General features: G+C 42.1%; 2 protein-coding genes across 3 annotated transcripts; one reads left to right on the top strand and one right to left on the bottom strand.

The window, feature by feature from the left end:
- Window positions 1-43,334: 43,334 nt before the first annotated feature.
- txndc16 (thioredoxin domain containing 16) lies at window positions 43,335-105,171 on the bottom strand. 2 transcript variants are annotated; one of them, XM_020474946.2, is made up of 19 exons: window positions 104,645-105,171; window positions 103,916-103,998; window positions 103,345-103,418; window positions 103,096-103,170; window positions 101,355-101,476; window positions 100,919-101,009; window positions 93,982-94,144; window positions 93,501-93,667; window positions 92,879-92,939; window positions 85,482-85,593; window positions 84,976-85,122; window positions 82,367-82,426; window positions 81,751-81,925; window positions 80,851-80,987; window positions 80,681-80,765; window positions 68,405-68,543; window positions 61,729-61,904; window positions 61,131-61,321; window positions 43,335-45,978 (listed from the first exon to the last, which is right to left on the bottom strand). In XM_020474946.2, the coding sequence occupies exons 1-19, from the start codon at window positions 104,799-104,801 to the stop codon at window positions 45,722-45,724; spliced, it is 2,472 nt and encodes an 823-aa protein (XP_020330535.1). In that variant the 5' UTR covers window positions 104,802-105,171; the 3' UTR covers window positions 43,335-45,721. The 2 variants fall into 2 exon arrangements, with proteins under 2 accessions (XP_020330535.1, XP_031684381.1); XM_031828521.1 differs by lacking the exons at window positions 43,335-45,978; window positions 61,131-61,321; window positions 61,729-61,904 and adding an exon at window positions 63,330-66,563 and having other exon boundaries at window positions 104,645-105,167.
- A 363-nt stretch (window positions 105,172-105,534) lies between these two features.
- Window positions 105,535-139,715, top strand: LOC109882865 (integral membrane protein GPR137B). Its single transcript, XM_020474959.2, has 7 exons — window positions 105,535-106,227; window positions 120,413-120,462; window positions 121,681-121,933; window positions 122,300-122,449; window positions 127,083-127,208; window positions 130,557-130,681; window positions 132,374-139,715. The coding sequence occupies exons 1-7, from the start codon at window positions 105,841-105,843 to the stop codon at window positions 132,579-132,581; spliced, it is 1,299 nt and encodes a 432-aa protein (XP_020330548.1). The 5' UTR covers window positions 105,535-105,840; the 3' UTR covers window positions 132,582-139,715.
- The last annotated feature ends 4,464 nt before the right edge of the window (window positions 139,716-144,179 follow it).

Below are 144,179 nucleotides of genomic sequence, written 5' to 3'. Positions count from 1 at the left end.
CCAGCCGACGCTTGGCTGTAGGATGAAGCTGCTTGGCCACGGGAACCCATTACGTGAAGCTCCCGATGAACAGTTCTTGTGCTGACTTTGCTTCCAGAGACATATTGGAACTCAGTAGTGAGTGTTGCAACTGAGGACAAACATTTTTAGTAAGGCTCTACTGTATTGTTTTCTATGGAGATTGCATGGGGGTGTGCTTGATTGTATACACCTATCAAATAAAAAGTGGATTTCTACTGGTATGAGCGCTTAAGCATATGAGTAATACACACTCCAAACTAACTCATTTAATTTAGCGTTATACAGTCAAGGAATACTTTGTTTCATTCAGTCTCCCATGATCCATCCCTTTTAAGATATGCCATATAAAGACATCTCTCACTTGCTTTGTTACTTGTGAAGGAATGCAATCAATGTAGGCACAAAAATTGTGGTAAATTCAATTGATTGGACATGATTTGGAAATGCACACATCTGTCTATGTAAGGTCCCACTATTGACAGTGCATGTCAGAGCAAATACCAAGCCATGAGGATGAAGGAATTGTCCGTAGAGCTCCGAGACAGGATTGTGTCAAGGCACAGATCTGGGGAAGGGTACCAAAAAATTTCTGCAGCACTGAAGGTCCCCAAGAACACATTGGCCTCCATAATTCTTAAATGGAAGAAGTTTGTAACCACAAAGATTCTGGCCGCCTGGCCAAACTGAGCAATCGGGGGAGAAGGGCCTTGGTCAGGGACGTGACCAAAAACCTGATTGTCACTGACAGAGCTCTAGAGTTACTCTGTGGAGATGGGAGAACCTTTCAGAAGGACAACCATCACTGCAGCACTCCACCAATCATGCCTTTATGGTAGAGTGGACAAACGGAAGCCACTCCTCAGTAAAAGGCACATGAAAGCCTGGTTGTTTGAACTCTCTGGCCTGAATGCCAGAAAATGTCTGGATGAAACCTGGAGGAAACCTGACACAATCCCTACCGTGAAGCATGGTGGTGGCAGCATCATGCTGTGGGGATATTTTTCAGCGGCAAAGACTGGGAGATTAGTCAGGAACGAGAGAAAGATGAATGGAGCAAAGTACAGAGAGATCCTTGATGAAAACCTGCTCCAGAGCGCTCAGGACCTCAGACTGGGTCAAAGAATCACCTTCCAACAGGACAACGACCCTAAGCACACAGCCGAGACAACGCACGTATGGCTTCGCTACAAGTTTCTGAATGTCCTTGAGTGGCCCAGCCAGATCCCGGATCCCGGACTTGAACCCGATCTATCATCTCTGGAAAGACCTGAAAATAGCTATCCAGGATCAGTTTTGACTTTTAGGTCTTAATGAATAACATTACATGGGCAGGGGAGATCTGCATTCCTACTCTGAGACACTATGAATACGGGCCCAGCTCATGTGAACAGAGGGGTGAATTAAATACCAGATGTGTGTGGCATCTGTTTTCAATTGGAGTACTACTAATCGAAGCTAAAACAACATTCCACCACCAAAAGGTGCTGAAGGCAAATTACAGAAAGTGAAAACATTGGAATCATATGAGGCAGAGAAAGGAGTGTTTGGCACTCATCTAAAACAGTAACATGGTAATGTATTAGACCGTGTCTATAGCAGGTTAGTTAAAGTTACTGTACATAATGTAAGTGACAAATGAGGGAGTTGGCAACACCATGGTTGTGAGTTCAACACCATGCTACAACCACCAAAACCTTCAAAAGATACTTAAACGAACCCACTCCTTTCACCATTTATTATTCACCAAACCAATTCCTTTGACCAAACCACCCCTGTTTACCAAACTGCTCAGAACCAACCCACTCCTTATTTCGTTCACAGAGAAAGGAAGTTCCCCTCAGGTAAAAAAATAAAAAAATAACATACAGTTGTCCATTTCACAAATACCCAACATTACAGCACTGTGACCTCATGAGGCTGAGACTAGCTTTGTGTTCATCTCCATGGGAACCATACGAGCAGGGAGATTCCGTCCCAATTCTGTAGCAAATGTGTTCATTTATTCAGACAGACAATATGGCTTCTTCTTTTACTGAACTAGGAGCTGGAGACACACAAATAAAATTCACGTGGGGCAGACTAGACCCTAAACTATGAAAAAGAAAGAAAGTCACTCTCTGTATTACTCCTAGTTATGTATTATTACGTAACTGAACCTACATTTCGTTGAGTCAATGCCCAGTGTCATAACTTTATAAAAATGTTCCAAGCTCCCTCTACTGAACCACAAAATGGGTCTGAGAACAACCCCTCTCCAAAGACCACTGGGACCATTACAAATCAATACAGCCCATTGAGTCAGCTGATAGTCTGCAGTGTTATACACAGCAGGCTGGGCATTCCCAATAGCAAACAATGGGAACAGAAATGGAAGGTATGTTACAGAAATATGAGATTTGGTATCGTTTCTATATCATATTTTTCTGTTTCTTTGTCTCACGAAGAATGGCTAAGACTGATTAGGTTAATGAAACATGTCTAGAAATGTTGGGCAGCAAATAAATTAAAAAGACATGACATATGACTGCCATATGTAATGTTGAATTCATAGATGTTGACAGTACCAGTCTACAGTCTTATGATCTTTTTTTGCATTTTCGGGAAATTATTTATAAGAAATACTTAAAAAATGTTAAATCCTTTTACAGAATAGCTTAGATATTGAGTAATGGAACGCGAGGTCAGCTCAATGGCAGAGCAGTTAAAAAATGTATTATTTGAACAGATGTGACTCCTTACTCACCAAGCCCTTTTACTAGTGTATCACTAGAGCCTTGTCTCAACACGTTCTGAGCTTCACACTATTCATAGTTGGTATCTCAGCTTCTTAGATCCTTGCCGAGGCATACCTCTCCCTCCCTTCTCCTACATAAATGGTTCTGACAGTGGAGTAAAGGTACTTTAGGTGGGTGTTAATCAACCGCAACCCTCAATCTTTAGTGGAAGAGTGTGTCATGGAAGGGAACGTGTCAGAACTTGTCATGAGCATTTTTGGTTGTCTCATCAAACAGGAAGTGCAAATCCACAGTTATGGACAGTGAATCAGGCGTTTGTCTTTTGACGCCAAAAGGTATCAGGGGACCGATATTGATGTGACACCCACGGGTGCAGTTCAGAGAGAAGCTGGCGGGGTATCAAACTTTTAAAACATTTTGTTGTGTTACAGCAGGAATTTAATATGTATTCATTTGAGATGTTGTGTCACTGGCCTACACGCAATACCCCATAACGTCAAAGTGGAATTATGCTTTTAGAGGTTTTTACAAATTAATTAAAAATGAAATGAGTCTTTAAATATTCAACCCCTTTGTTATGGCAAGCCTAAAGTTCAGGAGTAAAGATTTGCTAAACAAGTCACATAATAAGTTGAATGGACTCTGTGTGCAAAAATAGTGTTTACCATGATTTTGGAATAACTACCTCATCTGTGTACCCCACACATCCAATTATCTGTAAAGTCCCTCAGTCGAGCAGTGAATTTCAAACACAGATTCAACCAGAAAGACCAGGGAGAAGTGCAAAGAAGTGCACCTATTGTTATAGGTGCCCTGTAGATGGTTAACATTTTTAAAAGCAGACAGTGGATATCCCTTTGAGCATTGTGAAGTTATTAATTACACTTTAGATGGTGATCAATCAATACACCCAGTCCCTATAAAGATACAGGCGTCCTGTATCTTCCTCTGAGAGGAAGGAAACCCCTCAGGGAGTTCACCATGAGGCCAATAGTGACTTTAAAACATTTACAGAGTTTAATGGCTGTGATAGGAGGAACCTGAGGATGAAGCAAATACCTTGTAGTTACTCCACAATACTAACCTAAATGACAAAGTGAAAAGAAGGAATCCTGTACATAATACAAATATTCCAAAACATGCATCCTGTTTGCAATAAGTAAAACTGCTAAAAATGTGGCAAAGAAATTAACTTTATGTTTGGGGCAAATTCAACACATCACTGAGTACCAGTATTCATATTTTCAATCATGGTGGTGGCTCATGCGATTGGTATGCTTGTCATCGGCAAGGTCTAGGGAGGTTTTTAGGATAAAAATAAACAAAATCCTGGAGGAAAAGCTTTCCAACAGACAATGAAAGACAAATTCACCATTCAGCAGGACAATAACCTAAAACACAGGGCTAAATATACACTGGAGTTGCTTATCAATATGACATTGAATGTTCCTGAGTGGCCTAGTTACAGATTTTACTTTAATCGCTTGAAAATATATGGCAAGACTTGTATGATGGCACCGGAGAGGATGGCTGCCTTGTTTGTAACTTATTCTGTACATAATATTGCTGCTAAAGTCTCTTATGACCGAAAATAGATTCTGGACAGCGATTACTCACCTCGAATTGGACTAAGAATATTTCTTTAATGAGTCAGATGGGAAGGATATACTCCAAACAGGCCCTCATCCCTGTCGATCGCAGGAGAAAAAACAGACATTTCGCGGAAGGAGATTGTGGTGCTTTGTGAGGATCAGGCGACGAGTGGCTAATCTGCCTTTGCCATTCGTACTGTTAGCCAACATTCAAAAGCAAGTATATCCTACAAACGGGACATTAAAAACAATAATATCTTATGTTTCACCGAGTCGTGGCTGAACGACGACATTGACATACAGCTGACGGGTTATACACTCTATCGGCAGGAAATGGTAAGACACGGGGTGGCAGACTATGTAAATTTGTAAACAACAGCTGGTGAACGATATCTAAGGAAGTCTCGAGGTTCGGGGCCCTTATTATATCCGCCTCACTCCGAGAACTACATTTGAATAGAAAACGATAAAAAATTATACATTTGTGACATCAATATGACAAAGGATTCAGTTATATGAGATTTACATTTTACATTTTAGAAATTTAGCAGATGCTCTTATCCAGAGCGACTTACAGTAAGTGCATAATCTTAATTAAGATAGCTAGGTAAGACAACCACATATCACAGTAAAATATAAAAGATACAAGCATTCCATTCCAGTTTAAAAATGGATACAGTACCTTCAGAAAGTATTCATACGCCATGACTTATTCCACATTTTGTTGTGTTACAGCCTAAATTCAAAATGGATTATTTTGTATGTTTTCTCACCCATCTACACACAATACCCCATGACATAGTGAAAACATGTTTGTAGACATTTTTTTATTACATAAGTTTTCACATAACTGAGTCAATACATGTTTGAATCACAGATGTGAGTCTTTCTGGGTAAGTCTCTAAGAGATTTGCAAATTATTATTTTTTAAATTCTTCAAGCTCTGTCAAGTTCAAATCAAATCATATTTGTCACATGTGCCGAATACAACAGGTGTAGACCTTACATTGAAATGCTTACTTACAAGCCTTTAACCAACAATACAGTTTTAAGAAAATACCTAAAGAAAGTAAGAGATAAAAGTAACAAATAATTAGAAGCAGCAGTAAAATAACAATAGCGAGGCTATATGCAGGGGATTACGGGACAGAGTCAATGTGCGGGGGCACCGGTGTCGAGGTAATTGAGGTAATATGTACATGTAGGAAGAGTTATTAAAGTGACTATGCATATACAATAATAGAGAGTAGCAGCAGTGTAGAAGAGGGGGCAATGCAAATAGTCTGGGTAGCCATTTGATTTGATGTTCAGGAGTCTTATGGCTTGGGTGTAGAAGCTGTTTAGAAGCCTCTTGGACCTAGACTTGGCGTTCCGGTACCGCTTGCTGTGTCTATGACTTAGGTGGCTGGAGTCTTTGACCATTTTTAGGGCCTTCCTCTGACACTGCCTGATATAAAGGACCTGGATGGCAGGACGTTTGGCCCCGGTGATGTACTGGGCAGTACACACTACCCTGGTGTTGGAGTCGTGCCTGGCAGTGCAGTCACGAGTGAACAGGGAGTACAGGAGGGGACTGAGCACGCACCCCTGAGGGGCCACCTTGTTCAGGATCAGCGTGGTGGATGTGTTGCACATTTAACATGCTGCTGGTAGAGATTAGGTAGAACAGATTTGAGTTTCCCTGCTTAATCAAAGCGCTACCCAGACCCATATTTTTCGCTGCTGCTACTCTCTGTTTATTATCCATGCATAGTCACTTTACCTCTACCTACAGTTGAAGTAGGAAGTTTACATACACTTAGGTTGGAGTCATTAAAACTCATTTTTCAACCACTACACACATTTCTTGTTAACAAACTATAATTTTGGCAAGTCAGTTAGAACATCTACTTTGTGCATGACACAAGTAATTTTTCCAACAATTGTTTACAGACAGATTATTTGACTGTATCACAATTCCAGTGGGTCAGAAGTATACATACACTAAGTTGACTGTGCCTTTAAACAACTTGGAAAATCCCAGAAAACAATGGCACGGCTTTAGAAGCTTCTGATAGGGTAATTGACATCATTTGAGTCAATTGGAGGTGTACCTGTGGATGTATTTCAAGGCCTACCTTCAAACTCAGTACCTCCTTGCTTGACAACATGGGAAAATCAAAAGAAATCAGTCAAGACCACAGAAAAAAATATTGTACACCTCCACAAGTCTGTTTCATCCTTGGGAGCAATTTCCAAACGCCTGAAGGTACCACGTTCATCTGTAGAAACAATAGTACGCAAGTATAAACACCATGGGACCACGCACGCAGCCATCATACCGCTCAGAAAGGAGACGTGTTCTGTCTCCTAGAGATGGACATACTTTGGTGCGAAAAGTGCAAATCAATCCCAGAACAACAGCCATGGACCTTATGAAGATGCTGGGGGAAACAGGTACAAAAGTATCTATATCCACAGTAAAACAAGTCCTATAATCGACATAACCTGAAAGGTCACTCAACAAGGAAGAAGCCACTGCTCCAAAACCACCATAAAAAAAATCCAGACTACGGTTTGCAAATGCACATGCACAAAGATCGTACTTTTTGGAGAAATGCCCTTCTGGTCTGATGAAACAAAAATAGAACTGTTTGGCCATAACATCGTTTGTTTGGAGGAAAAGGGGGAAGGCTTGCAAGCCGAAGAGCAGCATCATGTTGTGCGTGTGCTTTACTGCAGGAGGGACTGATGCATTTCACAAAATACATGGCATCATGAGGAATTAAAATTATGTGGATATATTGAAGCAAAATCTCAAGACAATAGTCACAAAGTTAAAGCTTGGTCGCAAATGATTCTTCCAAATGAACAATGACCCCAAGCATACTTCCAAAGTCGTGGCAAAAGGGCTTAAGGACAACAAAGCCAAGGTATTGGAGTGGCCATCACAAAGCCCTGACCTCAATCCCATAGAAAATTTGTGGGCAGAACTGAAAAAGCGTGTGTGAGCAAGGAGGCCTTACAAACCTGACTCAGTTACACCAGCTCTGTCAGGAGGAATGGGCAAGGGTGACTATAAATTTGTCTGCAAATGTTTGTTAGCATTTTTACTCAGCTAGAGTGTGTCTGTAGTTACACATCACACTATTACTGTTTTGGAATATAATGTTCAAAATATTTTCTTGAATAGCCTCTATATCGTGTGCATATTTAACCATTAATATGTTTAACCATTGATATGTTCTAGGGGCCATTTTGAAACATTAAGGAGCATCAGGTACTTCTAGAATGTCTACCAATGTTCACTCAAGACATTTCTGAAGTATAAATAGCCCTCACATTAGATTAGGGACTGCAAAAATACTATATTAATGATTAGTAAATGGGTTATAAGGACCTAAACATCTTATGAATGAAATTATGAATAATTCATACATAATTCAAAAGTTGTTTATAAATTTGTGAATAATAATTCAATGGTGAGCAAACTGTTTGTAAATACATTATAAATGGTTTATTACTGAACGTTATTATAAATTTTTACCGGTGCCTGAATTGACGTGTTGTACCCCATGCTTGAAGTGGACTGAAATAGGTGCCGTACACATTTTGTGTTCCGCTGTTGTGCCGAAAATCTTCCTCCTGCCAGAACCCCCCCCCCCTTCTAATTTCCTTAGTCTTGTGGCTTGTGTCAAATACTTTCTGTGACACACATCAGAGTCAAATACTTTCTATAGAACAAATTTCACATCAGGATAGGCAACTGAAATTAATAATTTATGTATTTGTGTTATATTAAACATAGAGGGAGTAAAATGTTGACAAGCAATAAACATTTCAGAAAACTATGGCTGAATTATTATTCTTACACATTCAAAAATACAATTTTTTTGAAAGACATGGGAGAGATGACGAATATTGGCAAAGAGATTCATTTATAGACTAATACAAAGTCAGTAGCGGATTTAGTTACTGGCGACATGGGCGGGCGACATGGGCAGCATCTTGCCGGGGGAGGCTCCGGGTACCCCAGGGTGCGGGCGGGAGCGGGCGATGAAGGGGGGGGTTCGCCCAGGGCGCCATACAAGCTAGAACTGCCACATACACTTGAAAGAAATAGCCAAACTGAAAACTGCAGACAAAAATGCTTTCTGCTACTAAGAGCAGTGAAATATAGGCTTAACTGGCAATGGAGCAGAACTCTCAACTAGCAAGCAAGTCCCGGCAATGAAGAACGCGAAGGGGGGGGGGATTATGGCAGGGGAGAGATTTTTGGCACAACATCGGTACTCTTCATCTTTAGGTGTCTGTACTCATCATATTTTTAAACCAATATTCTATAAGATTCAGAATCACCTTTATTCGCCAAGTGCATTTAAACATACTCAGAATTGCATATGGGGATATGACGCTGCTAGTGATAGATAACATTTAGACACATACAGACAGAGGGATTTACACCAAGTTTATATATAGTACATTGTATACAAAATAGATAAAGTGAACATAGATGGGATATACAAATTTACAGTATAAATACATCTATATGCAGAGGTAGGGATGATAGGTGCCTATGTACAGTGTATGTAGTGTTTTGTACAGATGAATCGAGTGCGATTCCAGTATAGGGCAGTAATTATGTGCAGTTCAACAGTAGCGTGATGCAGTGAGCAGCATGTACCTATAATTTGAATTTTGTTGACAGATTCAATAGAATACAGTGGGGCAAAAAAGTATTTAGTCAGTCACCAATTGTGCAAGTTCTCCCACTTAAAAAGAGAGAGGCCTGTCATTTTCATCATAGGTACACTTCAACTATGACAGACAAAATGAGATTTTTTTTCTCCAGAAAATCACATTGTAGGATTTTTTAATGAATTTATTTGCAAATTATGGTGGAAAATAAGTATTTGGTCAATAACAAAAGTTTATGTTATATACCCTTTGTTGGCAATGACAGAGGTCAAACGTTTTCTGTAAGTCTTCACATGGTTTTCACACACTGTTGCTGGTATTTTGGCCCATTCCTCCATGCAGATCTCCTCTAGAGCAGTGATGTTTTGGGGCTGTTGCTGGGCAACACGGACTTTCAACTCCCTCCAAAGACTTTCTATGGGGTTGAGATCTGGAGACTGGCTAGGCCACTCCAGGACCTTGAAATGCTGACTAAATACTTTTTTGCCACACTGTACATCGAGAGAACTGGGTCAGAATATAGGATCAATGAAAGAAAGCCATCAATGCACATTCGTCTCAGTTTTAGCACCAACTTGTACATTATTTAGACACATTTTAGGGTTAGGAAAGTATATAAATATAAGAAAAATGGTTAGGAGAGCCTTTATGCACAAAATATATTGACCAATAAGAAATACAGTGGTTTGATTCATCCTGAAAGTTGCCATGTTGAAGTTCAACACATAAAAGATTGGAAGGTGGGAAAAAAGTGTACAATAGAGAATGAACAATAATCCTATAAATATACCCTAATTGTAACTAATCATGGAACTGTATGACAACGGTCCAGTCGTCGTGAAACAAGCGCCAGGCTCCAGGTTTAAACTGCTTCGTGTTGTCTGAGTTCCATAATGATTCAAATAGGCTACATGTCCCAAATTATTGCACAATGATAGCGACCCTCGGGAACAAATTACAAGGACATGACAAAGGTGAATGTAATGATTGAAAAATAAAGGTTGGTATTACTGGCGGTGGCTCCCGATAGCGGCTAATATTTAACATGAAAAGCCCAGGCATATAATTTAAAAAAATCTAAAGCGCACACATCAACTTGGCAGGTTCAATTTACAGAAGCCTATAGCTTTTGGGTCTCCAAATTTCATCCACACATTGCAAATTCGAAATAACTGCACAGCTATTTATATCGTACCAATTTCACTGTGGAAAAGAGGAGGCAATATCTGTCATGTTGATATGATTTTCAGCCTGTTTCCATATGGCTGCTTTTTACACTTGTCTCCAGGGATCATAAGGAAAAATCATCTAAAACAATTGCTGTGTATTTACAATCCACTTCTCCAAACTGATGACTCATTCACCTAGCTCGTATCAATTTATGAATTACAGTGCATGGAGAATGCAGTTTTTTCTATGGGAAAAAAAATTAAGTTTATGCTTTTTCCACTGGCAGGTTCGCTAGACCTTAATCATAGTTTCATCATGCGTAACGGTGGCATAGAAGTAAGGGTGCTGCACCCCCTGAAAAATCTGAATAAAAAAATGATACAAATGTATAAATAAAAATATTTATTTATTTATTTTTCTCACAAAAGTAGTGCACTGGACCTTTACTAGTCCTGTATTACAGGACCTATTTAGAGCAGCCCAAAATAAATTCAGCACAAGCACACACATACCCACATTTCCTCACATGGAAAACAGCATTCCTGCCACAGATGTAATGGGGACCATTAACTCCAACCTGCTAATGAGGGTATTATCAGCGACACGCTAAGTCAGTAGGTGAAAACATATGATTCACTGTTTTTGAAGGACTTTGGCAGAACCTTTGGTGAGATTTCAACTAAATGAAGGCTAGACAACAAGCAAGCGTGAAACAGCCACGTCTGCTTTTAATATCAGTCCCCTGGTGTTATTTCTAACAGACTTTGACATTTCTACAGTGGGATGAAACTGGACCATGGGTTAGGAAACTGCTATGAAAGAGCTGGCACATGGTTATGGTTAGGTTTCAAAGTCTGGAATTCAAACATGTCTATGTCCCAAATATTGGGTCTGTGTCCCAAAGATTGGGTCTGTGTCCCAAAGATTGGGTCTGTGTCCCAAAGATTGGGTCTGTGTCCCAAAGATTGGGTCTGTGTCCCAAAGATTGGGTCTGTGTCCCAAAGATTGGGTCTATGTCCCAAAGATTGGGTCTATGTCCCAAAGATTGGGTCTGTGTCCCAAAGATTGGGTCTGTGTCCCAAAGATTGGGTCTGTGTCCCAAAGATTGGGTCTGTGTCCCAAAGATTGGGTCTGTGTCCCAAAGATTGGGTCTGTGTCCCAAAGATTGGGTCTGTGTCCAAAAGATCGGCTGTGTCCCAAATGGTACCCTATTCCCTATGTAGTGCACTACTTTTAACCAGGGCCCATAAGGGGTAAATTGGTCAGTTTAATGGATATATACTTGCTAAAGAAGTATTGAGAGTTGACCTTGTGATTGTTGTTTGCGAGCGTTGTTCTACCCGAGGGGACACTAATGATGTCATCACGTTTTATTGACTAAAACTGTGCGTTTACACTAGAGACTTCCTGTTTTTTGCATTGGCTGAGGCACAGTCCCCTGATTCCACTGGTATAGCCCTTCGCCTATGCAGTAGACAGGCTTGTCAGACATTCAGTGTTGCTCTACGATGCCCACAAGCTTTACACAAATCATCTCAAGTTAACCTGGAACTTGGATTCAAATGTTTATGTAACTGAATTGTTCAGGTATATGGGTCCTTCCACTGAAAAAAAAATGTTTTTCTTATATTGCATATAGAACAGACACTTCAAAACATACCTTCTTTTTATAATTTTTTTGACTCATTTTGCTATGCATGAATGTGTTTCTATGGGCTAATAGCAGCAAGGTCAAAGTCAATGTTTCATCAAATACATCAAACTACATTTTAGGGGTCCTAAAATTCTAAACTAAATAGCTAAATGATCCATGGTATGATCATCTTAAAACAATTCCATATGTTTGCTGTATTAGTTCTACTAAGCTATCAGCCAACAAGTTAATACATTTAGAGGGACATTTAACAAGTCCATGAGATTCACAGCCACTGACTCTCTAGACAGTGTGGTAGTTAGTAGTCAATGACCACCATATTTAAATCTAAAATCCATTTTTGAAAACCAGTAAGACAAGAGAGAAATGAATTGCTTGTCCACTCATGGAGTTCACAAGAGTAATTCCAACAACTAAGCAAGTACATGCTTAGAGGGCATGTCACATGTCCAGTCATGATGACGGAATTTAACATGTGCAATGGAATTTACATTGGTGACGTATCACCCGTCTTTCTCATGTTGAATATAGATGCATCTAACATGGAGGTGAATTGCATTGGTTTACACCCCAGTACCTCCTCAATGGAATGCTTTTGACTCATAATTAAACAGGGAACAAGCTTTAGGGAGGACTCTTGAGTCTGAGATAAGATCAGGCTCATGTCAGGACAGAACTCCCCTAGCTCCCATACTTCTCTCTCCTTTTGATAGCGTCAGGTTTATGCAATAATGTATACTAGATGACTGATAGGGGGCGCTGTGCTGAAACTAAACACGCCTCCATCTTGGTACTCCTTAGAGTAAAAAATATTTTGGAATCTATAGAAATGCATTTATTAATGTCTACATTAGTGTTTGCCATTTGTATTCTATTACAGACACCTTAATGCCTACTTTTAAATTATATTATGTTAGCTAAACATACACATTTAAAATATATATAACCGATTACTAATGTTAATGTCCCCAGTACAACAAAAACATACTTAATAAATACATGTTATTTTGTCCTTGAAACATTCAATTGAAATACTGTAGAATTCCATTCATTCCTATGGAGGACTGCTCCTACTGGGGAGTGCCAATATGGCCGACCGGTGGCTTCAAAGCATCTCAATAGAGAACAGAGGAAGTGGCAAGGGAACTAATGTGGGTTAGAGGGGAGGAGATGCTGTGTATTAATGTGGGAATAGCCTGAATTGTAACCTCTCCTCCCCTCTTGTCCCCTTTCCCTCTCCTCCTTTCCTCCTGAGAGGATGTCACTCTTCACCCAGTGGTCCAGTTGCCTTATTAGTTGCTAAAGTAAACATATATTTTTAACATGTTGTTCATGCATTATGATACATAAGGATATAGTCATGATGAAGGTAAATGCATGATGATTAATGAATTAATTCCTACTCACGTTAATATAATTGATTCCTTATTACAGAGAGTAATAAGAGTGACAGTACCAGGAGGTTATAATTCTTTACCCAATGCTCCAGTGTTTTCTTGGGACGTGAGACAGTTTGTTTGTCTGTCCGGATAGACCTCTCAACTGTATCCTGTAGGACAGTTCAACCTCCCCTCAAGAGACGGTACTAATTTAGAATCTTATACGTCCCAAGACAAAACATGTCCTGAATTTGACATCTGATTTATGATCAGAGAAATCTTAAGTAGTTCACGCTCTCTTTAAGGAATACACAACAAACCCATAGGACAACATTCCACCAGGTAACATGACAGCACTCGTTAGTCGTTAGATTTGATGTATGGTTTGCCAAAACCACTGTAACAAAAATATATATTACTGACCGAATAAGATAACGGATTGGCTTTTATGTGCATTCCTCCAATCCTAGAATTGGGCGGGCTATAGGGTGGAGGTAAATACAGGGATAATGCTAGGAATAAACTACAGTATTTTTTTAAATGGGAGGATGCTATTGAAATAGAGGGCACACATAAAACAGCACTGTAGTCAGGGAGGATGATAGCGGGGTCGAGGGAACACGTACCCTCTATACCCTTGTCGGAAGATTAACAGGCATGTGAAAATACACAGATTGCGCATTCTGCGTGTGATGGATTAAATCATGTTTGCCTCATCCAAGACTGCACAGGTAAAGACAAAACAGGTAAAGACATGTGGCAATTTTTTTTTTTAGAGGGGAGTGGATGAAATTCAAAGGACTGTAGTGGCTCATTGAATTAAGGATGGGTGAGAGATGAGTCGAACAGCTTTGACATCAAAACTTGATCCCATGCCTTCTGCTATCTATCATCGTGACTCCGACACTATACAGGCATTGTGGTGCCATTTGGGATGGAACACAAATCTTTATAAATAGGCTTTGTTGTCTTTCCAACTAATCTAGAATGATGAACGGTGGAGTTTTTATTCATATATTAATTTATTTTTTGTCATCAATGAGTATGCAAACTAATAATTAAATATTCATTTGGGGGGCATTGTTATTTTTTTGCCTATTTGTCTTATCTCGTGTTTCTTTTCATTTTGTGCTGTTTTGGTTACGGCCTTCGGAACAACTACCAGTGTCAGAAGACCTGAGTGAGGCCCCCCGAGTGGCACAGCGGTCTAAGGTACTCCAGAGCTTGAGGCATCACTACAGATCCAGGTTCGATCCCGGGCTGTGTCGCAGCAGGCCGCGATCAGGAGAACCATGAGGCGACACACAATTGGCCCAGCGCTGTCCGGGATGTCTTTGTCCCATCGCGGTCTAGCAACTCCTGTGGCGGGCCAGTTGCATGCATGCTGACACCTTCACCAGTTGCACACAGTTTAATCAAATCCAATTGTATTAATCACATGCGTCGAACACAACAGGATACAACCTTACAGTGAAATGCTTACGAGCCCCTAACCGACAGTGCAGCTACTTTAACAAGTAGTTAAAGAGGAGCAGTAAAAAATAACAATATATACAGTAGGGTGCCAGTACAGAGTCAATGTGCAGGTACACCTCCAATTGACTCAAATTATGTCAATTACCCTATCAGAAGCTTCTAAAGCCATGCCATTGTCAATTAGCCTCATTTCCTGGAATTTTCCAAGCTATTTAAAATGAAGGTCAACTTTGTGTTTGTAAACTTCTGACCCACTGGAATTGTGATTAAGTGAAATAATCTGTCTGTAAACAATTGTTGGGAAAATTACTTGCACAAAGTAGATGTCCTAACCGACTTGACAAAACTATAGCTTGTTAACAAGAAATTTGTGGAGTGGTTGAAAAACTAGTTTTAATGACTCCAACCTAAGTGTATGTAAACTTTCGACTTCAACTGTAGGTAGAGGTAAAGTGACTATGCATGGATAAGCCAGGCCTAATCTGTAACGGATCTCGTCCTCCTCTTCTGAGGAGGAGTAGCGAGAAGGATCGGAGGACCAATTTGCAGCGTGGTAAGTGTTCATGATGTAATATTTAATGAATCAAACTGAACAGAACACTGGAACAAAACCATAAACATGAATAAACTAAAACCGAAACAGTCCTGTCTAGCGACATACACAAAGACAGAAAATAACCACCCAACTCACGCTTACCCATACTAAAACAAAAAGACAAAACAAAGGAACTAAGGTCAGAACGTGACGTAATCGCCCAACATCAGTGCCCAAACTCACTAATGCTCTTGTGGCTTCCACAGCCATTTAAGTCACATAATAGCCAGTGCTTTTTTAAATGATTAAATAAAGAATAGCTAGGCTAACTCTAACTTCCATCATGTGCACATTCAAATAGCCTTGTCCAACTAGGTCTACTATCCCCTCGTACACCTTAGCTGGCAAAAGTGATATTGTGGCAGATTGTAACCAATGCCAGCCATTGTTAACTATATAGGCTATGAAGCCTTGGCTACAGGTTAAACAATATACAGCTCTATTTTTCTCCCCCATCATAACCATCAAGGAGAGTAAATAAAAGTGGTTTCCTTGAAAAGTAATTGTCAGTAATTTGTCAGTAATCCTTGTCAATAATTTCTAATAGTTAGCGTTTTTTACACAGGGCATCTTGTCTCGTTATTGTAGTTGACGAGTATTTTTCGCCATAGCCATTGTTGATGAACTAAACAAACTGTACACATCATTCACTTTTGGGAAAACTCATCCAGTTACTTGGTAGATAGCGATCATCAGTTAAAATAAAGCAAAATGATGTACAAATATGCTGTGGAAAACTCAGCCAAAAGCTAGCAAGTTTCAAGTGAATGCACAACGTCACCACAAACGTCTTTTCAATCGTTTGAGATACTGGATAGTGATGTTATGTCACAATGTATTATATAGATAGATGATCTGCTCTATAAGGTTTTAAATAGGTTATGCTAGCTAATGTTAGCTATGTAGACTAAGTTAGCTAGCTACTGTTATAGCTAAGTTAAAAAACATTCACATGTAAACATGCAGTGGACGGGCTATTTTCAAAATTTGATTGTATTAAACGAATGCACAAATAATTTTGAGAATATTTTTGTAGATTACAATCTTAATGGTTTGGCATTATAATAAGTAGTGTGAAAATATTGTTTGAAATGTTCATTGATAACATTAACAGTGTCATGATCGTCGTAATGAGGAGACCAAGGCGCAGCGTGATATGAATACATGTTCTATATTTAATGAAGAAAGAACACTGAAACAAACTTACAAAACAAACGAACGTGAAGCTATATAATCTAAATGTGCAGACACAGGCAACTAGGCATAGACAATAACCCACAAAATACCCAAAGAATATGGTTCCCAATTAGAGACAACGATAAACAGCAACCTCTAATTAAGAACCAATCCCCCCCCCCCCCCCCCCCAAAGATGTGGACTCTGGGAGGGTGTGGGTGGGCATGACTCCGAGGTGGCGGTTCTGGCTCAGTACGTGGACCCCGCTCCACTTCACCCTTACTTAATGTCTCTGGAGCGGGAACCCTCACCACTGACTAGAGGACGCCACTGGACTGATGGTCGAGTCTGGAGTGAGTGGCGCCTCTGGATTGGAGGGAGATTCTGGCGGATCCGGCCGGACTGGAGGGAGACTGGTGGATTGGTAGGACTGGTAGGTTCCGGACTGTTACTGGAAGGTTCCGGACTGCGACCCAATGTGACCATCAATGAGGATCCATTGTGTGACGAGGTTACTGGCCTGCAAGAGTTCCTAAAGGGGGGATCGCTTGAAGAATGGAAAACATCTGAGACACCACTCAGTCAAAGATGGAGCATGGTGGTTACCGATTTCAAAGAGAATGACATCCCACACACTAAACTGGCTAGATTAGCGTCTGTTGTCATGTGCTTACCTGGAAGTAATGCACCAGTCGAGAGAGTGTTCTCCCAAATGAATGCTCTATGGACAGCAGAAAGAAATAGGTTCACTGCTCCTACCATCAAGGCCATGCTTATTGTGAAGACAGACTTAAACCTCCCCTGCCAGGAGTTCATGAAGAAGCTGGCCAAAGACAGAGCAATCCTGAAGAAAATACATTCTTCTGAGAAATATACAGATTAGGTTGGTATAAGTATGTTATGTAGTTACCAATCTCATCAGCATCTGATTTCTTTATTATGTTAAGTATTTCACATATACTATTGTCAGTTTTTTTCAATTTTGCTCATGTTCTCTTCTGCTGTTATTCTACCCAGACTACCAGGACCACTGAATGGCTGTTCAGATCTGACAGTTCTGTCTTATAGTTGTTTTCTCTGTCACAGTGTGCCTGTTAGACAAAATACATGAAACTGGAAATGCCCCCGGTTTTCATTTCAGAAATCTGGTCACCAGGTTGGGCCGTTTCCATATAAATTACATTGGTAGAAACGATACAAAACAACCAACTAGTTTGCTGACTATATACAGCTAAACACTGCAACTATTTCCATGAGACAGAGAGCAATCATTCGAGCTCCACCAATGACACAGGACTTGCTAATCTGAGAGCTATTCCCCAAGTTTCACAGCATCAAACATCGACAAAACCAAACACATATCTGCTGTTTACTTATTTCACTCACCTCGACATCACTTTTCAAAGTTCAAGGATATGTCCAAATGAAGTGAAAAAAACATTGAAAAGTCAAGTGACAGCATACCCTGTTTCTGGTTGATGACAACAGCCACACAAATACAACAATGTTTGTTAACAAGTTCATTTTGCGATATTGACACAGATATTATTGTTAGAATAACAAGGCCATTCGCAACCCTATAGTAAATTCAAAGAAAGGCCGTCAACGTCCGCTATGTGTTCTAAAGAGTTAACAACGTTCTCTCTGCGTGGTGTTTTGGGAAACACATGCCACATATTTGGCTGTTGTAGGAAAGACGCATTGTTAAAGCACTCATAAGCCTAAATTCCATTCCTATCAGGAAAGCGGGCCCAAAGCCTAATTACACTTACAGTTAATAAAGTGTTACCAAACAAAGTTCACAGGAGGATTCCAGCGAAGATGACCTTATAACCCTCTCTCCAGTCTCAGTCATTCTATAACACAGGGAGGTTAGTCTCAGGTTACTTGTATTACATTTACTAATAAAGGCTTGTTGATTACAGGGTGTTGAGCAAGGAATTCATTAACTGCCAGAGCTTGAGGTTTCATTTTATTAAATGACCCGGTCTAAACAACCCTCCTCTCAGTTTCTGTTATTTCGAGGGTGGAAAAATGTTAACACAAAACTCCCACTGAAACCCATCCGCTTCTGCTTGTTAGAGACGGTCGTAAACATGCAACAGACGTGCGGGCTTGGCTTCTGCTTTTGTCCGTACCATACCTCACATGCTCACCAGACAGTCCGTGTGCACCATCCCGCGCATGTTGATTTTGTCCACCCACACCAGACGCGATCAGGACACACAGGTTGAAATATCAAAATGAACTCAGAACCAACTATATTAATTTAGGGACATGTCGAAAAGCATTAAACATTTATGGCAATCTAGCTTGCTGTTGTTAAGATAATTTGTCCTGGGATGTAAATGTTGGGTTGTTACGTTCTGACCTTAGTTCCCTTATATGTCTTTGTGTTAGTTTGGTCAGGGCGTGAGTTGGGGTGGGTAGTCCATGTTCTTTTTTCTATGTTGTGTTTATGTGTTTGGCCTATTATGATTCTCAATCAGAGGCAGGTGCCGTTCGTTGTCTCTGAATGAGAATCATACTTAGGTAGCCTGTTTTCCCCATTTTAGTGGTGGGTGATTGTTTTCTGTGTCTGTGTTTCCTCCATACAGAACTGTTTTGTTTTTCGTTTCTGTCTTTCACTTTGTTATTTTGTATTTTCGTGTTCAGTGATTTTTCATAAAAAATTATGAACATTTACCACGCTGCACATTGGTCCGATCTCTCATACTCCTTGTCGGAGGAGGAAGAATCGCGTTACATGGGTTGTTTTTTTACCTGAAATGCACAATGTCCTCTACTCCGACAATTAATCCACACAGAAAAGGTTGAATCGATTTTGTTTCTAGTAATCTCTCCTCCTTCAGGCTACTTCTTCTTCTTTGAACTTTATATGGCAGTTGGCAACAAAATTTTATGTGCAATACCACCACCAACTGGACTGGAGTGTGGACCTCAGTTCATCTTTCAATCACCCACGTGGGTATATGGTCCTAAAAACCAATGAGGAGATGGGAGAGGCGGGATTTGCAGCATGTCAAGCGTCACAAATAGAACCAAGTTCTATTTTAGCGCCTGGCTACGCAGATGCTCGTTGACACCCACGAGCAGTGTAGGTGTAATGATTGAATAACATGTATAGTATGTGTACATTTAACAGGCTGACCACACCGCTCGCATCGCATGTTACATGCTGACCACACTGCTCGCATCGTGTGTGCGGGCATTGAAAAATAAATGTACACATACATGTTATTCAATCATTGCACCCACACTGCTCGTATTTTCTCAACATGCCCAGATGTCTCTCGTGTAAAATGATGACACTGGTTAAGATGCTATTGACTCACCCATGTCATCATACATCATGACTAATGGTATATTCACATGATTACCAGAAACGCAAACACTTTATAATTAAAGAACGTACTCCCACACAGGACTCTCTTGATTTTCCCTCTGGGTAAATCAACTGACATATTGACATTTGACCCTTCAGTCCCTATCACCAGAGAGAAGAAGGGGAAAGAGAGAGAGTTTACTCCATATCTGGCCATGAAAATAAGATCACGAAGTGAGGAATCTTTGAATGGAGGTCAATGAGAGTGTTGAATTTGGTCAACAAAAAATGTAATTGCTAATTTGCTAGGTGAGGCTTATTTGATCTAATATAAGTTTTTTAATAGTTAAGTTGTTATGAATGCACTAAGTACAGGCTCGTGGCCTTTCGGCAAAAATGTGACTTTATATCAGAATTGTGCCTGTTGGTCACACGCATATCTGCCCTCTCATTGGCTAGAATGATCCCACCTAATCTCGTCTCCTCCTGCATGCCTTCCATCTTTGAGGACATGCATTTCCATTGTTTGAGTGGTCACTTGACTATCTTGTCAATATAATACATAATCTTTGCTATCGCCTCGTGGCTATGACCTCACGTCAGACAGTAGTGCGGTAACAGGACAATAACATTCGCCAACTTCCTCTCTGTCTAAAGCGGTGCCAGATTCTCCCTGGAGGTAAGTATTAACACAATTCTTCTTTGTTTGTGTAGAAAAGTACAATGTTGAGAGCCTAGGGAGATGTCAGGGAAATGCAGGACAACAATGTTCTTAGTTTACCATTTTTCGTACCAGGTGAAATAATCAGTTTAAAAAAAATGTACAGTGAAAAATCTCACAATGGAAAAATGAAAAACAATAAAGAATAACTTGACCAAGTCAGCCTGAAAACATTTATAGTTTACACAGCACATTGGAATCTAGCTCATGAGTTAGCTTTGAGTTGGGACAGAGCTTCAACAACATTGTGCTGCTCAACGTCCTGGAGGTCTGAAATTGACTGGTTAAATAACAGAGTGAGGCTGCCTTTCCCTCCTTGGGACTATGCAGTCTCACAAACAGCAGAGGACTCAACTTCCCCTACAGTAGTAAACAGGTAAGTTCAACACAATTACATATAATCAATACAATAATAATTGACATTCAGGTAAGCATATCCATGTCTAGATGGGATACAGCTTTTGTCAAATTGACACCAAAAGTTTATTTATTTAGCATTTTAGTTAACCCTAACCCTTTTCATAACCATAACCTAATTCTCCTAACCTGCTAAGTTAATTTTCCTAACCTGCTGTGTAAGTTCTCCTAAACCTGTTACGTAAAGTACATTTTGACAAAAGCTTCTAGACAAAACCCTGCATCAGGCCGGCGGCCATGCATTTAATATTCACAGTGGAGGCCACCAGGAAGTACAGTACCATTTGGTGTCACTTAGAAATGTCCTTGTTTTTAACATCGAATTGATCAAAAATACAGTGTAGACATTGTTAATGTTGTAAATGACTATTGTAGCTCAAAATGGCTGATTTTGAATGGAATATCTACATAGGCGTAGACAGAGGGCCATTATCAGCAACCAATACTCCTGTGTTCCAATGGCACATTGTGTTAGCTAATCCAAGTTTATCAATTTAAAAGGCCAATTGATCATTAGAAAACCCTTTTGCAATTGTGTTAGCACAACTGAAAACTGTTGTTCTGATTAAAGAAGCAATAAAACTGGCCTTCTTTAGACTAGTTGAGTACCTGCAGCATCAGAATTTGTGGGCTCGATTACAGGCTCAAAATGTCCAGAAACAAAGCACTTTCTTCTGAAACTCGTCAGTCTATTCTTGTTCTGAGAAATGAAGGCTATTCCATGCGAGAAATTGCCAATAAACTGAAGATCTCGTACAACTACTCCCTCCATAGAACAGCGCAAAACTGGCTCGAACCAGAATAGAAAGAGGATTGGGAGGCCCCGGTGCACAACTGAGCAAGAGGACAGTCTAGTTTGAGAAACAGATGCCTCAAGTTCTCAACTGGCAGTTTCATTAAAGAGTACCCGCAAAACACCAGTCTCAACGTCAACAGTGAAGAGGCGACTCCGGGATGCTGGCCTTCTAGGCAGAATTACAAAGAAAAAGCCATATCTCAGGCTGGCCAATAAAATAAAAAAAAGATTAAGATGGGCAAAAGAACACAAACACTGGACAGAGCAAGATTGGAAAAAAGTGTTATGGAGAGACAAATCTAATTTTAAGGTGTTCGGATCACAAAGAAGAACATTCGTGAGATGCAGAAAAAATGAAAAGATGCTGGAGGAGTGCCAAGGTGGTGGTAACACCAAGGTGGTGGTAAAGTGGGAACTTTGTACAGGGTGAAAGGGATCTTGAAGAAGGAAGGCTATCACTCCATTTTGCAACGCCATGCCATACCCTGTGGACGGCGCTTAATTGGAGCCAATTTCCTCCTACAACAGAACAATGACCCAAAGCACAGCTCCAAACTATGCAAGAACTATTTAGGGTAGAAGCAGTCAGCTGGTATTCTGTCTATAATGGAGTGGCCAGCACGGTCACCGGATCTCAACCCTATTGAGCTGTTATGGGAGCAGCTTGACAGTATGGTACGTAAGAAGTGCCCATCAAGCCAATCCAATTTGTGGGAGGTGCTTCAGGAAGCATGGGGTGAAATCTCTTCAGATTACCTCAACAAATTGACAACTAGAATGCCAAAGGTCTGCAAGGCTGTAATTGCTGCAAATGGAGGATTCTTTGACGAAAGCAAAGTTTGAAGGAAACAATGATTATTTAAATTAAAAATAATTATTTATAACCTTGACTATAAGTCTTGACTATATTCCCTATTCATTTTGCAACTCATTTCATGTATGTTTTCATGGAAAACAAGGACATTTCTAAGTGACCCCAAACTTTTCAACGGTAGTGTATATGTTTACTATAGTGAAATACATTGGCTGTAAACTTTAACAAAATAATACGTTTGGACTGAACCTGTAATTGTGTGTGTGATTTTCTGACTGTGACCAGTAATATGAGTAGGATGTACCAATGTTGACAAACTATGACGAATGGAGCTAGTGTGGTTCGTAAAGCTAAAGTAAAATGTAGCAATGTTACTACGAGCACACAAAATGGAGCTGACGGCCATCCCTCAGGTAAGTATACAGGCATTTGAGTCTAGGTTAAGGAATGGTGTGAATTAATGAATGATAGTGGTCGCATTCCCTTGCTCAGACGTTGCATGAATCAACCAATGGTTGAGTGCCACGTCATCGACTGTGCCGTCAGGCACCAGATTGCTATAACATAATATGTTACGTGGTTAGCTGGTACGTAAAATACCTATCCAGGTGTAGTAAGATCTGGCATGCATCAGCAACGCCTGGGCAGAGGAACGTGCCCAGTGTTTGTGTATGTGTGCATGCCTGTAGGCGTGGGTTTTAAAGGAAATAGTCACAGTGCGATGTCGCAGAAAAGCCTCTTCATCACAGTTTGCCTCTCTAAAAAGCCTGTAAAACATCTAATTGGGCCTGAAATTACAGGGTTTGGGACAATTATAGGAGAGTAGAGGTGGGAAAAAAGTCACAGTGTAAATTATGAATAGTCATTGACTACTCCTTGGGGATTTATAGTAGCATTTGAACAGTCTCCAGACTGCTTTAGCCGTTAATATCTCTGACATTACATTTTGGAAGACGAAGGGAGGACAGCAGCTGGAAAACGTGGTTTTCCCAGGCTAAAGTGAGGTTAGCCACAGGAAGAATAACAGTACTAATGTCTCATTCTGGAAGTGACAGGGATTCTCCAGTTCAGATATTCATCATCACTGTGAGTCAACATGGCTGTCTAGAGCAGGGGTGCACAATTAGAATTTAAAGAGGTCCAGTGACTAACATTTTCTTCCCCAAAAGGCCCAAACCATTAAAGTGTCTAATGTGCGCTATGATTTGGGGGCATATGTGTTCTTGTATATGTGTAGCTAATAAACAAAGGACTACATTTTAATTACATTTCAACAATAGTCATTGCACATTTTTAATGCAGACACATTAAAGATGAGGTAAAATAAATATGCAGCCTAATCGTAAGTGAAACAAGATAGCATCTTCCCCCCCAAAATAAACAAAAGTGCCTGTTTCTGAAAAAAGTGCTTAGATTTTTTTACAAATAAGAAACCACAGGTCTAATATTTATCTTTCCGACTCTCTCCCACTTCACTTCTCCATCTCTCTTCTTTAGTGAGAGAAACGGGCTGTTGCTTGCCCTGCCAGTAATTTGAACCTTGGCTGGAATGGAGTCAGTCAGTGCCATTCTCATGCACATATGTGGTGAGTCTAGAACATTACTTATTTTTAATGATGTCCATAGTGGAGAAAGAAGACTCACAACTGTATGTGGAGCCAAACATGGTCAAGGTGTGTAGTTGTACTTTGGTTAGACCAGGGAAAACAGTCTCAGACACAGCCTGCAGCCAGAAAGGGTCATGATCAGTTAGTTGAAAGTGCTCTCTTAGTGCAACATTTGCTTGCAGATAAATCAGTTCCATCTGTAGAGATCCAGCATGTGCCCACTTGAAGGTCTGTGTCACCTCCTTTGAAAATCCCCTGACATCTGTGACGAGGAATGGATTCTCAATTAGAAGAAGGAGCTGCTGTCCAAGGCTGAAGCTGTCAAAGCGATTACTGAAGTTTCCAATCAGCTTATCAATGAAGACAACATGAGGAGAAACATCTCTCTCACCCTGAATCTGTTCCTGGAATTTTGGGATGTGTGCACAGTCTCCTTGAAGATCTTCATCAAACACTTCCAGTTTCCTCTGGAAGGAGAGGACAGATGTCATCAAATCACAAACTGAATTGTTCTTGCTTCATCACGCTGTGTTAATACATCCTCTGTTAGTATTTCACTCTCTTGTTGTATGTGACATTGGGATTTGCTTGATCTTTTCACACAGCTCGTCTTGTTGTTTACCGTCAAGTAAAGTTTCAGCAACAGTATTCATGCACTCCATCACCACTCCCCCGTCAGTAAATGGCTTTTGGTGTTGACCCAAAATCCACGCTATTTTTAGTGAACATTTGTTTGCATATTGTTGGGCAGTGAATGCATGGGAGAGGACTCTGGTGGACCAATTATACTGGGCTTTGAGTTTGTTTATTTTGCGTACCCTCACCTCAGACTGCTGTGGGTATGTTTGCGCAAAAGATCTGTGCTTTGTCTCATAGTGGCGCTTCACATTGGCACTTTTTATCAGAGCCATAGTCTCTCAACATATCAGGCAGAGTGGTTTGACACTCACTGCAGGAAGGATAAAAGCATATGTCTGTCCACTCCTCTTTGAAAGCTTGATTTTCTGTATCGACTTTCCTAACTTTTGACCACACCATTCTATAATTTATCCTCTCACTTACGCCTTTACTTCTCTCGCTGTCTCTCTCTCTGACATTTTATTTATTTATTACCTTTATTTAACAAGGCAAGAACAAATTCTTATTTTCAATGACTGCCTAGGAACAGTGTGTTAACTGCCTTGTTCAGGGGCAGAACAACAGATTTTTACCTTGTCAGCTCCGGGATTTGATCTTGCAACCTTTCGGTTACTTATCCAACGCTCTAACAACTAGGCTACCTGCTGCCCCAGACATCAGTCTCCGAACAGGCATTGTAAACATTCGCTTGATTGGCTGAGTTTAATGAAGTGATTTAAATAATGCACGTGATTGGACAGTATGGGGCGCTGTCTGGGACCTTCCCAGCTGCGCTGAGCCAGCACATATGTGTATATTGAAAAAAGGGTTGTTTCATCAGTATTTAATTTATCAATTATTTATGAGAAATGTGTCGAGGTCCAGATAGAACCTTCACTCGGTTCGAATCCGGACCGAGGTCTGCCAATTGTGCACCTCTGGTCTAGAGGGAGACATTGGTTGCATCCCAATAATATCTCCTTTCTCCCAAAATGTGCACTTGTTCAGTTGCCTTGATTGATTTGAAAGGAAATAACTGGTGTATGGAAACTGCATCTAGCCTGTCCAGGATTTGCTTGCTGTCAAATCCTGTCTTCCTACGTCCTTGTTTCCTCTTGATTTCAAAGCGCATTGGAGGAGAGGATCCAAGGTCCCTCCCTCTGACATGAGCTTGGGAGGAATTGAGTAAAAAAGAATGGAGAAAGCAAGGATTTGACTGTTAGTAATGTTTTCAGACACAGCTCAAATCCTCTGTGATTAAGCCACACTGACCACACGGACAGGAAGTGACATCATATTTATGTCTATTTGCACTTTTCCCCTATGAGCTCACTGAAATAATGTCCAGATTTCCATTTACTGTACCCAGACAGCCACTAAGTCTCGAAGCAAGGCTTCTCACCAGGTACCCACCTGCATCCCTAGAAGTGGGGGTCGGTGACGTTTTAGATGAGGGAGGGCAAAAAAAATTAAGAGCATGGACTTATTTCTATTACAGCATATTGGATGACTGTCATTCATATTCCATTCACCCAGCTTAATGTAACATCGATAGGTTTAGGCTACCATACCCATCATAAGGTTTGTACATACTAGCCTATGAATGAAAGTTTACAATGTAGGTGCACATGTTGAGAAAAACATTGGAGTACTCAAGGTGGCAGACAGTGACACTTCCAATACCGCCTTGCACACTCTTGTCTGCATCTAGGCCATCTAGGGTGTAATCATCAGTCCAACAGTTGCAAAAGAGAGTTATATTGGACAAATTTAGGTATGTTTATCTCTGTTTCATTCCGTTTGCTTCTGTTTAAGAAACATTTTTCAACAGAATCAGTGGAAGTCTATGGAAGGCCACGAGAACCATGAGCCTCCTAGTTTTTGTACTGAAGTCAATGTACTCAGAGGAGAACAGAAGCTAGCTGTCCTCCGGCTACACTATGGTGCTACTCTACAGAGTGCTGTTGAGGCTACTGTAGAACATTGCAAAACAGTGTGTTTTACGCAATTATTTGTAAATATATTTAGTATAATTTTATCTAAAAAGGATAACTTTAATGCTTCTTTATTATGTCTATTTTTATGAAATTCACTTGAGGAGGATAGTCCTCCCCTTCTTCCTCTGAGGAACCTCCACTGATCCCTAGGTATTGTGTTCTCTTTCCCACAATTGTGTGCTGCTTACCCAATAAAAGATTTGCTCTTAGACACACAAGTGCACACACAACTGGGCCTAAGAATGTCCTCTCAATCCTCATTCCTGAGTTTGAACCACAGACCATAAAAAGCCCTATGATCTCCGAGGTGACATACTGTTGGATGGCCTGAGACAAAACAAAGAAACTGGGGTTTCATAGCCTGACTAAGAGCTCTATTCAATCCGTATCGCTGAAGCATTACAGATTGTGCGATAGTAATTTAAAGGTGATTTCCAATTGAGCCGACATATGCAGTGTTTACCTTGACTGCAGTCTCCTTAAGCGTGGTAATATTGCCTTTAAATTCCAATCTCGCTGTAACACTGACCTTCCGCGATATGGATTAAATAGAGCCCTAATACTACTTACATGCCCAGTATGTTTCTCTAAATACCACAATGGACCATCAAATTTACCATAAAATGCCCATTGAACCGATTCATCGCAGGCTCTTTTTACAAGTTCCTAACCAATTGTGCTATTTTGTGTGTTTTTTCGCATTGTTAAAATTATTTTGTACATAATGTTGATGCTACTGTCTCTTGTGACCGAAAAAAGCTTATGGATATCAGAGCAATGATTACTCAGCTCGAACTGGTCAAAGAAGCAGAAACTTACTTACAAGCAGAAACTAAAGCAGAAAGCACCAGTGACTCGCTCAATATGGAAGTGGTCAGATGACGCAGATGCTACGCTACAGGACGGTTTTGCTAGCACAGACTGGAATATGTTCCGGGATTCATCCAATGGCATTTCGGAGTATACCACCTCAGTCACCGGCTTCATCAATAAGTGCATCGACAGCGTCGTCCCCACAGTGACCGTGCATACATATACCAAACAGAAGCCATGGATTACAGGCAACACCCGCACCAAGCTAAAGGCTAGAGCTGATGTTTTCAAGGAGCGGGACACTAATCCGGACATTTATAAGAAATCCGCTATGCCCTCAGACGAACCATCAAATAGGCAAAGCATCAATAAAGGACTAAGATTTAATCCTACTACAACTGGCTCTGACGCTCGTCGGATGTAGCAGAGCTTGCAAACTATTACAGACTACAAAGGGAAACCCAGCCGGGAGCTGCCCAGTGACGTGAGCCTATCAGACAGGCTAAATGCCTTTTATGACCGCATTGAGGCAAGCAACACTGAAGCACGCATGAGAGCACCAGCTGTTCTGGACAACTGTGTGATCACGCTCTCCGTAGCCAATGTGAGCAAGTCAACAGGTCAACATTTACAAGGCCCCAGGGCCAGATGGATTACCAGGACGTGTACTCAGAACATGCACAAACCAACTGGCAAGTGTTTTCACAGACATTTTCAACCTCTCAGAGTCTGTAATGCCTACATGTTTCAAGCGGACCACCAAACTCTACACCCACTCTAATTCGCATATCGCCACCGGAAGATCCATAGATTATGTAAAATCAATCGCACTCCACACTGCCCTTTCACACCTGGACAAAAGGAACCCCTATGTGAGAATTCTGTTAATTGACTACAGCTCAGTGTTCAACACCCATAGTGCACACAAAGCTCATCACTAAGCTATGGACCCTGGGACTAAACACCTCCTGCAACTGGATCCTGTACTGGCCCTCAGGGGTGCGTGCTCAGCCCCCTCCTGTACTCCCTGTTCACCCACAACTGCGTGGCCAAGCATGACTCCAACACCATCATTAAGTTTGGTGATGACACAATGGTGGTAGGCCTGATCACCGACAACAATGAGACAGACTATAGGGAGGAGGTCAGAGACCTGTGGTGCCAGGACAACAACCTCTCCCTCAACGTGAGCAAGTCAAAGGAGATGAACGTGGACTACAGGAAAAGGAGGGCCGAACACGCCCCCATTCACATCGACGGGCTGTAATGGAGCGGGTCAAGAGTTTCAAGTTCCTTTGGTGTCCACATCACTGTCATGACGTTGCCCTCTTTGGGTACAGCAAGCCCCATCCCCCTCTCCCTGCCTCTCCCTGCCTCCCCCTGCCTCCTTCAACTAGGCTGCTGTGGTCAGAGAGAGGTCGTAAATTCCTGAGGAGAAGACCCTGCCTCATGGCCACACAGTATAAGAGACAGAGTGAATTTTCATAGAGAACAAAGGAATTTCTTCCACCTCACAGAACTTGAGGTCCAAACAAATTATACAATTATAAAAGATTGGTGAAGAATCCAATTACGAACTGGTCCGTTTGTTACAACTTGGGGAAGCTCATGGGAGACGGTGTGGCCACATTACGCGGTTTATATAATAGCCTCAGATATGAGGTTTACATCTAATTGTTGTATAAGATGAATAAGTGAGTATGATACTGTTTACACAATTTTACAATATGATTTTGGACTGTTTAATGAAGGAAACTCCAATTCCCTTTTGAGTTTAACTAAATCAGAGGACCGCCCAGTTAGGCTCAGGCATCCTGGGACAGCCCCTTTTCTGCAATTCCGAATAAAACCCAACTTTGAGAAATTATCACCAGACCGTGTTTCTCTCAATCATGGTAGTACAAAGGTTGCAGACCATTGCTGAATATTTTAACCATACCACGTGGTTAAACTATTAGACTATCGATACTGACAGAATAAGAACAAGTCTTTGATATTAATTACTAGTCTGCAGCTAGGAATTCGGCATCATTGAACGCAAAGAACGACAACCGCTGAAACATCCATTCTATAACGAATGAATGAATGTCACTCTGAACAAACCACTCTAACCACAACAGACGACAGAGAGAGAGAGACGGACAATTCTACAAAAGAAACAAACTTCAACAGCGATGAAGACGACACACTGAGCGTAAATATATATATTGATTGCAATTGTTCCCGAATGAGTGAGCGTTCATGTGTAAAGGATTAGCATTTCAATTGTTATAATTATCAACTCTGTAGTGACATCTCAGCTGACCTCCATTCCCCGTTTTGTCCACCAAGCCGCGATGCCGGTTTAGCCCACTAGGGCACATTCCCTTATCATTACTTGTAACCATATTGACTTTGTTTGTTTGTTTATGCATTTCTGTGAATGACTTAGTTAGTAATACATAAATGGTTTAAGACAATTGATGTATGGATGATTCGTAGTGAAGACTGGGTTCGTGTAGATAACCAACCATTTGGAATGAGACTAATGTGAGGTAAAGTAAATAATTAATTAATCAGAAGACTTATTTGATCAGATATAAAATATCTGAAAAGCTATTTTAGGAAATGATAACTTTGTAATCTGAATATTTTCCTTGGTGCCCCGACTTCCTAGTTAATTACAGTTACATGATTAATCAGTTTGATCGCGTAATACTAATTACAGAGAATCTTTGATAAAAACGAAGTCTTCAATTTAATGATAGTAAAGACACGACATCACCAACAAACTATCATCGTCCAAACATGTCGTTTAGAGGGCACGACAATACCTTTTCCCCCCCTCAGGAGACTAAAAACATTTAGCATGGGTCCCCAGATCCTCAAAAAGTTCTACAGCTGCACAATCGAGAGCATCCTGACCGGTTGAATAACCACCTGGTATGGCAATTGCTCGGCATCTGACTGTAAAGGCACTAGCGAGGGTAGTGCTTACGGCCCAGTACATCACTGGGTCCAAGCTTCCTGCAATCCAGAACTTATATACTAGGCAGTGTCAGAGGAAGGCCCCAACAATTGTCAAAGACTCCAGTCACCCAAGTCATAGACTGTTCTCTCTGCTACCGCATGGCAAGCGGTACTGGAGCGCCAAGTCTAGGTCCAAAAGGCTCCTTATTTAAGTTTTCCTGCATAAAATGTCCCGGCCACTAGGAGTGGCCAACGTATTGTCCCGTTGGTAGGATATTCGTGATAGTAGCTCGTCTATTTTGTTATCAAATGATTGTACATTGGCTAATAGGACTGATGGTAGAGGCAGATTACCCAGTCGGAGTCGGATCCTTACAAGGCACCCCAAACTACTTCCTCGATCTCTCTGTCTCTTTCTCATGCAAATTACAGGGATTTGGGTCTTGTCGGGTGTCTGAAGTACAGTGGGGGAAAAAAGTATTTAGTCAGCCACCAATTGTGCAAGTTCTCCCACTTAAAAAGATGAGAGAGGCCTGTAATAGGTACACTTCAACTATGACAGACAACATGAGAAGAAAAAAAATCCAGAAAATCACAACAACAAAAAAATGAATTTATTTGCAAATTATGGTGGAAAATAAGTATTTGGTCACCTACAAACAAGCAAGATTTCTGGCTCTCACAGACCTGTAACTTCTTCTTTAAGGGGCTCCTCTGTCCTCCACTCATTACCTGTATTAATGGCACCTGTTTGATCTTGTTATCAGTATAAAAGACACCTGTCCACAACCTCATACAGTCACACTCCAAACTCCACTATGGCCAAGACCAAAGAGCTGTCAAAGGACACAAGAAACAAAATTGTAGACCTGCACCAGGCTGGGAAGACTGAATCTGCAATAGGTAAGCAGCTTGGTTTGAAGGAATCAACTGTGGGATCAATTATTAGGAAATGGAAGACATACAAGACCACTTATAATCACCCTCGATCTGGGGCTCCACGCAAGATCTCACCCCGTGGGGTCAAAATGATCACAAGAACGGTGAGCAAAAATCCCAGAACCACACGGGGGGACCTAGTGAATGACCTGCAGAGAGCTGGGACCAAAGTAACAAAGCCTACCATCAGTAACACACTACCCCGCCAGGGACTCAAATCCTGCAGTGCCAGACGTGTCCCCCTGTTTAAGCCAGTACATGTCCAGGCCCGTCTGAAGTTTGCTAGAGAGCATTTGGATGATCCAGAAGAAGATTGGAAGAATGTCATATGGTCAGATGAAACCAAAATATAACTTTTTGGTAAAAACTCAGCTCGTCGTGTTTGGAGGACAAAGAATGCTGAGTTGCATCCAAAGAACACCATACCTACTGTGAAGCATGGAGGTGGAAACATCATGCTTTGGGGCTGTTTTTCTGCAAAGGGACCAGGACGACTGATCCGTGTAAAGGAAAGAATGAATGGGGCCATGTATATCGTGAGATTTTAAGTGAAAACCTCCTTCAACTTCAATTATGTGATACCTTGGTTAGTGAACTCCCCCCAAAGTTGCCTTCGCATTATGATTTAATATACCCATACTCTTCCCAGTCCCTATGGTTAGCTTCCATTTGACCAGATGACGCAGACACTACTCAGCATTGATGCAATCTTTCTGTAAGTACAGCAACCGCCTCAATTTGACTGATGAATTAATCCCATTGGAAATGGATTGCTCCCCTCAAACTCCACCACAAATGGATTATCCCCACTATTGGTTATGATTGAAGAAGAGGAAGCTGGTCTTAGATCTAAGGGAAACTTTCCCCTAGAGCGCACTCAACAGGGTGGGTAATGTGTCATGTTGTATCCACTCAACACCTCCTCTGGTTTTACAGGCTCCTAGGTTAACACCCATAACTTTATGGGCTGCTTTCCCAGACTAAGCATGCTCGTGGACTAAAAACCTTGACTTAATCTGTGTCTGGGAAACCATCTCCATAACTGTGAAATTATTCAGAGTAGGGCAGAGAAAGCCTATCTAAATGCTTGCTTGCTGTCAGGTCATGTACTGTATACACGTGTGCCCCACAAAGGTGCGTGCTCAGTCCCCTCATGTACTCCCTGGTCACCCATGAATGCATGGCCACGCACGTCTCCAACTCAAATCGGTGGTAGTCAAAGTAGTTTTTAACTGTAATGCAGTTGATTGATGATAACATGAACATGTACTGGGCTTGACATCCATACAAGCTACATTCAGATTTTATCTCAATATAAACAGTCGCCTAAATGTAGGCTAATTTTGCCGGGGAGAAATGGGGAGATTCGGGATGGAGATGCAGGTGTGAAAACGGTGCAGCCTATTTATTTCATGCTATCTTGGCTGAGCTCCTATGTCAAACACCGGGAAACGGACTCCAACATCTCAGAAGAGGTAAGGTCTTGTCTTTTTTGTTTAGCCAGTTGCTTGTAAATAGCTGGATGGCTATAGAGATTAGCCCTGAATCACTACGAGTGGTGAGGTGCAGACCAATTTATTGGATGCGTATGAAAGCTCCCCGAAGCATGAATACTCTGACTTCTGTGAAGGCCGCATGTCAGTAAAGGCTGACCATGCTGAACCAGTCAGCCATGTCACAATATAGATTCAATGTTTGGAGGAAAAAGAGGATCTTACTAATCTAACATCTCACAAAGAGGATTAATAGCACAAGTGTGTGAGTGTAAGTGTGAGAGAGGAACCGAGAGTGGAATACTCAATAATGACCACTCCGCACTTCTACTTCTCTATACTTGGTGTAGCTCTGAGGTAAGACTGTCAAAAATCTGTTACCTTGAACCATGATTGTGTTCGCATGTCCAAATCCCACAATCACATGCAGGCGGTTTTAGTCTTCATTAATCTCAGAAACTGACTGCGTAATTTCACAGAACAACCAGTGAGTCTACTGGATGAGGCCAGGTTTCTTTAAAGCTACAATCAGGAGTTTGTGTTTTCAGCACAGCGGCAGCCCTGGCCGCAACTTCGTTTGAGGGATGGGGCCTTGAAAAATGGGTGGAAAACCCTCACATTTTTAGACTGAACTATGGATGCAAGAAAGGACAGACAGTCCATGAGATCTATATAAAAGTTCTTAACATATGTTGAAGGTACATCTGGATTGCATACAAAGACCCAACACCAAAAACATTATGGAGTTATACAACCCTAAATTTGGGGTTATGATAGGTGAAGATTGTTGAACCATACATTTCAGTTCTTCAAGAGTCAATAAGATTATCAGGAATTACAATGACCCTTCATTGCCCCAATGGAAATACATTTTAAAACTTCGTTAACCTCAATGATTTTGAATACATTTTATCCACATGTTGTGGAATTGTGTTTTCAAAACCCTTGAAATGAATGGGAATCTTACGGACTGTGGTTTAAATGGCAACTGTGTTGCACACACACACACTTTAATGTGACGGTGATTGTTAAAGTTAATGTGAGTAACCAAATACATAGGTAATTTTCCTGCTGGTAATTGGCCCGACCCTTACATATCCTTTCCATAGCACAGACACTCTAGAATGAAAAGGAGAATGGTGGGGAAAACAGCCAGGAGCCAATCAGAGAAACCACAGGCCCCCATCAGGAACCAATAAGAGGATCCAGAATGGATTGATACTTTTGATCATTAAATAGAGTACAAAACAAATGTGAGGAATGTGTACTCACCAGTACTTACCATTTGTTTTATATTCTATTTGATGATCTATCATTATTTTCCACTTACTGATTTGTCTACATACGTACTTAAAAGAAATGCATGACGTTTTGGAAAGACACTAAACACAGTAGAAATTAAAGAGGAAGTTCAGGATTTTGCAACTTGATGTTTTCTCACTCTGAAAGTAGTCTCCTGGGCCTGAAGAAACAGTCATCCATGGTTTGGTTCTTTAAACAGCTGCTACAAACTTCAGCTAACTTTAGTTACCATTAGGTAACAATCAATTTGAAGTGAATGAGGTGTGTGCATGTTATTTTTAATGGCCAAATAACCTTTAAGTAGCATCCAACCAAATTTCAAATCAAAAAGTATATTGGTCACGTACATAGATTTGCAGATGTCATCGCAGGTGCAGCAAAATGTTTATGTTTCTAGCTCCAACAGCACAGTAATATCTAGAGGCAGGGGACAGGGGGGACATGACCCCCACACATTCTGAATATGCATTTTTGTCTCCCCCAGTTTTATCATTGTGATATAAAAAGTGGCAACAGTGTACTTTAGGACCATGCAGACGCCTCAGAGCGGTTGGGTAGGCTGTTTGACGGTTGCAACCGGCTGGATTTAGGTTTACACAGACACCTAAGAGCGTGTGAACAGAGGCAACTGTTGTCTGTGTGTTTTATGCTTTTTCTCCGAGTTGTAAAAGGAAGCAGAGCAGAAACGATCTACTCTTTATTTGTCTGATGTAGCTGGCAAAGTAACTTGTGGTGGCAAGGTAGCCTAGTGGTTAGAGCATTGGACTAGTAACCAGAAGGTTGCAAGTTCAAACCCCTGAGCTGACAAGGTACAAATCTGTCGTTCTGCCCCTAAACAGGCAGTTAGCCCACTGTTCCTAGACCGTCATTGAAAATAATAATTTGTTCTTAACTGACTTGCCTAGTTAAAAAAAGGTTAAAAAAACAACTGCTGTTTGACTTAAAGTATTTATTTCCAGTGCTAAGCCAGTAGTGTAACTGACATGTAATGGTACTTATCTCCCTCACTAGCTTTAAGCACCAACTGTCAGAGCAGCTCACAGATTACTGCACCTGTACATAGCCCACCTATAATTTAGCCCAAACAACTACCTCTTTCCCAACTGTATTTAATTAATTTATTTATTTTGCTCCTTTGCACCCCATTATTTTTATTTCTACTTTGCACATTCTTCCATTGGAAAACTACCATTCCAGTGTTTTACTTGCTATATTGTATTTACTTTGCCACCATGGCCTTTTTTGCCTTTACCTCCCTTCTCACCTCATTTGCTCACATTGTATATAGACTTGTTTATACTGTATTATTGACTGCATGTTTGTTTTACTCCATGTGTAACTCTGTGTCGTTGTATCTGTCGAACTGCTTTGCTTTATCTTGGCCAGGTCGCAATTGTAAATGAGAACTTGTTCTCAACTTGCCTACCTGGTTAAATAAAGGTAAGCCTCTCCCGACTGAAGTGAATAAACTATTTAGCTAGCAAGTAGCTACCACAGCCAGTTCATCTCTAGCCATCTGTCAGCTGTTGTGTGGAAATGTTTTGCAGCCTTTGTTTTGTCCCATTTCAACAGAAGTAAATTAACTTGGCTATTTTTCACACTAGACCTGAATCAAATAATGAAAGCAATGGCCAAACATTGAAGACCGATATTCTGACGTTTTTTGACAACGCAATGTAAGTTTTTATTAGAGTCAGTATAGCGTTGTAACGTTAATGATCTGCCAGTTTCCCTTGGTAATTTCCTACTTTTCACACTGACATGGTTTATAAACAGCTCTACAGGCTTCACTGTCATGGTGCACAGTCAGTACACAACACTATGCCCATATGTCAATATGTCTTGTCCATTGCTGTTCTGGTTAGTGTTTATTGGCTTATTTCACTGTAGAGCCTCTAGTCCTGCTCACTATACCGTATCAAACCTATTAGTTCCACCACCCACACATGCAATGACATCTCCTGGTTTCAATGATGTTTCTAGAGACAATATCTCTCTCTTCATCACTCAATACCTAGGTTTACCTCCACTGTATCACAGTGCAATCCGTTTTATCAGCAAAGCCCCATATACTACCCACCATTGCGACCTGTACGCTCTCGTTGGCTGGCCCTCGCTTCATACTCGTCGCCAAACCCACTGGCTCCATGTCATCTACAAGACCCTGCTAGGTAAAGTCCCCCCTTATCTCAGCTCGCTGGTCACCATAGCATCTCCCACCTGTAGCACACGCTCCAGCAGGTATATCTCTCTAGTCACCCCCAAAACCAATTCTTTCTTTGGCCGCCTCTCCTTCCAGTTCTCTGCTGCCAATGACTGGAACGAACTACAAAAATCTCTGAAACTGGAAACACTTATCTCCCTCACTAGCTTTAAGCATCAACTGTCAGAGCAGCTCACAGATTACTGCACCTGTACATAGCCCACCTATAATTTAGCCCAAACAACTACCTCTTTCCCAACTGTATTTAATTTTAATTTATTTATTTATTTTGCTCCTTTGCACCCCATTATTTTTATTTCTACTTTGCACATTCTTCCATTGCAAAACTACCATTCCAGTGTTTTACTTGCTATATTGTATTTACTTTGCCACCATGGCCTTTTTTGCCTTTACCTCCCTTCTCACCTCATTTTCTCACATTGTATATAGACTTGTTTATACTGTATTATTTGACTGCATGTTTGTTTTACTCCATGTGTAACTCTGTGTCGTTGTATCTGTCGAACTGCTTTGCTTTATCTTGGCCAGGTCGCAATTGTAAATGAGAACTTGTTCTCAACTTGCCTACCTGGTTAAATAAAGGTAAAATAAAATAAATAAAATAAGAGGATCTTAAGAGGATCAGATGGTGACAGGTGTCCCAGCAGCGTCAGACAGCCAGGGAAGACCAGTATACAGAGCTCAGGTGAATTTTGCAGTATATGAATGGATACAAAGTTCCACCTTGAGTTGATGGTAGGCTACAGTCTGGGATGTGGGAATAATGGTAATTACAATTATTGAACCATTGATTATATTATTGGATAAAAAAAAATGTATAAATAAACACCAAGGTAATTCTTTGTCATGCCTCATCTGAGCAGGATCAGATGGTGACAGGGGTGTCAGCAGGGTCAGGAAACCAGGGAAGGCCAGTCTGTGAGAGCGCTGAGGCAAACTTTTGCAGATGCAACAGTTTATTCTCTCTGTGCAGCAAACACAGGACAAGCCAGAAGCTTCAAAGATAGAAACTATTTTAAGGCAGTCTGACAAACCTCTAAAAATTGATTTCCAAACTGTATCAAGGTTTGATAGAGGCTTTTCCTGATGACACGAAACATGTCAAAACAAAAAAGTGAGTTCGACCTGGGAGACACTATTGACAAGGATTAATGGATACAGATGTGTTTGAATGCCAAGTCATGCTCTTAAATCTCAGACATAATTTACTGCAGTTTAATACCATCCACAGAACATACTATACTGAACAAAAATATAAATGCAACATGTAAAGTGTTGGTCCCATGTTTCATGACCTGAAATAAAATACCCCAGAAAAGTTCCATATGCACAAAATGCTTATTTCTCTCAAGTTTTGTGTCCAATTTTTTTTTAAACAGCTTGATCATTACACAGGTTCACCTTGGACTGGGGCCGATAAAAGGCCAATCTAAAATGTGCCGTTTGTCACAACACAATGCCACAGATGTCTCAAATTTTGAGTGAGCATGCAATTGGCATGGTGACTGCAGGAATGGCCACCAGAGCCTATGGCAGAGAATTTAAATGTTTTTATTCTATACCATAAGTCACCTCAAACTTCGTTTTAGAGAATTTGGCAGTATGTCCAACCGGCCTCATAATCGCAGACCACGTGTAACCACGCCAGCCCAGGACATCCACATCTAGCTTATTCACCTGCGGGTTCGTTTAAGACCAGCCACCCGGACAGCTGATGAAACTGAAGAGTATTTCTGTTTGTACAGTATTTATGTATAAATGCATGCATGCATGTATGTATGTATGTATGTATGTATTCGGAAAGTATTCAGACCCCTTGACTTTTCAACAGTTTGTTAAGTTACAGCCTTACTCTAAAATTGATTATATCGTTTTCCACCCCTCATCAATCTACACACAATACCCCATAATGACAAAACAAAAACTGTTTATAGAGTTGAAATCGGAAGTTTACATACACTTAGGTTGGAGTCATTAAAACACATTTTTCAGCCACCCACACATTTCTTGTTAACAAACTATAATTTTGACAAGTCGGTTAGCACATCGACTTTCTGCATGCCTTTAAACAGCTTGGAAAATTCCAGAAAATTATGTCATGGCTTTAGAAGCTTCTGAAGCTGCTGCTCCAGTTTCAACTTCCACCTGACTGTGCTGCTGCTCTAGTTTCAACTGTTCTGCCTTATTATTATTCGACCATGCTGGTCATTTATGAACATTGAACATCTTGACCATGTTCTGTTATAATCTCCACCCGGCACAGCCAGAAGAGGACTGGCCACCCCACATAGCCTGGTTCCTCTCTAGGTTTCTTCCTAGGTATTGGCCTTTCTAGGGAGTTTTTCCTAGCCACCGTGCTTCTACACCTGCATTGCTTGCTGTTTGGGGTTTTAGGCTGGGTTTCTGTACAGCACTTTGAGATATCAGCTGATGTACGAAGGGCTATATAAATAAATTTGATTTGATTTGATAGGCTAATTGACATAATTTGAGTCAATTGGAGGTGTACCTGTGGATATATTTCAAGGCCTACCTTCAAACTCAGTGCCTCTTTGCTTGACATCATGGGAAAATCAAAAGAAATCAGCCAAGACCCCAGAAACAAAATTGTCGACCTCCACAAGTCTGGTTCATCCTTGGGAGCAATTTCCAAACTCCTGAAGGTACCACGTTTATCTGTGCAAACAAGAGTACGCAAGTATAAACACCATGGGACCACACAGCCGTCATACCCCTCAGGAAGGAGATGCGTTCTGTCTCCTAGAGATGAAAGTACTTTGGTGCGAAAGTGCAAATCAATCCCAGAACAACAGCAAATGACCCTGTGAAGATGCTGGAGGAAACAGGTACAAAAGTATCTATATCCACAGTAAAAGGAGTCCCATATCGACATAACCTGAAAGGCAGCTCAGCAAGGAAGAAGCCACTGCTCCAAAAGCAGACTGTTAACTTTAGCTAGCTATGACAATCGGTTTGTATTTGCTAGTACTCTATGGATTGGGATTATAGTTTATTGTTTAGCAAGCTAACTTTACATGTCTAAACAAAAGACCCCCAGTTAAAACTTGCTGTTAACTAGCTAACGTTAGTTGAGGTTAGATGGCTGGCTTGCTAGCTAACATTAACTTACGTGTATGACCTGAGTTTAACGTTAGTGATGTTTTCTCAGAATGGAATATTGTATTGCTAGTTACACCCTGTTAGCTAGCTAACTATCTAACATTGAACCAATTTGGTTAACTTTAGCTAGCTATGACAAGCTTGCTGTTAGCTAGCTAGCTGACATTAGATGGCTGGCTGGCTTGCTAGCTAACATTACGTGTATGAACTGTGTGTAGGGATGTTCTCAGAATGCCATTTCGCATCAATTGTATAATAATGCTAAAATATTTGTACATGGAATTTGTCTTTCAGCATCAGTAGAACACGCCTGACTCTCCTCCACCAGTCATATTACCAGGACGCCACCCAGGACACAAACACTTTGGTGGAAAGCTGCTGCCATCCCATGTGACAATAGCAGCAGTGTGGCGTCTCCACAAGGAATTGATGGCAACACTTGGTATGTAAAGCATAAACATGTTTTGATTATTTAATAGATCTCCAACATGATTGGCACTACTTTTATTGATCTCACATTATTTCTGTGTTTTCCAGAGCTACTTGTAGTCGGGCTGTCTTCCTTCAAGAATCTGTGGAGAAAATTGCTGCCCTGCATGTCAAGTACTAAGCCCAGGACAGACCTGTGCTGGCAGTGCCAGAGGAACAACTATCAGGTCTTCAGATCTGCCGGAAGCTGTTAAATCAGCCAAGCTGAAGAAGCAAGAGCAGCATCTCCTGCTTGTTAAGAGTGCGAGGTCTGTCTACCAGAATATGGTTGTTGACTGCAAGACCACCTATCAAGACCTGCAGTTGTCTCTGAGGGGCCCTTCTGAACCAGCAAGCAAAGACATCAGGATGCATTACAGCTTTGATTTTGCTCAACAAGTAAGCAACATTTCCTCCTTTATACTGATTAAGGACATAGATGGATAGATATACACTCCAAAAATTTTTTTGAATATACACTGCTCAAACTTAAACAACACAATGTAACTCCAAGTCAATCACACTTCTGTGAAATCAAACTGTCCACTTAGGAAGCAACACTGATTGACAATACATTTCACATGCTGTTGTGCAAATGGAATAGACAACAGGTGGAAATTATAGGCAATTAGCAAGACACCCCCAATAAAGGAGTGGTTCTGCAGGTGGTGACCAGCCCACTTCTCAGTTCCTATGCTTCCTGGCTGATGTTTTGGTCACTTTTGAATGCTGGCGGTGCTTTCACTCTAGTGGTAGCATGAGACGGAGTCTACAACCCACACAAGTGGCTCAGGTAGTGCAGCTCATCCAGGATGGCACATCAATGCGAGCTGTGGCAAGAAGGTTTGCTGTGTCTGTAAGCGTAGTGTCCAGAGCATGGAGGCGCTACCAGGAGACAGGCCAGTACATCAGGAGACGTGGAGGAGGCTGTAGGAGGGCAACAACCCAGCAGCAGGACCGCTTCCTCCGCCTTTGTGCAAGGAGGAGCAGGAGGAGCACTGCCAGAGCCCTGCAAAATGACCTCCAGCAGGCCACAAATGTGCATGTGTCTGCTCAAACGGTCAGAAACAGAATCCATGAGGGTGGTATAAGGGCCTGACGTCCACAGGTGGGGGTTGTGCTTACAGCCCAACACCGTGCAGGAAGAACACCAAGATTGGCAAATTCGCCACTGGTGCCCTGTGCTCTTCACAGATGAAAGCAGGTTCACACTGAGCACATGTGACAGACGTGACAGTCTGGAGACGCTGTGGAGAACGTTCTGCTGCCTGCAACATCCTCCAGCATGACCGGTTTGGGTCAGTAATGGTGTGGGGTGGAATTTCTTTGGGGGGCCGCACAGCCCTCCATCTGCTCGCCAGAGGTAGCCTGACTGCCATTAGGTACCGATATGCGATCCTCAGACCCCTTGTGAGACCATATGCTGGTGCGGTTGGCCCTGGGTTCCTCCTAATGCAAGACAATGCTAGACCTCATGTGGCTGGAGTATGTCAGCAGTTTCTGCAAGAGGAAGGCATTGATGCTATGGACTGGCACGCCCGTTCCCCAGACCTGAATCCAATTGAGCACATCTGGGACATCATGTCTCGCTCCATCCACCACAGACTGTCCAGGAGTTGGCGGATGCTTTATTCCAGGTCTGGGAGGAGATCCCTCAGGAGACCATCCGCCACCTCATCAGGAGCATGCCCAGGCGTTGTAGGGAGGTCATACAGGCACGTGGAGGCCACACACACTAACTGAGCCTCATTTTGACTTGTTTTAAGGACATTACATCAAAGTTGGATCAGCCTGTAGTGTGGTTGTCCACTTGAATTTTGAGTGTGACTCTAAATCCAGACCTCCACAGGTTGATAAATTTGATTTCCATTGATAATTTTTGTGTGATTTTGTTGTCAGCACATTCAACTATGTAAAGAAAAAAGTATTTAATAAGGATATTTCATTCATTCAGATCTAGGATGTGTTATTTTAGTGTTCCCTTAATTTTTTTGAGCAGTGTATTTTTGGCAACTTACATTCCGAAATAAAATAATGTACTTTTTACTCCATACATTTTCCCTGACACCCAAAAGTACTCGTTACATTGTTTTAAAAAAGGTATTTTCCCATTATTTTACCAGGTAAGTTGACTGAGAACACGTTCTCATTTACAGCAACGACCTGGGGAATAGTTACAGGGGAGAGGAGGGGGATGAATAAGCAAATTGTAAACCGGGGATTATTAGGTGACCGCTGATGGTTTGAGGGCCAGATTGGGAATTTAGCCAAGACACCGGGGTTAACACCCCTACTCTTATGACACGTACCATGGATTCTTTAATGACCTCAGAGTCAGGACACCCATTTAACTAACGTCCCATCCGAAAGACGGCACCCTACACAGGGCAGTGTCCCCAATCACTGCCCTGGGGCATTGGGATATTTTTAGACCAGAGGAAAGAGTGCCTTCTACTTGCCCTCCAACACCACGTCCAGCAGCACCTGGTCTCCCATCCAGGGACTGACCAGGACCAACCCTGCTAGGCTTCAGAATCAAGCCAGCAGTGGCATGCAGGGTGGTATGCTGCTGAAATTGTGACAGAAATTGTCCAATTCACACATTAATCAAGAGAACATCCCTGGTCATCCCTACTGCATCTTATCTGGCAGACTCGCTAAACTCAATTGCTTAGTTTGTAAATTAATGTATTGAGTGTTGGAGTGTGCCTCTGGCTAGCCCGTCCCAAAAAAATATGGTGCCGTCTGGTTTGCTTAATATTAGGATTTTAAAATTATTTATACTTTTACATTTTAGCAATTCCATTTACTTTTGATACTTTATTTTTAGAACCAAATACTTTGACTTTACCTTAAGTAGTATTTTACTGGGTGACTTTTACGGGAGTAATTTTCTATTAAGGTATCTTTACATTTACTCAAGTATGACAATGTAGTACTTTTTCCACCACTGGATGCGGCTAGGGGTTATAGTATTTCTTTCACATGACCCATCAATTTAGACAAGTGTGTCTGAGTTTCATCTAATATTTATAAAATATTTTCATCTGGACACTTTATTATGTGGAACTTATCCTTAATTGTAGGCTACTACTTTTACCACTTTTAGTCTTTACTACACTACTCATTGTTTAGCACATGACCTCACATGTGAATCCTTAAAGACATGGATGGGGCGTGAACAATGCTGAATAGGTGTAGACAAAGGAGAGCTCTCCAGTAGGTACCAAAAATTCAAAGGCCCATTTCTCAAAAGTGAGTTTACAAGTTTATCAATTTTCCAAGCAGAATTACTTTCCCATTGCATTTTAGAGGAACAGTGTGTGATATACCATTTTGTAGCTCTGAGTCTACTTTTATCCAATGTAAAAAACACCATTTCTAATTTTGCAACATAAGACTGATTTGAGCCGGTTGGTCACATTTGTGCATCCATAGCTTTCTCAGTCATCATTATTCACGCTTCATTCGGGATTATCCTTAAATCATGGTAGCATCCACATTCATGTGGAAGTGTTTAGAAACATTCTATTCTTAATTACAATAAAAGTGCCCCCAAAAAGGACATATGTAGATTGTGTATAAATGCAGGAAATGAGCTTTAGTTGCCCTCCAAAAATCTGAGGGAGGACCCCCAGACAGGTTATGCCCCCCATTTCTAAAACCAAAGTTGTGCCAGTCTAGAAACAATATTGAAAAAAAGAGTATAAAAAAAAAAAAAATCTACTTCTGTTGATTGTTCACTAGTGTAGTGAACGTGAGTGTTTAGAGAAAACCAAACCATACATTACTTTCAGGGTGAGTAACCGTCTAACATCAAGTTGTAACATAATTAACTATTCCATTAAGTATAAATACAATCTGTGAATATATATACATTCGGTGAGTATACAAACTCAGCAAAAAAAGAAATGGCCCTTTTTCAGGACTCTCTCTTTCAAAGATAATTTGTAAAAATCCAAATAACTTCACAGATCTTCATTGTAAATGATGTGATGGTCAGATTCGTATTTATCGTCGAATGAATGAGCGTTACACCGAGGCATGTACTAATGGAGCGGGATCGATTTGGAGGTGGATGGTCTTTCATGGTCTGGGGCGGTGTGTCACAGCATCATCGGACTGAGCTCGTTGTCATTGCAGGCAATCTCAACGCTGTGCGTTACAGGGAAGACATCCTCCTCTCTCATGTGGTACCCTTCCTGCAGGCTCATCCTGACATGACCCTCCAGCATGACAATGCCACACTGTGCGTGATTTCCTGCAAGACAGGAATGTCAGTGTTCTGCCATGGCCAGCGAAGAGCCTGGATCTCAATCCCATTGAGGACGTCTAGGACCTATTTGGTCGGAGGGTGAGGGCCATTCCCCCCAGAAATATCTGGAAACTTGCAGGTGCTTTGGTGGAAGAGTAGGATAACATCTCACAGCAAGAACTGGCAAATCTGGTGCAGTCCATGAGGATGAGATGTACTGCTGTACTTAATGCAGCTGGTGGCCACAACAGATACTGCCTGTTACTTTTGATTTTGACCCCCCCCCCTTTTTGTTCAGGGACACATATTTCCATTTCTGTTGGTCACATGTCATGGAACTTGTTCAGTTTATGTTGCTTTTTTTGCTGAGTTTATGTACATACATAATACCAGTCAAAAGTATGGACACCTCATTCCAGGGTTTTAATTTATTTTTACTATTTTCTACACTATGAAATAACACATATGGAATAATGTAGTAACACCAAAGTGTTAAACAAATCAAAATATATTTTATATTTGAGAATCTTCAAAGTAGCCACCCTTTGCCTTGATGACAGCTTTGCACACTTGGCATTCTCTCAAACAGCTTCACGAGGTAGTCACCTGGAATGCATTTCAATTATCCATATCTGCAGCACTCTACCAATCAGGCCTTTATAATAGTGGCCAGATGAAAGCTACTCCTCAGTAAAAGTCACATGAAAACCTGCTCCAGAGCGCTCAGGACCTGACTGGGGTAAAGTTTCACCTTCTAACAGAACAATGACCCTAAGTACACAGCCAAGAAATTGCAGGAGTGGCTTCAGGACAAGTCTTTGAATGTCCTTGAGTGGCACAGCCACAGCCCAGACTTGGAACATCTCTGGAGAGACCTGAAAATAGCTGTGCAGCGACACTCCCCTTCCAACCTGAAAGAGCTTGACAGGATCTGCAGAGAAGAATGGGAGAAACTCCCCAAAATGCAGGTGTGCCAAGCTTGTAGTGTCATACTGTACCCAAGAAGACTTGGAGGCTGTAATCGCTGCAAAAGGTGCTTCAACAAAGTACTGAGTAAAGGGTCTAAATATTTATGCTAATGTATTTTTTGTGTGGCTATAATGTCTAAAAACCTGTTTTTGCTTTGTCATTATGGGGTATTGTGTGTAGATTGATGAGGAATAAGGCTGTAATATAACAAAATGTGGAAAAAGATAAGGGGTGTGAATACTTTCCCAATGCACTGTAAAACAGCTAAACCACATACTAGGAGGCTCAGTGGATCTCACAGCCCATAAAGCGATCACTATCTAATAGCTTGTGTAGCTTATCTGTTAGAGGTGATTCTGATCAAAGCGGTCATTGGTTTCCTCCAGCTTTCAGAGGTCAGGGCTGCTGCTCTATCCCCCTCATAGCTCAGAGTGGTGGTGAGATGTCTGTGGAGGCTTGGTGGTGGGTGACCCTTGGGGGTTGTGTGCTCCAGTTCGGGCTTGTCTTTCACCACCACCACTGCTGCTCTTCTCTTTCTCTCCCTCTGCTCTCTCAATCCGGTTTGTTTTTGTCTTAGCGCTCCTCTGGGAGGCATAGCCCGGTACTTCCTGGTCCATGACGGACAGGAAGTCGTAGAAGGGCATGGAGGGCATCCATTTCTCATCCACAATAACACCTGGGTGGGGGAGAGAGAGAAGAACAGAAGCAGAACCTGAACAGAAAGCACCATACTCAAATAGTAGAATAACAGAAAAACCTGAAGGAACAGAAACAAGAAAAAGCTCAAGAAATCTGTAAAACGGTAAACTAACCCATGAAAAGATGTGCTAGGGGTTGTTTTTTGACAGAGCATACAGTAACCTTATAATATAACAAACTTACTCAGTCTGCCTATAACCAGCCTATCACATTCCACCTATACAGTAGCCCATATATCCTATTTAAAAAAGGACTGAATACAAACAGATCATTTGGTTGCATTTCTACCTACCTACATACAGTTGAAGTCGGAAGTTTACATACACTTAGTTTGGAGTTATTAAAACTCATTTTCAACCACTCCACAAATTTCTTGTTAACAAACAATAGTTTACAGATTATTTCACTATCACAATTCCAGTGGGTCAGAAGTTTACATACACTAAGTTGACTGTGCCTTTAAACAGCTTGGAAAATTCCAGAAAATGATGTCATGGCTATAGAAGCTTATGATAGGCTAATTGACATCATTTGAGTCAATGTGGATGTATTTCAAGGCCTACCTTCAAACTCAGTGCCTCTTTGCTTGACATCATGGGAAAATCAAAATAAATCAGCCAAGACCTCATATAAAAATGGGTAGACCTCCACAAATATGGTTCATCATTGGGAGCAATTTCCAAAGGCCTGAAGGTACCACATTCATCTGTACAAACAACAGTACGCAAGTATAAACACCATGGGACCACGCAGTTGTCATACCGCTCAGGAAGGAGACATGTTCGGTCTCCAAGAGATGAATGTACTTTGGTGCGAAAAGTGCAAATCAACTGCAAAGGACTTTGTGAACATGGTGGAAGAAAAAAAGGTACTATATCTATATCCACAGTAAAATGAGTCTTAAATCGACATAACCTGAAAGGTCGCTCAGCAAAGAAGAAGCCACTGCTCCAAAACTGCCATAAAAAAAGCAGGAATACGGTTTGGAACTGCACATAGGGACAAAGATCGTACTTTTTGGAGAAATGTCCTCTGGTGTCGCTATTCGATATCTTCCCAATTAAGTAGCCTAGTTTTGTTTGGCTACTTGAAAATAACTATGGCCCATCATTCACAGCCCACCTCTTCCAATGTAGTGGAAAAGTGTGCATCGAATTCTACTATTCGATGAAGAGCTGAAATTAGTATAATATCCTGGCATTTAAACCATACTCCATTTTTGAAAATGCACATACTATAACGCATTCTATTTTCACATACTGAGAATGCGTCATGCACGATTGTATTGTTTCCTACATATATTTTCGAAATGTCGCATACTACTTTTCCACAGTCAAACGGCCTACTATTTAGGACACAAGTATGGGTGAAATGTATGATGAACCCCATTATCTGTGTATAAGAATATACAGATGAAGGCCCCTATTTGGGGTGAGTGAATGTTTGTTCACACATACAGTACCAATCAAAAGTTGACATACCTACTCATTCCAGGGTTTCTCTTTATTTTTACTACTTTCTACATTGTAGAATAACAGTGAAGACATCAACTATCATATAACACATGGAATCATGTAGTAACCCAAAAAGTGTTTTATACATTTATTTTAGACTTCAAAGTATCCACCCTTTTCCTTGATGACAGCATTGCACATTCTTGGCATTCTCTCAACCAGCTTATTGAGGTAGTCACCTGGAATGCATTTAAATTAACATATGTGTCTTCTTAAAAGTTCATTTGTGGAATTTCTTTAATTCATAATGTGTTTGAGCCAATCGGTTGTGTTGTGACAAGGTAGGGTGGTATACAGAAGATAGCCCAATTTGGTATAAGACCAAGTCCATATTATGGCAAGAACAGCTCAAATAAGCAAAGAGAAATGACAGTCCATCATTACTTTAAGACATGAAGGTCAACCAATCCAGAAATGTTCAAACTTTCAACATTTCTTCAAGTCGCAAAAACCATCAAGCACTATGATGAAACTGTCTATCACGAGGACCACCACAGGAAATGAAGACCCAGATCCTCTGCTGCAGAGGATACTACGTTCATTAGAGTTACCAGCCTCAAAAATTGCAGCCCAAATAAATGTGTCAGAGAGGTCAAGTAACAGACACATCAACGTCAGCTGTTCAGAGGAGACTGCGTGAATCAGGCCTTCCTGGTTTGCTGCAAAGAAAGGACACCAACAATAAGAAGAGACTTGCTTGGCCAAGAGACACGAGCAATGGATAGACTGGTGGAAATCTGAGATTTTGGGGATTTTTGGTTCCAACCTCTGTCTTTGAGACACAGAGTAGGTGAATGAATGATCTCTGCATGTATGGTTCCCAATATGAAGCATGGAGGAGGTGGTGTGATGACGTGGGGATGCTTTGCTGGTGACACGGTCAGTGATTTCTTTAGAATTCAAGGCACACTTAAGGGAGGGTGCTGCATCAAATTATCTGGCCTCAACCCAATTGAGATGGTTTGGGATAAGTTGGTCCACAGAGTGAAGGAAAATCAGCCAACAAGTGCTCAGCATATGTGGGAACTCCTTTAAGACTGTTGGAAAAACATTCCTCATGAAGCTGGTTGAGAGAATGCCAAGAGTGTGCAAAGCTGTCAAAGGCAAGGGGTGGCTACTTTGAAGAATCTAAAATATACTTGGATTTTTTTTCAAGTGAAATAATACCATGCTATTGTTTGAGAGTGTGCAGTTTTGAACATGAAAAGTTAAACAAATTAGGCACATTTGGGCAGTCTTGATACAATGTTTTGAACATAAATGCAATGTTTCATCAGTCTAAAACTTTGCACATGCACTGCTGCCATCTAGTGGGCAGAATGTAATTTGCTGCTGGGCTGGAATAATACATTATGGCCTTTCTCTTGCATTTCAAAGATGGTACAAAAACAAATCTTTTTTTCTCTCTTTGTATTATCTTACACCATATCTATTCATATCTATATTCTCCTACATTCCATTCACATTTCCACAAACTTCAAAGTGTTTCCTTTCAAATGGTACCAAGAATATGCATATCCTTGGCCTGTTAGATTTGGGTATGTCATTTTAAACGAAAATTGAAAAGAAAAGGTGCGGATCCACTTTTTTGGTTACTACATGATTCCATGTGTTATCTCATAGTTTTGATATCTTCACTATTACTTTACAATGTAGAAAACAGTGAAAATAAAAAAACTTGAATGAGTAGGCGTGTCCAAACTTGACTGGTACTGTATGTAGAATACTTAAGTACCTTTTTCCACTAAATAGATGGAGAAGGAACACCTGTGAGAAGGGGAATGGTTCTAGCCTGGGTACCAGTCGGTTTCTGCCCTCTTGTGAACTACTTATGTAATTGTCATGTCAAATAGTCTGGCCTTTTGGCAATCTCATCATTCAATAGTGTATAAGAGCTCAGATAAAGCAGTGACTTATGTGGATGATGTTAAAAATATTTATTGGTCTGATGTGATTAACAAGGAGCATGCCGACGCTGCACTCGATGAATTTATGAAATTGCTTCTTCAAATATTGATAAAAATGCACATGTTAAGAAACCGCCTGTTAGAACTATTAAGGCTCCATGGATTGATGAGGAATTGAAAAACTGTATGGTTCAAAGAGATGGGGCAAAAGGAGTGGCTAATAACTGACTGGCTTACTTACTGCAAATTGAGAGATTATGTGACTAAACTCAACAAAAACAAGAATACACTGTATTATGAAGCCAATATCAATGATATAAAGAACAACTTGAGTAGTTTAAATTGAATTATGGGCAGAAAGACAAATTCAACTCCTTTCATCAAATCAGATTGCTTATTCATCACACCAAGGGGATGTCTCCAAGGTGGCATAGCAGTTCAGACGTCTTTTGTCCTCGTCTTGTCGTGTCCTGTATATATATATATTTACAACTTTTTCACATACATTTTATTTTTATTTTCCATCAACTCATCTTCAAAACACTCTCCTGCAACCCGCCTCACCAATGTATATTTATAAAAAAGTATTATTTACCTCAGATCTGTAATCCTCCAAGAAGCTAGCCAGAAACTCCAGGAGGCTGGCCTGAAACTAGCCAGTAGCTAATCCAGAAGCTAGTTCAGAAGCTAGTTGGCTCCTTTACTGGCAAGTCGTTGGTGTTCAGCTAACCACGGTTTGTGGTCATCGGCTATCCTTTGGCTCGAAAGTCTATCGCCAGTTCTGTACGGCGCAGCGCGGAGCGGAGCATACCGGACCAATTTTTCTCTCCATGTCCCTGGATTTCGACTGCTCTCTGGACATTCATGCCCGGATCTCACAGCTAGCTAGCTGCTATCCGTGTGACTATCGGCCTTCGTCGATTCCGGAGCAAACATCAATTGTTCCGGAGCTAGCAAGCTCCGTCAATCACTCCTGAGTTCCATCAATCGCACCTGGGCTGCAGTCGCCTATCCGGACCCGTTTTGCTGCCTTCGCGGAGCCCTACCGGGCCTTCACAACTGGACTGCCGACGTTATCTACCCGAAGGAGTTATTCGGCTGGCTCCTCCGTCGCGACGTTACCTGAACGCCCATCTGCAGCCTGCTAACCGTTAGCTGTCTTACCGGCTGCTATCTGAATAGACAATCGGACAATTTTTTTATATTTTTTTATTATTATTATTATTATTATTATGTTTTCTTCTTGGGCCTCTATAACTATATCTATTGTTTTTATTTTTGTTGTTGTGTGATTTGGATTGATCCCCTCTACCACACGGAACCCCACTAATCTACTGACGGAGCGCAGGAGGTGGCTAACAACAGACCTCCATCCTATGCTAGCTTGCTACCGATGCCCTGGCTAGCTGTCTAAATCACCAACCAACCTCTCCACTCACCGGACCCTTTTGATCACTCGACTAAGCATGCCTCTCCTTAATGTCAATATGTCTTGTCCATTTCTGTTCTGGTTAGTGTTTATTGGCTTATTTCACTGTAGAGCCTCTAGTCCTGCTCACTATACCTTATCCAACCTATTAGTTCCACCACCCACACATGCAATGACATCTCCTGGTTTCAACGATGTTTCTAGAGACAATATCTCTCTCTTCATCACTCAATACCTAGGTTTACCTCCACTGTATTCACATCCTACCATACATTTGTCTGTACATTATACCTTGATGCTATTTTATCGCCCCCAGAAACCTCCTTTTACTCTATGTTCCAGACGACCAATTCTCATAGCTTTTAGCCGTACCCTTATTCTACTCCTCCTATGTTCCTCTGGCGATGTAGAGGTGAATCCAGGCCCTGCAGTGCCTAGCTCCACTCCTATTCCCCAGGCGCTCTCTTTTGACGACTTCTGTAACCGTAATAGCCTTGGTTTCATGCATGTTAACATTAGAAGCCTCCTCCCTAAGTTTGTTCTATTCACTGCTTTAGCACACTCTGCCAACCCGGATGTTCTAGCTGTGTCTGAATCCTGGCTTAGGAAGACCACCAAAAACTCAGACATTTTAATTCCAAACTACAACATTTTCAGACAAGATAGAACTGCCAAAGGGGGCGGTGTTGCAATCTACTGCAAAGATAGCCTGCAGAGTTCTGTCCTACTATCCAGGTCTGTACCCAAACAATTTGAACTTCTACTTTAAAAAATCCACCTCTCTAAAAACAAGTCTCTCACCGTTGCCGCCTGCTATAGACCACCCTCTGCCCCCAGCTGTGCTCTGGACACCATATGTGAACTGATTGCCCCCCATCTATCTTCAGAGTTCGTGCTGCTAGGCGACCTAAACTGGAACATGCTTAACACCCCAGCCATCCTACAATCTAAACTTGATGCCCTCAATCTCACACAAATAATCAATGAACCTACCAGGTACCTCCCCAAAACCTTAAACACGGGCACCCTCATAGATATCATCCTAACCAACTTCCCCTCTAAATACACCTCTGCTGTCTTCAACCAAGATCTCAGCGATCACTGCCTCATTGCCTGCATCCGTAATGGGTCAGCGGTCAAACGACCTCCACTCATCACTGTAAAACGCTCCCTGAAACACTTCTGCGAGCAGGCCTTTCTAATCGACCTGGCCGGGGTATCCTGGAAGGATATTGATCTCATCCCGTCAGTAGAGGATGCCCGGATATTTTTTTTAAATGCCTTCCTAACCATCTTAAATAAACATGCCCCATTTAAGAAATTTAGAACCAGGAACAGATATAGCCCTTGGTTCTCCCCAGACCTGACTGCCCTTAACCAACACAAAAACATCCTATGGCGTTCTGCATTAGCATCGAACAGCCCCCATGATATGCAGCTGTTCAGGGAAGCTAGAAATCATTATACACAGGCAGTTAGAAAAGCCAAGGCTAGCTTTTTCAAGCAGAAATTTGCTTCCTGCAACACTAACTCAAAAAAGTTCTGGGACACTGTAAAGTCCATGGAGAATAAGAACACCTCCTCCCAGCTGCCCACTGCACTGAAGATAGGAAACACTGTCACCACTGATAAATCCACCATAATTGAGAAATTCAATAAGCATTTTTCTACGGCTGGCCATGCTTTCCACCTGGCTACTCCTACCCCGGACAACAGCACTGCACCCCCAACAGCAACTCGCCCAAGCCTTCCCCATTTCTCCTTCTCCCAAATCCATTCAGCTGATGTTCTGAAAGAGCTGCAAAATCTGGACCCCTACAAATCAGCCGGGCTAGACAATCTGGACCCTTTCTTTCTAAAATTATCTGCCGAAATTGTTGCCACCCCTATTACTAGCCTGTTCAACCTCTCTTTCGTGTCGTCTGAGATTCCCAAAGATTGGAAAGCAGCTGCGGTCATCCCCCTCTTCAAAGGGGGGGACACTCTTGACCCAAACTGCTACAGACCTATATCTATCCTACCGTGCCTTTCTAAGGTCTTCGAAAGCCAAGTCAACAAACAGATTACCGACCATTTCGAATCTCACCATACCTTCTCTGCTATGCAATCCGGTTTCAGAGCTGGTCATGGGTGCACCTCAGCCACGCTCAAGGTCCTAAACGATATCTTAACCGCCATCGATAAGAAACATTACTGTGCAGCCTTATTCATTGATCTGGCCAAGGCTTTCGACTCTGTCAATCACCATATCCTCATCGGCAGACTCGACAGCCTTGGTTTCTCAAATGATTGCCTCGCCTGGTTCACCAACTACTTCTCTGATAGAGTTCAGTGTGTCAAGTCTGCTGTCCGGACCTCTGGCAGTCTCTATGGGGGTGCCACAGGGTTCAATTCTTGGACCGACTCTCTTCTCTGTATACATCAATGAGGTCGCTCTTGCTGCTGGTGAGTCCCTGATCCACCTCTACGCAGACGACACCATTCTGTATACTTCCGGCCCTTCTTTGGACACTGTGTTAACAACCCTCCAGGCAAGCTTCAATGCCATACAACTCTCCTTCCGTGGCCTCCAATTGCTCTTAAATACAAGTAAAACTAAATGCATGCTCTTCAACCGATCGCTACCTGCACCTACCCGCCTGTCCAACATCACTACTCTGGACAGCTCTGACTTAGAATACGTGGACAACTACAAATACTTAGGTGTCTGGTTAGACTGTAAACTCTCCTTCCAGACCCATATCAAACATCTCCAATCCAAAGTTAAATCTAGAATTGGCTTCCTATTTCGCAACAAAGCATCCTTCACTCATGCTGCCAAACATACCCTTGTAAAACTGACCATCCTACCAATCCTCGACTTTGGCGATGTCATTTACAAAATAGCCTCCAATACCCTACTCAACAAATTGGATGCAGTCTATCACAGTGCAATCCGTTTTATCACCAAAGCCCCATATACTACCCAACATTGCGACCTGTACGCTCTCGTTGGCTGGCCCTCGCTTCATACTCGTCGCCAAACCCACTGGCTCCATGTCATCTACAAGACCCTGCTAGGTAAAGTCCCCCCTTATCTCAGCTCGCTGGTCACCATAGCATCTCCCACCTGTAGCACACGCTCCAGCAGGTATATCTCTCTAGTCACCCCCAAAACCAATTCTTTCTTTGGCCGCCTCTCCTTCCAGTTCTCTGCTGCCAATGACTGGAACGAACTACAAAAATCTCTGAAACTGGAAACACTTATCTCCCTCACTAGCTTTAAGCACCAACTGTCAGAGCAGCTCACAGATTACTGCACCTGTACATAGCCCACCTATAATTTAGCCCAAACAACTACCTCTTCCCCAACTGTATTTAATTTTAATAAATTTATTTATTTTGCTCCTTTGCACCCCATTATTTTTATTTCTACTTTGCAGATTCTTCCATTGCAAAACTACCATTCCAGTATTTTACTTGCTATATTGTATTTACTTTGCCATCATGGCCTTTTTTGCCTTTACCTCCCTTCTCACCTCATTTGCTCACATTGTATATAGACTTGTTTATACTGCATTATTGACTGTGTTTGTTTTTACTTCATGTGTAACTCTGTGTCGTTTTATCTGTCGAACTGCTTTGCTTTATCTTGGCCGGGTCGCAATTGTAAATGAGAACTTGTTCTCAACTTGCCTACCTGGTTAAATAAAGGTAAATAAATAATAAATAAACACAATCATTTGATGTTGCCAATTATTTTGGCAAAGTGGGCAAACTTAGGCAGGAAATTCCAACAATGAGCAGTGAGCCATCATGCATAAAAAAAAACTAATAATGAAAGAAAAGCATTACAAGTTTGAATTTTGTAAAGTTAGTGGGAGAGGTGGAAAAATGATTTATCGATCAACAATGACAAACCTGCTGGCATTGACAACTTAGATGGAAAGCAACTGAGGATGGTAGCTGACTATTGCCAGTCCTTTATGTCATATCTTTAATCTGAGCCTAGAAGAAAGTCTTTGTCCTCAGGCCTGGAGGGAAGCCAAAGTAATTCTGCTACCCAAGGGTGGTAAAGCGGCCTTTACTGGCTCTATCAGCAGACCTATAAGCCTGCTGCCAGCTCTTAGCAAACTGTTGGAAATAAATTGTGTTTGACAAATTTTAGCAGACTTTCAGCATGCTTATAGAGAAGGGCACCCAACATGTACTGTACAGATGGCTGATGATTGGTTGAAAGAAATTGATAAGAAGATTTGTGGGAGCTGTACTGTTAGATTTCAGTGCAGCCTTTGAAGTAATTTACCATAACCTGTTGTTGAAAATAACTTGTGTTATGGCTTTTCAACCTCTGAATCCATGATATGGCAGCGCTATTTAATAGAACTCAAAGGGTTTTCGTTAATGGAAGCTTCTCTAATGTCAAACCTGTAAAGGGCAGCTCTCTAGGCCCTCTACTCTTTTCTATTTTTTACCAATGACCTGCCACTTGCATTAAACAAAACAGAGATGGGGAGAGGTCTGTCTGTGATAAAGATATGTTTTTTTGACACCACACTACAAAAACCAAGTTCTGCAGGCTCTAGTTTTGTCTCATCTTGATTATTGTCCAGTCATGTAGTCGAGTGCTCCAAGGAAAGACCTATTTAAGCTGCAGCTGGCCCAGAACAGAGCCGCACGTCTTGCTCTTCATGGTAATCAGAGGGCTGATATAAATACAATGCCAGTCTCTCTTGGCTAAGAGTGGAGGAGAGAGTGACTGCATCACAAATTTTTATAAAGAAACATTGTGTTGAAAATCCAAAATTGTTTGCATAGTCAACTTACACACAGCTGACACACACACACACACACACACCAGACATGCCACCAGGGGTCTTTTCACAGTCCCCAAATCCAGAACAAATTCAAGAAAGCATAAAGTATTACATAGAGCCATTATTGCATGGAACTCCGTTCCATCTCATATTGCTCAAATAAACAGCAAACCTGGTTTTTAAAAAACTAAGCAAAACCTCACGGCACAACACCTCTCCACTATTTGGTCTAGATAGTTTGTGTGTATGTATTGATATGTAGGCTACGCGTGTGCCTTTGACAAAACATTTTTTAATGTAGTTCTGTCCTTCTGAGTTCTGAGCTGTTCTGTATTATGTCATGTCTCAGGTTTTGTGTGAACCCCAGGAAGAGTAGCTGTTGCTTTTGTGGCAGCTGATGGGCATCCTAATAAAATACCAAATATGGAGCTGGATTTTAGTGCAAGGTCACAGATAGGTTGCTGAACATAAGGAATAATTCCATGACAACATGTGGAACTTCAATTTAGAATTAGATTTTCCACTGGCGCTCTGAAATAGATACAGCAGAAGAAAAAGTCTAAAATGACCAGCAGGATCAAACACCAGATCTGTAGTGCACAGTTAAAGGGATAGTTCACTTAACATGCAAATTGCATCACAGTTTTTGCTCTGTACTGAAAGTTCTCCATCTTTAAAACTTGACTACCGACATGCACACTTTTTTAGGGTTGTATTAACAACAAATACTAAAATCGTCTTTGAGTGACCTATACCTTTAAGAGAGAAGGGTACAATTCATGTTAATAATAACACCACCACATTGTGTTCTAGAAAAGTGCTATATACACCCAAAGACGCTTATGTGATAGTGCTACAAAAGTGTACAGGCTAAGTAAGGGCTTGACCCTTCACAGATAATACTCATGATCTATATATACAGTCAGATCCAAAATTATTGGCACCCTTGATAAAGAGGAGCAAAAAATACTGTTCAAAATAAATAATACAAATACTGAGCTATATTGATTGTATGGTCAAAAACATATTATATTATATTTTATACTAATTCAATTGCTCAGAGAGATTTTGTTCAACAAAATGTATTTTTTTAATCTAGAAAATATATCAGCACCCGTTTTCAATAATATATAACCCTCCCCTTGCGGATAAGGGTCAGTTGTACAACTGAATGCCATCAACTGAAATGTGTCGTCCGCATGAATCAGAGAGGTGCTGCCTTAAATCGACAACGTCTTTGGGGCCCGGGGAACAGTGTCAGCTCAGATAACAGACCTGGGGTCAAATACTATCAGGCACCTCAATTACCTTCCATTAAAATGTCAAAAAGTATTCAGATAACCTTCATATGAAAAAACAAACAAGTAGTTGAATATTGAAATGCATTTGAAAATACTTTGGAAGGTATTGCCATGTATTTACAATTACTTCAAATACATACAGTATCGTTGGAAGTATTTGAAAGATCATTTTTTAAATAATACTTGGTATGTATTTGAAAATAATTCTGAATGTACATTATTTCAAATGAAACCAACAACTCTTATACATGAATGTTACTTTTCTGCATATGCGTCCGTTTTCCAACACCAAACCCACCACTGGTGTGCGTGGCCTAAGAGCTCGATTTTCATGTCATCTGACCATATCAGCATATCAAAAAAATACCTCATATCTACTGTAAAATTTGGTGATGGATCTTTGATGTTATAGGACTATTTTGCCTGGTCTTGAGGCCCTTGTTAAGATCAACGGCATCATGAACATTACCAAGAACCAGGACATTTTAGCACTGAAATGCAGTGCCTTAAGGCTCCCGAGTGGCGCAACGGTCTAACAATAACCCCAAGCACATCAAATGCTTAACTGACCACAAAAATCAACATTTTGCAATGGTCATCTCAGTCTCCGGACTTGAACCACATTGACAACCTGTGGTTTGAATTGAAGAGAGCAGTTCAGAAGTGCAGACAAAGGATATCAATGACCAGGAAAGATTCTGTATGGAGGAATGGTCTAAGATCCCTCAAATATTCTCAAATTTCTAACATTTTAGAAAAAAAGCTCAGTGTCGTTATCCTTGCAAAGGGAGGGAGTATTGAAAACAGGTGAGCCAATAATTGTGGTGCCTATCTTTGAGATTTGTTTTATTATTTGTTAAACCAAAATCTGAGCAATTTGTATTAGTATAAAATATTCACATTTTTTGTTGTTGCATACAATATAGTTCAGTGTTAATTACTTTTGTATTTTTGCTCATCTTTATCAAGGGTGCCAATCATTTTGAACCAGACAGTAGCATTGTCTCTCCAGACAGGAATATTGCATTATATACAACTTGTGCTTTTACAGCAGTTACTTAATATGGGGCCAATTCCATCTTCCATTTCCATGCTTACAGAGAGTGACTAAGAGACTTTGTGGCTGTCTCAAGGAAATGGACAATAAAGTAATCATCTTCATTGTGTGGTGAGTGGAATGCATAAGCCGTCAATGTGTAGAGAGGGGTAAACATGAGCCAAAAATCCACTCTACTGTCATTTCAGACTTTAGTGGGATTGGGCTGGTCTTTGACAGTAACCGTCTGAGTACATGACATTTACAACAATACAATGCTTGAATTACACAATAAAGTCAGGTTGTGTACATTATCACCTGGTCGACCATGAAAGGAGTAATTTTTTCACCTTGCCAATGGGTGCAGATCCTAGACGTGAGAGGCGTGCCATCAACCAGAGGGTTGCCCTTTCAAATCACAGGTCTGTCTGAAAAATGTGTTGGTTGCTGGTATCAAATCCTAGATGCCATCTCCTGCATTTGTGCCCTGCTCCAGGCTTTACTATGGCTGACCCTGGGCTCAAAACTCTTCTCGCTGTGTGTGTGTGTTTTTCAAAGAGTTGGGATGAAGCAGAGTCAAATGTTCAGCTCTGTGATAAAATGGACAATGATCATCGTGTGGAGAGTTGAATGCATTAGCAGTTAATGCGTAGCGAGAGAGGGGAGAAACATGAGCCAACACACTACTGTCAAATCAGGCTTTGGTGGGATTGAGCTCATCTTTGAAAGTAACTGTAAAATGTAATGTACTTAGACAATGAGTCAATGCTTGAATTACACAGAGTAATGATGCAGGTTTTGTGCATTATTGCCTGTTCGACTGAAAGGTCAAATTTACAGTCGGAATTGATACAAGCCACTTTGTCAACCTGCCAATGGGTGTAGATCCTAGAGGTTAAATAGGGGTGCCAGCAACAAGAGGTACTGAAAAAAATCTACTGGTAGGGGTAGCTGGTATCAAATCCTGAAGGCCATCTCCTACTGTTGTTCCCTTGAGCAAGGCATTTAACATAAACTGCTCCATGGTCTCCTTACCATGACTGACCCTGTGCTCCAACCTCTCAAATGTGAGTGTGTCTAGAAGGGGTTGAAATAAAACAAGACATTTCCATATGATATGGCATTAGCCATCAATGCATAGAGAGGAGAGAAATGTGAGCCAATGACCCACTCTACTGTCAATTCAGGCTTTAGTGGGATTGGGCTTGCCTTTGAAAGCAACTGTAAATGTCATATACTCAGACTGAGACAATGGGTCTGTTTGAATTACACATAAATGAGGAGAAGCCAAGATATATGCACAGGTTGTGTGTATTATCACCTGGTCGAGCTTGAAAGGAGTCATTTACCATACTCTCAATGGGTTTGGATCCCTCTCGTAAATGCAAGCAGTTTGGTGGGAAAGACCTCGGATTTGTTCGGGAGGGTGAAATGTTACCAAACGTCCAGACAGAAATGTATTGTATAGAGCAGACTGGTTCACAGTCTGGAATTGGGAGTAGTGTCAGCTCTAGACATCGCAGCGCTATCTGCAACGGTGTACAGAACTTCGGTGTATAGATTTTTTCTAAACGATATTTCCACATTTCGTAACTGAACAAAATGTTAATACGGATCAAACCCCAAATCAAAATGTAAGATACAGTAAGCTTGGTATAGAAACACGAGTATCATAAGATGTCCTAACAGTAAATGTACCTTTCCGTCAAAGTTTAACAACCGTATTACTGAACCACTGTAATTGATGTCTATAGGGTTTCTGATTATGATAGATGAATAAAAACTCTTGAGTCAGCTCCAGAAAATAAAAAACATCAACACGGTCTAAACGTCGAACACTTCAAGTTGACGAATGATGTACTTCTCCAGACAGAGAAAGCGCAGGGTGGTGTTCATTAGTGCACGCAATGCAAAACATTTTGGAACAGTAAACAAAAAACAAGCGTTTATTGGACAACTCTAGGTAGGCCATCCCTGTTTCAGTCCGTTTTCTTCCATTGGATGCCTAATGAACACAAACCAGAAAGAGGGGGCATTAGCCTGAAAAGAACCTCAATCTATGGTGAGTGCTGTATGATGACAGGACTATAACTGGCAACCATCAGACACAATTAAGAGATACAGTTCCCTCCAGAGACAGAGGAAGTGGATTAGAAGCGTCTCAGGAAAACACCCTCCTTCCTCTACTGTACTTCCTTCATTTCAGCTCCCTCTGTCACTAGAAGTGGAATAACTGAAAGAAAAACCTGACGCCTAGTCTTTGGAGGTTTGTCGATGAGTGTGCATTTTGGGTAGAAACCAGCAAGGCATCAGTCTGTCACACACATATGACACATAATCCGCCCACAAAACAAAAGCGATTGGATTAGCTCAAAAAGGCACTGGAGAAAGAGGTTTGAATGAATGAATAAATAGAGGTGATCTCATGAATGGTGGTGACAGATGGAGCTGTGTGGTACAATACTCAGACAGGACACCGCCACCTGAGATTAGACTCTTGGCAAAGACTCAATTGACAAAAAAGCACATACAGTACGTACACAGAATGGCTTGAATGACACAATCAGGAAAAAGACCAGAAGATCGGCCTACTCCATTATTCACTGACCCATATAGTAGAGAATGAGAAATGTATATGATTATGTTGATTAATAGGTTGTGTTGACATGATTACATAGATTATGTGTGTGATCTGGAGAATGTGATGCAATGCACACTTCTGTGCATGAAGACAAAGTACCATCTCTTCTCAACACAACCAGATATGCCTAGATTTGCATATGTAGCACAACACTTCTATACACAAGTAATACATATGGGCAGTGGTGTATGAAATAACTGATGTTGGGAATGTGCAAATAGGAGCTGGTAGTCAGAGCCTTCAACTTGCAGCCATGGCAGCAGGGCTGTGCCCCCCTTAAAGGCCAGGAACTGCAGGTGCAAATGCAGCATTCGTCAATCATCATAGAGTGCACTTCCATATGTGGAAGCAAAGTACAAGTTTAAAGTTATTTTTCTTTAATTGTTCTTTGCTGATAAACTTATTTCTAACAGTGGTCATTTTGGTCACTGCCAGTGTAAAGTGTGTAAATCAAGGAAACACTGGACCAACCAAGTACATTAACAACACCCCCCCCCCCCCATACCTGCAGGTGGTTCTTCACCATCCTCCACTCTCTGCAGCCACTGCAGAATGGGCTGTACCATTAAGGGTCTGCCAGTGGGGTAGTGGAAGACCTCTCCTCCTGTGGCCAGCTGGGAGACCACCAGGGCAGGAAGCAGGGGCAGGAAACCCAGGTATGCCTCCAGGACAGCCTTACCTGCAGGGGTACGACCCCTGGAACACACAAGATACCCCTCAACAAAAATACACCCTGCATTCACTGGTTTTTCCATCCAACCATGACTCAATGAGCTGAGATTCAATTCAAAGACAAAAGTAAAACACAATCCGTGTTGAAAATAGTGGGTCATTGGCAGAAAACAGAGTTGAAAAGACAATGGAGTTATAAAACCCCAATTCTGAATCATACTTTGCCTTGAAACAGTATATTGAAATGTTCCTCCCAAGTGGACGACAAGATAAAGAAAATGATGAACATTTAATGCTAATGCCACTAGAACTAAACCTTTCTGTTACATAATTGGGCTATGGCTGCCTTGCCCTGAAGTGTGTGTTCCCGACACTCTGAAACCTACTGCAACCCTTCATTGACGTGGGACACGTAATACTCCGGTACATACAGGTGGATCCAGCAGGGCAGGTAGGGGTTGAGCAGTCCTGTGTTCAGCAGACTCCTCATATCATCCAATACTCTCTTGTTCCCTTTCCTCCCACTCTCCTCTTCTCCCACAAAGAGCAGCAGAAGTTGTTTTTTTACCTCCAGATACAGGGGCAGGTTCTCCACTGTCAATTCTGGCTGGAAGGGGTACAGAGAGGGCAAAAAAAGGTGATCAATGAGAAATACAGTGTGTTGCAAAAGAATTCATCCTCCTTGGATTTTATTTTGTTACAAAGTGGGATTAAAATGTGTCATTCTTTTGTCCACAATCTACACAAAATAGAACATTTTTAAATATTAATAAAACTATATCACACACACACATACAGTTGATGTCGGAAGTTGACATACACCTTAGCCAAATGCATTTAAACTCAGTTTTTCACCATTCTTGACATTTAATCCTAGTAAATACTCAGTTTTAAGTCCTTCCTGAGCGGTATGATGGCTGCGTGGTCCCATGGTGTTTATACTTGCGCACTATTGTTTGTGCAGATGAATGTGGTACCTTGAGGCGTTTGAAAATTGCTCCCAAGGATGAACCAGACTTGTGGAGGTCTACAATTTTGTTTCTGAGGTCTTGGCGGATTACTTTTTATTTTCCCATGATGTCAACAAAGAGGCACTGATTTTGAAGGTAGGCCTTGAAATACATCCACAGGTACACCTCCAATTGACTCAAATGATGTCAATCAGAAGCTTCTAAAGCCATGACATTTTCTGGAATTTTCCAAGCTGTTTAAAGGCACAGTCAACTAAGTGTATGTAAACCCACTGGAATTGTAATTAAGTGAAATAATCTGTCTAAACAATTGTTGGAAAAATGGCATGTGTCATGCACAAAGTAGATGTCCTAACTGACTTGCCAAAACTATAGTTTGTTAATTAACAAGAAATTTGTGGAGTGGTGGAAAAATGAGTTTTAATGTATATGTATATAAGTGTATGTAAACTTCTGACTTCAACTGTACACACACACATACATATTAGTCGTTGTACAAGTATTCAGCTCCTTTGTTTAGGCCTAAATTTTGCCTTAAATCACATACATTATATGGAAAATGATAGTCATTCAAAAATCATTTCAACCCCTAAGAGAGCATTTCGAAAGCCTCAAAGAAGGTCAGCCATTGGTAGATGGGTAAAAACAATAACAAATCAGACATTGAACATCACTTTTTTTTTACTCCCTTTAACTCCCCAATTTCATGGTATCCAATTGGTAGTTACAGTCTTGTCTCATCGTTGCAACTCCGGTACGGACTAGGGAGAGCCGTACGTCATCCGAAACACAACCCAACCAAGCTCACTGCTTCAAGACACAATGCCCACTTAACCCGGAAGCCAGCTGCACCAATGTGTCGGAGGAAACACTGTACACCTGGTGACCATGGCAGCGTGCACTGCGCCCAGCCCGCCACAGGAGTCACTAGTGCACGATGGGACAAGGACATCCCTGCCAGCCAAACCCTCCCCTAACCCGGACGATGCTGGACCAATTGTGCACTGTCTCATGGGTCTCCAGGTCGCGGCCGGCTGCGACAGATCCTGGACTCGAACCAAGAATCTCTAGTGGCCTTAGACCACTGCACCACTCAGGAGGCCCTGAATGTCTCTTTAAGCATGGTCAAGTTAATAATTGTGCTGTGGATTATGTTTTAAACTACCCAGACAAAGATAACCGTCCTTCACTGAGCTGTAGGATAGGAAGGAAACTGCTCAGGGATGTTACAATGAGGCCATGGGTGATTTTAAAACAGAGTTCAATGGCAGAAAACTGTGGATGGATCAACATTGCAGTGACTTCACAATAAGTACATACATTTTTTATTTATTTAACTAGGCAAGTCAGTTAAAAACAAATTCTTATTTTCAATGACAGCCTAGGAACAGTGGGTTAACTGCCTTGTTCAGAGTTTACCATGTCAGCTCAGGGATTTGATCTTGAAACCTTCCAGTTACTAGTCCAACACTAACCACTAGGCTACCTGCCTACCCATGACAGAGTGAAAGGAAGAATACAAATATACAGAACATGCATCTTGTAAGCAACAAGGCACTAAAGTAATATTACAAAAAAAAACGTCAAAGGAATACACTTTCTGGCCTAAATGCAAAGCCTTATGGTTGGGGCAAATCCAACACATCACATCACTGAGTAACTTGCAGCCTTATTTTCAAGCATGTTGGTGGCTGCTTCATGGGATGGGTATTCTTGACATCAGCATATCCAGGATAAAAAGAAACGGGATGGCACTAAGCAAAGGCAAAATCCTAGAGGAAAACCTGCTTCAGTCTCATTTACACTAGACACTGGGCTGTAACAGTGTTGCACCATGACCAGGATTTCTATTCATTTAAGTGAGCAGATTAGGGCTTTCAGGAGGAACGGAAAATATCGTACAGCTAATAAAGTATTTTTTTAATCAATTAGTATATTTGAGTTTAACCACAATATTTGCTGTATTATTTGTTCTGTCTTTTCTGGTGGATTAAACTGAAATTGCAACCAACTTTCTATGGCTTGTTCACCTCCGCCGGACAATAACCTGCAACAGAAGGCCAAACCTACACTGGAATTGTTTACCAAGAAGCAATGGTACCAAAGTAAAAACATAACCTTTTTGTGTTTGTATCTGTACTTAATTTATATTTGACAACTTTTACTTCACTACATTCCTAAAGGATGTAATGTACTTTTTACTCCATACATTTTCCCTGGAACCCAAAAGTACTCGTTACATTTTGAATCCTTAGCAGGACAGGAAAATGGTCCAATTCACACACTTATCAAGGGAACATCCCTAGTCATCCCTAAGGTCTCTGATCTGACATACTCAAAACACAAATGCTTCATTTGTAAATGATATCAGAGTGTGCCCCCAGCTATCCGAAAAGAAAAAAGAAAATGGTGCTGTCTGGTTTGCTTAAGATAAGGAATTTGTAATGATTTTACTTTTACTTTTGATACTTCAGTATATTTTATAAATTACATTTACTTTTGATACTGATAGGTTTGGTTTCTGAGCTTTATATATTATTAATCATTAGGTTTAATAGAGACATGAAGGGAGCCATCGGTAAGCTTGGGAAGGGCTGAGTGCAGGGAAAACAAATCACAAGTAGCAGTACTGATAAGGGGAGGAACTGTGTAAGGCCCATATCACTCAGCTTTCTGCAATAATGATGCAATGTTCAGTGATAAGGAGGAGACTCCACCCAAAGTGTGGTATTGATACTACCACGAGTAAAACCATGTTTTTGTCTAATGCAGCTGTATTGACCCTCTGGGCAGAATACACTTTGTTTAAAGCTTTCCTAGTGTCTGTTGAGTTTGTACTCTGAAAATTAGAACCTAACAATACTTAAGAACATTTAAAACCAAATACTTTTACTCAAGTACTATTTTACTGTGTGACTCACTTTTACTCAAGTATAACAATTGAGTAATTTTTCCACCACTGCCAGGAAGACATTGCATTTTCCAAGTTACAGTTTTGACTTAAAACTGCTGGAAAATGGAAAGACTTGAAAATTGCCATCAAGCCACAATCCAACATCTTCAAAGAGCTTAAAAAAAATACCTAGTTACAGTTTTGAATTAAATAGAGTTAAAATTGAGAAATTGAAAATTGAGAGGCGACTCTGGGATGCTGACCTTCTAGGCAGAGTTACAAAGAAAAAGCCATATCTCAGACTGGCCAATAAAAATAAAAGAGTAAGATGGCTAAAAGAACACAGACACTGGACAGAGAAACTCTGCCTAGAAGGCCAGCATCCCGGAGTTGCCTCTTCACTGTTGATGTTGAGACTGGTGTTTTGCGGGTACTATTTAATGAAGCTGCCAGTTGAGGACTTGTACATTAGTGTCTAGTTTGAGAAACGGACGCCTCACTTGTCCCCTTGCTCAGTTGTGCACCGGGGCATGCCACTCCTCTTTCTAATCTAGTTAGAGCCAGTTTGCACTGTTCTGTGAAGGGAGTAGTACACAGCGTTGTACAAGATCTTCAGTATCTTGGCAATTTCTCACATGGAATCGCCTTCATTTCGGAGAACAAGAATAGAGTGACGAGTTTCAGAAGAAAGTTCTTTGTTTGTGGCCATTTTGAGCCTGTAATCAAACCCACAAATGCTCAGACACTCAATTACTCTAAAGGCCAGTTTTATTGCTTCTTTAAATCTAAATTTTTCAGCTGTGCTATCACTTCAAAAGGGTTTTCTAATGATCAATTAGCTAATCAAGTTTCTCATTTTAAAAGGCTAACACAACGTGCCATTGGAACATAGGAGTGAAGGTTGCTGATAGTGGCCCTCTGTACGCCTATGTACAGAGGGCCACTATCAGTATCTGTATTTCCAGTAACAAAGGTCATTTTCAACATTGAATGTCCACAGATTTTCTGATCAATTTGATGCCATTTTAAAAGGACAAAGAAAAATTGCTTTTCTTTCAAAAACAAGGACATTTTTAAGTGACCCCAAACATTTGAACGGTAGTGTATGTTGAGTCTGCCTGTCGGAGGTGGAGTTCCAGAGCTCACAGGTGTGCCTGGCATGGATTGTGACTCCATCTCGTTCCTCGCCCTCTTCAACTGTGTCATTTACCGCCCGACTCTCCATCAATGCCGCCTGGCTCTGGACCAATGCATCAGCTGTCGCCTGTATCTCTGCCCTCAGATAATGTTTCTCTTTCTGCTGGTGTGCCTTCAATGACTCGATCTCGGTCTTCAAAGTTTGAATCTGATCCATGTGCACCTTCATCAGATGAGCAGAATGGCCCCCATCGATTACAGTGGCCTATGATAGAAACGGTAGATCAATTAAGAATTAAAAGTGACTCCATCACAAATGCTGTGCACACTAAGAATCTAGCAAAACTAACTGCTTTCTTGGCAATCATGCGTTTTTCCGATGCGGCCTGTTGTCCAGCCCTTTGTCCACATTTCTCAATGGATGGTTGTATGCTCTGCAAAAACATTCACGTTTTTAGTACACAATTATTTGTTTATTTAACCTTCATTTAAACTATTTTATTACACAGTATGCCTACACAATGATAGGCTATATACATTTTTTTATTAAGAAAATGCACTGAAAGCAAAATACCTTTAGTTTTGGTGATCCTCTCAGGGCTGGCTCATTTCCTACTGTGGTACGGTCCTAACCCTGGAACGGGTAGCACCATAAAAATAAGCTGGTTTGATGAAAACAATGTCTGTTTTATAAACAGCTCATTTTTGAATAGTAACTGTGTTAAGGGTGGAGTTGGGGCCGGGGTGAGGAGTACTGGAAAGGTGTGACTTTTATAGGCCATAAGTATACAGCAGATCGCCAATTCTCCTCAATTTGACTATGCTGTAACAGTGTTGCACCATGACCAGGATTTCTATTCATTTAAGTGAGCAGATTAGGGCTTTCAGGAGGAACGGAAAATCTAGTACAGCTAATAAAGTATTTTTTAAATCAATTAGTATATTTGAGTTTAACCACAATATTTGCTGTATTATTTGTTCTGTCTTTTCTGGTGGATTAAACTGAAATTGCAACCAACTTTCTATGGCTTGTTTAAAACAATATTTTGTTTTCAAATAATCTGAAGTGAATGAGAAAAAGGCCATTCTTGAACATGGGGTTATTTACTAATTTGTAAATAAAGCCAGTTTGTTATTCTGTTTTTAGAGGGAGAGACACCCGCAAATTACCTCTAAATCTCACAGCATAATCTTTTAGTTGAGCAACCACTGTAGGGTGGCCGGAAATACTCTGTTAAGTATTCGTAAATGAGATGCCATACTGAGAACGCTTTTGTAATCTTAACAAATGGTCTGTGTGTGTCATAATATTTTATGTGATGTGTCTCATATCTGGTAGTGAGAAATTGTTATTTCTTACGAATATGTGGTGGCAAATTATAATCAGTGTTTCTATGTTTTTAATAAAATCAGATTGCGTGATAAGACTTCAAATAAATATTTACACAGTAGCGGTTTCTGTTTTGTTCAGAGGAAGATGTTACACTCATCCTGGTTCAACAATTCAAATTATTACAATGACCAAAAATATAATATTTTAGAAGGACGCTGTACAGATGAACACACGTATAGAAAACACTGGCGTACCCCTTCATTTTTTAGGTCCATGTTTCTTAAATACTGGTCCTGGGGACCCAAAGGGGTATATATTTTTGAACTAGTAAAACACACTTGATTCCACTAATAACATTTTTGAATCAGGCCATATATAGCCCCTCTCTTTCTCTGTCTGCACATACAGTATGTGTACATGTAACGGATGTGAAATGGCTAGCTAGTTAGCGGTGCGCGCTAGTGGCGTTTCAATCGGTGACATCACTTGCTCTGAGACCTTGAAGTAGAGGTTCCCCTTGCTCTTTTTTTGTGGAGCGATGGGTAACGATGCTTCGTGGGTGTCAGTTGTTGATGTGTGCAGAGGGTCCCTGGTTCACACCCGGGTATGGGCGAGGGGACGGTCTAAAGTTATACTGTTACACACACACACACACACACACACACGAATAGGTTTTTCAAATAGGCTTTTTTAACTATATCCATTCAATTGTTTGATGGATTATTTTTGGGGGATGGAATTTCTATCAACCTGTGATACAAACACAGACTTACAAATGTATCCAGTAATGCTCTCTGGATGTGTGTAACCAGTTGGTCCGGCATGGAGAGGTTGAGAGAATGAGCCTCAGTTTGGCCTGTAGGTCCTCGTGACACCAGAATGGCTGGCAGCGTCACAGAATACTCCACAGCCCTGAGAACAGAAATACATTAGAATAACTTTTTTCTTCCCAGAAGGAACATCAATATTAATTATATTACAAAAAAAAAACACGCCTATACCCAAATAAGCACCCTATTCCAGAGAAATATTTGGTGAGGTTGGCATATCTATTTTACATTCATTGTAGTCTCTTCCCACAGTCGCCGTATGAGCGCCATGAGTCGAAGTGAGACTAGTACATACATTTTTGTCATGACATCAGATATTTGCAGTCTAGTTGGATCTTTTGACTGGTGACTTTTGACTGGATCTTTTGACTGGCATTTCCACGTTCCGTCTCCGTACTGCTTGTTGTGACTTGGCTACCTGCTCAACTTTTTCACTTTTCAACTCTGAATAACTTATTTCATCAAACTCTGTATTTAACTCGCTTACCAAGGTCCTCATTTTGTCTTTTTAATTCAAAGCCTTAGATCTGCAGGGCCTCCTCTGGACCAAAAAATAAAAGCTAAGTAACAATTATGCCTTCTGATTGCAGTTGCTGTACTCGTAATACAGTGCCTTCAGAAAGTATTCAATTACCTTGACTTTTTCCACATTACAGCCTTATTCTAAAATGTATTTATTTTTTCTCAGCAAATCCACACACACCCCCTCCCCAAATAACAAAGCGAAACAGGTTTTTAGAAATGTTTGCAAATTTAAAAACAAAACTTAAGTCTTATTTACATAAGTTTTCAGACCCTTTACTATGATAATTGAAATTGAGCTCAGGTGCATCTTGTTTTTATTGAACATCCTTGAGCTGCGTCGACAACTTGATTAGAATCCACCGGTAGTAAATTCAATTGATTGGGCATGATTTGGAAAGGCACACACCTGTCTATATAAAAAGGTCCCACAGTTGACAGTGCATGTCAGAGCAAAATCAAAGCCATTATGTCAAAGTAATTGTCAGTAGAGCTCCAAGATAGGATTGTGTCGAAGCACAGATCTGGGGAAGGGTACCAAAACATTTATGCAGCATTGAAGATCCCCTAGAACACAGTGGATTCCAATCAATCTTAAATGGAGAAGACCCTTCCTAGAGCTGGCTGCCCAGCCAAACTGAGCAATCGGGGAAGAAGGGCCTTGGTCAGGGAAATGACCAATAACCAGAAGGTCACTGACAGAGCTCCAGTTCCTCTGTGGAGCTGGGAGAATCTTCCAGAAGGACAACCATCTCTGCAGCACTCCACCAAAATCAGGCCCTTTTGGTAGAGTGGCCAGAAGGAAGCTGGTCCTCAGCGAAAGGCACGACAGCCCGCTTGGGGTTTGCCAAAAGGCACCTAAACACTCTCAGACCATGAGAAACAAGATTCTCTGGTCTGATGAAACCAAGTTTGAACTCTCTGGCCTGAATGCCAGGAAATGTCTGGAGGAAACCTGACACCATGTTTTTCAGCAGCAGGGACTGAGAGACTAGTCAGGATCGAGGGAAAGATGAACAGAGCATATTATACAGATCCTTGATGAAAACATGCTCCAGAGCACTCAGGACCTCAGACTGGAAGGTGAATCTTCACCCCAACAGGACAACGACCCAAAGCACACAGCCAAGATAATGCAGGAGTAGCTTCGAGACAAGCGTCTGAATGTCTTTGAGTGGCCCAGCCAGAGCCCGGACTTGTAACCTGTTCGAACATCTGTGGAGAGACCTGAAAATAGCTGTGCAGCAACACTCCTCATCCAACCTGACAGAGCTTGAGAGGATCTGCAGAGAGGAATGGGAGAAACTCCCCAAATACAGGTGTGCCAAGCTTGTAGCATCAAACCCAAGACAGTGAACACTGCCAAAGGTGCTTTAACAAAGTACTGAGTAAAGGGTCTTAATACTGATGTAAATTTGATATTTCAGATTGTTAATACATTTGCAAGAAAGAAAAAAGGGGTATTGTGTGTAGATTGATGGGGGGGGGGGGGTTAATCCATTTTAAAATAAGGCTGTAACGTAAAAAAGTGGGAAAAGGAGTCCGAATACTTTCCGAATGCACTGTATACAGGAGAACTATCGCCTTGTGGTGAGGATAGACGAGTTGCAAGCTCCGCTGCAGACAGAAATCATTAGGCAAGGGCAATTTAAGTGTAGGAAAGAAGGATCCAGCATCTGTGCCACCAATAAATACAGGTACTAGTGTTAATTCCTCTGCACAGTCCCCGCAGCTGGACCGTATTCCCATGACTTCTGGAAAGACATGCTGGTCGGCATGCTCAACAGGTGTCGCTCGTTCAGACGATAGACACATTCAACCGGTTTCTCCCCCACTAAGCAACTAGCCAGAGCCAGCCTTCTCAGGTCTGTGTTAAGCGCAGGGGTGGGCAATTCCAGTCGTCGGGGGCCTGAGTGGTGTCACAGCTTTGCCCCAGCTAACACACCTGACTCCAATCACCTAATCATGATCTTCATTTTAGAATGAAACTTGATTCAAATCAGCTGTGTTTGCTAGGGATGGAGAAAGAAATTGCTACACCAAATCAGGCCCCTGAGGATTGGAATTGCCCACCTCTGCTAGTGGGGTCTGAGCCGCCGAAGCCTCGCACCATTAGCTCTGGCAAATTGAAAACAAGTCATTGGAGACTCCATTACCCACAATATTAGACTTAAAAATAATCTCGCAATCATACATTGTTTACCAGGGGAAAGGGCTACCGACAAAGGCTAATCTTAAAAATAAAATAAGGAAAATTAAAATGCTGATACAGTAGTGGCTGTGACCAAAAGTTGAGAATGACAAATATTCATTCCCACAGTGTTTGCTGCTTCAGTGTCTTTAGATATTTTTGTCAGATGTTACTATGGAATACTGAAGTATAATGACAAGCATGTCATAAGTGTCAAAAGGCTTTTACTGACAATTACATGAAGTTGAAGCAAAGAGTCAATATTTGCAGTGTTGACCCTTCTTTTTCAAGACCTCTGCAATCTGCCCTGGCATGCTGTCAATTAACTTCTGGGTCACATCCTGACTGATGACAGCCCGTTCTTGCATAATCAATGCTTGGAGTTTGTCAGAATCTGTGGGTTTTTGTTTGTCCACCCGCCTCTTGAGGATTGACCACAAATTCTCAATGGGATTAAGGTCTGGGGAAATTCCTTGCCATGTACCCAAAATATCGATATTTTGTTCCCCGAGCCACTTAGTTATCACTTTTGCCTTATGGCAAGGTGCTCCATCATGCTGGAAAGGCATTGTTCATCACCAAACTGTTCCTGGATGGTTGGGAGAAGTTGCCCTCGGAGGATGTGTTGGTACCATTCTTTATTCATGGCTGTGTTCTTATGAAAAATTGAGTGAGCCCACTACCTTGGCTGAGAAGCAACCCCACACGAACGGTCTCAGGATGCTTTATTGTTGGCATGACACAGGACTGATGGTAGCGCTCACCTTGTCTTCTCCGGACAAGTTTTTTCCGGATGCCCCAAACAATCGGAAAGGGGATTCAGAGAAAATGACTTTACCCCAGCCCTCAGTAGTCCAATCCCTGTCTCTTTTGCAGAATATCAGTCTGTACCTGATGTTTTTCCTGGAGAGAAGTGGCTTCTTGAAACCAGGTCATCCTCCAAAAATCTTCACCTCAATGTACGTGCAGATGCACCCACACCTGCATGCTGCCATTCCTGAGCAAGCTCTGTACTGGTGGTGCCCCGATCCCGCAGCTTAAATCAACTTTAGGTGACGATCATGGCGCTTGCTGGACTTTCTTGGGCGCCCTGAAGCCTTCTTCACAACAATTGAACCGCTCTCCTTGAAGTTCTTGATAATCTGATAAATGGTTGATTTTAGGTGCAATCTTACTGGCAACAAGCCCTTTTTGTGCAAAGCAATGATGACGGCACAATTCCGTGCAGGTAACCATGAAAGAGGGAAAGAACTGATTTCAAGCACCACCCTCCTTTTGAAGCTTCCAGTCTGTTACTCACACTCAAAAATGACAGAATGATCTCCAACCTTGTCCTCGTCAACACTCACACCTGTGTTAATTAGAGAATAAGCTGATGACAGCTGGTCCTTTTGTGGCAGGGCTGAAATGCAGTGGAAATGTTTGCATGGAAAAGAGGGACTTTGCAATTAATCTTATCACTCTTCATAACATTCTGGAGTATATGCAAATTGCCATCATACAAACTGAGGCAGCCTGTGAAAATTAATATGCGTGTCATTCAAAACTTTTGGCCACAACTCTCCTGGTCCACAAGACACCTACTAGACTGGGGTAAAAACTGCCAGACTAAACGTCTAAGAGCCCCGCCTAGAGCCTCGCCGCGTCCCCCTGCATCCATTGAAGTCCAAGACATCTCCGCTCTCCCCCCCGAATAAGTCGACCTTTGGGAGGCCTTCAGTAATAGGCAAGCGGACACCCTCCCTCCTCATTGTCCATGACTGCACCATAGAACTCCTACCGGCTCCATCCCTCCCCGGGCCCGTATTTACTCCCTCTTGATCCCTGAAGCAGTAATGGACAATTATATTCACGAGTTGCTGGAGGCAGGTTTCATTCACTCCTCAACATCCCAAGATGGTGCAGGTTTGGAGGTCTGTGTCTTTGCATCGACTACAGAGGGCTGAACAGGATCACAATTAAGAACCGTTACCCCCTACCCGATGTCTGCCGCCTTAGAGCTGACCGAGGGGGCTGAATTCTTTACCAAATTGGACCTCCGCAACGCTTACAATCTGGTGAAAATCAGGGAGGGAGATGAGTGGGAGACTTCCTTTAACCTCTCTGGAATATTCGGGACTGTAGCGTCCCACCCCGCCAACAGCCAGTGAAAGTGCAGGGGGCCAAATTCAAAACAAAAATCTCATAATTAAAATTACTCAAGCATACAAGTATTTTACACCATTTTAAAAAGATACAGTTCTCATTAATCCAGCCAGTGTCTGATTTCAAAAAGGCTTTACAGCAAAAGCACCACAAACGATTATGTTAGGTCACCACCAAGTCACAGAAAAACACAGCCATTTTTCCAGCCAAAGAGAGGAGTAACAAAAAGCAGAAATATAAAATTAAATCACTAACCTTTGATGATCTTCAGATGACACTCATTAGGACTTCATGTTACACAATACATTTGTTTGTTCGATAAAGTGCATATTTATATCCAAAAATCTTATTTTACATTGGCGTGTTATGTTCAGTAGTTCCAGAGAGCCACATCAATTCACAGAAATACTCATAATAAAACATTGATAAAAGACACAACTATTATACATGGAACTTTAGATAAACTTCTCCTTAATGCAACCGCTGTGTCAGATAAACAGATATAAAACAGATATAGCCCTTGGTTCTCTCCAGACCGGACTGCCCAACACAAAAACATCCTATGGAGTTCTGCATTAGCATCGAACAGCCCCCGTGATATGCAACTTTCAGGGAAGCAGTTATATACAGGCAGTTAGAAAAGCCAAGGCTAGCTTTTTCAAGCAGAAATGTGCTTCTTGCAACACAAACTTAAAAGTTCTGGGACACTGTAAAGTCAATGGAGAATAAGAACACCTCCCAGCTTCCCACTGCACTGGGGATAGGAAACACTGTCACCACCGATAAATCCACTATAATTGAGAATTTCAATAAGCATTTTTCTACGGCTGGCCATGCTTTCCACCTGGCTACCACTATCCCGGTCAACAGCACTGCACCCCCCACAGCAACTCACCCAATCCTTCACCATTTCTTCTTCTCCCAAATCCAGTCAGCGGATGTTCTGAAAGAGCTGCAAAATCTGGACCGCTACAAATCAGCCGGGCTAGACAATCTAGACCCTTTCTTTCTAAAATGATCTGCCGAAATTGTTGCAACCCCTATTACTAGCCTGTTCAACCTCTTTCGTGTCCTCTGAGATTCCCAAAGATTGGAAAGCAGCTGCGGTCATCCCCCTCTTCAAAAGGGGGAGGGACACTTGACCCAAACTGCTTCAGACCTATATCTGTCCTACCCTGCCTTTCTAAGGTCTTCGAAAGCCAAGTGAACAAACACCTCAGCCACGCTCAAGGTCCTAAACAATATCTTAACCGCCATCGATAAGAAACATTACTGTGCAGCAGTATTCATTGACCTGGCCAAGGCTTGACTGTCAATCACCACATCCTCATCAGCAGACTCGATAGCCTTGGTTTCTCAAATGATTGCCTCGCCTGGTTCACCAACTACTTCTCTGATAGAGCTCCATGTGTGTAATCAAAGGGCCTGTTGTCCGGGCCTCTGGCAGTCTCTATGGGGGTGCCACAGGGTTCAATTCGTGGGCCGACTCTCTTCTCTGTATACATCAATGATGTCGCTCTTGCTGCTGGTGAGTCTCTGGTCCACCTCTACGCAGACGACACCGTTCTGTATACTTCTGGCCCTTCTTTGGACACTTAACAACCCTCCAGACGAGCTTCAATGCCATACAACTCTCCTTCTGTGGCCTCCAACTGCTCTTCAATGCAAATAAAACTAAATGCATGCTCTTCAACCGATCGCTTCGTGCACCTGCCCGCCCGTCCAGCATCACTACTCTGGACGGTTCTGACTTAGAATATGTGGACAACTACAAATACCTAGGTGTCTGGTTAGACTGTAAACTCTCCTTCCAGACTCACATTAAACATTTCCAATCCAAAATTAAATCTAGAATTGGCTTCCTATTTCGCAACAAAGCAGCCTTCACTCATGCTGCCAAACATACCCTCGTAAAACTGACTATACTACCGATCTTCGACTTTGGCAATGTCATTTATAAAATAGCCTCCAATACCCTACTCAATAAATTGGATGCAGTCTATCACAGTGGCATCCGTTTTGTCACCAAAGCCCCATATACTACCCACCACTGCGACCTGTACGCTTTCATTGGCTGGCCCTCGCTTCATACTCGTCGCCAAACCCACTGGCTCCAGGTCATCTACAAGACCCTGCTAGATAAAGTCCCCCCTTATCTCAGCTCGCTGGTCACCATAGCAGCACGCGCTCCAGCAGGTATATCTCTCTGGTCACCCCAAAAGCCAATTCCTCCTTTGGCTGCCTCTCTTTACAGTTCTCTGTTGCCAATGACTGGAACAAACTACAAAAAAACTGGAAACACTTATCTCCCTCACTAGCTTTAAGCACCAGCTGTCGAGCAGCTCACAGATTACTGCACATCTATCATTTAGCCCAAACAACTACCCCCTCCCCTACTGTGTTTATTTATTTTGCTCCTTTGCACCCCATTATTTCTACTTCACATTCTCCCACTGCAAATCTACCATTCCAGTCTTTTACTTGCTAGATTGTATTTACTTCCCCACCATGGCCTTTGCCATTACCTCCCTTCTCACCTCATTTGCTCACATTGTATATAGACTTATTTTTCTACTGTATGTTGGTTTTATTCCATATGTAACTCTGTTGTTGTATATGTCGAACTGCTTTGCTTTCTTGGCCATGTCGCAATTGTAAATGAGAACTTGTTCTCAACTTGCCTACCTGGGTAAATAAAAGGTGAAATAAATATTTCCAATTTTTTTTAACGGAAAAAAGCACACCATGCAATAATCTACGGCACTCAGAGCCCAAATCAGCCAAAGAAATATCCAGCGTGTTGTGTAGTCTACATTAGTCAGAAATAGCATTATAAATATTCACTTACCTTTGATGATCTTCATCAGAATGCACTCCCAGGAATCCCAGTTCCACAATACGTTTGATTTGTTCAATAATGTCCATCATTTATGTCCAAATAGCTACTTTTGTTAGCATGTTTTGTAAACAAATCCAAAGTCACGAAGCGTGTTCACTAGGAGCAGACGAAATGTCAAAAAGTTCAGTTTACAGTCCGTAGTAACATGTCAAACGATGTATAGAATCTATCTTTAAAATGTTAACATAAATCTTCAATAATGTTCCAACCGGACAATTCCTTTGTCTGTAGAAAAGCAATGGAATGCGAGCTAACTCATGACTGCGCGTCACGAGCCCGTGGCTCTCTGCCAGACCACTGACTCAAAGAGCCCCTCCTTTACAGTCTAAAGACTGTTGACATCTAGTGGAAGCCTTAGGAATTGCAACATGACTTGGATTTTTTTCTCAGGTTTTTGCCTGCCATATGAGTCACAGACATCATTCAAACAGTTTTAGAAACTTTAGAGTGTTTTCTATCCATATATATATATATATATATATAGCATATTCTAGATTTTATGGCTGAGTAGCAGGCAGTTTACTCTGGGCACCTTATTCTTCCAAGCTACTCAATACTGCCCCCCCAGTAACCAAGAAGTTAACACCCCTAGTGTCCACTATGCATATTTAGCATGCCATTCAGATGATCTAACTCACTGGCAGTCTTCCAAGCATTGGTCAACCGTTGAATCGGTTCGTCTTTTTTTACCTCAATGACATCCTGATCTTCTCCAAGACCCTTCCGGAACACATCCTGCAAGCCCGCCAAGTCCTGAGACGCCTCCAGCAGTTCCTTGGGTTTGGCCATTTTTACAGGCGTTTTACAGAACTTTGGTGCCGTGGCAGTGCCTCTCACAGCCCTACCCTGCAAGTCCCAGACCTGTTTCGGCTGGACCCCCAAAGCTGACAGGCCATTCATGGAGTTCAAGGGACATTTCACCTCCGGACCCATTCTCGTTCATCCAGATCCTACTCGTCCCTTTGTGGTAGAGGTGGATGCCTTGGACATTTTCCAAGCGTTTCTCGCCAGCGGAATGCAACTACGATGTGGGCAACAGAGCTCTTGGCAGTCAAGTGGGCCCTTGAGGGGTGGAGACACTGGTTGGAGGGGGTACCTCATCCTTCCGTGATCTGGACAGACCATAAGAACTTGGTCTCCATTCAAGAAGCCAGGAGGTTGAATGCTCGCCAGGCAGGCTCCATTTTACAGGGTCAACTTCACTCCAGCCTAATCGCCCGGGATCCAAGAATGAGAAAGCAGATGCCCTGTCAAGGAGGGACTGAGAGCCCATCATCCCCAGCTCCCGCATTGTGTCTCCACTTGTTATGGAATATAGAAACCATGGTACGACAAGCCCAGACCAGAGAACCTGACCCTGGCGGGGGTCCCACTAACAGACTTTATGTTGCACGTGGCTAAAGCAAGTCGTAAAAACAGAGCCCAGGCTGGGTTGGTCCAACCTCTGCCCATCCCCAGCCAGCCCTGGTCCCACCTGTCCGTAGACTATCACAGGGTTACCTCCATCCCAAAGGCTTACCACTATCCTCTTGGTCGTTGGTCAGTTCTCCAAGGTAGCCCATTGCCTTACCAAAGTTGCCCTCAGCGAAGGAGTCTTGAGACTACACAGACTTTCTCAGGACATTGTCTCGGATCGTGGGCCCCAGGCCATCACACGGTATTGGAAAGCCTTCTGCTCCCTGTTGGGGGCGTCGGTGAGTCTCTCCTCAGGGTTCCACCCACAGTCGAATGGGCAAACAGAGCAGGCCAACTAGGAGCTGGAGAAGTTCCTCCCCTGTTTTTGTCTCCACAAAGGCCAACAATTGGTGCAAGTTACTCGTCTGAGTATGCTCACAACACATTGCTGAACTCGTCCAATGGACTGTCGCCGATAGAGTGTCAGTTCTGGTTCGCCTACCGTTTTCTGAACAAGATGCCGAAGAGGGGGTGTCATCATCCGAGGCTTTCATTCGAAGTTGTTGCCTCACCTGGATCAGAGGGCGATCAACCTTTCTCCGATCATCTGCCCGACACCAACACACAAACCGCCACCGAAGGCCTCTTCGGCTCCTCCGACAGGGTCAACGAGTGTGGCTGTCCACCGGTGATCTTCCCTTAAAAGTAGGACTCGGGCCTCCCGGGTGGCGCAGTGGTCTAAGGCACTGCATCACAGTGCTAGCTGTGACATCCTTGTCTCATCGCGCACTAGCGACTTCTGTGGCGGGCCGGGCGCTGTTTAAAAATAATCCTGTGGTGGGCCGGGCGCAGTGCACACTGATCAGATCGCTAGGTGTACGGTGTTTCCGGGTTGGATGCGCGCTGTTTTAAAGAAGCATGGCTGCCTGCTCGGGACATCCTGGATCTAGGACTCCAACCAACTACGTGGTAGTCGCTCTGGCTCCAAGGCTGGAACCGCTCCTAGAAGGGGGAGGTACTGTCCTGTCATGGTTCCACCTGTCACCAGAGAGCGGCATAGACCGTCCTAGGGCCATTAACGACACGATTAAGTGCATCCTACTTAATCGTTATGATTTCCCTGTTAAAAAGGTGTGTTTTTGGTTGTCCTTTGCTGAAGTTTGAATTATGTGCCGTGTGCGTTTGTCTCCTGAGCTTGAGACTTAGTTTTTGTTGTTTTCCCACTCTTCCCTCCGTTAGTGTCTCAGTAACGTATTATGTTTATCCCTAACCACTGATTCCTCATCTGGTCTCTTCTCTGTACCTGGGTCGAAACTCACCACGTCAGAGAAAGATGTTGGCCTCAAGTAATTGTCTTTGGCCCCCTCCCAGTTAGAGGGAGTGATGAGCTCTACAGCAGTCTCACACAACTCAATCACTGGTTGAAAACAGTTTTCTGCCCCCTCCCAAAATATCGATGTTTTAGATAACTGGCCCCCTTTGAGACTCTCCCACAAACCAGACCAAGCCTGGCCTGCTGAAGAATGTTTGCCACTAGCAGTCAGTGTAGTAAGCTCAGCTTTCCCCCTTGAGACTGTGTGCGTCTCGATCTTGGTCAGGCAAAATATGGCAGTGTTCGCCTTAGCAATCTCAGTGGAATAAAGTCCTCCTCCATTAGTCATTATTGAAAGAGATTGTGATAATATCTCAAAATAGGACTACTTAATGTTAGTTCCCTCACTTCCAAGGAAGTCAGTCAGTCAATTAACAAATTACTGATCATAACAACCTCGATGTGATTGGCATGACTGAAACATGGCTCAATCCTGATTATATTTATTGTGTTACATGAGGCCTCTCCTCCATTTTACAACAGTGACCATACACCCCCCCCCCCCCCCCCCCGTATCCCTCGAAAGACAGAAGTGTTGCTAAAATTAACGACAGCAAATTTCAATACGAAAAAAGGACTACATTTGTCTTTAGTAATGAAATCTATGCAGCTTACTCAATCACTTTTATAGCTACCATTTACATGCCTCCTGGGCCGTATACAGCTTATCTGACTTAGTTGTCTGAAATCCGATTGGACCTCACAGTCATGGCAGATATTCACATTTTAGGTGACTTCAATATTCACATGGAAAAGTCCACAGACCCACTCCAAAAAGGCTTTCGAAGCAATCATCGACTCAGTGGGTTTTGTCCAACATGTCTCCGAATCTACGCATTGCCACAGTCATACCCTAGATCTAGTTTTGTCCCATGGAATAAATAGTGGATCTAAAAGGTTTCCACAACCCTGGACTATCTATTGCTTGCAATCGCAACAAATAATCTGCTCAGACCCCAACCAAGGACTACTATTTAATGACCATATTAATTACTTTCAATGTACTGCTAATAACAAACTTTATTGTTAGTGCCAAGTGCAATATCAATATCTTGGCTGGTTGTAAAAGTAAACTAAGATCTAATTGTTTTATTTGTTTACAGCCCATTGTGGTGAGTGACATTCATTAATGTGTCAACCTGACAAGATAACTCTTTAGGTCACAACTCAAATTAAATACGGCAAATGTTTAAATGGATGTTTAATGTCCCAGCAAAGAAAAAGCTGAAGAAAAGGGTAGGGCTTTGAGGAGTCTTTACCAGAGTGTGGAGAGTGAAGAAATAAGTCACGTATCTACATTGCCCAAGATGACCGCTGCTGACCAAACCAGTTTCCATCTCCTTCACCCCCACCTTCCTTATTTGTATCATTTCAAAACTCTTCTAATAAACATCCTCTACTAAAGAGGACAAACATTAAGTGTACAGGATTTGTTGAATATGTGGTGTTACTGTAGAATTACAGGATATTCCAAAAGGCACACGTATTAAACTCCAATACATACATAAGCAAAATCCATGGAGAAAAAAAAAATCCTATATGATACACTTTGAGAAGACTGAAAAAAAGTCCCCACACACTTAGATAAATAAATACTACTTTTAGTTCTTATGTTCCTGCACCTAAACTAGCTTGTTGGGTGTGATAGATTCCTCCAGTATGATACACACACATGATTTTAAATTAGCACTGTACCATATTTCTGCTTGTCTGTCAGCAAACAACCCGACCATCGTCTCTCCTCTGAGTGCTTTTGCTGCTTCCTTGAACACTGGCACTCCTGAGAGACACACACACTATGAGACGAGAGAATTCCATTTTAATTCATGATTGTTATACATGTTAATGCCACACACATAAGCTACCTGCGTCTGCTGTGGAGCTGAACAGGCCTAGTACTGTGACAGGGGCGATTGCTGCATGTCGCTGGTACATGTCCCCCTCCAGGAATGATGTCACCTCATCAGGAGAGGACAGGAGGACAGGGGACACCAGACGACTCCTGGGTCACACACCAAAAGAAAAAAACAGACATGGTGATGTGAAGGCCCCATGGTTTGACGGTCTTATCACATGTACGCAACCGCTCAGACAGGGGTTTGATCCCTTTCTCCCCCACTCTTTCTAAGCTGTCTGACTAACAAGCAAAAATGCTTTAAAATCTTTATGAAAGAAGACATGGCTGGGCACCCTTTAGAACAGTGTTTCCCCCCCAAAAAATGTCACACACACACACACTCACTCAACAAAGCACTCATCTTCCAGATGAGGAAAGAATGCACCCGTTATAAGAACAAATTGATAAATGTGCAGAAAAGTGTGAAATTTGAGAAAGGTAGGTAACATGTAAACAAAGCAATAAGGTAATATGTAACACACTACCATGTCACTTTGTTATTATAATATGTAAATGAAGGCATTACGGTAACAAGTAAATTAAGCTAGAATTGTATTTATTTATTCTGAGCACCTTCAAAGTTCGACTGCAATTGTAACCTCACAGCAGCGATTCCCATCCTTTTTTCTCTTTACATAATGCCCTTTTAATAGAACATGTAAATGAAGGAAGTTCTAGCTTTAGTTTTTTGAGCCTTCCTTCGAGGGTAAACAATATATCTACTGTACACAACACATTTATAGCCGAACATTCTGCAACTTTGAACCCACCTGAACTGGCCCCATATACCTAGTTTGAAGGAGACGTCCATAAAATGCAATAGAATATTCTATATGTTCTATTTTACTTTAGTGGAGGTGTCACTCACAGCATGATGAACCTGTTCAGGCTCTCAGTACCCAGCATGCCTTGGTAGGGCTGGCTAGGCTCCTGTGGGCGGTACAGACGGACGGTGGGAAAGGAGCGGATTTTCTGAGCGCTGCACACGTCAGTCCACTCCCCACAATCCAGCACAGCCAGCTCCACGTCGCTGACGTCAGCGTCTTATAGATACATCCGGATAGACAGGACACGTTAGATACATGCATAAAGACAACTGACATTGATGTAAAATGGCTAGGCTACATATACAGTTCACCGTCACATTCCTTAAGATGCCAAATAGATACAATCAACAGATCTGGATATCAAATACATAAAGATATACAGACAAATGGCATAAGTATCCGACAGTCAGGCATATTGATCTGACGGACCAGATGAAAATAGTTCTATTGACCGAGCCTAAATTGTCTTATCGACCACAGTGTCTTTGTAGGACTCATCTTATTGACAGTGCCAAAAAAAAAGGTCATATTGATTAACTGTCAAGATTATAAGAGAACTTACCTAACCCCTTTTGCTTCAAGTACAGTGATTTACAATAACATTGAAAGGAGAACTGCTGAATCAACCATTCAAATGCATGTCAATGCATTACCTACCTTCTAGGGATTCTGACACCTCTATGTAGGACTGCATGAAAGCCATGGAGACAGCATCCCCTGGTGGAGAAAAATAGACCGACTTACATTTCAATACAGAAATGTAGTGTAATCGTAACAGAATTGTAAAAGTAGTCAAATGAACATGTTATGGATTGCACATTATCTTAAATAACAGGACCGAGGGGTGTCTTTTACACAAGCCTGGGCACCTGTCATCATGCCAAACAAATGTTTGGTATGGCAAGGAGTTGACACGATAGCACAAACGAATCTGAGACCATGCTACTTGTACACTGATTGTCTTATACAGAACTGTGTGAGACTTTCTTTGCCATGGCAATTCTGAATCATAAAATACACTTGAAAATGATAATCAAAGGAAAACTAGTAGAATGATTTGCACTGGACTAATCCATTGAGGAGGCCACGGGGATAGCACAGTCCATTTTAAGACGTGATACTGAAGAGGTATATGGTTATATTAAGTAAAAAATAAATGGTGCAACACTAATAAATCTAATGTTATTCTATAACAAATGCGCTTTCTACCATGTTGGATATAGTCGCTGTCTGCGGTTCTGAAACAATCTTCAGAAGAATTGCCGCCTTTCCCTACGTTGCTATGTGCAAAATTAACCGGCATATTGAGATTGAGAACAATGCAGCAGAGGCAACAGCAGACGAGGAAACAGCCCTATTCGGAAGGGATTAGTTTTACTGGGGGTGGTCGGGTTATGCAATTATGTGCACAAGCACAAACCACCACATAGGTAATTCTAGTCCTATTCGCATATGCCATGTCAGTCATTTGTACATGGCAGGAGTAATAATTCCAGACGTTAAGCTTGGTATTCAAACCAAAGAGTTCAATCTTCGTTTCACCAGACCAGAGAATTGTTTCTCATGGTCTGAGAGTCCTTAGGTGCCTTTTACTGAGGAGTGGCTTCCGTCTGGCCACTCTACCATAAAAGGCCAGATTGTTGAAGTGCTGCAGAGACGGTCATCCTTCTGGAAGGTTCTCCAATCTCCACAGAGGAACTCTCGAGCTCTGTCAGAGTGACTATTGGGTTCTTGGTCAACTCCCTGACAAAGGCCCTTCTCCCCCGATTGCTCGGTTTGTCCAGGCAGCCAGTTCTAGGAAGTTTCTTGGTGGTTCCAAACTTCATCCATTTAACAATGGAGGCCACTGTTCTTGAGGCATCAGTTTCTCAAACTAGACACTAATTAACTTGTCCCCTTGCTCAGTTGTGCACCGGGGCCTCCCACTCCTCTTTCTATTCTGGTTAGAGCTAGATTGCGCTGTTCTGTGAAGGGAGTAGTACACAGCGTTGTACCAGATCTTCAGTTTCTTGGAATTTACTCGCATGGAATAGCCTTCATTTCTCAAACCAAGAATAGACTGACGAGTTTCAGAAGAAAGTTATTTGTTTCTCCAACACCTTTGTGGGAATTTGTGTTATAACGATGCACAGTAAGTGTATATTTTGTATTTGTAAAATCATTTTTGGGGTGCAAGGAATGTAGAATTTCTGATGTTCCAAAACCTTATTGCATGCGGTGGTTAACGTGTAGACAGAGTGTCGGTATAGTTGCGGACATTGCCCCCGCTGTGGTCAATTGTTCAAATGAGAGCATTATGGCTGTATGGCCTTCGGTTCAAGAGCTAAAGTTGAAATTATAAAAGTCGATCTCAATGTGACTTGGAATTAAAAAGGGAATAGAGCAAAGACTGGTGCAAAATATATGGAAGGAAGGAAACGCTCACACCCATGTTTAAACCAGTTGTGGAAAAAGTACCCAATTATCATTCTATAGTAAAAGTAAAGATTACTTCTGTCATTCTCTATTAAGTTAGTCACCCAATAAAATACTACTTGAGTAAAAGTCTAAAAGCACTTGGTTTTAAATGTACTTGAGAAAATCCTTTCACATTCCTTATATTAAGCAAACCAGACAGCACTTCTTTTTTTTTTTATGTACGGATAGCCAGGGGCACACGCCAACACTCAGACATCATTTACAAAACAAAGCATTTGTGTTTAGTGAGTCTGCCAGATCAGAGGCAGTAGGATTGACCAGGAATGTTCTCTAGGTAAGTGTGTGAATTGGACCATTTTACTGTCCTGCTAATCATTCAAAGTGTACTTTTGGTTCTCAGGGGAAATGTATGGAGTAAAAAGTACAATATTTTCTTTAGGAATGTAGTGGAATAAAAGTTGTCAAAAATATGAAATAGTAAAATAAGGTACAGAACCCCCAAAAACAACTTAAGTATACTTTAAATTATTTTTACACCCCTGGTTTAAACCAATCCAATGCTTTAACTTTAGTAGTACGTGTAAGAATCAAGTTGGCCACCAAGATAGGCCTTTTTTTTTTTTTTTAAACATCGACAAATATCCTGGCCACATTTACACGTCAAATTCCATAGTTTAAGTTGTCCATTTTATAATACAAATAAATCATATTTTAAGTGTCGTTGAATGTGCGTGCACACACACATTTTAATTCTAGCCTCATTTCATCCTGTGGCCACAGGTGATAAATAAAATAACAGATTACACATTCAAACCTCACACAGAACGATATAAAAGCAACATGCTCACATTTCACGTAAAACAGCACCACCGTGTAGTCACTCTCTGCCACTGCGCTGTGGAACGTGTCAGCAGTGAGTTCTGTGACAGCATCCATGTCCAGACTCTGGCCCCTGTCTCTGTACACAGACTCCGCCACCTCATCATCAAGCACATCTAGTGACAAAGAAGCAGTCAACCAATTGTACAGTGGGAGCAGAGTGCTATAAACATTTAATTTAATGCACACTCATAAACAACCCACTTCTATCTACACACATGCCTAGGGAGGGGCTAGACACGTTTCTACAATGCCCCTTCTAATTTAATATAATGAAAAGTGTTTAGGGTTAATGAAAAATTGTAGAGCGCAGAGAACTGAAAGTGAAATTAAAAAATGTTTAGTGTCACCATTTAAATTCTGTGATCTGGTTTCTTGTTGGCATTACAATACATGTACAATTTGTTTATGATGTTGACCTGAAACAAGGAAAAGGAAATAATAAAAATATATCTACAACAAGACCCCTTCTTACCAAGAGTGGCCCAATTATCATCGTCCTCTTCCTCCTCCGGAGTGCTCTCATCTCTGAACAGATCGATAACCTCCTCTAGATTGTTCAGAATCAGGTACTTGACCTCTGAACCCTGACAAACACAGCATTTTGTTAGTGTCGAAGTGTGTGTATGTAACTTTTGAGCTGTGGAAAGAATTTCTCCTTGAAGGACAACAAACACCAATCAATATACTTCTGTTGAAAATGAGGCCATTTTGATTGTACACTATGGTAATAAACAGGACTTCTTTATACCACATACAGTGAGCGCCAAAAGTATTGGGAGAGTAGGCAGGTTTTCATGGACGGAGATTAATTTGTCAAAAGCATTTGTCATAAACATTTCGACATGTGGAATGGAAACGGCAGATAGCAGACATTTTCTAAAGCTCGACAACATTTTTATCCAGTCGACGGGTGGATTTTTCCTTTGTCGTCAAACTTTCTTTGCGACAAATGATAGAAAGTGTTTCTCGAATAAATGAATGCTTTTGAAGGTACGCAGAGCACTGCATATTTAATTCTAAATGCATAGTGTACTTCTAGAAAAATACATTTGTTGGAAAATAGATTATATATTTGCAGGACAAAGACAGTGGCCCAACAATCTCCAAAGTATCACAGCTGGAGAATTGCAGACCTTGTGTCAGTCTTGTGGTCAGAATATCTCCAAAACTACAATCAGATGCCACCTACATAACCACAAGTTGTTTGGGAGGGTTGCCATAAAAAAGCCTTTGCGGTCAAACAAACTGAACTTGTTAGGACACATAGTATAATGGACTCCAAGTACCAGCAGATATTAAATCAAAACCTGACAGCCTCTGCTAGGAAGCTTAAACTGGGCCGTGGTTGGATCTTCCAGCAGGACAATGATCCAAAGCACACCTCAAAAACAGTTCACTGACGATAGAATCAAGGTTTTGCCATGGCCATCTGAGTCCCCTGACCTAAACTCCATAGTAAACCTGTGGGATGAGCTGAAGAGACTCCACAAGCATAGACCTCGGATCTGAAGAGATTCTGTATGGAGGAATGGTCTCAGATCCCTTGCCATGTGTTCTCCAACCTCAACGCATTTAAGAGAAGACTCATAGCTGTTCTTGGCAAAAGGAGGTAGCACAAAGTATTAAATGAAGGGGTGCCAATAATTGGGGCGCACATATTTGTTTATGATAAGAATTTTCTTTAAATTATTTTACTTTAAAAAAAAGTTAGATTTGTGTGAATATTTTGAATAAAAGACCAAGAGGATAAACAATACTTTTTTCACAGCCTGTTTTGCTGATATTTACCAAGGGTGCCCTATAAATAATGTATTGTGCAATTTGAGTAACTTATTTTAAATAAGAATAGAATACATTTCTAAACACTTCTACATGAATGTGGATGCTACCTTGATTACAGAACCCTGAATGAATAGTGAATAACGATGGGTAAGAAAATTAGACGCACAAATATCATACCCCCAAGACATCTCACCATTACAATAACAGGGGAGATTATTAGCGTTTTGGGGGGGTATGATATTTGTGCGTCCATAGCTTTCGCACTCATCATTATTCACAATTCATTCAGGATTATCCGTAATCATGGTAGCATCCACATTAATGTAGCAGTGTTTAGAAACATATTCTATTCTTATTTTACAACAAAAGTGAATCCGATGACAACACAATTTACCATTAATTTCTACTGGGCACAAAATAATCTGAAACACAACCAAAACAAACAGTAAGTGCATCCAACAAGTTTGTAGAGTCACAACCTTGATGTAGTCATTGCATGCTAGGAATATGGGACCAAATACAACACTTTATTATTTTAATACACATAAGTGAATTTGGTCCCATGAAATGGGGTAGACTATGTGGAAGGACCACCAGAGGGCAGGCTGGGCTCATGGATAGTAGCCCAACAAGGCATGGGAGACAAGGTAACCAGAGGCAATTAAGCACAGCTGACGGTACTAATGACATACTCTCCTTTCCCTATAAGAGAGAGAATGGAACCAGCAGAGAAGGGGGGAAACTATCTCTGGAAGATGGCCACCGAGAGAGAGGAGCTATCCATGAAAGAACCACTAAGACGGTGACAATCCCGTGACTTTTTGTTGTAGTTTAAAGATAATCCTATTGTGTTCCTGTTTCATCTGGAGAAGAAGATGTATGTTTTTTTCCTTAGAAGATTTTCATTGATTATGTTGGAGTGTTTGTGTTGACCAAATGCCCTCAATAGAGAACTGTGTTCAATCAAGAAAACCTACTCCTGACTCGTTTATTCCACCTTCCCGCTTTAGAGTGACACCCAATTACTTGGTCCGCTCACATTGGTGGAGGATGCAGGCATTAGGTGGACGAGTGACACAAGGATAAGTGAGTAAATCAAGATTCTTCCAGTAGACCCGGAGGAACCATTCAAGAACGATGGATAACGCCCTACTACAACAGTTGTTCACGGCACAGCAGACAACCATAGAACTCCTGCAACAACAGCTGAGCCGACGAGAAGAACCTAGAGTTAAGCCAAGAGCGGCTGCTCACGCCATCTTACCTCGTCTCTCCAAGGAGGATGATATTGAGGCCTTCCTCATGACCTTCGAAAGGACGGCCACCTTGGAAGAGTGGTCGCCCACAGAATGGGCGAGCGCATTAGCCCCTCTTTTGACCGGGGTGGCTCAGGAAGCCTATTTTGACCTGGATTCCCGCGAAGCTGAGGACTATGGGCGACTAAAAACCGAGATCCTGTCCCGGTACCAGCTGACTGCCAGAGATAGGGCTGTAAAGTTCCATCAATGGACCTATACAGCTGATCAACCCGTCCGTGCCCAGATCTTCGCATTAATACGACTGACGAAACAGTGGCTAGAACCTGGAAAGGGAGTAGGACATGTGATAGAGACTCTCGTAGTGGACAAGATATTGAGAGAATTGCCCAGTGACTTAAAAAGGGTTGTGGGGCAAGCCAACCCGTTGTCAGCCGACGACATAGCCCAGGCGGTGGAAACATATCGGTCTACAGGGGAGTTGTTAAAAAGTGACAAGGAGGAACGGAAGGAGTCTTCCAATCCCGTACCACGACTCACCCCGGCGCGCCCGCCACCGAAACGTCCAAGCCCCCCCCGGAGGTGGGAGAAGTCAGCCACCACACAGCAGGGTCGGTGTTATAAATGTCAGTCTCCCAACCATTATGCCCCACAATGTCCTAGCAAGGATGAGCCCATGGTCACGGAGTCATCACTGCCTACCCCCACACATCCCATTTTGAGGGGGCAGGATCAACACTGTTGGTTAGCAGAGATAGCCCCAGCCTCAGAGATTCCGGTGCGAGTCGAAGGACAAGATGTGGTAGCTATTCTCGACTCGGGAAGCATGGTTACGTTAGTAGAGGAGCGGATGGTGACCTCCGCAACACTGCTACCAGACAAAGTAGCCGTATCCTGTATCCATGGAGACACCCACTATTACCCCACTGTGAATCTGCCTATTCTCACTCCAAAAGGAAGGTGTACAGTCAGGGCAGGAAAAGTGCCCCAGCTGAAGGTGCCATTATTGATCGGGAGAGACTGTCCCCTATATAAGGAGCTTCGGCAGATGACGTTATGCACGGGAAGAAGGGGGACAGGAAAGAAGAGAAAATCCAAGCCCGAGGTAGTAGTCCTACAAGGAGACGTAGCCGCGTCCTCGTCCTCTGCAGCAGAGGAAGAAATAGCGACCCAACGTTTACGACAGATATTCCAGGAAACCACTGATGAAGACACATGTGAAGGGTTATACACAACGCAGGAAGGAAGGAGCAACCAGGCGCTAAGGGATATATTTGAAGCTCCATCCGAGGAGGGAACCTGGAAGGGATTCTCCTCGGTCACCCCTGATGGGGATGTGGAACATCCTCCACATCCCTCTACCGAGGTCGACCTGCACCAGGAATTAAAGGGACAGTTCGGCACCTCGCAGCATAGAGACCCAGACCTAAAGGAGGCCATGAGGAAGGTGAAGGTGATCGACGGGAGGAACGTCGACGGATCAGGTGAGCCCCCTCTTCCTTACTATGCAATCAGGCGGGGTCTCTTATACTGGGTCGTACGACGAAGGGGGGAAAACCAGGAATTACTAATGGTGCCTAGGCCATACAGGGATACAGTTCTACAGTTAGCCCATTCCCACGTCCTAGGAGGACACCTGGCACGAGACAAGACTATTGACAGAATCATGCAGAGATTCTATTGGCCCCGGGTCACCCGGGATGTGGCCAGGTATTGTAGGACGTGTGATCAATGTCAACGTACAGCCCCACGGCCACACCTGCGTAACCCTTTGATTCCTCTCCCCATCATAGAGACCCCCTTTGAACGCATAGCTATGGACCTCGTAGGGCCCCTCCCAAAATCCGCCAGAGGACACGAGTACATCCTAGTGGTTATAGATTACGCTACCAAGTTCCCGGAGGCCATACCCCTGCGTAACATGTCGTCAAAGGGAATTGCCAAGGAGCTATTCCTGATGTTCTCTCGTGTGGGCCTCCCCAAGACTATCTTAACCGATCAAGGAACCCCGTTCATGTCCCGGTTGATGAAGGACTTGTGTCGGTTATATCAGGTTCAACAGATACGTACAAGCATATTCCACCCTCAAACAGACGGGTTGTGTGAACGCTTGAACAAAACGATTAAAAGCATGTTGAGAAGAGTGGTGTCCCGAGACGGGAAAAACTGGGACATGCTTCTCCCACACTTAATGTTTGCCCTGCGAGAAGTACCCCAGGCATCCACTGGATTCTCTCCGTTTGAATTGCTCTATGGCAGACCCTGTCGAGGAATCCTCGACTTAGCCAAGGAGACCTGGGAGACCCAACCATGTCCCTTTCGATCCACAATAGAACACGTTACCCTGATGAGAGACCGCCTGTCAGCAGTGTGGCCCATAGTCAAGGAGCATATGGAGAAGGCCCAAAGGACCCAAGGCCAGGCCTATGATAAGTCCGCGACCCCCCGTGAGTTCACCGTGGGAGAGAAAGTGATGGTGCTTGTGCCCACGGCCGAACATCGCTTGCTGGCGCAGTGGAGGGGGCCCTACGAGGTAATGAAAAGGGTCTCACCGGTCAATTACCTCATCAAGCAACCTGACAGGAGGAAGAAGGTCCAACTCTATCACATAAACCTGCTGAAGACGTACCATGGACGAGAGGAGGAGGTGGCTTTGATGGCCCTGGAGGGCAAAGGAAAAGAGGAGACTCTACCACAGGTGCGCCGTGGCCAAACTCTCCTACCGGAGCAGTCAAGACAGCTAGACAAGCTGATTATGAACTTCGGTCGAATATTCTCTCCATTCCCAGGACAAACAGATGTCCTGTTCCACCATATCCACACGGAACCCGGCAAGAAGGTGCATATCCGCCCTTACAGGATTCCTGAGGCTCGCCGAGTCATCGCTAAGAAAGAGGTGAGGGAGATGTTGAGGATGGGCGTGATCGAGCCCTCGACGAGTGAGTGGTCCAGTCCCATAGTCCTGGTCCCCAAGTCCGATGGTAGTATGAGACTCTGCAACGACTTTAGGGGCGTGAATGCCATCTCTACATTCGATGCGTATCCCATGCCCCGTGTGGATGAACTCTTGGAGCGCTTAGGAAAGGCCAAGTTCATCACTACCCTGGATTTGACAAAGGGATATTGGCAAGTGCCGGTGGCTCCGGAGGATCGCCCAAAGACTGCCTTCGCCACCCCAGAGGGGCTTTTCCAGTATGTGAGGATGCCCTTCGGACTGCACGGTGCCGCTGCAACTTTCCAACGCCTCATGGATGCCATTCTACGGCCCCATCAAGAGTATGCAGCGGCGTACATAGACGATGTGGTCATCCACAGCGAGGACTGGGATAGTCACCTCCTGCGATTACGGGCGGTGCTCGTGAGTTTGGAAGCCACCGGGTTGACAGCCAATCAAAATAAATGCTGCCTGGGCCTGACCGAAGCGGAATACCTGGGGTACACCGTGGGGAATGGGAAAATACGCCCACAGGCAGAGAAGACCAGGGCAATTCGTGACTGGCCTCGACCCCGGACCAAGCGAGACGTTCGGGCATTCTTAGGGATAACAGGATATTATCGCCGTTTTATCCCGGGATATGCAACCATTGCCAACCCCCTTACAAACCTCATCAGGAAAAACCTGCCAAACCAGGTAGAGTGGAAAGACGAGACGGAAGAGGCCTTTCAATTGCTAAAAGATGGCCTGTGTTCTGATCCCGTTCTACAGGCTCCGGACTTCTCACAAGAGTTCATTGTGCAGGTCGACGCCTCAGATACAGGGCTCGGGGCCGTACTAGCTCAGGGTAAAGGTGAAGCAGAGAAGCCGATTCTCTTCATTAGTAGGAAGCTCAGCGATCGGGAACAGAGGTATGCGACCGTAGAGAAAGAGGCCTTAGCCATCAAGTGGGCCCTCGATTATCTCCGGTACTACCTACTGGGTCGGAGGTTTGCATTAGTTACTGACCATGCGCCCCTCACGTGGATGGCTGGTAAGAGAAACAATAACAACAGAATAGCCAGATGGTTTTTGTCTTTACAACCGTTCTCTTTCCATGTCATCCACAGGGCCGGATCGAGGAACGGGAATGCAGACGCGCTGTCCCGACGCGACCAAGACGGTGCGTCTGGCGCCCGACCCTCCGGTTCGGTCCTGGGGGGGAAGGTATGTGGAAGGACCACCAGAGGGCAGGCTGGGCTCATGGATAGTAGCCCAACAAGGCATGGGAGACAAGGTAACCAGAGGCAATTAAGCACAGCTGACGGTACTAATGACATACTCTCCTTTCCCTATAAGAGAGAGAATGGAACCAGCAGAGAAGGGGGGAAACTATCTCTGGAAGATGGCCACCGAGAGAGAGGAGCTATCCATGAAAGAACCACTAAGACGGTGACAATCCCGTGACTTTTTGTTGTAGTTTAAAGATAATCCTATTGTGTTCCTGTTTCATCTGGAGAAGAAGATGTATGTTTTTTTCCTTAGAAGATTTTCATTGATTATGTTGGAGTGTTTGTGTTGACCAAATGCCCTCAATAGAGAACTGTGTTCAATCAAGAAAACCTACTCCTGACTCGTTTATTCCACCTTCCCGCTTTAGAGTGACACCCAATTACTTGGTCCGCTCACAACTATGTATAAAAAGTGCTGTAATTTCTAAAAACGGTTCACCCGATATGATGAAAATCGCCTCAGATTAAAGCGGACAGTCTGCACTTCTACCTCATTGTCATTGTATCATTTAATTCCAAAATGCTGGATGCAGAGCCAAAACAACAAAAAGTGTCACTGTCCCAATACTTTTGGAGCTCGCTAAATAATAATATGTAACTTGCTAAATAATAAAAAGGGACTCACCTCTCCTGGTAGTCTGTAAGCAGCATTGTATTCCAGTGGGATTTTTACATCAGGACTCTCTCTGCCACAGATCAGAAAGAAAAGTCAGTTTACTCTTTGCTTGTGTTGTTGGAATAGATTACATGTTAATTCAATGGTCATGTCAAGTACATCTGAAAGGATTGAATAGGTACACACAATACAGGGTGGGGGTCCAGTGCCAAGCTCATCAGAACTATTACCATATCGCTCACTCTACAAATCCTTTCAGATCTTTGAGTGCATAGAGGGTAGGGGCTAAAGATCATGGACCAAGCCATATTGCAATAGGTAGGAACTACCAACCCATGATGACTATAACCAAGGTAATGTTAAATTAGGTAACACTGAAGCAAAACGTTTCAAAATCCTGTTTAAAAAAGGGAATGACGTCACACTGGATAAGCGAGTCTGCTAAATTACTAAAATGTAAAACATACAAACAAAAACAAGCATTTCTTATAAGACACACATAGATAGTACCCCTACTACCAACCTGTTTAACTCAATTCCAAACTGTTTTCTTCCATTTCATAACAAATTAACACATCCCAACAAAAGGTAGGATGAGCCAGTGTTGTCATGGCCCTCCGCTGGTACTGACCTGTGGATGAGCACCAGGCCCACCTGGCCTCTCAGCCTCCAGGCTAGAGTTTGGGCAGTGACCCGGTCAAGGGCCACGGTGTGGGGCTGAGAGAAGAGGAAGAGCAGGGGCACCTGGAGGTGGCTGTGGACCATGTTCACTTCTGAAGGCTCCACTGAGGCCTCACTCTGATAGGGAGAGAAATTGTATAAACTTTTTTAATCCCAGACATGAACAATAACAAAAAGATTGAGCAAAATCACTAGAGTTCCACCAACAAGGGATATATGTATTCTGCCTGTAGCCTAAGAATCACTAATCAAACTGTTGTCTTAGCAAGTAGGCTGTTTTATTTGCTTGTTTTGAATTTTGAAGTTGTCTTTGAAGTGAATATATTGTTGACAGTGGCAGGGACTGCCAGAAGGAGGGTGGCTCCAGAATTCACTCTGTCTGAAATCAACCACCAGCAAGGGAGTAGAGACGGGGCAACCTGGCTTCTCACCACCAGTGGGGCTTCCATCAGCTGGAGGAAGGTGTAGATGTGGAGGGTGGTGAGGGCTCTCCTTAGGGCCGTGTGTGGACAGGAGTCTGAGTGCTGGGATTGGGATGCACCCTTACAGTGCAGGAACCACAGACCTGCTGTCAGAGATGAAATATCCTCCACCCTGCAATGTAGCACAAGAGGAAGATGACACCAATAGTCGTAATATGCCGAATTGTAAATTGTTCCCTTTTGTGTGATCTGAAAGAAAGATAAGTATAAGCAATATTGGAATAAGTATATTTAGGCTATCAAAGTCTCAGGTATCCAAACTTTCAGATATACACAAAATGTCTAGGGGTCATTTGGGAGTTCAGCAAAAGTCTAAGCTATAGATATATAGAAAGAGTATTCTAGTTACCTTGTCATGGTGCAGACCCATTTGGTCATACATTCCATGCATACCAAACGGGCATCTACGTATATCATCCAGGACTAGACATCTGACTTTCACATTTCATACAGAAGAGGGAATGATATTTCAATAGCATATTCTTTAATACACCGTATCATCACAGTCATGTTCAGTAGAGAGAAAACTGTTTGAAACAAGAGTGAAAGGGGATGTACATCCTGTATTTGACCAATATTTTTAGTTAGACTTGGGTGGTATCTAGATTTTCATACCGACCTTGTTCCATCCCAGGATATTTGGTAATACAGACACTGAACACAAGGGGCACTATTTTCAAACCCCACTGAGGCTCTGTAATCTGAAGGTTAGCAATGGCCCAGGTATACGTAAATTTCCATAGCTAAATGCTATTGAGCGCTTTGCGAGCATCTTATTCAGTCTGAAACTACACTGCTCAAAAAAATAAAGGGAACACTTAAACAACAATGTAACTCCAAGTTCACACTTCTGTGAAATCAAACTGTCCACTTAGGAAGCAACACTGATTGACAATACATTTCACATGCTGTTGTGCAAATGGAAGAGACAACAGGTGGAAATTATAGGCAATTAGCAAGACACCCCCAATAAAGGAGTGGTTCTGCAGGTGGGGACCACAGACCACTTTCAGTTCCTATGCTTCCTGGCTGATGTTTTGGTCTCTTTTGAATGCTGGCGGTGCTTTCACTCTAGTGGTAGCATGAGACGGAGTCTACAACCCACACAAGTGGCTCAGGTAGTGCAGCTCATCCAGGATGGCACATCAATACGAGCTGTGGCAAGAAGGTTTTCTGTGTCTGTCAGCGTAGTGTCCAGAGCATGGAGGCGCTACCAGGAGACAGGACAGTACATCAGGAGACGTGGAGGCCGCCGTAGGAGGGCAACAACCCAGCAGCAGGACCGCTACCTCCGCCTTTGTGCAAGGAGGAGCAATGCCAGAGCCCTGCAAAATGACCTCCAGGTGGACACAAATGTGTATGTGTCTGCTCAAACGGTCAGAAACAGACTCCATGAGGGTGGTAGACTCCACAGGTGGGGGGGGGGGGGGGGGGGTTGTGCTCACAGCCAAACACCGTGCAGGACGTTTTTCATTTGCCAGAGAACACAAAGATTGGCAAATTCGTCACTGGCGCCCTGTGCTCTTCACAGATGAAAGCAGGTTCACACTGAGCACATGTGACAGACGTGACAGTCTGGAGACGCCGTGGAGAACGTTCTGCTGCCTACAACATCCTCCAGCATGACCAGTTTGGCGGTGGGTCAGTCATGGTGTGGGGTGGCATTTCTTTGGGGGGGGCGCACAGCCCTCCATGTGCTCGCCAGAGGTAGCTTGACTGCCATTATTGGGTATCGAGATGAGATCCTCAGACCCCTTGTGAGACCATATGCTGGTGCGGTTGGTCCTGGGTTCTTCCTAATGCAAGACAATGCTAGACCTCATGTGGCTGGAGTGTGTCAGCAGTTCCTGCAAGAGGAAGGCATTGATTGCTATGGACTGGCCCGCCCGTTCCCCAGACCTGAATCCAATTGAGCACATCTGGGACATGTCTCGCTCCATCCACCAACGCCACGTTGCACTACAGACTGTCCAGGAGTTGGCGGATTATTTAATCCAGGTCTGGGAGGAGATCCCTCAGGAGACCATCCGCCACCTCATCAGGAGCATGCCCAGGCGTTGTAGGGAGGTCATACAGGCACGTGGAGGCCACACACACACACTACTGAGCCTAATTTTGATTTGTTTTAAGGACATTACATCAAAGTTGGATCAGCCTGTAGTATGGTTTTCCACTTCAATTTTGAGTGTGATTCCAAATCCAGACCTACATGGGTTGATCAATTTGATTTCCATTGATAATTTGTGTGATTTTGTTGTCAGCACATTCAACTATGTAAAGAAAAAAGTATTTCATAAGAATATTTCATTCATTCAGATCTAGGATGTGTTATTTTAGTGTTCCCTTTATTTTTTTGAGCAGTGTATGTGCAGGTTAGACATCCCAGCTCATCAAGTCATACAAGTAACTAAAAAAATGCTACTCATAAAAATGTAAAAAAAGACCGCAAGGCTCTTGACCCATGAGGGGGTTCTCCGCTGTTACTAAGCAAAGCTTGATTTTGAAAGAAGCTAACCAGCTAAATAATGTAACTACTAAGTCAGCAAACCAAATGCACAACAGCAGAGCATTTAGCAGATTTCAGACAGTTAACCCTTGTAGTTACAAGATATCTAGTTGGCAAACAGTTGTGAATTACAGACTAACTATATACAATGGTTGCTCCGCTAAAAGTTTTGCAATTATGCTGCGGGATTTAGAGGTAATTTGTGGTTTAGTACTTTACCCTGCGTCACCACTTCATTGCTCCAGACCAGCGCAAGGGGGAGTTGGACCGAAAAGTATCATCAGTGCTCTTACTGTGTCTGACAATGAATGGGCGACAAACCTAAATAGAAAAACTGATAATTGTGCACGATTTCAGAATTACTTACCGGTACTAAAATTGTTGTCACTAAGGATATTTTACTCTTAAACCCACTCCCGACCAGTCACATTGTAACAGTGTCTGAGTGGTGCAACGGTCTAAGACACTGCATACCCGTGCCGGCCTTAATTTTATCCTCGCTCAATTTACGTCATTTGAAAATAAAAACTCCAAAATATATATATATATTTTTTTTAAACAAAGCGATTATTATAAAAGCCCATTGGATATTCTCACAGATATATTAATAACCCTGTTATTAGCAGGACAATATATATTGGTCATGGATCCCGAGTGGGGCACAATGGGATTGCCTTGCAGTTCTCCAGCTGTATCCACTGAAAGCGCGCAAAGTTCGAGGCACGAGGGCAGGGGACACGGGACGAGCAGCGCACAGAAGACCGACCTAGCCCACAGGGAAGGGAGGAGGGAGGGGTGGACCCCCACCCCGGGTAGAACAGAGTAACAGGTTGACTACACCGCTCGCGTCGCAAAATACATTTTGAAATCTATTATTATTATTATTATTCAATTATTGCACCCACACTGCTTGCGCGTGCCAACAAGCATCTGCGTTGAAGAGCTAAAATAGAAGTTAGTTCTATTTCTGACGCAGATCGCACTGCAATTCTTGCCTCTCCCATTTCCTCATAGGGTTATAGAAGCAGGTACCCACGTGCCTCCTCATTGGTTATACCCACATGGGTGACTGAAAGACCAAATAGGTCAGTGGCGGTTACCTAATTCATGAAAGTTGCCAATCGCAATATAAAGTCAAGAGAAGAAAAAGCCTGGAAGGAGGAGAGATGACTAGAAACGGTTCGGTTGACCGTTTTATGTGTGGATTAATTGGTGGAGTAGAGGACCTTGTGCATTTCAGGTAAAATAACAACTCATAAATGTTTAATGCTTTTCGACCTGTCCCCAAATTAATATAATTGGTTCAGAGTTTGTTTTGATAACATTTGTGTTGTGATCGCGTTTGTTGTGGGGGGACAAAATACAGTTATGCACGATGGCGCATGCGCACAGTTGGTTTGAGTTCCGTGCAACACTTTAAGGGGCATTGCACTAATAATGGCGCCGACTCCCCCTGTTCTGTTCTTAGTGCTAGTCTGCACGTTAAAACTAAAACAACGTAGATCAATTAGATTTTTCACTGAATCTCTGTTTGGGTATTGATTAGACTACAATTATACAGTAAAAATGTTATGCTCTTAGTGTAACCTTTATTTATGTTTTACCTTTATTTAACTAGGCAAGTCAGTTAAGAACAAATTCTTATTTTCAATGACGACCTAGGAATAGTGGGTTAACTGCCTGTTCAGGGGCAGAATGACAGATTTGTACCTTGTCAGCTCGGGGATTGAACTTGCAACCTTCCGGTAACTAGTCCAACGCTCTGCCGCCCCATTTACCCTGCCGCCCCATTTAACTAGTCTAGTAAGAACAAATTCTTACTTACAAGGACAGCCTACTCCTTCCTCCCCGTCGGAGAATTGAACCCCGGTCTCCCACATGCCCAGTATGGGGATTCTTTAGCTAAATAGCCCAGTACTGTACTCCCGACCGTCACACTGTACAGCGCCATATTTTAAGAAACGGAAAGGAAGAGGTTTTTTCTTTTTCTTAGAATAGAAACACTTTAATATTACAATTTCTTAAAAATCAGTCCAAAATACTATGTGCTTAAAAAAAAAAGTTTTAAATTCTCTAGTAGAGCCACTATTGAAGGCTATCAAATGCTTCTCAAAGATGCCCTCTTGGTTGTCAAACTAGCACTAACTCGCATTAAATGGTACCAGTGGTTCACACTTAAATAACGTGCCATAGAATTCTGCGGCACCCTACAAGCTACGCCGCAGTACACTGCAACTTTTAAAGGATGAACCACTGTAGATTACCTGGCGCGCAACAGTGACTCTGCGTTTACACTAGGAAGCAGCATAGCATGGTGAAACATTGGATCCATTCATTTTCAATGGAAGGAAAGCGAGAGAAGCAGACTGAGCTGGGTGAGCAATGAGAGCATAGGCTAGGGAGCTGAACAGGGCAGGATTAAAGTTTATTCAAATCCTCTGATGTGACGCGAGTGACCAATCAATCAAAGCGCACCATTAGCTTCCAACCTCAACAGCATTGTCAGCTAATCCCGTAAATAAAATCAGCAAAAAAATAAATGTACCTTTTTCAGGACCCTGTCCTTCAATAATAATAATAATAAATAAATAAATTAGTAAAAATCCAAGTAACTTCACAGATGTTCATTGTAAATGGTTTAAACACAGTTTCCCATGCTTGTTCAATGAACCATAAACAATTAATGAAATTGCACCTGTGGAACGGTCGTTAAGACACTAACAGCTTACAGACGGTAGGCAATTAAGGTCACAGTTATGAAAACTTAGGACACTAAAGAGGCTTTTCTACTGACTCTGAAAAACACCAAAAGAAAGATGCCCAGGGTCCCTGCTCATCTGCGTGAATGTGCCTTTGGCATGCTGCAAGGAGGCATGAGGACTGCAGATGTGGCCAGGGCAATAAATTGCCATGTCTGTACTGCGAGACATCGATGACAGCGCTACAGGGAGACAGGACGGACAGCTGATCGTCTTCAGTGGCAGACTACGTGTAACAACACCTACACAGGATCAATACATTCGAACTTCACACCTGCGGGGCAGGTACAGGATGTAACAACAACTGCCAGAGTTACACCAGGAATGTACAATCCCTCCATCAGTGCTCAGATAGCCCAGCCTCTCTCACCCGATTATGGACAGAGGGCTTGTAGGCCTGCTGTGAGGCAGGTCCTCACCGGCAACAACGTCACCTATGGGCACAAACCCACCGTCACTGGACCAGACAGGACTGGCAAAAAGTGCTCTCAACTGACAAGTTGTGTTTTTTTTCTCACCAGGGATGATGGTCGGATTTGCGTTTATCGTCAAAGGAATGAGCGTTACACAGAGGCCTGTACTCTGGAGCGGGATCGATTTGGAGGTGGAGGGTCCGTCATGGTCTGGGGCGGTGTGTCATGGCATCATCGGACTGAGCTTGTTGTCATTGCTGGCAATCAATGCTGTGCGTTACAGGGAAGACATCCTCCTCCCTCATGTGGTACCCTTCCTGCAGGCTCATCCTGACATGACCCTCCAGCATGACAATGCCACCAGGCATACTGCTTGTTCTGTGTGTGATTTCCTGCAAGACAGGAATGTCAGTGTTCTGCCATGGCCATCGAAGAGTCCAGTTCTCAATCCTATTGAACACATCTGGGATGTTGGATCAGAGGGTGAGGGCTAGGGACATTTCCCCCCCAGAAGCATCCGGGAACTTGCAGGTGCCTTGGTGGAAGAGTGGGGTAACATCTCACTGCAAGAACTGGCAAATCTGGTGCAGTCCATGAGGAGGAGTGCAGTACTTAATGCAGCTGGTGGCCACACCAGATACGGACTTATTTTTTATTTTGACACCCCCCTTTGTTCAAGGACATATTATTCCATTTCCATGTCTATGTTACCTGTTCGGTTTGTCTCAGTTGTTGAATCTTGTTATGTTCATACAAATATTTACACGTGCAGTTTGCTGAAAATAAACACAGTTGACAGTGAGAGGACGTTTCTTTTTTTGCTGAGTTTAAGTAGAACTACCTAGCACCCACATTAGGAGGAGTGACGCTTGTATAGTATAAACGGACAGTAAGTGACTCAGGTCTCTTGTCATTGTGTGCTTGTAAACAAACACCACGTGACTGAGAATTACCGGTGAGCGTCATAATGAAAAAAACATTTTTTTAAAAACTGCAAGAGTTGACTGCAGGTGTTCACTTAAAAATATTCCCATTCATAAAAACACTTTTCCAAATAATACACGGTCTACTGCACAAACCTATTTTCCTTTGAAAATTGTTTTGCCACGCTGTTCCCTACTGAACACAACCCAGCTTTATCTTGTGACTGGGGAGAGGTGGCCTCTCCCTGGGGTTCCCGAGGGGGCTATGGAAGGAAGAACACTGACCCCATGTTCGTCAGCACTGGGCCTCCTGTGGTCAGCACAAACTGGTACTTGACTCCGTACACAAATGCTGTCTCCATCAACGCTCGGTGCTCTGGATAGAATGACAGGGACGTGAAGGTTACACCGAATGACAAAACTCAGAGAAGTTGGTACAAAGTGTTAGGCTGTACTAAAATGGAACCAAGGGGTTGAATAGCAAAATCATTTTCTATAGCTTTGGATAAAAATAAATGTATGATATGAAAACTACTTTCATCCTTGGCAACAAGTCAATAGTCAAATGGATTTCTCTTAAATCTAAAAACCCAGGCTGGGTCAAAGCAATATGCCCTCTGAGATGAGAAGTGAGGAAACCTCGGACTAATTGAGATGCACCTCTTGTAGTTTCCTTCCTTATTATTAACCTTTTAAGGTAGTGTGGGAGACTGGACCTTACCTGGTAAGCCCAAGACCTGGACATGGCCTAGCACAATATCAGCCTTGCCTTTAGCTGCCCTCTCCACTGACTGTAGCTCAGCAATTGTATGGACGTACCTCACCTCGTCAAAAAGCACAGTGCTGAGGGAGGGACAGGTCACATACATACCATTACATTAATATGGCCATTCAATAAATAAATTCCCTCGCCTAAGCAGGTTGCGGTAGAGTAAATAGACAAATGAGTGAAATGCATTCGTACATGTTCATGTTCCATTGTGCAACAGTATTCAAGATTTACTCAACCCTACAATAGTTAAAATTAATTTGAAAAAGTCCCTTCATACAGTGCTTTCAAAGGGTATTATTTATTGACTTTGCGTCACAAAATAGCACAATCAATAATAGAGACGCTGGAAGCAAAGTGTGTGGGAATATCTATTCATTATGTACACACAAATGAAAAATGGTATGTCATTTGTCAGTGTACTCTATATCGTACATGTTGAATTAAAGAGCAACTGGCCCTAAAAACCAACTTATAATATATATATATATATATTTTTTTTTAAACAGCCTATGAGTCAGAAGCATTTATTATACTGTCAAAATTGACTACAAAGTGTAAATAGGATAATATTGGTCATAGTCAGTCTCGTACAAAACAGTTGCGAGAATTGTGGTCGTGACTGCATCACAACGTAAATGAAGGTTGGGTTTGTTTCAATCCTGCCCACAGCTGTCAGCACATAAGTAAACATCAATTCAGATGACCCAATCATAATGTGTTTGGTAAATTTGGGTTGCCTTTGGTTAATGAACCAAATCTAAAACGAGGCCAAATACAGAAGTGCAGTCACCCTTTAAAGTGACTGGTCATTTCTTGATAAACTAATATTATTTATTTAACTTCGGGTTTACTGCCTTTTTCAGGGGCAGAACTACAAGATTTTTACCTTGTCAGCTCAGGGATTCCATCTAACAACCTTTCGGTTACTGGCCCAACGCTCTAACCACTAGTTTACCTGCCGCCCCGGGTCTGTCAAAGGTCTGTCAAAGCCTCTTCCTAACAGTGAGGCTACAGCGCTTCTGCTGAAGCGAGAAGCTGCCTAAAGCCAAGCTCAAAGTATGGATTAGCTCAAATAACCCATCAGTTGTCTCCATTATTTGTTAATTGGAGACACCATCTACAAAGACACTGACTCGGCAGGCACCGACTGACTGAGTTGTGAGAGTTATACATTGATTGACCCCTAGGTGAGCTACTGTACTCCCAGCTCAAGGTAGAAGTCGCCCCTAACCACAGATCTAGGATCAGATTACCCTACCCTTAAAGGGCCAACCTGCAGTTGAAACAAAGCATTATCCCCGTCACTGTTTCAGTAAAAAGCTGAGGGATGGGTCTGGAGAAATGTAGTCACTGAAATTCAGTCATGATATGACAATTATTGTTTTAACCATATTTTGAAGCTATACAGCATTTTTTTATTTGATTTACTTTGTTTACAAACATTGGAATAGAAGCTTATTTTGAGTCGTATGGATACGACAGTTAAACTAAGCTCATGAGTCATTTATAGGTCATATTCTTCAAGAATATAAGAATCAAATGGGTACATACTGTATCATAAATGTTTACAAATGTCCAAAAATGGATGTAGCAAGCAACTGCTGATTGCCCCTTCAACCACTGCAGAGGTTATACAATATCTAACCCTGTATCAGTGTTTAGGGGAAATGTTAACAAACTCTTTACTCACAAGAGAACGTGAGACACTATGGCGTTCACATCGAATACGGTGTCTGTGTCGAAACTCTTCAGGACATTGCCACCCCTGCAAGACAACAAATAATATAATAGTTATGTTCATTTTTGTGAGAACCATCTGTTCATCTTAAACCATAAAATGCATTCTAAAATTACATTGTATTAGGTGTAATATGCATGTACTGTTTGCACAATATTTAATCAAGCTCCTTAAGATCCACAATGGATATACAATACACACCTGAACAAATAAACTTTTTTCATCAGCTTCTCTCCAGTGCAGTACTTTGCTATGTGTTCATTAGTACAATTTACCTGCAAACATGCATAGACAATGAAAACAATTCATTCTAAACAGATGTTTGTTTACTTTGCTCTTCACATAAGTTAACTTGTAGTGCAAAGTTGATCAAAAAGTGGTCAAAGAAAATACCTGAAGTCCGGGTCTCTCTAACAGGAGGCCTTTGGCAGCCAGCAATGCATACTACAGCCGACAACAATACAGTCCTTTCAAAAACCCATACCATTTCTTATAGTAACAATAAGCCAGTGAGGATTTGTCTTACTTGTGGAATGAACAAAAGTTGCTCCAATTTGCAAGTAGAATCAACAACATGCTGTGTTCTCAAACAATCCAGTACTCCAGTGATGTCAAAATAAAACTTTATAAGACAGATATGAAAATATATCTAGATACCGCTACAACCTCCCAAGGTTCCCATCAATATCTAATTTCTCCTTGTGCAACATTGACTCAGCAAAAACCAGTGGTGTTTGGAGTAAATCGAGGGATAAAGATTTGTGTTGGTTACCTTAGCAACTGAAATACCGTAATCTTCTAGAACATCTGCAGACTTCTCCAGCTGTTCAATGAAGAGACCTATGGTTGGATTGACTTGTAATCAAAAATAAATTGAATTATAGTCTGTGGGGTTAGAAGGCACCAACGTTAATAGTAAACAATTGTGTGAAATACATTATTCAACTGCACTGCAAAAAGGCAAACATACTGTAATGAAACAAGGAAATAGCACGAGGTAACTAGCGAGCAGTGAACCCAATGACAAATGCCCTAACCAATAGCCACAACCCCAATTAGGATATAATCCCCATGGGAAAGGTGGTATGGTAATTATTAACTAGGGTCATTACAATACAATTTAGAATTTTATTAACCCATACCTAGGTAGGCTCATTACAATCTCAGAGCGAGTTAACCCTATTAGAGCAGTGGCTAGCGAGTTTGCCTGCAGGCTGAGAGACCCTGGTTTGAGACACGCAAGTGCAAGTGTGTTGCACTATCGAGGGCCTCAAGGGTTCCATCCAACTCCTGACACCAATTTAGCAAATGGTGCTAGTGCAACACCCCTTGCAAGTCTTGAACCCGGGCCTTCCAGACACTTTGGGGAGATTAATGTCCCTACCTGAGCAAGGGTCGTGAACTGCAATTGTTAGAGTATTCGGTGGAATATGTCCACCAGCAAGTCTACAGGGCATCTTGGGGGGGCTCATATTTTTCCTCACCTGTTAATGTCACTTACCTTGTTTTCCAAAGTATATAAAATACATCTTTCCTGATTGCATTTTCTCGAAAAAATGGGCAGCTGTGTGCTCAATGAGTTTTGAGGCATTTCCAGTGGTGCATAGCTCACTTTTTGAGCAGAGCAAAAGTATGACGACACATATGAACCATGCCATGGTCGATGAAGGATCGAACCTAACAGTTCAATTGAACCGACAAAATCTAGTAGAAATGAATGGAATAAGTTACATTCGACGATGCAAGCTGGCTAGGTCTGTTATGGCATAACGCGTTGGCTACGTTATTCAGCTAACGTTACCTAGCTAAAGTAGCCAGACAAGGGCCATTTAAATTCCATGACCACGATATGGGCACTCTTAATACGTTGCAAAAGCATTTTATATAACTAGCTTTTAGACAACTTACACGACCTGGTAACGAGCAGTTTTTTTTTTTTTCACTTCAATTATGTAGCTAAACTACCCAAATGAAAGAGGGATGCTAGAACATTTTTGCTGTTTCATCTTCCTGTGTCCCACCTAACTAACCAATCAGAGTGATGGATTTTTAAAAGCAGTTGACAGCCAATCGAAAATTAAGGGGCCTGCGCCTTCAGAGCTGACATCATTGCAAGCCAATCACAAAGAAGTATTCTGGAGGTTGGGTACCATACTGACCAATGTTGAAATAGTGGGTGGAGAGAAAACTCTACAGGGCGATATGGACTGAAAAGGACACCATTGTGGTTCTAAAGCGAGGCATTTCAGTGATTTCAACACAATGTGTGATGGAAAGGGAGCCAAGATGGCGTTGGAAGAGATCTAGTTCAAGGCTGCAGCTTATTGGTCAGTAGGCGGGCTCTAAACTGCAGCTTCACTCAGCTGATCTCTCCTTCACGTCCCCTTTTTTTCCTGAGTTGTTTTTTTGCACAGATGAGCTGCTTTGCAGAGACTGGAGGGTTTTCTTGTTTGTCTGTTTTATACCTATAGCTGTTAAATCATCCGTTCTGTCGTTAACCCTCGGATTTATGTCGGTAGGTGGTTAGTTAGTTAGTGTAGTATTATCAAGCTCGTGCATTTGTTTTTGAGTGGACATCAAAAAATAAATTATACAAAATTCGTGGAAAATACATAAAAAACGGGATCTTCTACTATATTAGAATAAAACATTAGATATGCTTATTTAAGTCGTTGTTGTTACACTTATCCGTTCGCTATGTTGTTGAAAGAAAACCAGGTCAGCTTAAGTGTTTTCACGTCTGTAACGGACTCAAGTGATGAACCGATTCGAGCTGCGGTTCCTCCGTCTGTGGAGCTCGGACTCACCATTGTTTATACCATCCTATATTCGCTACTTTTTGTGTATGTTTACTTGCAACTTTGGCTCATTTTGCGTTATGGACACAAGCGCTTCAGCTACCAGAGTGTCTTTCTTTTTCTCTGTTTGCTGTGGTCAGCGCTAAGGACTACATTATTTTCATTCTACTTCAAGAACGTTGTCCAAGCAAACCAGTTGCAGCCTTTGCCTTACTGGCTGTTGTACTGTTTTCCAGTATGCCTCCAATTTTTCACTCTGTGTCTGCTCAATCTTTATTTTGCACAGGTAAGTGCATGTTCATACATTTTCTGATGTTGCAATGTAATGTTTTTCATGTACACACAATCTGTCATACGCCATCTTTATTATAGGCCTATCAACTAAACATGTTTATCATGTTTTTTTGTACGTGTAATTTATCATCCTACATTTATGAGTAAAGAGTGTGTCTCCAGACAATATGCCTATAGGGCCATTTCCATGTAAAAGGACCCATGAGCACCAACATGTAAAGTTCACAGGCGCATGACAAATTGGGTGTCAAATGAAAGCTGAGTCTGTATTTTTGAGAAATTAAGGCAAATATTCATTTTTCAACTGTTTTCCATCCCAAAAAATACAAATAACAAACGGTTTTGAATTCTTGTCAGACAGATGAAAAAGGAGTTTTATAAAAAAAATACCACAACAAATTTTAAAAGATATTAGAAATACATCAATACATATCTTGAAGATATTGTCTCATTTGTCTCATTTATCTCCCTCATGAGGAGGGAGGATAATGAAAGTTCACAGAAGTAAAGGTAGACCTATCAATCAGTTCTAGTGTTTTTACTAATATCGACTTTGTTTATTAATTATTAAGTGACTAAAATCGGTAACAACATTTCCGAAAAATTGAAAGCTACAATGGGAAATCACTATGTCACTATGGCTTGTGACTTCTATGATTTCCCATTGTAGCTTTACATTTTTCGGAAATTTTGTTACCGATTTTAATCACTTAATAATTAATAAACAAAGTCCATCTCCTTTCCACTGGCATAGTACTGTCATGTTCAGCTGATAACTGTTTTCTTTCTCTTTCTGTCATCTGATGGTCAAAGCAAGAGTGTGAACAGTCTAGACAGACCCTCTCTCTAATTAATGCCACCTCTCCCAGCTCTTACTAACACCTTTTTATTTTTTTTATTTCACCTTTATTTAACCAGGTAGGCCAGTTGAGAACAAGTTCTCATTTACAACTGCGACCTGGCCAAGATAAAGCAAAGCAGTGTGACAAAAACAACAACACAGAGTTACACATAAACAAACGTACAGTCAATAGCACAATAGAAAAGAAAAATAGAAAAATCTATGTACAGTGTGTGCAAATGTAGAACAGTTAGGAGGTAGGCACCTACCCATGAGATCCCTCTCTTTCCATTTACTGTAAGCAGCATCCTCATCCACTGAGCACCGACCAACACCGGATGTCCATACATTTTGAAAAGTTGTTGAAATTTGGTCAGTCCGCCCTGGCCTTGATTCCAACATCCAAGGAACGTCTGGACCGGCCTTCATTTGGCCCAAACATAGACGTCTATGTTTCACAAGTATGGACAGTAAAGTACAGTAGAGTAGAGCACATTAAAGAAAAGTATAGTTCAGTACTGTACCGTAAAGAAAAGTAGAATATAGTTCAGTACAGTACTGTAGTATAGAATAGAGTGGAGATTAGTACAGTAGAGTTGAGTATACTATACTGTACTGTAATGAACTATACTTTACTTGACCTTCCTGTACTGAACCCTACTGTGCTGTACTCTACTCTACTGAGCTCTGCTGTGCTGTACTTTTTTAGTGGTGGAGCTCATTAAAATAATAGAAAGTGTGTAGAATAATACCCAAATATACAAAGGAGTATATTGCATATTTCTACCTTTGTCTACCTATTTAGGATACATCACTATCAACTGGAAAAATAGTCTCAAAACTAACCTATAGTCATTTGCAGGAAAATCCAGTTCAAAAGAGTAGATCTCCTTTGCAGACTAAAACCAACCCTGCTATCATGACTATTCACCTGGTTCCCACAGCCTCAAAACCTATCTTGTCTGTCTAAATTTGACTCTTATCACATCTGAAAATAGTTTGATGCTTGCTTCCAATCAGCTCTTCTTCACACTGTAGGCTACAGCACTCACTCTCATGCACCCTTTCTCTTGTCTTTGTTCCACTGTGTACTGACTCACTGCGCACAGCAGCAACAACAACCCTCAAACCTGCAAGACAATCCCTACTGTGTCCCAGAGCAGTACTGGCATCCTCTGTGTGGCATATGTCCATCGCTTGGAGAGGAGCAAAGAGAGGGGTGTGTGAATGTTTTTCTCTCCCCAAGTCTCAGCAAAGCGAAGCTTCTCTTGCTCGAGTGAAAGGCTGCAAGTGCACTGATACTGCCACAAGGTGGCATTTAAACACGGTAGCCAATCAGAAGCATAACATCACCCCTTTCTTTGTCCTGTACTATTCCAGTCACACAAAAAGGGGTTTGTAGGCAGCGAGCAGTATAGGAGCAAAGCGCTCTAGCCCTCTGCCTCACATATAGCATAGATCATCTGAAGTCTCTCAAATGTATCTGCCAAATATAGACCCTTTCTTGTAAAGATGGATAAGGATGGTCATAGTGTATTGGAGGGGTTGTTGTGTGAGGGAGATGGGGGATCGCACCTGGAAGCATCCCATTACCTTTGGCAGTGACCTTCATCATCTGTTCAATGTATGTTCGTCATGAGTTTATGAGGACAATCCGTGGGATATCCCTTGGTACCTGCTGTTGCAATTTTCAAATAACACATGCCCCAATTAGTTGATGATTTGTGTTTACAGTCCCATTACCTTTGGCAGTGACCTTCATCATCTGTTCAATGTATGTTCGTCATGAGTTTATGAGGACAATCCGTGGGATACCGTATGGTGCATCATGATGACAGTTCTGATTGAAATAGGTCATCTGTGGGTAACACTATAATTGTGGTAATTCAGTAAAGTTGGTGGTTTGCTAATTTTTTCTTTGTTCTGACATTAGGGCCGGGACGATATCAGTATCGCGACAAGGAAACAAAACACGAAGTGTATTTAACTTCTTTAGGAAAACAGCCCCTAATGTCGGAAACAAAGTTCATTATGTTCTCAGCCAGAGTCAGTTATTTATTTTCCTGGTTTTGAAGGACCAAAGAGTTAGGTCTGCTTCGTGTTTTCATTTTTGCCATGGAAAAAATATTGCAGCACTGGTATCTTCACAGCCCTATCTGACATGGCATTCCATCAAGGGGAGGCTAGGTCTGGAGTTGTTGCCATAAGGTGTGTGTGTTGACTGTTTCACAGACAAGTCAGGTGTCAAGGCTTTTTTGTCCTCTTTTCCGATGACACAGCCATGCATGAGGTGTCATGTGCTTTTGTATTCCCCTTGTAAAAGTCTACCTCCATCCATACTCCCTCTCCCTCCTCCCCTCCTACCTCATCCCAGGAGATGGGGGCGAAGTGATAAACAATTAATTTGTCAGATTACACTTTCAGCAACTCTCCTGGTTGTGTGGCAGAAACACATTATGGCTTGCTGTGCCTTGAATACCAACTGTTTACATTAAACAACCATTCCCCGATGCATGTGATCTGTGAAAATTGCTGTCTGGCCTAATGCATGCATTGCCGGAGCCCGCCTGGCTGCTGTGTGATATTACAGTTAAACTGACATGTGACTTATGCAACAGTGAAAAGAGCAGAGAGAAAAAACAAGGGAGAGAGAGGGGGAGGCGAGAGAGAGACAGCAAATAGTACCATCTTGACTAAAGACTCTTTGTCATCAAGAGGTGTGTCATTCTCTGCCCAAACTGGGAAATATTGATTCCAACTTTTAGAGGATTCACTCTTTTTCAAACACCTGAGAATAAACAAGTGTGTAACAAGTTAGCTGGTGTGTCCTTGCAAAGATAATGCGTTCCGACTGGATATCGCTATGCAAGCCCTGGCGATATAAATGATCTGAGAGTGGAAGATTGACGAAAAACAGGAGACTACTCGAACTCCAACACAGACAAGTGGTCTCATGAAGATTTCTGCACCACCATTGACTGATTGGAGCGGTGTTGAACGTAGTACGGTGTCGTAATGTTTAACTATCTAGGCCAGAGTTGGCACTATGGCACAGTATTGGCAGCCAAAGCCCTATGAATTCTACAGACCTGACTGTGGGATACGCTCCGGGGTGAAGTTTACCCTACATTTTAAGATCAGCTTCCCCTCCCCAATCCAAATCTGGGGAAAACACTAAATTGACCCAAGATCTGCGTATTGGGGCAACTTCACCCTACATACACAGTGGAAGTAGGTGACCAGACCAGTCCAACAGAGCTCTTATTCACCAATATCATTTGTTTCCTTTCGGAATACCAGGATTCAGGAATGTTGTTTTGTTTCTTCCCCTGGACTTGCCTGAATGTGGTTATCAATGAAATCAAGAAATTGTCCATCCTTCGGTTTTTCTTCCGTCGTGATTGCAAATGAAAAGCATTGATTACAATTTTATTACAATTTGTGAGGATGTGGATAGGATAGTTAGGCTAGCTACATCGGCCATATAGGTGCATGTCTCTGCTACCTCTTTGGTAGCCTCTGCTTATGCTCCCGAGAGTGGCATGAATGTGACTGTCTGGCCGCAGGTGTTGCACAAACGTTTGTGTAACATTACACCCGTCATGTGCATGTGACCTGTGACTCAGACAGTATGGGCCATGTGTGGAGCGTCATCTGCATCTGACTCAACAACCTTTCCACCATGAGTTTCCTGTTCCTCAAAACCTAAATATCCTTTCTTTCTTTCGAATGTCTATCTCTCTTGTTTTCTCCCTCCCAGTCTCGATCTCTTTCTCTCGCTCCCTCTTTTAGTCGCTCACTCTCTCTCTCTCTCTCTCTTGCTCTTTCTCTCCCAGTCTCTTTTTCTCTCTCTCCCCTCTGTGAGTGATGGAGAGAAGGCTGGGAAACGGGGCCTGTCTGTTTGTCTCTGTTTGTCTGCCTCCGGTTGGACAAACAGGTTTTTCTTGGTAGCAAGAGGACCATGCATTGAAAACAGAGGCACTTCCAGGTCTCAGTGTTTTTGTCTGTCAGATTATCGTGTTCAAGTTCCAGTCAAATGGTTTTTACAGCCTGACCCCAAGTCATGAATGAAACTGACTTAAGGCCAGTCGTGACGTTGTCAAAGCAAGCGCTAGACCCCGAGGACACAATAGAATGGTGCATTCCTCTGACTTGAAGTCATGACCCTGCATATCTTCACAATACTGAACTCATATAACCTACGGGTCGAACTCTCCCATATAAACATCTGTCTGCTGAAATCTGCAATGCATTCATTAGGGACAAAATGTTATGAAACAGAGTAAAATGGGGAGGTGCCTGAAATTCTCCAATAAGAACACTGCTTTTTTGTTTGTTTTTAATGCAAAGTGTTGAGTGACAGTGTGCCCTACTGAACACAACCCAGATGTATTAACCCAATGGGCTTCCTTTCCTATTGCATCAGTGCCATAGTATCCTTTATTATGTTCAAAATACTTTTTCTCATCTACTACTCTCAACTTTTGCCCTCAACTGAAAGCTTCTAAAGTTTAGATGTGTCCCTCTGTGTCTTAATTGGTAGAGCATGGCGCTTGCAACTTCAGGATTGTGTGTTCGATTCCCGCTGGGGCCACTCATACAGAAAATGTATTCACGCATAACTGTAAGTCACTTTGGATAAAAGTGTCAGCTAAATGGCATATATTAATCGATATTATTTATAAAGCTGTTACTACAATCATAATAACTTTTTTTGAATAACATACGTTTTTGAGAAATCTGCGTAGACACATCTCCCAGATTTGATACCTCAGTATACATTGATCTTTACCTTAGAGTCAGTCCACTGTGATTGGCTGAAGGATTACATTACATTAACCCTTTACACTCATGGAAATTGGCATATATGGATAAGGCAACATTTAAATGTTTCTAACAGAATAAATAGAAAATGCACTTTGGAGATTATGGGGAAATTATTAGACCAAAGATTACACTGTTGATTTTATGTGCATTTTACACTGTACTTATTGAAGCATTTTTCAATAACAAAATCTGAAAATACTCTGGACACATTCAGTAATATAATAAGAATATTCCTTGAAATTGTGGGGTAGTTGCAACATAAGAAAAAAACTATTACAAGGGTTTGAGTGAGAGGACTAACTGGTTTCTCCAAGTGGCTACACATCTCTCCAAATGGTACAGTTCCTACGTAATTTTAATGCACTTTTATGACTCGAGGAAAGAAAGAACCTTAAAATATAAGGGGCTTTTTTTTGTTGCTCTACTAGCTTTGCTGTTGAGGAACTGAAACAAGCACATTGTAGTTTTTTTGTAGGGAACACAGCTCTGTATCCCCACCATAACACAATTGCTGTTGTTGTTTACTCAATGCAAAAACATTCCATAATAAATCTTAATCTGGGTCAGGTGGGCATAATTTCAACTATTGCCAACATGACTAGCTAAATTATAGAATACTATCTTTTTTTATGGTATTTTACAGATCTTACAGTGTTAGGCTTTCACAAGGTACTTAACAGAGTCATGAGGGCATTCAAGTGCGTGTTCCGCGACTAACTTTCTTCACAATATGGCTCATTCTGTTCAGGACAACCCAGGGTATGACGCATGTCATTCTATTGACTGTACATCATTCATAGCGATCATAAATGTTTATACTATAAATTAAATGAGTTTAAATTTTGAAATGTGAAATGCACATTTGTACTCACTGGTGTTTGCTTGCATGACATCAAAGTGGTATTTATTATAATCATCAACATCTCATCTTTCAGAACACATCAACTCCTCTCGATTTACTGCATTGCCCTCACTCAGATAGCAACAATGGGGATGGGGGCATCTTTTTGTTGCGCTTGGTACACACATTTAGAATGGCTCAGTTGAAACCCATACAGCCCTGTAAAGTGGACAGACTGAGCTCTGACATCATATATATAGTATGTTACTGCCACTGTTCCAATTGAGGCACATTTCAATGACCAAATCTGCCATTTTTAACCTGTGTACAACATGACAGGGGCTGTGAGTGTAAAGGGCTACGGGATGCTTCTGCAGTTCTGAATGGGTTGTTCATCCTCATAGAGAGGGAAAAGGTCAACAGGAAATGATGTGTTAAGCCCCTGTAAATCTGCCAGAGAACCACCGAGACTGCCAGGGATAAAGAGGGTAATTTTAGTTGAAGAAGCTTTTTTTTTTTTTTGCTGAGTCATCAGACGGACGATTTACCAAGAGTGTGTATGTGGGCTTTCTCACAGTTAACCCATAGTTATATAAAAGTTATGCCAAGACTCCCTGCCTAGTGACACAATAGAAGATAGGGCAACGCTTGATAATCAGTTGAATATTTGAATCAGCTGTGTTAGGGCCTAAAACAAAATGTGCATCCCTTTGGGTCCCGAGAATCGAGTTTGGAAACCCTGAGAGAAGGCATTTTTCTGCCGAGGCGTAGGTAACTGTTTTGTGTTTGTATTACTATGCAATATATACATTTTTATATAATATATATATTTTTTAAACTTTTTACCGCTTTTTCTCCCCAATTTTGTCATATCCAATTGGTAGTTACAGTCTTGCTGCAACTCCCGTACAGACTCGGGCCAATTGTGTGTCGCCTCATGGGTCTCCCGGTCGTGGCCGGCTGTGACACCGCCCGGGGTCAAACCCGGGTCTGTAGTGATGCTTCAAGCAGTGCTTTAGACTGCTGCGCCACATGGGAGGCCTATTACTATACAATATTGATCGAAGATTATTTTATTTCAGTAGATATGGGCCATTCTACAGAAGTGATGCACATTTTTATCCTATTTTTCCCCCACAAAATCAGCACACACATCTTCCATCATATGTCAGGTAGACATAAATACTACTCACACACTTAGTTTGTGTTGCATATTTTAAATATTTACCTGAATTCCTTACCACCCCACTAAATTTGTCAATATCGAAACAACATAGTGAAAAAGTTGCAATAAAGGGAGAACAATGCACAGTAGTGATCATTTTGATGCCCAATGTAGCCATTTTTATCTCAATATCAAATCATTTCTGGGTAACAATTAAGTACCTTACTGATTATTTTCAATCAAAATGGTGAAAAAGAAACATATTATTTTTTGCTAGGTACTTAATTGAGAGAAAACAAATGCCTGCATTGGACATTCAAGAGTAGTCAACTGGGTTGTCAGTGAATATTGTCTTCTCCTTCAAATTGGATTGCCTATGGTTTATAAACCAAAGACTAAGTTAATATTCAGGGTCATGCCAAGACCAAGATTTATACCATGACAATGATCCCATGATCCAGACCCAGTGAGTTGAGACCATGACAAGTTAAAGGCTGAATTTATGTGGTTGTAAGAAAGTAGAGTAAACTGAGTAAGAAGGATAACCTCATACAATGCAATGAAAATTAAATTCACCTGAGGTCCTGGTACTTCTTGATCTGTGGCAGCGTCCTGAAGTACGGAGTCAGGTGTTGTTGCCAGCCATAGCTTTCCACCAGCACTGTACCATCCTCCTGTCCAACCAGCTGTGGTATGTGAGATCAATAAAAGTAGTTCCAATCATGTTGGAGGTCAGGAAGACATGCCTGGAGCCGGTGATCAAGGCACCTCCTTGCCATCCCCAGAGTCTCTGTAGGGTCTGTGGTAAACTATTCCTCCAACATCGTGTAGCACCCAACTGGGTGATGCCAGCTAAGTGCTGCTAGGTCGCCAAAGGATCACTGCACATCAGTTACTAGAAAAGTCTTGGAGTAACCACTTTGGAGATCTGCACAATTTCAACAAGATTTTACAATCTCCAAGCAAATTCTTCTGTTTTTCAAATTAAAACAATGGCTAAGTAGCTAGTTAGCTGGCCTCTCAGTTATCTTAGCACACCAACTGACTAGCCAGTCTTAAAACTGTGGATCGATTATATTTATAAGCTAACAAAATAAATGAATAAAAAAAGACGTAATAATACTTAAAAACAATACACATTTACAGGAGCTCTCTGCCTAGGCTGCTACTATGGCGCCATGGCAACTATCAAACTCATAGATCCATCAAGGTGTTCCACGATTTAAAAAAAAGGTTGGGTACCACTGTTCTAGAGTTAGAACACTTTCCTGAATCCTGACATCTCTCTAACCTCCCTGCTGTCTGTTTTCTATTGAACTTCTGTTTATCGGAGTTAGTCTCATTGAGAAAAAAAATCTGTTTTTCAAGAGTGACTGACCACTCTACCCACCCAATTATCTTATGACCCAATTACAATTCTGTTTTTCACTACCATCCTAGAAGCGGTGCTTTCTCATGGATCTTCGCAGGATGTTTTAGTTTCTGATGAGACATCCAAGAAAAAAACCCTACCACCAATGTTCCCTCTAATCTTTTTTGGCATTGAGCAAATTTCAGGTCCCGCAATTTTAACATTTGCCAAGTAGGATACTGTAGCTGTTTGATCATCATGTAGGCCTACCAGAGTGGCCTACTGTAACGCTCCGGGTGTCGTGGGTGTGGAGTCAGACGCAGGAAACCGAGAGTGCAATACTGTGCTCTTTAATGCACTCACGCAACACTGGGTGCTCAAAACCAAATGCCCCAAACAAGGGGGATGAAAATAGTACAGCAGAATACACGACCAGGAACAAACACGTTCCTCTACTACATAACCGAAGGTCACAATAATTAATCCCGCACAAAGAAACAGGCGGGCCGGCTGTCTAATAAAGCCCAACTAATGATTCACTAACAATAAACATACAAGGAGGGGGAGGAAAGACAATCAGTGGCAGCTAATAGGCCGGCGACGACGACCGCCGAGCGCCACCCGACCGGGAAGGGGAGCCACCCTCGGTCGGACTCGTGACACCTACCATCAAAAACAATGGAGAAAATGCACCCCATAACATTTTAACATGGAAATAGCTATTCTATAATTCAGCCTACAGTAGCAGCCAATGTGTGGTGTTCAATGTACAGTAGACCTACATTCCATGAGACTTTTGAAAAAAACATGCAGGGCTTGACATTAACCTGTTTGTCCACTTGTCCTTCAGACAAGGAGGTGACTGAAAATGTTGTTGTTTAATGGAAGAAACTACTTTACAAAATAAAATGCATTATTATTCCCATACAATTATTTTACAGAGAATCAGACAAATTATGCTACCCTCTGCCTTTCGGTTATTGAAGCTTGTCTCAAAATACAACACTGCCCCTTTAAGACAAAAAAATATCTTTACCTGACTCACTTTTCAATGATGTCTAGAAATGAATGTTTTTTTTCTCTTGTAGGAAGCAATGACTCCCCTATTGCTGACTGCAAATGATCTGTAACTGGGCTAATAAATCCTTAACTAGCAAAGGATATGATCGAAATGTGCACAGCAAATGTTGCTTTGATCTCAAAACAAGTGCATCTACTAACGACCACAGCTGTAAACACAGTCCAGTTCAAAGTAAAGGGCACAGATCCATATATGGTAATTTTCATTTGCATATAGGCTTACTGCAGCTCTGATTGGTTATGCCGAATTGGTCTACGGGCTGAGTCATACACAATAGAATCCTACTCCGATGCGTTAAGCCTTTTGTTTCGGTATGTTGCATTGAAAGTGCAATGCATATTGCATTGATTTGATCACAATGTCCACGGTTAAGGGAAATGTCAATAGTGTTAACTAACATGGAAAACTCGAGAAAGTTGAGTGAAGTTCAATCTCACGCTTCTCTCCATGGGCTGATATTTCCTCTGCGCACACGCACAGCTTAGAGGGGACATTGCCAACCATCTATGCTAAGAATCAGGTGACTTAGATTGACTGACAGACATTAACAAACCAATACCCAGTGTTGTAGACAAGTAATCCAAGCCCAGGAGTCTAAGAATTTAGTATCAGGCTGAAATACAAACTAAATGTTGCTCCTTTTCGCAATTGTTTCACTCTCAAAATTGGTGGTGAAGTGGTGGTGAACAAAATTCAGTGTGGATTCCCGGGTAGCTAGTCTAATAGGGGACAAGCAGGAATGACTAACAAAGGTGTCATGCCATAGGGAGCATGTTTAAAAAATGTGTCCTGTTCAGATTTGTCCTGTTAAAAAAAATAAGATATATTTTTGGGGGTTTCTCTGTAATACTACTAGCCACCTAGCAATTTTATGAAGTTGACTTTAGCTTGCCCACATAGTTTCCCAATCTCCCAACCTCATAACTAGCTACCAGTAAGCCATTTCAGGTTACCAATGATGTTAGAGTGGCAAGCTTGTCTAACTATCTTAGCTAGCATGCCTGCTGGCAAGGTTGGTAGACATGGTAGAAGCAAGCCATTGGTTAATGTACTGAATAAGACTCCCATTCCTTTCAATCGTTCACCCAGATTTTAGCAGAGTTGTAGAGAAGCATATTTAGTTTCTTTAAAAATTTACAAATTAACACCAGTCAGGAGGATGCAAAACGCTCGAGGTATGCTTAGATATGCAGAAAAATCAACATTTTTGACATGGAATTAAGCATAATGATTATGGCTCTAGCGTGCAGGAAAAGGGTGTTTACATTAGGTTTCTTTTGTGCCAATTTAAGGACACGGGCCTAGCCCCGCCATGTCATCCTCACATACTTTGTGCCCCCACAGATTTTTAGGGTGCATGACGCCCTGATTAATAACCCTCCTTTCCCAGCTCTGTTGTCTGCCTCCCCATCAGCCCTCTCTCTATCTGGCCCAGTCCAGCCTTAGTCTGCAATCAGATTAGCTTCAGGCTTTCTGCCTGGTTGGTTGACTGGCTGGCAGGAGAGACTTGGAAACCTCCACTACACAGGTGTTAATTCTTCCCCAAACCCCCCTCAACACACTGACACTGACTGACACAAGCACTCTGACACAGATATGAAGAGGAAAATTCAGATGCACACACACACACTTACACAGACATGTACAGGAACATTCAGATACAGACCCATAAACTAGTACACGTTCTCTGAACTGGGTAATATTTCAACACATTATTACATTGCACACACACACACAACACACAATGCATGCTCATGAGCTCATTTGCAAGGTATGTATTTTAGAGCACACAACATTTTAGGTCCACACACACACACACACAAACACTTAACGATGCCCTCTCCAATAAATAACTGTCAGCATCAGGTTCAGTGCCAGTTCAGTGCCATGGAATCCGAACCCTCTCGTTCTCTCCCAAAGGTGTCAGGGAATCTCGACACAGACTGAATTTCACAGTTGTTCCCTAAGTGGACTAGCTCAGCACGTACCCACTCTTCTACCCTTTCCGCATTTTGGAACTTCCTTCAGCCCTGGTCCTAGCTTCCATTTTTAGGGAATTCTGTTGAGGATACATACATACATACGGGTGTTTTTGTGCCCCTATTTTACTATTTTCGCACTATTGTGCTGATCCGAGGTCGCACTATTGTGCTGACTCAGTTTTTTTAAAAATACTTCATATTATACTTTCCAGCATGGTTTCAGTAACTATGGTGGATGTGTGTAAGCCAGCGAAGTACAGCTTGGCTCGGCTTAGTATTGTGAAAAGAGTATTTGAGGTTCCTTTGCAAGAAGAGTTCAGTTTCTGGTTGTGCTGGGCATTCCCATAACAAATCGGAACAGTAATGTAGACACTGAACACGCCTATAAGTGTTAGAATATAAATGCCAGACAAACTATTTTTGTGCACTTTTTTTGTACAGAAGTCAGTTTGTAGATTCTAATTAGAATCACGGTCCCTTGCAAGAGGATGAGTATCTAGAGAAACACAAACGCAATGAAGAGAGCTGAGTGCTTGCAAAGCTGTCAACAAGAGTACAGATGGACTATCCAAATAAAGTGTTACCTGTTTGTTTTATACTTAGAGTGTGTGAATATTGAAGCCTTCAAGGTGTGTGTGTTTGTGTGTGTGGCTTGCTATAATTCTTGATTCGCAGTGGCTGTTGATTCACTCAAAATGTGTCAAATATCTAGTAAGGTGTGTCACTCAACTGTCCATAGTGTCAATGACAAGCACTCTCCCTCTTCTTTGCTCACACATGATTTTTCTCTCTCATTCTCTCTATATTGCTCTCGCGCACACACACACACACAGAGATATAGCTCTGCCAGGGAAAGAAGTGTTGGGAACCCATTGTACAGGCACTTCACCACTAAGTCAGATATCAAAGATCCCCCAGACAGAGCTCCGCTAGGGTGACCAGTGATACTGATAATAACAGCGTGAAATGGCCTGCTTTGAAGACCATTGATATGGGAGAAGCATCTGTGAGAGAATGTTTTCCAGATCTCTTTCATCATGATGGCTGCCTTTTCTGTGGCAGTGTCCTTTTTGATGATGTTTTGTTAGTATCTCTGTTAGAGATTCAGGGCAACATTGCCATAATGCAAAATGATTGTGCATAGCGCAAAAATTATGAAACTATAAAAATGTCACCCCCAGAATTTTAAAGGCTTCTATTTTGTCACATGGCACAGTCCGAGACAGCCACATTCGACTAGAAATACACATAGAGGACAGTTTCCTTGCCTTGTTAACATTATCCTCATGTTGTGTAAACTGCTGTATCGAGGAATGTGTTAATAGGCCCCATGATGGCTCTGTGCTCTACTCTTTTTGCTCTGGGACTGCTTCATCAGTGAAGATTAGAAAGAAGGGAAGGGACACAGCGGTTCAGAGGTGGAGGAGAGTAAAGAGCAGAGGGAAGAGGAGAAGAGTCTCTATCTCCCTCGCTGCTCCCCCTCTCTTCATCTGGCTTCCAGCCAGCCCCACAAATTTAGCCAAGATTTTAGGCCTATCTGGGCAAGCCTCAGTTGTAGACGCTGACTGATAATTTCTCAACAAGCCTCTGTGGCAGAATGCCAAGGCACTGTCACTAGAGACCTTAACCCCATCGGCGTCTGCGTCCCCCGACGGTCAGTCCGCAGACGTTGCAGAACGGTTGGGGTCTCCTTTGTCCCCAGAATTGTACCCTTTTCACACTATTGTGCTGTCCCAAACTGGACTGGCTTGGATATTTTCTTTTGTCGATGTCAGCAACTATGGTGGACCGTGGCTGTGTAATCAGGGCAGCTCAGTACAGCTTGGTTGGGCTCGGCTCTGTTCAGCTCAGTAGTGTGAAAAGTATTTTGAAGACCTAATACTGATTGCATGTATTCAATGCTTTACCCCCTTTCGTAGCCCACCAGCAGGGCACCCACCTTTGATTCATGCTGGCTTCTATTTCTATCTGTTTTGAGTGACACTGCTGCCACCACATGCTTTTCTGTGCTCCTCAGCAATATCAATGTGTGAATATTTAATGATGAGTAAACTGTTATTAACAATGTGTCCCTTCTCTGTCTCCCCAGGTAATGTTTAAAGCCAAAGCAAAGTATTCTCCAGAGCTCAACAAATACAAGTTAGTGGAATTTTTGCTGACTCCGTGTCTGGGTTAGTTTAACTGAGTTTATACTGATTGGGGTGAGGCGAGGGACAATGCAGGGGAGAGAATGTTGGGCAGGAGGGCATCAAGTGGCCAATAACCCAAATGAAAGCTGGTGTATGAGAATGGACAGTGTTTTCATAAAACGATGCCATGAGAGTTGAAATGCCATGGCTGTTTGAAAAGACAAACCTCCGAAATGTACCGGACAAACCTCCGAAATGTACCGGTCATCTGTAGCGAGGTGTCGTTTTAATGTCATATGTTGAACAATGTTGAACATCCTTTTACTCTCCGTCCGTCTATAATGCTGAACTATTATGGACTACTGAGTTCCTCACACTGGTCACCATCATGTAAGATAGTGTGTTATTACTATGAAATTATTAATGGGGTACCAGTACTTTCACTGTCATCTGTTACTAAGTGAAATGGGTTGATGCATTGCAGTTGCTACCATTTCTTCCAATTGCAAATGACTCAATGGGAATAACATAACATGAAAACGACACTCTAGTACGTTCTTACTAGAATGGGATCGATCAAACCTTTGGTGACAACATGGCTCTCGTTCAGATACTCAGAGCCCTAGTTACAAAACCAAGTTGGCCAAGCTCTGTACAGTATCAATGATTGACTTTCACTGTATGCCTAGAGTGTGTTATTGTAGATACAGTGGAACGGACTGTCCAGTAACCTTGATGAAGTCTAATAATGCCTCTGAGCTTCGTCTCAGCTGTCTCCACCCTTGACTGTTTGATGTGGACGGGGGAAGGTGGTGTCTGAATTTCTGGACTAATAAACACTTTGATCACCCAGCCGATTAATGTCTGAAAAGCTGCAAGCTCAAATCCCCAAATCCACCACACACCCTCCTCCCTCCTTTCCATCCCAGTCCTCTACAATCCCCAGCACTACACACGTAGGCACACACACATGCACAAATGCACACACACGCACATTCACAAACACAACCCATACACACATCCTGCAAGGGGGAGGGGGTAAAGGAAGAGAGGAGAAGAGCAGGTGGAGAAGGGGAAACTGGGAAGATTGACTGAGCCAATGCAGTAGAATGGAATGAGGTTTTGGGTGTTTTAAGCTTTATTCATTTATTGTTGTATATAATTATTGTAATGCTGTGTATTGGAAGCTAGTTCTTGTACCACCTATAATTGTGTTTTTTTCCCACAGGCTGCCCATGCGTCTGGCGTTCATCTTTGCCAGCCTTTTCTTCCTCGTAGTAAACCTGACATGCGCCATGCTGGTGCAGGGGGGCATAGGGGGTGGCATGGGGGGCGAGGCGGGCGAGGCAGAGGTGCGGCAGGTGGTGCTGGCCCGGGTGCTGGTCAACGACAGCCTCTTCGTACTCTGCGCCATTTCGCTGTCTCTGTGCATTTTCAAGATTGCCAAGATGTCCTCGTCCAACGTCTACCTCGAATCCAAGGTACTGGGTGGTCCATCAAGCATTAAATCAATCAATTAGCCAATAAGTCACTTAACCAATTAGCCAACTAACCAATCAGTTACTTAATCAATCAATTCATTGATTAATCATCTATATCATCCCTTAGTGCTCTAGAGGTGCACCATACGGCAGGTAGCCTAGCGGGTAAGAGCATTGGGCCAGTAACTGAAAGGTTGCTGTTTCGAATCCTGTGCCGACTAGGTGAAAAATCTGTCTGTGCCCTTGAGCAAGGCACTTTACCCTAATTGCTCCTGAAAGGCGCTCTAGACAAGTGTCTGCTAAATGACTAAAATCCCCAAAAATGTATACAATATCTCTCTCACCCTCTCCCTACCTACGCTGTAGGGTACGTCAGTGTGCCAAGCTACTGTCATAGGTGCTGCAGTCATCCTGCTCTACACATCCAGGGCCAGCTATAACCTGGTGGTGGTGGCTCTCTCTCCAGAGAACCGTCCCAGCGCCTTCAACTACAGCTGGTACAACGTCTCTGACCAGGTAGGATAGCCGTGGTTAGGAATACACACACACAAGCGTAAAATGTTGACGATGATCATGAAGATTGTTAGTGTTAAGTCACTGAGAGGACTAGGGGCGTGTGGGTCAGACCTGTTAAACCTTCAGTGAACTCTGCTGTCCTAGACATTCAAAGCTTGCTGTTCTGCCAGCCAAACACTCACCCCGGGTGTCTGACATAATTAATCATCTATTATAGGGCTGATCAGTCTGCAAACACTGTGTGTGTGTGTGTGTCTGTATGATTAGGCTATGTCTACAACTAATCCGCAGTCACATCCATTCTGCGTTAGTTGCATTCACATTCTTGGCGGTTTTCTCTGTCTCAACTGTGCACACGAGTATGCCCAATTTAAGTGTCAATGTGTGTACAATGTGGATATGTATGTGCAAGTCTGTGTGTGTTCTGCTTTTACATGACTCTGTGTGTGTCTCTGTGCGCACGTATGCTCCGATAAGCGTTTGTGTTTGTGTGCGTGCATGTGTTGTTTGTGCCTGTGAACACTAAGCTCTTTTATATGACTCTATATTTAAGTGTATATGCCACTTATACAACAGTTGCCAAAGAAACAACACTAAAGCACACATGTACTGATAGAAATAACATGTTTTCAATTATAATTTCATTTTGATAACTGAATTCATACTTTTTCATCTATCCACAAAATCCGGTTGTTTCATCTTTAAGGACAAGCACTATATGTGTGTATGAGTCCCACTGTGTGTATCTGTGCATACATATCATGTTTACGACCATTCTCCGTAGTCTCCCTTCTAATTTGACACTTGGCTTGAGTTCAATCCGTCCAGAAGATATTGATGACAGAGCCATTCTATCCAGATCTGTTTGCTGAGTGGCTGAGAGCAATGTGGCTTCTGCAGCAACAATCCATTTGAGGGGATTTGGGAGGATATGGGCTCTGTGGGGGAAAGGTCTTCATTTGTCTATAAATAACCCAGCGAGGAGAGGGGGGGGGATCACAGCAAAGGACTGCCTGGTGCTAGTGACCTAGATCTGGTCTCAAACCCTGAGACAGACGGCCCTGTACTGGAGGTTTTCCTAGTTCCCTAGGCTAATCTTGGGCCACTGTGTGTGTTTGGGTGACTGTCTGTCTTGGTTTATTGGTTTAAATGTGTCTTGTTGAGTAAGTGGGTCACAAATACATACACTCGCAGACCCACACACACTCACGTGTCTTTGTTTCTGTTTCTATGTCTACAATCTAATCTATCCACGTCGGTTTGTGTTTGTATTTGGGATTATCTGAGAAATTATCTTAAAGTATGTTTCTGTCTCAGTTGAGGGCTGACCCCATTTAGTCGAATGGTCGATTGGTTGGTTGGTAGGTTGTTGATTGGCCAAGATTTTTTTTTCTGTTGAGTAGTCCCAAACAATACTGAACAAAAATATAAATGCAACATGCAACAATTTGAATGATTTTACTGAGTTACAGTTCATATAAGGAAATCAGTCAATTGAAATCAATTAATTAGGCCCTAATCTATGGATTTCACATGACTGGGCAGGGGTGCAGCCATGGGGAGCCAGGCCCAGCCAATCAGAATGAGTTTTTCTCCACAAAAGGGCTTTAATACAGACAGAAATACTCCTCAGTTTCATCAGCTGTCCGGATCGCTGGTCTCAGACGATCTCGCAGGTGAAGAACCTGGATGTGGAGGGCCTTGGCTGGCGTGGTTACACGTGATCTGCGGTTGTGAGGCTCATTGGACATACTGCCAAATTCTCTAATTATGGCTTAGGGTAGAGAAATTCGCAGGCAACAGCAGTGGTGAACATTCATGCAGTCAGCATGCCAATTGCACACTCCCTCAACTTGAGACATCTGTGGCATTGTGTTGTGTGGCAAAACGGCACATTTTATTTTCCCCAGCACAAGGTGCACCTGTGTAATGATCATGCTGTTGAATCATCTTCTTGATATACCACACATATCAGGAGGATGGATTATCTTGGCAAAGGAGAAATGCTCACTAACAGGGATGTAAACACATTTGTGCATAGAATTAGAGAGAAACATTTCTGGCAACTGCTCTGGTGGACTCCTGCAGTCAGCATGTCAATTGCAACACTCACTCAACTTGAGACATCTATGGCATTGTGTTGTGTGACAAAACTGCACATATTAGTGGCCTTTTATTGTTCTCAGCACAAGGTGCAACTGTGTAATGATTATGATGTTTAATCAGCTTCTTGATATGCAACACCTGTCAGGTGGATGGATTATTTTGGCAAATGAGATGCTCACTAACAGGGATGTAAACAAATGTGTGCACAACATTTGAGAGTCATTTCTGGGATTTTTTATTTCAGCTCATGAAACATGGGACCAACACTTTATATGTTGAGTTTATATTTGTTCAGTATATATACAGAGCATTCGGAAAGTATTCAGACACCTTCACTTTTTCCACATTTTGTTACGTTACAGCCTTATTTTCTAAAATTGATACAATTATTTTACCCCCTCATCAGTCTACAGTCGTGGCTAAAACTTTTGAGAGTGACACAAATATTAATTTCCACAAAGTTTGCCGCTTCAGTGGTTTTAGATATTTTGTCAGATGTTACTATGGAATACTGAAGTATAATTACAAGCATTTCATAAGTGTCAAAGGCCTTTATTGACAATTACATGAAGTTGATGCAAAGAGTCAATATTTGCAGTGTTGACCCTTCTTTTTCAAGACCTCTGTAATCCGCCCTGGCATGCTGTCAGTTAACTTCTGGGCCACATCCTGACTGATGTCAGCCCATTCTTGCATAATCAATGTCAGAATTTGTGTGTTTTTGTTTGTCCACCTGCCTCTTGAGGATTGACCACAAGTTCTCAATGTTTTGGAGAGTTTCCTGGCCATGGACCCCATATATCGATGTTTTGTTCCCCGAGCCACTTAGTTATCACTTTTGCCTTATGGCAAGGTGCTCCATCATGCTGGAAAAGGCATTGTTCGTCACCGAACTGTTCCTGGATGGTAGGGAGAAGTTGCTCTCGGAGGATGTGTTGGTACCATTCTTTATTCATGGCTGTGTTCTTAGGCAAAATTGTGAGTGAGCACACTCCCTTGGCTGAGAAGCAACCCCACACATGAATGGTCTCAGGATGCTTTAATGTTGGCATGACACAAGACTGATGGTAGCGCTCACCTTGTCTTCTCCGGACAAGCTTTTTTCCGGATGCCCCAAACAATCGGAAAGGGGATTCAACAGAGAAAATGACTTTACGCCAGTCCTCAGCAGTCCAATCCCTGTACCTTTTGCAGAATATCAGTCTGCCCCTGATGTTTTTCCTAGAGAGAAGTGGCTTCTTTGCTGCCCTTCTTCACACCAGGCCATCCTCAAAGTCTTCGCCTCACTGTGCGTGCAGATGCACTCACACCTGCCTGCTGCCATTCCTGAGCAAGCTCTGTACTGGTGGTGCCCCGATCCCGCAGCTTAAATCAACTTTAGGTGACGGTCCTGGCGCTTGCTGGACTTTCTTGGGCGCCCTGAAGCCTTCTTCACAACAATTGAACCGCTCTCCTTGAAGTTCTTGATGATCCGATAAATGGTTGATTTAGGTGCAATCTTACTGGCAGCAATATCCTTGCCTGTGAAGCCCTTTTTGTGCAAAGCAATGATGACGGCACCTGTTTCCTTGCAGGTAACCATGACAGACAGAGGAAGAACAATGATTCCAAGCACCACCCTCCTTTTGAAGCTTCCAGTCTGTTATTCGAACTCAATCAGCATGACAGAGTGATCTCCAGCCTTGTCCTCATCAACACTCACGCCTGTGTTAACGAGAGAATCACTGATATGATGTCAGCTGGTCCTTTTATGGCAGGGCTGAAATGCAGTGGAAATGTTTTTTCGGGATTCAGTTAATTTGCATGGCAAAGAGGGACTTTCCAATTCATTGCAATTCATCTGATCACTCTTCATAACATTCAGGAGTATATGCAAATTGCCATCATACAAACTGAGCCAGGAGACTTTGTGAAAATTAATATTTGTGTCATTCTCAAAACTTTTGGCCACGAAAAGTATACAGTTCCAGTCAAAGGTTTGAACAGACCTAATCATCCCAAATAGGGCTATCTTCTGTATACCACCCCTACTGTACCTTGTCACAACACAACTGATTGGCTCAAACACATTAAGAAGGAAATAAATTCCACAAATTTACTTTTAACAATGCACACCTGTTAATTGAAATGCATTACAGGTGACTACCTCATGAAGCTGGTTGAGAGCATGTGCAAAGCTGTCATCAAGGCAAAGGGTGGCTACTTTGAAGAATCCAAAAACTAAAATGTATTTTGATTTGTTAAACACTTTTTTGTTTACTACATGATTCCATATGTGTTATTTCATAGTTTTGATGTCTTCACTACTATTATACAATGTAAAAAATAAAAACCCTTGAATGAGTAGATGTGTCCAAACTTTTGACTGGTACTGTATATGTATAGTTTAAACTAGAGATGTGTTTTTTGTAGCTTCCGAACTGTCTGGCCTACAAACTATTATGTGCACTTGTGTGTGTCTCCATGTGTGTATTTTTTCTGTGTTTCATTTTTCTAATTGTTGGATCTGTGTGTGTTTTCCCTCCAGGCAGACATAGAGAAGATCAGTGGAGAGGCCTACATCATCTTTGGGATCATCCTCTTTTTCTGGGAGCTGCTACCCACCAGTCTGGTCGTGGTCTTCTTCAGGGTACAGAGGCCCAATCAGAACCTAGTAAGACCATTTACTTCCTGATGGTATTTTTTATTTATTTTTTATTGAACCTTTATTTAACCAGGTAGGCTAGTTGAGAACAAGTTCTCATTTGCAACTGCGACCTGGCCAAGATAAAGCATAGCGATTTGACACATACAACAACACAGAGTTACACATGGAATAAACAAAACATAGACAATAATACAGTAGAACAAAAGAAAACAAAAAGTCTATATACAGTGAGTGCAAATGAGGTAAGATAAGGGAGTTAAGGCAATAAATAGGCCATGGTGGCGAAGTAATTACAATATAGCAATTAAACACTGGAATGGAAGATGTGCAGAAGATACAAGTAGCGATACTGGGGTGCAAAGGAGCAAGTTAAATGAATAAATACAGTATGGGGATGAGGTAGGTAGATACATGGGATGTTTACAGATGGGCTATGTACAGGTGCAGTGATCTGTGAGCTGCTCTTGCAGCTGGTGAGGGAGATATGAGTCTCCAGCTTCAGAGATTTTTGCAGTTCGTTCCAGTCATTGGCAGCAGAGAACTGGAAGGAAAGACAACCAAAGGAGGAATTGGCTTTGGGGGTGACCAGTGAGATATACCTGCTGGAGCGCATGCTACGATTGTATACCAGTCAATCAAGGAGCTAAGGCTGGGCGATATGGCCTAAAATGAATATCTAACATTTTTTCAAACTTATGGGCGACTCACGATATATACTGTATCTCGATTTGTTTTATGTTTTCTCTGAATAAGCTTTGTTGTACAATTGAAGGTAAAATATACTGCATTTAAAACAGTAAGCAATAATCTAATAAATTCAGAGCTTGTGAAATTATACCTAGGCTGAATATATGCGGGGTTGGCAGGTAGCCTAGGTTAGAGCATTGGGCCAGTAACCGAAAGGTTGCTAGGCCGAATCCCTGAGCTGACAAGGTCAAATCTGTCGTACTGCCCTTGAACAGTTAACCCACTGTTCCTAGGTAGTCATTGTAAATAAGAATTTGTTCTTAACTGACTTGCCTAGTTAAAAAAATAATAATAATAAAGAAAGTATGCCTTCCACAACCATAAGACCCAATAATGATGTAATTATTTGATCAACATAGTTGTACCTGCTTTTTTTGTTGTTGCAATAATCACTGATCTGGCTTTCAGGTCTGTCTATAAAAATGCCCTTTATGTTACACATTTAATCAGAACCATGCATAATGCACATTCACTAATAATGTAGCAGGCATTATAGAAAATGAACACCGGTCTCATAAACAATCTCTCAAGCACAAACCCACATGATAGTGAGTAGCCAGCTAATATTTATATTTCAAGGATAGCCAACTTGGATCTAGGTTTAATTACACAAGCTCTGAATTCAGGTAACAAGGCAAAACAGTTGAATTGTTGTGAACAACCTTCTGTCCGTCTCCAACTGTTTGAACAGTCTGTCATTATATACAGATCTCTGGTGTAAATGGGAAGGTGCACAGTACAGAAGGAGCGAGACCAAAAAGACAATGTGAAGAAGCTGACATAAACGCTCATAAAATTGAAAAACATTTTCAAAAACTTGATTCTGCGAGACAGGCATTTGGAATATCGCGCAAAAACATACATTCAAATGAATTGGATATATTGCCCAACCCTACAAGGAACTCACATGAATCATATGTGTTTGAATGCACATTAGTCAAATATTTGCCTACCTCAGTACATCTATACTGAGCAAATACATAAACACAACATGTAAAGTATTGGTCCCATGTTTCATGAGCTGAAATAAAAAATCCCAGAAATGACTCTCAAATGTTGTGCACACATTTGTTTACATCCCTGTTAGTGAGCATCTCATTTGCCAAAATAATCCATCCACCTGACAGGTGTTGCATATCAAGAAGCTGATTAAACATCATGATCATTACACAGTTGCACCTTGTGCTGAGAACAATAAAAGGCCACTCTAATATGTGCAGTTTTGTCACACAACACAATGCCATAGATGTCTCAAGTTTTGAGTGAGTGTTGCAATTGACATGCTGACTGCAGGAGTGTCCACCAGAGCAGTTGCCAGAGAATGTAATGTTCATTTCTCTGCAATAAGTCACCTTCAATGTCGTTTTAGAGAAGTTGTCGGTCTGTCCAACAGGCCTCACAACCGCCGACCACATTTAATCACACCAGCCCAGGACCTTCACATCCAGCTTCTTCACCTGCGGGATCGTCTGAGACTAGACAGCTGATGAAACTGTGGGTTTGCACAACCAAATAATTTCTGCACAAACTGTCAGAAAACATCCTAGCGAAGCTCATCTGTGTGCTCGTCATCCTCTCCAGGGTTTTGACCTGACTGCAGTTCGGCGTTCTTTGGGTAAATGCTCACCTTCAATGGCCACTGGCACGCTGGAAAAGTGTGCTTTTACGGATGAATCCCGTTTTCAACTGTACCGGGCAGATGGCAGACGCATGGTGTCATGTGGGCGTGCGGTTTGCTGATGTCAGAGTGCCCCATGGCAATTTGAGTGCACAGAGCTACCGTGACGAGATCCTGAGGGCAATTGTCATGCCATTCGTCACCTCATGTTTCAGTATGATAATGCACAAATATGCCCCAAGGATCTATATGCAATTGCTGAAAGATGAAAATGTCCCAGTTCTTCCATGGCCTGCATACTCACCAGACATGTCACCCATTGAGCATATTTTGGGATGTTCTGGATTTACGTGTACAACAGCACGTTCCAATTGCTGCCAATATCCAGCAACTTCACACAGACATTGAAGAGGAGTGGGACAACATTCCACAGGCAACAGCCTGATAAACTCTGTGAAGGGCTGCATGAAATGGTGGTCACACCAGATACTGACTGGTTTTCTGATCCACGCCCCTAACTTTTTTTAAAGGTATCTGTGACCAGTCATGTGAAATCCATAGATTAGAGCCTAATTAATTAATTAAAATTGACTGATGTCCTTATATGAACTGTTACAAAGTACAATCTTTGAAATTGTTGCGTTTATATTTTTGCTCATTGTAAATTGACATTCATTTATCAGACAGGTGGAAGGTACAACCACACTAACTTTGAAACACAAAGGATGACAGTTTAGTCATTTAGCAGTGCTACTTTTTTCCTACTGGTTCACCGTGGGAATCGAACCCACAACCCTGGCATTGCAAGCGCCATGTTCTACCAACTGAGCCACATGAGACCCATTGGAAATGATTTGGTCCCACAATACATGTACTTACAAGAATATTTCCAGTCTTATTACTATGGTATATGTTCATGTAAAGTCTTTAAGCATGTTTTTCGTGTCATATATTACTTATTAAGTTGTGAGTGTGTCCTTTTTCCCCAGGCACCAGGAGGAATGATCAACAGTCACAGCTTCAGTTCCAAGGCCTATTTTTTTGATAACCCCCGGAGGTACGACAGCGATGATGACCTGTCCAGGAGCAACAACTCCAGAGCAGATCGACCGAAGTGGGTAACAGGATACTCTATCACTTATAACATCCTATATTGTAAATTCCGTCACCTATAACATCCTGTATCCCCTGTACACAGTCACCTATATTGCATCCTATATTGTCCGTATACAGTCACTTAAAACCATACTGTATTGCCATTATTTACCCCCCACAGTCACCTATATCATCCTATATCCCGTGTACACAATACTAACATCCTACATTCCAGCTATACAGTCGCTTATAGCATCATATTTCCCCTGTACAAAGTCATCTATAACAACCTACAGTGCCTTCAGAAAGTGACCCTTGACTTATTCCACATTTTTGTTGTGTTACAGCCTGACTTCAAATTGGTTAAATAAAACAAATTCTCAGCCATCTACAATACCCCATAATGAAAGTGAAAACCATGTTTTTAGTATTCACACCTGAGTCAATACATTTAATAAATTTTTAGCGCACACTCTTATTCAGAGCGAGTTACAGTAGTGAGTACATACATTTTCATATTTGTTTGTACAATATATGTTAATCATATTTGGCAGTGATTACAGCTAACATCCTACAGCTTTGCACACCTGGATTGTACAATATTTGCACATTATTCTTTGAAAAACTCTTAAAGCTCTGTCAAATTGGTTGTTGATCATTGCTAGACAGCCATTTTCAATTCTCTATTCAATTTCATTTGATCAGCAACAACAAAATACCTAGTCCTTCCCAATGACACACATACCCATAACATGATGCATCCACCACCATGCTTGAAAATGTGAAGAGTGGTACTCTGTGATTTGTTGGATTTGTCAAACATAATGCTTTGTATTCAGGACATAAATGTAATTTCTTTGCCATTTAAAAAAAAACATGTTTTGCTTTATTGCAAACAAGATGCATGTTCACTCTGTCATTTAGGTAAGTTTTGTGGAGTAACTACAATGTTGTTGATCCATCCTCAGTTATCACCACCATTAAACTTATTCAAGTCTGTAACTGTTTTAAAGGCACCATTGGCCTCATTGTGAAATCCATGAGCGGTATCCTTCCTCTCCGGCAACTGAGTTAGAAAGGATGCCTGTATCTTTGTAGTGACTGGGTGTATTGATACACCATCCAAAGTATAATTAATGCTGAAAGGGATATTCAATATCTGCTTTTCTTTTACCTATCTACAAATAGGGGCATTGGAAAAACTTCCTGGTCTTTGTGATTGAATCTGTGTTTCAAATTCACTGCTCGACTGAGGGACCTTACATATAATTGTATGTTTGGGGTACAGAGATGTCATTCAAAAATCATGTTAAACACTATTATTGTCAATACAACTTATTTTGTGAATTAAGCTATTGTTTTCCTCCTGAACTTATTTAGGCTTGCCATAACAAAGTGGTTGAATACTTTTTGACTTAAAACATTTCAGCCTTTCATTTTTTGTTAATTTCTAAATATTTCTAGAAACATAATTCCACTATTTTGTGTAAGCCAGTGACACAGAACCTCAATTTAATAGATTTTAAATTAAGCCTGTAACACAACTAAATCTGGAAAAAGTCAAGGGGTGTCACATGTAACTTCCTATATTCCCTTTACACAGTCGCCCATACAGTCACACATAACATTCTACATCCCCCAGTCAACCTAACGTCTTATATCCCCCATACAGATACAATGCTGATTTAAGCCTGTCCCTTCCATTCCACAGTAGTTTCCTGTCCTCGACGCCCCAGTTGGACCCCAGCTGGTACAGCTCCACCCAGAGGAATGGCAGCCTTACAGGGATCCCCCATCTCCCCACCGGCTCCCAGACCTCCACCGCACCCCTTCTCCTAGCCTACGGCAACATCCAGTCCAACCAGCACCATAACTACTATTCTACCCCCCAGAATCACTACTGCACCCCTCAGAACTAACCACCCCCGCCGTCCCCAGTAGATACCCCTGAAAGTAATCCAGAAAACACTCAGGAAAGGGGCGCTCCTGACCTTCAGCTACATGGCTACGACCCTCTGGGTTACCCTGGCGATCCTGTGACTGGCGGTGTGTGGCCACGCCTCCCTCATTCCAGCTTTCAACCCGGTCCCACCCCACCAGGGCTACTTAACTACCCATCTTGTTGTAGGCATGGTGACGACCATTGGGATTTCTAGGGCCAGACAAGGGGAGATCATTTGAGGTCAGTGGTGGTTAGGGAATGGTCAGCTGAGTGATATTCTGTTTATTAAAAAAGCTTTCCAACATGTCTATTACCACAGTCCTGAAACAGAGGTCTGCTACCCAACCTGAGCCCAACGGCCCCCGACATTATACATCGGGTTAGGGCCAGGTAGGGTCTATTTTTTTCATCAATAACTAGAGAACGGGCAGGGCTCGGGTATCACTAGATTGATCACTAACATTTTGAAGCTGAACCATGTGTGTTCTCTGCTGCGCAGTACAGTCATATTTAACTAAGTTCTTCAACCACATTACATATAAAACAGGAGAGATTATTTCACAGAAAATAATAATGTTCCTTGGGTTTTTTAGGAGTTTAGAGTGATGAAAAGTAGCCCAAGCAGAGCCATTGCTATGGATACTCAGACTCAGAGCCACCATGAGCTGAGCGGATGCAGAGCGAGTGACAGACGGAGGAGCAGCTAATGGATTTACAAACTGAGGAAGTTATTTCTGATTTTGGGTTTTTGGCAGGGCATTAAATTTTGCAGAAGCAATTGGGCCTGGGTGGTGTAGGGCCTGAACGTTGTGAGCATGGGTAGGGCTCGGGCTTTACACTTTTCCGTGCAGGGCTCTTCCTGGAACATTGTACTATTCCTAAGAAGTGTTTGTAAGGAAAGGATTGTGCTTCTCAGCTTTTCCACACACACACACTCTGTTTGTCGGACATCAAACAGAAAAGTTAGTCCTCTATCTCTTTCAAGGACCAGACAAGTACATGGACCAGCACTCCAAATGTCCTATTTTGCTTTGGTCCAGTGGGAAGTTCTCCCCGCTACCCCCTGCACACAGACTCCCCTCCATGAGTCTGGAGGTGACATTTGCACTTGAAAAAATCCCCTCACTTCACATTCTGAGGACAAGACTCTGGCTTTAATGTAAACTTGGATCTTTATACAATCTCAGACTTTGTGTTCCTTCCCTGGACCATGTCTCATTTCCCTGTAAAGACCAGTTGTTATCTGAGCAATGAGACATCCATGACCATGTCCTTCTAAACCAGCACCAAATGGGGCTAGAATCATGGGCAATGCTCTCAGTATTCGAGCCCAATGTGCACTGGGACACTGTGGGAAGGGTCAATACTTTGTGTGTTTGAATTTTTCACACTGTCAAAGACTGTGTGGAAGAGGAAGGCCACAGATCGAGAGTTGGGCGTAAAATGTAGTCTCGAGCCTCCAGCTTTCCTAGCTCCTTGGGAACTCCGTTTCGACGAGAGGCCCATAATGGAGCATAGACTGTGGGGAAACAATATGTTTCTGAATGAATTTTCTGATCTGGACCCAGTAAAGTGAATGTACGGACTAAGTGTGGATCGGTGGAGTGATCATATCAAAATGTTTGTAGTCCAGTTTTATAGTACAGTAGGCTACTCCTGGCAAAGCACTAGCAAGGTCCCAGCTCAGTTTGTGTTTTCTTTACAACTCTAATGGTCATTGTCACCAGACAGCACAAAAATATCTGGGACCAGGTTAACCGGTGACAGAGAGGGATAGATGGGCTTAAAGACGCCCTCCCTCTCTTTCTATATCTTGACTATAATAGTAGCTGTATCCATGTGGTAGTTTACAGCATCACGATCACCATCATTAGCCTGGACCCAGATCTGTTTGTTTGGTCTTGCCAGCAACTCTGGTCATAGTCACCCCATTGGCCATAAGAGTTGGCAAAAATAGCACAGACAGATCTGAGACCAGGCTACACCACCATACAAGGATACCTGAAAATGTGCCATTACATGTTACTGTTAGTTTTTTTTCCTTGTGGAAAACGTTTTGCACAAAATGCTGTATATATCAAAAATTATTAATAAGCTTTATGACCACCTACTTATTTCATTTTTAACTGGATTCTATGTTTGTTTTTTATACTCCATGGCTACTAGTTTGGACTTTTCCATGTCGAGATAGTGGTACGGCCCAGGTGTACAGGGCGAGTATGTGTGTGAATGTGTTTGCTAAACATGCTTATATGCACAGAAAGTGTTTAGGTAGGAGGTAAGAAAACTGTTGATTGTCTTTCCTTTCCTTTTACGATGAGCGAAGGGGGTGAACCCAAGAGCGGACTCGGAAGAGGAAGCCGGGATCAATAAACCTTTTTGTGCATTCATCAGAGAATTGGGAATGCAGAACCGGGGTAGCTCAGATGAGTTGCAAAAACCAGGAGTGTAGAGTGAGGTTGGAATTGGTTGAGTAGAACAGGGGAACGGGTCCTGAGGGGAATCCAAGGTAATAGTTGTGAGTGATATCCAGAGCAACGTGGTTGGTGGTGAGATGTGGAGAGGACAAAAAATTGTGTACGGGAGGAAAAAGAGCAAAGCAAAGTAACAGGATCTTGATAATAGACAAAAGGCTAGCGTGATAACGGACTGAGCAGAGATTACGATCTGGCCGAGTGGAGGAGGCAGGGATGAGTATATGTAGAGGTCTTGATTATGGGATGATTTGCAGCTGGTAGGGATCAGCTCTGACTCCAGCACACCTGTTTCCAACCACACAATCACACCAAAGGAGAGTGTGTACAGGGGGAGAACTGAAGGTTAGGAAGACACCGGATGAACACCAGAGGGTGTAGTGGGCACAGATGTGACACTTTCCTTTGTTTGTTACTGTTGAACAGAGTTTTGTGTTTGCAAAAACCTGTTCAGAGAGGGCAAGAGGAATTGCTCTCTACACATTTGATATGCCTTCTAATCATATTTAATTTTTTGTTTGGTTTTATTTTGCCATTCTTTTCTTGTTTCCTTTCTTCCATGAATGTCTGAGATCAAGTGTTGTCGTTGTTGACGTTATATGAGTTATGTCAATTAATATCTGCTGACAAATGCAATCATATTTTAAGTATATTATTTTTTTAAATGTTTTTATTTACCCCCTTTTCTCCCCAATTTCGCTCCAACTCCAACAGAGGTCAGTTTGCAGGCTCCCAGCCCACCACAAGGAGCTAGGACGATGAGCCAAGTAAAGCCCCCCCAGCCAAACCCTCCCCTAACCCAGACGATGCTGCGCCAATTGTGCGCCTCCCTGTGGGACTCTTGATCACGGCCGGTTGTGACACAGCCCGGGATCGAACCTGGGTCTGTAGTGACACCTCAAGCACTGCGATGCAGTGCCTTAGACCGCTGTGCCACTCGGGAGGCTTTTTATGTATATTTTATGCTATTTTCTCCCAACATCTCTGTGTTTGGGACTGTCATTGCATCATATGGCTGATGTCACCTTTTGACCTTTGGTGCTGTGGTGGTCATACAGGAAATGTCCAGTTCGACAGGAAGTGAAAACATATAACCCACAGAGAATGATAGAGGCCTCTAGTGGCCAAAAGGCTGTTTTAGCATGGGCACCGCCATTGAGGGCTTCCCCCATTTTTAATGTAGGCAATTGGGTGGGACTTCCATCTTCATTAGCTGATCCTTCCTGATGACCCGGTTGGAGTCATTTCCAACTGGGTCATTAGGAGGGATTAGCCAATTGAAAATGTACTATTTTAAAAGATAGCCTTAATGGAGCTGCTGTCTATTACTCTAGAATGGCACAGATACACATATGAGTCCTCTATTTATCTCTATAGTATACCCGCAGGTTGAACTTCCTCTCACCCTCCCAGGGCCATAAGCCAATTCCGGCCAGCCATGGGAACTGCTTTAAAGATTTTTATTGTATTTTATTCCCCCTTTTCCTTAAAAAAATAATTTTAGAGGTGGATTCTGCAGGGTAATGGATTTGGGTGTAGGAACAAACAGATGGTTGTCTTTCCTTTAATTTGCTTTGGAGTCTCAAACTAAGTTGCATCCGTGTGTGATGGTTGCAGCAAATCTCTGTCAGTAAGCAAAAGCGAGCAGACCGCTATAATCAATTGGAAAATACTGGCAAATGTTGATATTTTCACCCTTATATCCAAGAACATACATCTCTGGCATGATTGCAAATGATCCTTACTTAAAGAGATAGTCAGATGAAATCGTGGATAACATTTTGTATGTCTTTGCGTCCAGTATGAAGGGAGTTAGAGGTATTTTTGTGAGCCAATCAATGCTAGCTAGGGTTAGTTCAATAAACTATTGCTATAGCTCTAGTTAGCAATTACGCTGTCGCTAGTCGGCAACTTCTTTCAAACTGAACACAGAGACACAAAAATGGTATGCATGGGTTCATCTGACTCTGGGGAAGTAGATAAAGGGCTTATTTGCTAAAATATTCAACTTTCTGTTTAACAGCAACTTATGTTCAAATCTATGTGTTGAAAGTATTGTATTTTTTTGCTGATTTTGTTTCTGTGAAATCTATTGCTATATAAGCTCTTGTGTCTAGCAAAGAGCAGGTTTAGCCTTTTATAATAATTATAATTTGTCTCAAATTCTTTATTGGTGGCCAATGAATGTAACACTTTTACCCATCTTTCATAGATCACTAAAGATGTTTGCAAGCACTACCCTGTTAAAATAAAGCTTTTCATCTGAACACAGAAGGTATAACAAAAGTCCTCTGCAGAACTAGAGGCTGCATTCAAGGGCATGATAGAGCCCCACTGTGGAGATGTCATAATACCCCAAAAACCTAGCGGTCAAACAGGGAAATGTTTCCATTTGTTTTCCACCCTTCATTTTTCCCATAGGGGATTTTAGAAACACTTAAAATAAGGGCTGTGTTTCATGTAGGCTTACCCTGGCGTGAAGTTTTTATAACCATGTAAATCTCTCAGACAAGGTGACTTTCGTCAATATATTTGGCTCTATCTACTCTGATACTAATTAGCATATTCAAATCAAAGTAGACATCATGAAAAACTACAAATCACTGCAAACTCCTGCTGCACATCATCTCTAGCGGACACCTTTGCTAACAGGTATTGTGTCGATTTAAAATGTGCACAAGACAGTTTGCAGAATTTTCAATTTAAAGAAATTTTGCCAATTTATTCATTACTACATTTAGCTAACATTAGATAGTGTCACGTCTACTCCCGCTATAGATAGTTCATCCCTTATATTCTTACCTTTGCCTCGATTTTGGCGGTCTCATCCAGATCATCATGGCATTTGTAGTTTTTTTTTAGGATAGCCACATTAGCAGCTAATTAGTATTTCTATTTGGGGAGTTAAATACAGACGAATCTATTGATAAAAGTCACCTTGTCCTGAAGAGATTTACACAGTTATCAACACATAATGCCAGGGTACGCCTACAAGAAACACAGACTTTATTTTAAGTGTTTCTAAAATGGTGGAAATTGATTGGAACCATTTCCCTGTTTGACCCCTAGGTTTTATGGATATTATGACTCACATTGTGGTACTCTATACACAGCAAAATAACAAAGACGGGGCATGTTTATCAAAACATGCAATGGACACCGTTTTAAATTGTTTTGCAACAGAAAATTAACATTTGCATTTCTTATTTGATGTCCAGGTAGTCTCTCCCTGTGTTTTGAACACAATGAACACAGTCCAGTTCTCTGAAGGCTCAAGAACCCTCTGGTTAACAATGTGACTGCAATTGATAAATCAAACATAAATATGAATCGCCCACTTTCTTTGATGGTGCAAACCATAACCAGTGCGTTAAGAGTTGGTTTGCATTCCTAAGTCCTGACCAACATTATCACCTCACAGAGGTTTCTCTGGTCTGTGAACGACGATGTCGAAATTGGGTTTTGTGTCTTGGTCGGCCAAGACCAATCGACTACGATTCAATTATATGTGTTTTAAAGCGGATCAGGTTTGAGCTCCTGTGTGTTTTGACAAGACTGTTCAATCCACTGTATTCCCACTCATCTCTGATTTAAGATGTGTGATCAAGATTTGGCTTCACAGATTCGCATCTAATCATGCAACTGATGTTGATTTCACAGTTGATCCATAATCAACACCCTTCTGCCTTTACCAATATTCACAAGGATGCTCAAGCATGTGGTCAAAACGGTCCGTGTGAGGAGTTATCAAAGCCAGTGTTTTGCCTCACTTGGAACAGAGGAAACCAGCAGCAGATAGGCAGTGAAATCCATTATGAAGGTGTTTTTTGGGGGGGATTAAAAAACATGTTTGTGTACTGGTGATGGCGCATGTAAAGTATATAATCCTTGATGTGCTAGAGGAGGATTGGAAATGACAATGATAAATGTGTATCATTTCAACGGCTACTGACCTTGATAGGGAAAAGATAGCCGCACATTCATCTCTTCTTTATTTTACTAACATTTTGGCAAAAAATCCTTCATCAGAGTATTTCACCCTGATTTAAGAGACTTATATGAAACCGTGAAACTGATCGCCACTCAGAGATTAGCCTAAAGATTGGAAGGTTGGGGGTTCAATCCCCGGGTGAGTTATAACCAAAGAAGACTCAACACCTCTTTGCTTGGCACTCAGCATAAGGCCGTGCGATAGACCATCTTCTTGACCATGGGGTGTACTTGTACATTAAGCAGCCTCATGCTACAGGAATAGGAGATTGGGCAAGCTATTTACTCTTACAGCAAGAAGAGATGAGTGTGCGACTTTATTTTTTATTTGTATAGTATCTTTCGCTCGTGTGCACCTCACCAAAAGGGTGTGTGTTCTTTATGTTTTTACTTAACAGATTGTGTACAGACCTATATTTATTTCAGTCATAGAAAATAATCTCTACATCAAATTACATACAGTTACCTTACAGCCAATCTGCCATTGAGAAAGATTGGATAAGCACCTCGAAAGGCCCTGAGAAGTGTACACATTCTATCAATGATTGGTCAACACGTTTTACATGTGTATACAACATATTTCATGTGAGTAACATTCACCATTCACCAATAAATTGATTATGAAAAGCTATTGCAAGAAATGCAAATGGTGCAAAGTATAATTTTTTTACCCTGATACAGTATCAAAGTGCCATGTAGCTGAAACGGTATTGGTTACGGTCCATGTTCCTTTATTTGTTTTGTTGCATCCCTTGTAAGTCACTTGTCAGGACTTTCACATTTCAGTGTACACAGTGGAGGACGGAAACTAGTTGTCCTCCGGCTACACCATGGTGCTACCCTACGGTGCTGTGGAGGTTACTGTAGGCCTTCATTGCAAAACAGTGAGTTTTAATCAATGATTTGGTGACTTGAATATATTTTTGTTATATTTTTATTTTGTTTGAGGAGAATGGTCCTCCCCTTCCTCATCTGAGAAGTCTCCACTGACCTACTGTCACCTACAATGGTCACAGTATAACCACACTATTACCTCACTAACTAAAATAGATCTTTGTATCACAACAATATGTTTCTGAGCAGTCAAATATCCCTCCCCCAACACACACACACACACAGAGTTAAGGGAACTTTCCGGTTCACTCATTTAACACAGCCCATGCAGCCCATTATTCTGGATATGTTGCGGAAAGTCATCCTAAAGTCCTGACGATTAATTTAATTTATTTTGGGTAACAGACATACAACAAAATGTACAATGTGGACGCAGAGGATATCACTTGAAAGCATTAAAACGCATGTTTCCAAAGTGGTCCTCGATGGTAAAAACAATAACACATATAATGATTAAAAGGCAAGACAAAATTACAAACAACCATAATTACATGAATTTATATTGACATTCTAAAAACTTGCACTATTCACTGCACTTCTCCCTACCCTTAAAAATCAAGTGGGAGCATGACCGAGTCGGGACCCGTCCAAAGGGACGGAAGGACAGCCAATAAAGCCACTGTGTACCCCGAACCGACAGTCGGCAGGGCCAAAGGATCGCATACCCGTGGAGAGACGGCTGGGGTAGAGCCGACCCGCCACCGATGACCTCAGGTAGATGGAGACCAAAGGAGGTTTTTTGATTGTGGCGCCTGGGGGCACCTTGCCTGTAATTGCCCTTCTCGAGAGAAGTCGATACCATCAGCAAGCCCCGGAGGCGAGGTGGGCCACGCAGTGAACTACGTCACCTCCTGTTGGGCGCACCACAAATCAACCGCACCCATGGTCCCGGTGAAGGTTGACGGACACGACACGGAAGCTCTATTAGACTCCGGAAGAAATGCTAATAACCACGAGCTTGCTGAACCAGGGGACCAAACGTGGTAGGGAGATGTCCATTTCCTGTGTCCTCAGTGACACAAAGCGGTATCCAACCGAATGGGCCAATATCGTGACGCCACAAGGGTGCTGCCAAATGGTAGTGGGTGCTGTACCGGAGTTGCCGGTACCCCTCCTCGTGGGACGAGATTGACCTGCTGTGCACTGTGGAGGCATGATCTGAGGAAAAAGGTATGAGTCGGCCGAAGACGGCCTGTCGCCTGCGCGGCCCGGAACCAAGCGGTTGACAAACCTCTATCTACAAGTCCGGAGTCTGAGTGACCCACTGGAGGAGGAGCCCATCCTCCCCCTCCTCAATTTCAAAGGACCAGTCGAGACGCACGCGGGGGGCCAACTGAGGGGACAATTCGGGACTGCCCATTGGGAGGATCCGAACTTAAAAGCCGCCACAGCCCAAGTGATAGCGGTGGATGGACAGCTACTTCCGGGGGTGAATGACTGGTGTAAACCCATTTCCAAATCAAGAATAACCTTTTGTATCAGGTGTCACACCAACAGGGGGAACTTCAACTTCAAGTGTTGCTGCCCCGACGGTATGTGGGAACCGTTCTTCAGCTGGCCCACACCCACCTGTTGGGGGCACACCTGGGAATGGAGAAGACCCAGGAACAGATCAGAGCCCGGTTCCACTAGCCTGGGATGAGTAGGGCCGTGGAAGACTATTGTCGCAGCTGCCCGGAGTGTCCAATCACTGCTCCAAAAGCACACTTCCAAAACCCACTGGTCCCCATACCAATCATCGGGGTGCCCTTTGAACACGTTGTATCAAGTTGTAAACAGCTTCAGTTAACTTATGGTACACGTTTCCAAATGGATGACTGATTCTTACCTGCATTTAAATATTGACAAGACTGTTTGTATGTACTTCTCTAAGAAATTAATGAATTCTTCCCAATGAGCTGTTCTTGTTAATGGGGAGAATCTGAAAGTTGTGTCTAACTCTTCAGGTATCTTGGTGTCATTTTGGACTCCAACTTGACATTTAAGAAACATGTGAAGAAGGTGGTTAACAATTTTCAAATTTTAGATTTATAAGACCTTACCTTCCTATGGAGGCCGCCAAACTATATATGCAGGCTATGATCTTCTCACGTCTGAGATATTGCCTCACCTGCTGGTCACAAACAGGAGCTACTATTCTGAAACCAATTGAATCACTCTACAAACAAACACTTAAGATTTTTGATAACAAACCAAACTGTTACCTCCATTGTCACATCATTCACAAACATAATTTATTCAGTCTGGATAGCTTTAAGCAGTATGTAGATGCAAGCCTTGTCTTTAATATCCTGCACTGTCTTGCCCCTCCACCCCTATGCCTTGCATAGCATGCTCAAGGAAAGCAACTCCAGGACAACAAGGGCAGTAACTACAGGGAATTGCGTTGTCACTTTGACACAGTAAATTTGGTCAATCGGTCTTCTCTGTTAGAGCTACAATATACTGGAATGAAATATCAAAACTTGTACACAAGTTGTCCTCATATGTAAGACGACAGTTGATGATAGTGTTTTTATTACAAATAAGTTGTTGTTAGAATTATATATTATTCAATGTAATGTATTTGTATTTTGTACTGTTGTGTAATTGCTCTAACTTGCCCTGGTACTAAGGGTGCAAATTAGCTTTTGGCTAACCCCGGCACACTTACATGAATGTTGCATTATTGTAATATTGATGTTAATTAATGTAAATTGTCCCCTATAAATAAATTATTAAAATAAACATGTAGTGTATATAAATTACAGAGGAGCTACACCTGGATTATGCATGCACAACCGTGAACAGGACATTAGTACTGTTTGTATTACTATGAAGCTGAGTGAATGTTTTAATTGTCAAAAAAGGATTTACACTAATTATTTCAGGCACTTATGCTGTTTACGTGGGTGGATCCGAGAAAAATAGTCTCCATGCACCAGTGTAGCAGGTAGCCTAACATTGACAACAGTAGAACTCTTATTAATCCTAGTAAAAATTCCCTGTCTTAGGTCAGTTAGGATCAGCACTTTATTTTAAGAAGGTGAAATGTCAGAATAATAGTAGAGAATGATTTATTTCAGCTTTCATTTCTTTCATCCCATTCCCAGGGGGTCAGAAGTTTACATACACTCAATTAGTATTTGGTAGCATTGCCTTTAAATTGTTTAACTTGGGTCAAACATTTCGGGCAGCCTTCCACAAGCTTCCCACATTAAGTTGGGTGAAATTTGGCCCATTCCTCCTGACAGAGCTGGTGTAACTGAGTCAGGTTTGTAGGCCTCCTTGCTTGCACACGCTTTTTCAGTTTTGCCCACACATTTTCTATAGGAATGAGGTCAGGGCTTTGTGATGGCCACTTCAATACCTTGACTTTGTTGTCCTACTTTAGAAGTAGGCTTGGGGTTATTGTTAATTTGGAAGACCCATTTGCAACCAAACTTTAACTGATGTTTTGAGATGTTGCTTCAATATATCCACATAATTTTCTTGTCTCATAATGCCATCTATTTTGTGAAGTTCACCAGTCCCTCCTGCAGCAAAGCACCCCCACAACATGATGCTGCCACCCCCATGCTTCACGGTTGGGATGGTGTTCTTCGACTTGCAAGCTTCCCCCTTTTTCCTCCAAACATAACGATAGACATTATGGCCAAACAGTTCTATTTTGTTTCATCAGACCAGAGGACATTTCTCTAAGAAGTACGATCTTTATCCCCAAGTGCAGTTGTAAACGGTAGTCTGGCTTTTTTATGGCGGTTTTGGAGCAGTGGCTTCTTCCTTGCTGATCTGCCTTTCAGGTTATGTCAATATAGGACTCGTTTTACTGTGGAAATAGTTACTTTTGTACCTGTTTCCTCCAGCATCTTCACAAGATCCTTTGCAGTTGTTCTGGGATTGATTTGCTCCCAAGGATGAACCAGACTTGTGGTCTACAAATTATTTTCTGAAGTCTTGGCTGATTTCTTTTGATTTTCCCATGATGTCAAGCAAAGAGGCACTGAGTTTGAAGGTAGGCCTTGGAATACATCCACAGATACACATCCAATTCAAATAAAATCAGATGTATTTATAAAGCCCTTCTTACATCAGCTGATATCTCAAAGTGCTCTCCAGAATTGACTCAAATTATGTCAATTAGCCTATCAGAAGCTTCTAAAGCCATGACATCATATTCTGGAATTTTCCAAGTTGTTTAAAGGCACAGTCAATTTAGTGTCATTTAGTGTTATGTA

Source organism: Oncorhynchus kisutch, linkage group LG7, assembly GCF_002021735.2.
Source record: "Oncorhynchus kisutch isolate 150728-3 linkage group LG7, Okis_V2, whole genome shotgun sequence".
Classification (NCBI taxonomy): domain Eukaryota; kingdom Metazoa; phylum Chordata; class Actinopteri; order Salmoniformes; family Salmonidae; genus Oncorhynchus; species Oncorhynchus kisutch.
Note: the sequence above shows the minus strand (reverse complement) of the source record. Positions and strands in the feature narration are given on the sequence as shown.

Excerpts from the sequence above, each read along its gene's own strand:
- txndc16 (XM_020474946.2), bottom strand. The coding sequence starts at position 104,801 with ATGGCATGGTTCATATGTGTCGTCATACTTTTGCTCTGCTCAAAAAGT. Across the intron at positions 61,322-61,728 it reads CTGCCCTGCTGGATCCACCT|GGGTCGTACCCCTGCAGGTA; the intron begins GTATGTACCGGA and ends TGTGTGTTCCAG. Across the intron at positions 45,979-61,130 it reads TGGTGAAGAACCACCTGCAG|GTGTTATTGTGGATGAGAAA; the intron begins GTATGGGGGGGG and ends TCCCCCACCCAG.
- LOC109882865 (XM_020474959.2), top strand. The coding sequence starts at position 105,841 with ATGTTGTTGAAAGAAAACCAGGTCAGCTTAAGTGTTTTCACGTCTGTA. Across the intron at positions 120,463-121,680 it reads CCAGAGCTCAACAAATACAA|GCTGCCCATGCGTCTGGCGT; the intron begins GTTAGTGGAATT and ends TTTTTCCCACAG. Across the intron at positions 130,682-132,373 it reads TCCAGAGCAGATCGACCGAA|TAGTTTCCTGTCCTCGACGC; the intron begins GTGGGTAACAGG and ends TCCATTCCACAG.